Source organism: Erpetoichthys calabaricus, chromosome 14, assembly GCF_900747795.2.
Source record: "Erpetoichthys calabaricus chromosome 14, fErpCal1.3, whole genome shotgun sequence".
Classification (NCBI taxonomy): domain Eukaryota; kingdom Metazoa; phylum Chordata; class Cladistia; order Polypteriformes; family Polypteridae; genus Erpetoichthys; species Erpetoichthys calabaricus.
Genome location: NC_041407.2, coordinates 67,715,635 through 67,859,813, shown reverse-complemented (window position 1 = coordinate 67,859,813; position 144,179 = coordinate 67,715,635).

Here is a 144,179-nt window from a genome sequence, read left to right as displayed (position 1 = left end):
GATCAATACCATGAAAACTAAATCAAAACCACTGTGATTTAATGGTGTATAACAATAAAATGTGAAAACCTTTATAAGAGGGTAAAAACCTTTTATTGGCACTGTATATATATTACTGTACTGCATGATAACGTGCAGTGAATACACTTGACTTGAGCATTCCTAGTTTTCATCCTCTTTCTCTGTACGTTTAGCATTCGTTTGCTCAGAGGTTGATGCGCTTGCTGCTTCGTGAGCAGCTCTTGCTTTCTCCACCCTAGCGGCCCGCTTCCTCTCTTCTTCTGTTGGAATCTTTTCACATTAAAACTGATTAAGTCAGTGTTTGTGTTGCAATTACTTAGTAAGATTTTCTTAATTTTTCACTTAAGCTGGCACTTAAGTCTTCAATCTGCCTCAAGAATGATTTAAGATATGAAGAGGTAAGGGAGTGACAGCAAAGGTGGTAGGGATGAGAACGGCACCCGTACACATGCGCCTGCTGCTGAGAGTTGATTCTACAATAAAATAAAAATAAAAAGAGGAATACTAATCATTACTCCGAAAGTGGATAGTAGACGTCACGTAGTATATCCATCCATTTTCCAACCCGCTGAATCCGAACACAGGGTCACGGGGGTCTGCTGGAGCCAATCCCAGCCAACACAGAGCACAAGGCAGGGAACCAATCCTGGGCAGGGTGCCAACCCACCGCAGGACACACACAAACACACCCACACACCAAGCACACACTAGGGCCAATTTAGAATCACCAATCCACCTAACCTGCACGTCTTTGGACTGTGGGAGGAAACCGGAGCGCCCGGAGGAAACCCACGCAGACACGGGGAGAACATGCAAACTCCACGCAGGGTGGACCCAGGAAGCGAACCCGGGTCTCCTAACTGCGAGGCAACAGCGCTACCACAGCGCCACCATGCCGCCCCACGTAGTATATGTGTATCAAATTTCACGTCAATAGGTCAAACGGTTTGCGAGCAACAGGTGATTTAAAATCCTGGACAGACAAACGGACAGCCACGGTAGAATATTATATAAGAAGATAACCTGGAAAGCCTGTGAATGTAAATGCTTGTCTTTGGAATTTGTAAGGAAAATACCACCTCTTTAGGGAAACTACACGAAGACAGAGAAAACAAGCAAATGTCACAAGGAAATGATCCCATCCAGGAATCAAACCACACAAGCTCTGTGGGATGGCTAAATGACCTACTGAAACTCTGTGCACCCTTTACATGGATCAATCGATATTTAATAAAGTGGCTTAGTAAAGAAACTCTTGCTATCTCTTGTTTCCAGGACTTGAATGCTTTCTTTTCTATTTTCCCAAATAGGCCTACTGATTTTTTTTGGTCTATTCATGTTAACACTGCTATCAAACTGATTAATAAAAAAAAATCAGAAGAATAATTGTTTGCTCTACCTTTGTGGCTGAAATATATTACATGATTGATATGATAAATGGTAATGTGATTTTCTTCTTGCTTTAAAGGAACTACAGACAGGTACACAGTGTAATATTAGAACAACTTCTTTTTTTGCAATTTGCCCTGCAAAATACACATGGAAGTTCATTTGCATCCACTCCAGACAAGTTCATAGGGTTGGAGTCAGTGAGGCTCTGCAATTGTTTTTGAACATATTTCCAATATGCTGGAGCTCATTTATTATGAACCAGCAGTTCCTTTATGAGACTGAAGCACTAGTTCCCATGATAAATTATAACAGCAGGATATTAACTTAACTTTAAAAAAGTGAAAACTCTCAATGACCAGGTTGTTTTTGTTTTTATTGTGATCACTGACTCCAATAATTCAGCTCCACGTCAAATCTGTTTTTTCTCGTGTCAGTATTAAATGAGAGTTGTGTTACCAAAAAAAAAAAAAAAAAGGCAAAGACCTGCCCCAGTGCTCAGGTGCTTACTTGGTTCAATATAAAAATATTTAGTACTTCACTCTTTATAGCATTCATACTTGTCAGTTTTCCCCTACTGTTATCAAAGACCATTTTAGATATGCCTGATTTTGTTTGCACATTTTATAGCACCAGTGGTGCAGTGGGTAGTGCTGCTGCCTCGCAGTTGGGAGACTTGGGGACCTGGGTTCGCTTCCCGGGTCCTCCCTGCGTGGAGTTTGCATGTTCTCCTCGTGTCTGCATGGGTTTCCTCCCACAGTCCAAAGACATGCAGGTTAGGTGGATTGGCGATTCTAAATTGGCCCATTTGTGTGTGTCCTGTGGTGGGTTGGCACCCTGCCCGGGATTGGTTCCTGCCCTATGTTGGCTGGGATTGGCTCCAGCAGACCCCCATGACCCTGTGTTTGGATTCAGCGGGTTGGGAAATGGATGGATTTAGTTACAGTTATCTTGTAACTATGAACAGACAGTACCCTTTGACAGCCACTTTAACATGTAGTGGGTCTGATTACTTCTACTGAGATTCTGCTCATCGGTTTAAAGATTTTGTGTTGCAGAGCAGCACATCACAGTGTTCATGTATTAGTATCTTAAAAAAAGAAACAAAGCACTTTAAATACTGTCTTGTTTTGGTGTATATATTTGAAAGAATTTAAAAGCTGATATTTTTCTTCAAAAATACTTCTATACATTTATATTGCTTGTCTAATGAGTGTGTTTTATTTTTGTACTGTCTGATTAGATGTATCTACTCGCGTTCAAATGTCATACAGTTTGTGAGGGAATTTTAGACGATTGTAGATGAGCAATGTAATGTAACTTAGTTTTAAACCATCAGAATTCAAAAAAACAAGAGGCCTATCTTAAGCATAGAATAATTAATCAACATTTTATTAAGCATATGGAATTTGAATTGTAAATAGTGACTCTGTTCTGTTGTAGAGTAATGGCTTCCTTGAAACTTGTATAAAGAGCCCTGATTCTGTTAATCTATACACAGGGTTAAACAAAATGTTAAGGTAATTTGAAAATTATGTGGTAACTCCAAAAGCTGAAGCAGTACAACACATCTGTGATGGCTTATAGATAGTTTAAACACATACAACGCAGCACACCCTGTTGAAGCCAAGGTCAAATGAACATGGACACTCTATTATGGGATTGCACCATTGTTGAACAACATGCTGTAGTGAGATTTTGTTTGGACAGAGGGAGTGAAACCTACTGAAATTCACTGAAGGATGTTGGCTTGTGCAGATCAGTTATCTGTTGGGGTGCCCATCTTGTGCAAACTTTAAGGTAGCCAAGTCATCATGTGCTTTATATGTGCAGATCCACAGCTGATATCCAAATGTGCAGCAACAGTGTACAACGTAATCCATCAGTCTTCTCTCAAGATGTGTGATGTTAATGGTTGACCAGATCGAACTTTGTCAGTTACACTTGTTCTTTCCACTTTAAACCTTTCTAGCCATTTATAAACTTTTCATCAAGTCATGATGTTTTCACCTCTGTTCTGAGTCAACATCCTTTGGTGAATTTCAACAGGTTTAACTCCCTTTGTCCAAAGAAATCTCACTACGGCACACTGTTCAACAATTGTGCAATCCTGCAGCAGAGCATTCTTGTTCATTTGACCTTGGCTTCAAATAATAATAATAATAATAATTGTTTAAATTTAAACAGCACTTTTCTCACTACTCAAGGCACTTTTCATAGTGAGTGGGCAGCCATTTCAAACACCACTAATTTGAGGTATCCAGCTGGCTGATGTGATGGCAGTCATTTTTTTGCACCAATACGCTCACACATGAGCTATTAAGTGGTGAAATGGTGAGAGAGATAGCCAATTAGAGATATGGGGGTATTAGGAGACCAGAATAACTAGGCCATGGAGGGCAATTTAGCCAGAGTATTGGGATACACCCATCCATCCATTATCCAACCCACTATATCCTAACTACAGGGTCACGGGGGTCTGCTGAAGCCAATCCCAGCCAACACAGGGCGCAAGGCAGGAAACAAACCCCGGGCAGGGTGCCAGCCCACCGCAGGATTGGGATACACTCTTTACGAAAAAAGCCCAGGGCTCTTTTATGACCACAGAGAGTCAGGACCTCAGATTTAAGTCTCGTCCAAAGGACAGCATCATTTTTACAGCACAATGTCCCCCGCACTGCACTGGGGCATTGGGATCCACACACAGAAAAGAGGTTAAGTGTCCCATGCTTGCCACACCAATACCTCTTCCAGCAGCAAGCTTTTTCCTAGACGGTCTCCAATCCAAGTAGTGGCCAGACTCAAACATGCTTAGCTTTACATGGATGACCACTTATGAAGTGCATGGTTGCTGCCTAACTAGACTAACAACAGAGCACTGTGTTGTGCATGTTCAAACTACCCATAAGCCATTGTGAAGTGTTGTATTGCATCACCTTCTATCTGTTGCAGTTAGTGCATAATTTTCAATTTGCCTTTACTTTTTGATTTACCCTCATGTATAAAATGGTAAGGTCTGTCCATCTGTCACACTATTACTCGTAGACTAATGGGGCTAGAACCTTGATCTTAGTCTTAATGGAAAGCTTATGACTTTATCTGTTCTGGAAATTTTAAAACTTTTAGGTAGTGGCAACCTTTTGGCCAATTTGTGACCTATTGTTGTGTGCTTATGGCAAATAAAAGCCATGTGATAAATACCATAATGGCAGAAACAAAAAGGAAGAATGGTGACATCTGCTGAGCATTGAGAAAATCACAGAAGGGAAGTAAGTTTATGAAGAATGAGAAAGAATAAAAAAGATAATTCTAAAGCACATAGACTAACAGCAATAATCCTAAATATAAAGCAATTGAGAAGCAAAGAAGCATGAAGAAATGACATGCTTAAGTAAAGTTAGTCTTGAGCAAATATAAATTCCATATTGAGTTCATTAACTTTAACACAATCAGGACTGCCACTTCACAAGCTTACTCTTGAAAAAGAAACATTTGTCATCGTTTTTAGAATAGTCAATGGCACCAGATGTATGGTAATGAATCTCCTTCAAAACCTAATTGAAGTTGAGGTCATCACTGGATCTTTCATTGCGGAGAAGTGTTTTTGTTTTTTTCACCTTGCATGGATTTCCATATTAACAATGCCTTTGAAAAATAAGGGAAGGCTATTTTCAATTTGCCTAGCCTTTGCAATGACCATTAATAAAGCTCAAGGACAAACATTCTGCCTTTTTTTGCATTTGCCTGTTTTTTCTCATGGAAAAATCTATGTGACATTTTCAAGGGTTCGTAGTTATGATTTTCATTAAAGTAATGATAAAAGACAATTTTCTTCATGGAAAGTTCAACAACCATTTTCAGGCAAGTAATATACAGAAAGAGGTTTTGAAAATATCTCTTTGTTGTATTTTTATGGCTTACATATTAATTTATTTACTTTGCAATTATTATTTTAAGTAATGTATATTTCATTTATTATTTCATGCTTTTACTGCTTCTCATAATGATAGTGTACATGTCACAAGCAGGCAGGGAGTGTGTCTTGGTGGTTAAGACTTTGGACATTAAATCTCTGGTTACAAAATCCTGATACTGACATTGTGTGACCATGAGCAAGTCGCTTCACCAGCCTGCACTTCAATTGGAAAAAAACAAAAAGAAATGGAACCAATTGTATGTCAAATGTTGTAATAAAGGCATCAGCCTAAAAAGGTGTGTTTGCAAGATAACTAGGAATATACTTTTTTCTTTCATATAAGACATATATTATTGATTTTAAGGATTACATTACAATAAATAAATCTGTAAGATATGCACTACTACTTCCTTCTTAATTTAAATTGATTACCTTTTTCTATAACCATTTAGAAAGCAGAAAAAGGAAAATGCGTTAATATACTATAATTGCTTATAGATATGGAAATATCTAAAAGGTTACCAGTGGTTCAGCATTGGCAAAATGCTTTTTATAAATCAAGTGACAAAGTTGTTTTGAAGTTAAGGAAAAGGACTGTCAGACATTGCCTAGGCTGTTACACTAAACAGTCAGAGAATGTTCATGAAAGTCGAAAGAATTCATTAAATCATAGTTACTAAACAAAGCAAAATTAATAAATGTGTTCCAGACTGTAAAGAACATGTAAACTGTTCTTTGTAAAGTTAATTTATTTGTTAATTTTAAACAAAATAAGACATAATTTTTCCTTTGTTTTAATATGTTCAGCATCCTAGGTCTGAACCTGAGAGGGGAACTATACCTCAGATGGCCAAGAAATCTAGGCAGAGTGGTGGCTCTGAGGCTAAGGAGCTGCGCTGGTATCCCGAAGGTTGCCGGTTCGAATCCCCGTCACTGCCAAAAAGGCCACTGCTCTGCTGGGCCCTTGAGAAAGGCCCTTAACCTGTAATTGCTCCAGGGGTGCTGTACAATGGCTGACCCTGCGCTCTGACCCCAAGGGGTATGCGAAAACTACCAAATTCCTAATACAAGAAATTGTATAAGGCGAAATAAAGAACAAAAAAAAAAATGAGGGCACCTGGAGAAGCCAGTCAAAAAGCAGCCCCTGAGAATGTGGAAAGAAGGGGTCACAGATACAGCACTTCAAGAAGCCTCTAGTTTTGCCCCATTCTTTGTGTCAGCTCATGGAGCTGGGTGAAAGTGTGACAGGTAGGTTGCCTTATACTCTGAATGAGTGGAGTAATGCAAGGCGGGCACAAGGTCATAGCAGCCAGAAGCATATGGAGCTGCAGAAGATCTGAATATCATAGAGGAACAGCTGATGAAGGGGGTGGCTTGTCCGGCAACAGAAGGAATCCAATTACCACCACTGGTACTAATGTGCTAATTCCATTCTTCTATTTCTTGCACTTCCAGATCATTACAGCATGTTCTGAATTCAATCCAGGAAATTCACTACTCATCCTCACTTGAATAAACAAGCTGTACAAGAAGAAACTTTTTCCCCTACTCCATACACCCTTACCACTGGTGTGTGGTTAATGACTGCCTTCAATTGTTTTCTTCTCAGTCTCCTTCTGATGTTATGAGTCCCAGTTCGACCCAGAGGTTTTACACCACAGTTCTCAAATTACATTACTTCACATGGCTAAACTTGCCATGAATTTGCTAACATAACTGATCTTGCCAAGGTGTCTTAGCAGTGCTTTTCCACACAGCAGGTGATGGGGTGATTTTGATTGCCATTTTTTTTATTGCTGTACAGTATTTGGATTCCTTCACTTATGAGATTTCTCATATCAAAATGTAATTCTAGTTTTTTGTATTTACAATTGATTGAATTTAGTATTACCACCAAGAGCAGCAGCAGCCATCGCCGTTATGGAGATTAAAAGTAAATGGAAGACTGAGAAGCAGAGGCAGAGAGTGAGAGCACCTTAGCTGAATGGAGTGAGGCAGGTGGTCAGTAGTGAGCCTCGGGGCAATGGGAGCTGGAGACTGTGAAAGGTCTGATCATACTGATCGCTTTCTTGGGAGTAGGAGTGGCCTGATTGATGATCTCTCTCTTGCAGGCGTCGAAGTGGAGTGGCAGGAAAGGCACGTGGGGTTCGATGGGTAGCCCTACATATGACGAAGGAAAGGTGGCAGGGACCGGAGCCCAGATGGGAAGGTTGACTGCACCTGTCGTCGGGCATCTCCTCCTTCTGCAAGGTCCAGGCCAGGTAGGAGCTGCCGGGTTTAAAGGGAAGCATTGGGGCTCACTCACTGTTTTTATGGACTGTTTCTGGTTTTTAACCCTATTGTTTTTAATGGATTATTTGTTGAACTGTTTTACACCTCCATGCTTCCACAGGTATGTCATCTGGACCAATGGCCTTTCCATTTTTCATCCTCTGAATCCTCCTGATTCACATTCTCCACATCATCCAAGGTTCTCTTCATTCATCAGCCTCTCAAAGTACTCTTTCCATCTGCACAGCACACTCACCTCGCTTGTGAGTATGTTTCCATCTTTATCCTTTTATCAACCCTGTAGGGGCCCGTGGTCACCGCCAGGGTGCGCCCCAATGCCTTGGGAGCCTTGGACCTCAGCACTTCCGCCACACCCGGAAGTGCTGGGGGGAAGAGGATTGGGGACACCTGGAGTGCTTCCAGGTGCAGAGCCGGTACTTCCGCCACACTGGCGAGTGCCAGTAGAAGCTCATCCGAAGACACCTGGAGCACATCCGGGTGTGGATAAAAGGGGCTGCCTCCCTCCATTCAGGGGCTTGAGTCGGGTGGAAGAAGGACAAGGTCTGGGAGGAGGCAAGGAGGTGGCCTGAAGAGAGAGAAGGCATTTGAGTTGGCCTGGACTTTGCGGACTGTTGGGGTTAGTTCTCACTGTTGTAAATAATGGATTGTGTAAATAAACGTGTTGTGGGTGAGTTGAACGTGTCCGCCTGTCTGTGTCTGGGTCATCTTCCACAGAAGGATTAGGAATAAATATCAGTTCTTCAATATAGTAAATATACAACTCTGTATGTCAGACTTGACAAAATTCTTCCAAGGTATCTGGCTTGCTTAGGTATTTAACCCAAGTCCACAGAGCAGTGAGGTGGCAAAGCAAATCACTGCTTCACTACACTGCCTAGAAAATATAATCTATAACCATATTTTGCATAAAACAACTGTGTGATATAAAGCTTTTCACATTAAAACCATTTTGAGTTTTTCTATGCTTTTAAACACTCTGCAAAAAAGTAAGCAGTCAAATTTTAAAACTGAATAAAAGCCAGTTGAAAAGAGAGAACAAAAGGCTAGCAGGCAAAAGGGTGTAAATGGAATGGATTCCCTCTTCATTGACTTTAATCCTTTATTTTGTCATAATTAAAAATACGTTTTTGAACATGTGAAATCATTTTTATGTCTTTGCATGCACACCAGATGCACTGGTGAAATGTGAAAAACACCCAGTGGAGGACGATAGTCATTCTGTGTAAAATGTGTTTGTTTTGGATGAACTATAGACAAATCCACATCTGTCCATCTGTGTACAGCGGCAAGTGCTTGGCACAGTTGATCAAAAACTCATAAAAGGCAGAGAAAATCTGTACAGAAGGTGATGATATGGCATCTGACTTTAGATTAATTGCTTCCAAAGTTATGAAAGATCTTCACACACCATTATCTTATTATTGCCTGCTGAAGTCATTATGCTTCATAGACCTCTGAAGGGTTTGCATTTATGTGCATTTATGGAAATCACTTCTGTTGAAGTAGCTTGAAAATTGTTATGTTTAATTGAATTTTTTTTGTTCTCTTAGAGTACAGTTTCAGTGGTGTCTAGGATTGTTAAACATGCTGTTTAAAAATTACACCCCACTAAAGCAATATGCCTGACTTGGATTTTTCTGATGTACAGCTACAAAACAAAATGAAAGGGAAATTTTTATTTTCATACAAATCAGCTTTCAATATTTTGTTTTGGACATTGAAAGGAAATGTGACAGTGAACATTTTCATGCCACAGATGCTTCATTACAGTACCACAATAATTTTGCTCTGTTTTCTAGTTTTACATGAAGTTGTTTTTTGGTATATCTGGAATATGTTATATCGTTGACCATGCCTCCATGGCGTCATGCAGAGTAGAGCTGAGCTCTCTATATAGTGCATTTAGAAAATCCTCATGCCTTGTCAAAATCCTTACCTTTTTAAACCCTGGAAATGAAAGAAAATATAAGTATCTCCAGCTGTATTTATACATTATAGTTCTCAACATCAAGATAACATTTAAAAGAATTCTGAACAATTTTTAAAATTTAATTATTAAGTGATCAGCCCCTTAGAGTAACCATTATAAACTTGTATAACCAATCACCTTTTAGATTACACACTAGGCTAATTGCCCTCCACCTGACATCAATTGTAGGAGTTCTGATTACTTCAGAATTAATCTAGCTGCTCCTTAAGGATTCCACTGCTAGTAGTGTAAAGAATTCACCGTGGCTGGAAAGATATTTTCAAAAGGGCTAAGGGATAAAGTTGTGGAAAGATACAAGTTAGGAGAAGGATTAGAAAAAGACATCTAAGGCTGTAACTATCCCTCTGAGTACAGAGCATTATTAAGAAGTGTAAACCATATGGTGCAATCCAACACTTTGCTTAGATCAGGCAATTCCTCTTGTCACACACATGCGAGTAGGAGTCAACTAAAGGGCTTGAAAAATGACAATTCCACGTCCGACCAGGGGGCTCCGGGGTGAACTAACTGTCTTTCTCGATCCCTTGCAAACCATCCTTGGGAAATCATCACCATTAATGACATCACTTTTGCTCCCAGCGCCGTTGATGACATCATTTCTGGTCCCGCTTCTGATGACGTCACATCCATCTCCGTTCTTGATGACATCACTTCCTACACTGGCCTTTAAAGCTGCCATCTTGAATCAATATTGCAGTTGTGTTTTGGACTCAGTCTAGTGAACAACTTACAACCTTTAAAAATGCCTTTTTGCAGCCAAGGCACACTATACAGGTGGCTGTCTCAAACCTTTTTGATGTCTAAGTGTCGTTCTTCTCACACTCTAAACTGGATGACTGAGCCAGGAGGACATTGATTAGGGAAGCTACCAAGAGACCAATGGGGACTTTAAAGGAATAGATAGATAGATAGATAGATAGATAGATAGATAGATAGATAGATAGATAGATAGATAGATAGATAGATAGATAGATAGATAGATAGATAGATAGATAGATAGATAGATAGATAGATAGATAGATAGATAGATAGATAGATAGATAGATAGATAGATAGATAGATAGATAGATAGATAGATAGATAGATACTTTATTAATTCCAAGGGGAAATTCACATACTCCGTACTTGCAAGTGTTCATGGCAAATATTGGTCTGTCAGTGCATGTCACAACAATCTGACATGTTTTATACAACTCTGGCCTGTATTGCAGGGTGGCAAGAAAGATGCCACATCTGAGAAAAGTACCACACTAAGTCTTGTTTGTACATTGCAAAAAAAAAAAATTTTGAAAACACATGGTAAAAGCTTTTATGGTCCAGTGAAACCAAAATTGAACTTTCTGGACTGAACTCCAAGCACTCTGTTTGACAAAAACCAGATGCACCACACCAACCAAAACAGAAAAACACATCACACCTACTGTGATGCATGGTGGTGGCCGCATTATTTTGTAAAGGTGTTACTCCTCTACATTTAAAGATTGGCAAGCACATGTCTTCCTATTTATGGTAACGCTTCAGAATAGAACTATAGTGTGTCTATTAGTCACTTACTGCAACATAATGAGACTTCAGTAAAGGGTTCATTCTTCTTAATACGACTTGAAAGACTTGAAGCAGAATGTTGTTCATTGTTTAGGATAAATTAAACACTGCATTAGCACATCTAGCACAGGACTGCACACTTTTTGTGGGCCAAACTAATATGGCTCTGTAGGACATCCCTGTAAACAAATATTCAAATGAGGATATCTTTAATTCTCTCCTCTAAATCTTCTCTGGTTACTGTCTTGTACACCACAGCAATGTACACAATATTAGTTTATCTCATTTCTCTAGATTGCACCAGGGTGTCAATGTGTGTGTGAGCATGCTCTGCAATAGGCTGGTTTAGTTCCTTCTTTGCTCCTTAGAATTTCAGGACAGATTCTGAATGCCTATGAGTTTAACTAAAATACAAATTTCAGCAAATGCATGGAGGAATGTTTGACAGTCAATGATATCCTGCATGCAAAAGCAGGAAGCTGCTCTTTGATGCAGGATATCCAAATGAATAGTCACTCTGGGGCAAATTGACTTCTGTTCTAGTTCAATGAAGATGACACCACATCTAACATTCAAGCAAGAGTCAACATAATCTGAAATGCTATCTGCAGTGCCACAGTGGTGTGTGCACAGTGCTACTATTAATTAGCATCAATCAACATTTACCACTCCTTTAATTCCAAATGCTAATGACAGAGCGATTTATAGAAATGTAATTTCATGTAATTGATATCTGAACGCTGGGTAGTATTAAAAGGAACCGTACACTTCATCTGTCATCATAGCCAAGGATATGCATTCAGTTGAAATTGGCAGAACCTAAGGATTTTTCTTAATGTGCATAAGTGAGGTTGATGTTGCATATTATCATACACATATCTTTATTACTTAGCATTTCAGTGATACTAGAGGAGCGGAACCCTTCCATCCAGCAGTCCATTGTCTAAACCCGCTTAATCCAATTCATTATTCATCAACTGCACTACTATAATAGGTACTCATGATATTGTTCCATACTATAATATTGCCATATTAACTTTGTCTTGCATTATTAAACAATTGCACACATATGCAGCATTGCACTGCATTGCATAATTTAGGATGAAGTTGTAATAATGAAATGTAAAACTTGTCCAGACAGTTATATTTGTTTGTGAGTTGGTAGTGAAACCTGAGACCATGGCAGCCAGTTGAAAGAACGAAACTGTCAACAATGTTGACAAGATGGCATTTGCTGTGGAGTATACATTCACATGTTAATGCTTTATTTATTTTATGCATATTCTTATGACAGCTGTTTTTTTAAAGCTTCCCTGCTAAAGCAGGGAAATGAATGATTCTTTTGTTGTTGAGTTAAGATGAAACATAGGTAAAGAAGAAAAAATATAATAAGAAAATAAATGGGGTATAATGTACATCTTAAGCAATATTTGATGACAATTAAACACAAACCCTATAAAAATAAAGAAACAGGGTCTCTGTTAGGCTGACCAGAGGACATCCCTGTATAACAATAACAATCTTTAGGAGAATTCCATTGGACTGGCTAAAACGTGCAAATTTTCAACAGATATATTCTCTTTGGGAAATATGCTGGTGATTTACTCTGTTGGAGATGGAATGGCCCTGTGTCCTGTGCTAAGATCTGTGCTTGTCTATTGTTTGTTGATTTCTAGTCCATGAGCATGATGTCCTTCCTGTTAAAAGTTGTTTGCATCTTTGGGATACTGGACTTGGACAACTTAAGCTGCTGTAGCTAGTAAGAGGCACTATTAGCTGTCCCAAACCCTGAAGTACCACCAAAATGGTATTTTATTATACAAATAAACAGGAAAATAAATAATAATGCCGATTAAGGAAAAAAATGACTGTCCCACAAGGGAATACCTATGCAAGTTTCTTATTTACTGCTAATGTGGGGTACCTAGTTCAATTGGACACCATAAACCACAACCACACTCCTAAAATAACTCCTGTACCTTTACTTACCACTCTGGGCCTCTCCTTTTCTTCTGCACTTATGTGTGTGCCAGTTCTGTATTTAATAATTAGTTTAATCTGTACATAAGCTTTAACAGAGAATTCTCCACACCCCTCTGTCTCTGAAAATCATTAAAGAGTTCTATTTTTTCTATTAAAAAAATTGAAATTCACTGTCCAGGCTATCTGTAGCCCTCTGCACTACTTGCACTACAATTACTAACATTTTACTGCTTAGGAAATTTCAAATGCACAGTGATTCTTTTCAATGTAATTTACCCATGACCTTTATAGGCACATTATGTTGTAATATTTTAACTTTGTGTAATATGTCAAGTAAGAAAAAAAAAATCAAAGTCAGTGTTAGAAATACCCTGTCCTTTTTTTCCACCTCTTCTAATCTGGACCTGGTTGCCTTCATTGGACCATTAATGATGATCATTGAAAGTTCATGGGTCCTCTTTATATAATGCACCCAGGCAAGGTTAACAAATTGATGTTGTGATTTAATAGACGAGAGACCAACCTTTGCTGCACCAAAGAGCCTCTGACATGGGAAGTGAGATCCTTCACATCTTCTAGAACTCTGTGATGGCCAGTGCATTATTCTACACTGTTGTGTGCTGGGCTGGCAACATCACTTGAAGAGGCCCACCGAATCAACAACCTAATTAAAAGGGCAAGCTCAGTGATTCCCTCTTGACCCCCTGAAGGTAGTAGCAAAGGAGAGAATTAAAACAAAACTGAGTGCCATTACGAAGAATGTTGCACATCCTCTCCATGATACACTAACTCTGAGGGCTTTCGGCCAAAAAATCATTCAGCCAAAGCTTGTCAAGAAATGCTACTAGAATAGCAATGTGCCTGTATAATGCCTTACTGTTACTGTGACAGAAAGTCAGAAGTTTTTTTTTTTTTTTAAGTTTTCTTGCTTTATAGTCATTCTGGTTATGTTCAGATCAAAATGTGTGTGTATATTTATTTATTTATTTATTTATTTATCTATCTACTTAATTGTATATTTATTTTTTTAAAAAGCTTCTGTAAAAAGCCAAATTTTCCCCAGAGGACAAATCAAATCTATCTATCTATCTATCTATCTATCTATCTATCTATCTATCTATCTATCTATCTATCTATCTATCTATCTATCTATCTATCTATCTATCTATCTATCTATCTATCTATCTATCTATCTATCTATCTATCTATCTATCTATCTATCTATCTATCAGCATTTCTTAGCATTTCCTCTAGGTGACTGCTTCAGGTAGAATGAATGGGAAGACAGACTGATAGATAGATGGGCATTTCTACTCAGATCTAGGGTAAACCATACTGTTGATGGTTATGCTGACATTCTTCTTGCCTTTACACATATTTGTATGTGAATTGTTAAACAAGCACTTACAAGTTAAGATAAGTGATTCTTTTCTATAAAGTCTAAATCTTTCTAATTTGCTTCTGTTTTAACAGAAGATTATTATAAAAAACTAGAGGGTTCGTCCCCTGCTCGCTTCGCTCACCAACCCCCCCAGCCTGCGCTACGCGCCAGCCACTTCACATCTCTGCACTTGCGTTGTGAAGCGGGGGGCTGAACGCACCCCTAGGAGATGTGGTCGCTTCTCTGAAACCTCCTCTTAAACGGTGATACAATGGGAAATAAATAAAGTTTTTTTTACCTCCTCTTTGCTCAATCAGCTGCTGGCTTGCTGCTGCTGCTGCCGCCGTGCCACATGCTCTGCATATTGCACGGCACTTCGAACATTTAAAAGCCTGTACAGCAGCTGTCCTACTCTCTGTCTTTTATTTCCGGCCCTGGGTGTGGTTAAATCTCTTGGCACAAAGTCTCGTCTCACGGGACGTGAGTTCTTGATATTTTTTAGTTTATTATTTAAAAATGGAAGAAGAATCTGAACATCTAACAACACCACATTAAAGTTCAATAAATTCTGAAAAGAATGATACTAAAAATATATATAGTGGTTTTAAAATAAGCCTGATTTAAAGCGTAACATAAAAATGTCACATAAAATTGTTGCACTTTTAGGCTTAGGATTTTATATACCGGTATGTAGAGTAGATAAAAAACTTCAGAGAAGGCCAAACCCTTTAGCAATGCACTGCAGCTGTGACCTGCTAGATAAAGAAATGGCACTATGAGGACAGCGAACATGGTGGAATCCTATCAGACTCTGTAGATAACACATGCAATTATTTGGGTGCAGATTAAAAAGACATTACTTGAAAAGAAGCGTGAATAGTCTATGATCAAAATGAATGATTGAGAGAACAGGCAAAAAATGAAAAATTCAAGTAATTAAAATAGATCAAAGGCATATTAATCAAGAACACTGAAAACATTCTCTATTATATGTAATTATTTTTAATAAAAATCTTATTTTTGTATATTTTGGCATTACAATGGGTATGAGGGCCATTTTGCTGTTTTAAAAGATAAATCATTCATGTGTTTGGATTTTTGGAACATACTACACACTCTGAAGCTCATTTCTTTATTTTTAATGCAAATTTTTTGTTTAAATATTCATTTGCACAGTTGGCTAGACATTAAAATATTAATGTTACAAATGTATTTTGTCAAATCATCTTAATCCAATTCAGTGTCATGAGAGGCAGACTCTATCCCTGAAGCAATGGGTGTAATACTTATGTTACTTTATAAAATCACATATGATATTGGTAACTCATAATGTTTAGCCACAACAGAAGGAAAAAAAAATTATTTATGAATCACACGAGATTCCATTTGGTATGCAGCTGCAATAGGAGCACTTAGTAACACCGTCTGTCTTGAGGTTTTTACATCACTAAAGTGAAATGGAGCTGAAACACATCAGCTTTCACATCTTAACCAGTGTGTCTCTTGTTTGTTGACTATCTCAGCTATGACTTTGATGTTTTGGTTTTGAGGTTTCTTTGTTTTGCCCGTGAAGTCCTCTCAATGACAACGCAAGATCATGACTAACAATAAATGTAAAATCTTTATTAGTAAATGCATGGAAGCTTCCTTCCTATCGTGGTGTTGACTCAAGCAGGCGATGCTACTGCTTTGTGGCTTTTAAATGGTGTGCAGGCCAGTGCATATGGCAATGCTATGCTTTCACTGGATCATCACCAAAATGTTCAAAACTACATGAAACGCAGACGTTATTGGAGCAAGCTCTATAAAAACAGAGATGGTGAAAAATCTGTTTCTGATTCAGCTGGTATTCAGATCCAACATTTGCATGACCTGGACCTAGGTATGCTACTGTTGGAAAGAACTCCAGCTTTTTGCAGTGCCCATGCTCTGGACTGTGTCTATCTCACCATCTGTCTGTCTGGCTCTGCCCGGATTTCTTTTGAAATTTTTTACAGACTTCTTCTCTGTTCACCCTGCTAGTCTTTCTAACTACATCCAGTTTATTCTTCATGCACTTACTTGCTTGGGTCTCACATTTGTTGGTAATTTCCATTGCCAGTGATAAGTTATTTGTGGCTGCCGAAACTACATTATAATCCCTGTTGTAGTTAATATAAAGAAAATATAGCAAGAGATGCGTGGATGAGGTGAAGTAACTGCTCTTTGTATTTATGCAACTGATTTAATTATAAAGTGCAGTTTATGAACGGCTGTACAAATACTTATCACTTTGAGCACTGGCAGGTTAGCTGATATATGTCCTCAAGCTCATTCTGTGATTCAGTAAGTAATTTGTTGAGATTTCACCTGGTAACTTAGTAATTTACAGTCTAATGCCTCAGTGCTGTGTTATTATGTATGATAGGAGGGGGCCTGTCCTCATGCTAACTCTTTGTACCCAGAATAGCACCAAGAAGCCACAAATTAATAAAAATGGTATCTACACAGGGTGGTAGCACAAATTTCAAAAAGAAATAGAAAACCTTTCCCTCAAGTCATGCACCCTTTCTGTTGGCCTTTTTGATGTGGCTCGTCCACTTGCTCATCATGGTACCACACCCAAGCACTCTCTCTCTGTCATCTCCTGTCTCTCTTTCTCCCACCACTTGAGTGTTATTGTTTTTAGCGATACTTAAACAAGATGTCCAGTCATCTTCTGGTTTAAAATTCACTATGTCTATAAGATAATTCATGATCACCTATGGGTTTTTTTCTACAAGGATTGCATGATTTCTAGCTGGAGAGCACATCAAACATAATGACTGCAGTTGCCTGATCTCACTGCCTTGAGGATGTCATATTATGCAACTAGGAATTTCAGGGTAACACAACTGCCTCACAACCTTTAAGTTACAGTTTCAAATTTTAAAAGTATCGCATGTTTTCTGTATTTTGACAGACAACATGCTGGGTGACAACATCAGTGTCTTTATGAATATTTTCCAGGTTTGGTTAGGTCAGCTGCAAACTTGGCCCGTACTTTTTCCTTTTTCATTCTGTCGAGGGACACCAATCATAAGACAATGGAAAGAAAAGTCCTTCTTCTGTTTTCACTACCTAAACACCCATTTTCTTTCTTTTCTTAAGGCCTTGCACACTATACTCTGCTTATATGACACTACTACTACTACAAATACAATTACTAATACTACTACTACTACAGCTATTACAGCTGTGTACTCTACTGACCTATGACAGAGGGATAGCTTTAAATCTAGACTCATTTCTGGGGTCAAGGATGACTTTCCATTTCATTCTGGGACAACATGTTTGAACTCCCTCTAGCAGATTCTGAGCCTTCTGTTGGTTTTAAAGGGCAAGGTCTTCCAAGCAACCCCCTCAGCTACCTAAGTTAAAAGAGTAGTGAGATTTCGTTCATTCTTTGTTATGCTAGTGTGCATTCTCATACCCCTCTTTGTGTCTCTGAAGATGGTCAGACAACCTGGAAACTACTGCTTTGCCTGCCTTCTGTTATGGTGGAAGAGTATTGCATATTTCCTGTCAGGCTACTTCTTTCTCCCACATATGCTGCTGACTCTGCCTGTTGCTGTTTCAGGACCATCTATACACACACAAGGCTATCTGGCCACTACTGGTCCCTGTATTTCCACATGACTCTTTTTCTTGGAGGTTGTCTACAGTGGCTGTCTGTTTACCCCATATAAGCAAGGTGGCACCTTTGGTCCTGGTAACATCTTCCTAGCAGGGCACCCCAAACGCCTCCTTACTAGAAAAAGAACATCAAGTCAATGTGGGTTTGGTTCTAGTCTGAGTTGTAGAGCATTGTATTTCAAATTCAGTCTACACAACTACGAGACTGTGTAAAATCCTTTAGCCATAATTCATGTTCAAATAATACAAAAATATATACCTTTAAATCACATTTATAAATATGAATTTAAATTGAATTTATTTCCAAGCCCCTAAACATGAAAGCCAAAAAAACGCACACCATAAGTGCAAGAAAAGGAGGTTTTGCCTACTCTGGAACATTCATCTGTGAAACATGGCTTTGGCATAATTACTCTACTATCCCCGTTATCAAGATATCATGTTTCATTTAAATTCTACCCATCTATGAGTTTTCTCCATCCATTAATTTTAATAACAACAATTACTTTCATTTATATAGCACTTTTCTCACTACTCAAAGCACTTTAGTGAGTGGGGAGCCAATTCAACCACCACTAATGTGCAGCATCGACCTGGATGATGGCAGCCATTTTTGTGCTAGTATGTTCACCACACATTAGTTATTAGGTGGTGAAGGAGTGAAAGAGATAGCCAATTAGAGAACAAGGATTATTATGGGGGCAGAATGACTAGGCCATGGATGGAAATTTAACATGGACATCGGGATACATCCTACTCTTTATGAAGGCTGCCCAGGGATCTTTTGTGACCACAGCTGGTCAGGACCTCAGTTTTATGTCTCATCCAAAAGACAGCGCCATTTCCACAGCAGAGTGTCCCTGTTTAGACCACAGGGTAAACGCCCCCTGCTGGCCTCAAAAACACCTCTTCTGGCAGCAACCCAAGCTTTTTCCTAGATGGTCTCCCATCCAAGTACAGGCTGGGCCCGAACATGCTTAGCTTCAGGTGGATAACACGATATTTGAAACTACATCAGGCATAAAACAATAGCATCCCTTGTTTAAGTAGCCAGTAGGACTCACTCATTTAAATAACTACAATAATTCATACTAGACCAATATGGGGTCGACAGGTAGTCATCTTCAGATTTAGGATCAGTCTGGAGTCTTGGTTTTGTAAAAAGTCATGATAAACTCATTTGAAATGTACCTGTCATTGTGCAACAAGCTGGACTTAAACTCAGCTTACCTCAGACTACTGCCTTCAATTTTCAGTCAAAGATTAACAATTGTTCCACTCTGTCAGGATCAGAAATGTCTAGATAGCTGTACTTTAATGTTCTTACTTTTTTGCTTCATACTATACATTCAGAATGTGTTGTCTTCTATTTTTTGACAAATTACATGTATGTACCTCATTTAGAAGTGTGTGATTAAGCACTCAGACACATCATTTAGTAAGAAAATAGCTTGTAGAAATTGGTTCTTCAGAAACACTGCACAGTGTCATAAGGCCACCAGACAAAGACCTATATTGGTGCTGTACATGGTGCTTTAGCTATATTTGGCATTTAGCCATATTTATCAGGACAGAAAATGATGTGAAAAGTGAAGATGTAATACGCTCTTTCACACAATGAATTATTATTCAGGTATGGTTTGTACAAAGCTGTTTTATGAAAATGAATTAATAACTCAAATAAAATGATTGGAAAAGTTGGTTCCCTATAATATTTCCTTCTCTTCCCTATAACATTTCCTTCTCTTCTGTCTATCTCTTTGAAAACATCCAGAGTTTTTAAACATTATAAGTGAAAACTCTCCTGTTAATTTCTGCATGTTATAAATGATTAAAATTATAAATGGAAAGTTGATCAGCGAAGTATGGTGTTTTTTTCTGTAACCATGTCCTTAGGCTGGCTGAGTTGTTCTTAATGTTGTGAAAATCAATACCACAGTTAATCTAATATTTCTTTTGTTGAGCATGTTTTTAACTGGTAAATTGCTTAGCAGTTTATGGAGTATCAAGCCTTGCACTTATTGGTGCTGGGAAGCTCTTGTAACTAAAGATTATTTTGGTTATTCACTAACCAATTTTTTCAAGACCTTATACATTTCATCTCCTTTTGTGAAGTTCTCAAAACCAGGATACACAGCTAACACAAGCTGTCACTTTTAAAAAGCTCCAGTGATGTTTGGGATGTTGAGAGCATACAACTGGACAACTTGACATGTGGATTATGCAACGTGAGTAAAGTGATATTTTTTCATGGATGGTTTTGATATTGTTTGTTGTTGTCCATCATTGGTGACCATAGATGCCTGTTCTATAAGAAGATTTGTTATCTATGTTCTCTATGAAAACATGAGATTAAACATTTCTTTCACTTCAAACTACATGGAGTAAGTAACATATACAAAATATACTAAAAAATCATTTTTGGGTGGAGAATTACTTTAAAACAAATTAAAGGGATTATTTTGTATTGAAAAGGTCATTTTTAGAACTTTCTATAAAGCAAAACCATCTTCATTATCAGGTTTAATTGAGTGTTTGGTGTACAGTGACGTTTGATGCAAAAGAATATGTTTATTAAAATCAACTAAATTTATAACTACTAAAATTTTCAAGTAGATAAGAAACTAAGAAATGTGGCAGTCTATCATTTGTTTAGCTAATCACTAAGCTGTCCCAATGTTTAATCCAGATACTGTACTTTGTAAAGTTTGTCAAGATTTCTGCTTCAACTACATGTCCCTGTAATTTATTCTATATTCCAACAATTCTTTGAGTAAAGAAGTGTTTACTAGCTTCAGTCCTGAATGCTCTTCTCCTTAATTTCCAGTGGTGTTCTTGAGAATACAATTCAGCCTTAAGTTAAAAGAATTCTGCTGGATGCAGTTTATTAATGCCTTTGAAAATTCTGAAGACCTCGATTAGGTCGCCACGTAGTCTTTTCGGCTTGAGACTAAATAGATTTAATTCTCTGAATCTGTCACAGTACAACAGAATCCCGGGATGCACCTGGTTTCTCTCCTCTGCACAGTTTCAGGTGCTGCTGTGTCTTTTTTGTAGCACGTTAACAAGTACTGCACACACTACTCCATGTTGTTCTCACTTGTGCATTATACAGTCTGAGCATAATGTCTCTTCATTTATATTCATCAGTCTTTACAACATAATCTAACGAATGAGAAAGAAGGAGTGTTGGGTGCAGGGCCAGCACTCCTGCCCTGTAAAAAACCATTGTTACAGAAACAGCAAGAATGAACCGTTGAAATCAGAGTCAGCATGAAAGCAACAACCATTCCATGACGGCATTGGAAGGAACTCTGCCAAGCATCCAACACACAATGCTTTAGCACCAAGGCCATCACTGAAATTGGAATATAGAACATGTGAACATTACATCAGTATAGAAAGGTGGCATACGTACTGGGGTAAATGGATAATTATGAACTGGATGTCTTGGTTGTCAGCAAGATACGATGGACTTGAAATGGGAAATTGATCAGCAAAGGAAAGACAATCTTGTTTGTTGGCAACAACCAGCAGCACGTCTGCAGTATTGGCCTGATCCTGAGCAAAGAAGCGGCAAAGATGCTTATCAGTTGGAAGCCAATCAATGATCATATCATAACGGTTTGGCTCCAATCAAAACATATGAAGACAACTATTATACAAATTTATGTGGCAACCTAAGATGCCAATGATGAGGAGAAAGATTTTATGACCAAATTCAACATGTTCTGACGGACACCCCTCAACACGATGTAGTTATATTAATTGGCAACATGAATGCTCATATTAGTAATGATAGAACTCAGCAACACAAATGATGGATAATGGCAATAAGTTAATGCTGCTATGTGGAACGAAAAATCTGTGTCTGGGCATTGTGTCTGCCCCCTTCCTTGTGAGTTCCAGTCTAAAGCTCATACTTAAGGAACACAAATGCCGGAGCAAAAATTTACATCCCCTTAATGCAAAGAAGCTAAAATTTCACAGAAATATTAGGAAGGTTTTTTCACGCAGAGAACCATGGACATATGGAATAAGTTACCAGGTAGTGTGGTAGACAATTGAACTTTAGGGACTTTAAAAGCTAGTCTTGATGTTATTTTTGAAGAATTAAGTGAATAGGACTGGCAAGCTTTGTTGGGATGAAAGGCCTGTTCTCATCTAGATTGTTCCTATGTTCTAATGTAAAATGGCCACTGTGATGTCACATAACGACAACGCTAGCAACGCTGCATCCTAGTAATGCTTATTTCCACTTATTATGTCACTGACACGCAGTGGCTGAAGTGGAAAAAAAGAACTGCCAGTACTCCCTGTTGTTTTGGCTTCTTCATCTTTCCCCTACATATAGAATCCACAGGACACAATGCCAGTACTGCATTTTTTTTTTGCAGCCTAGTTTGGGAAGGGGGGAATAACCCTTATGGAGATGTGAAAACTTGGTGAAAGGACAGTTTTTTTTCTAAATAATAACAGTAGCAAAAGGAAGTACTCGGCCCACTTTAAGTTCTGTTGGTGTGTGACCATCAATAGACAAACTTTAACAAAACATGAACCAAAAACTTTGTTTTGTAATAAAAGATTTTTAAAGGTAAAATGGTCCTGGTCCTGACAGGTGGAGCCCCTAATTACACTTCACTTCTTGAACTCTAGTCTTTCATTTAAAGGTACAGGCAGCTTTATCTGTTTCTTGGCATCTTGTTGATTCCCAAAACAAACTTCTGAATTTGTAGAATTTCTTCCTTTGACACTGGTTACATCAACATGAGTTATCAGACTAAAGTGATATTTCTACCTACATCTGGCCATTAATACAATAAGTCTTTCCCCTTCTCACTCACCAGTCAGTGTTTTAGGACTCTGTTTCCAAGCAGCTATCCTGGCACACAGTGAATAAAGTAAAAACAAATGCATATTTCTTGTTTTTTTTATCAACATCTGAGTCTTTACAGAAACATGTCATGCATTTGCTGGGCACTTCTGGACAATAAATTCTTTGTTGTCTTGCTGTCATTCACTATCATATCTAACACTGTAAGGTTCAAAGTGAAGCTGGTTATTGTCCTGACAAAAGTACAAAGAATGCCGACCTTGCTTACGGCTGGGAAAGGGATGTCTTCGGGGAATTGTGGTTAAAGAACTTGGGTCAAACCTTTAGTCATTTTAGACATATTTGTCAGAAAATACAGCATGGTATTTGCAGTTCATGGAAAAGTTCTTGAGGATTTAATCTGAAGAAAGGAAGACCTGACGCATTTACTTCAGATAACGTTTCCATTTTGATACAACATGGTTATTACAGAGATTTCAAATAATGATAATAAAATCCAAAGCATCCTGCTACATTCTATCTTTATCTTGCAAAAATGTAGAGCTGTGATGTAATGCTTGGATCTGGATAGACCCCAGAAAGACATTGAGTGTGGTTATGGTCTTAGCCAAATTACCACAACAACTCAGTTTAACTTCACAAGGCCCAGTGCTACAACAAGAATGTTAGGGGACTTAGAAATGTACAAAGCAGCTGACATGGGGATGTGAAGTTTAACATAATGCTAGTCATTGACGTATTGTATGTGAAATACTTTCAATGAGTAAAAATACTTATAGTAAACAAAAAATACCAGAAAGTATATTCTATTATATTAATCAAGAAAAAACATTTAAAACATTACATTTTTTATTTATTGAATTCTATGGGAAAATGGCAGATGTAGGTAATTTTCACAATAAAGGAAACATCTGTGCAAACAATGATGTAGTTTCTTTAGAAGATTAAAGGTCCATGCAAAGGTATGGTCATTGGCATAGGGATAAGGATATTAGGAATGCTAAAAGGCAGATGGAGAGAAATACTGTACTGAAGAAAAGGTGAAAGGTGACCCAAAGAGAATTCTTTCTGAATCTTAGTAGTAAAACAACTGTAGAGTAAGAGGGAATGGTAATGGCGAGCTATAATATACAGACAGTAAAATAGCAAATGCTTTGAACTTACACTTTATTAAAGTTTATACATGTGAAGAAGTCAATAACCTCTCAAAAATAACAGGGACTTCTGCAGAGGTATTGAGTGATTTGGAAATTGTAGAGGGAGAAGACATGCAGAGATTAAATACGTTGAAATCGAACAAATCACTAGGATCAGATAATATTCATTCACAAGTGCTTAAATAAATTAGTATATTACCTATATAAACACATAATAATCTATATATACTGAGAAAATCCTAAAGACTGGAGGCTAACAAATATTATCTTGTCATAAAAGAAGGGTGATCAGGCTGATCCAATTAACTATAGGCCAGTAAACTTAATGTGCTTTGTAGGTAAATTGATGGAAGCAATTTATGATGTAAAGATCAAGCTGCACTTGTTTAGTACAGGAGTACAGTGATCCCTCGCTATATCGCGCTTCGCCTTTCGCGGCTTCACTCTATCGCGGATTTTATATGTAAGCATATTTAAATATATATCGCGGATTTTTTGCTGGTTCGTGGATTTCTGCGGACAATGGGTCTTTTAATTTCTGGTACATGCTTCCTCAATTGGTTTGCCCAGTTGATTTCATACAAGGGACGCTATTGGCAGATGGCTGAGAAGCTACCCAACTTACTTTTCTCTGTCTCTCTTGCGCTGACTTTCTCTGATCCTGACGTAGGGGGTGTGAGCAGGGGGGCTGTTCGCACACCTAGACAATACGGACACTCGTCTAAAAATGCTGAAAGATTATCTTCACGTTGCTACCTTCTGTGCAGCTGCTTCGTGAAGCGACATGCTGCACGGTGCTTCGCATACTTAAAAGCTCGAAGGGCACGTATTGATTTTTTTTATCTGTCTCTCTCTCTCTCTGCTCCTGACGGAGGGGGTGTGAGCTGCCGCCTTCAACAGCTTTGTACCGGCGGTGCTTCGCATACTTAAAAGCGAAACAGCCCTATTGATTTGTTTGCTCCTTTGAAGAGGAAGATATGTTTGCATTCTTTTAATTGTAAGACTGAACTGTCATCTCTGTCTTGTCATGGAGCACAGTTTAAACTTTTGAAAAAGAGACAAATGTTTGTTTGCAGTGTTTGAATAACGTTCCTGTCTCTCTACAACCTCCTTTGTTTCTGCGCAAATCTGTGACCCAAGCATGACAATGTAAAAATAACCGTATAAACATATGGTTTCTACTTCGCGGATTTTCTTATTTCGCGGGTGGCTCTGGAACGCAACCCCCGCGATGGAGGAGGGATTACTGTATTAGCAAATACTCAACATGGGTTCAGATGGAGAAGGTCGTGTTTAAGTAATATGCTTGAGTACTATGAGGAAGCAACAAAAGTATGTGATAACAGAGTTGCCTATGATATTATTTATTTTGACTTTCAGAAAGATTGTGATGATGTAGCACATGAAGGAAGGGTTATTGATCCAATTTAAAAAAGTAGGAATTCAAGGTGAGTGCAAAACACAGGAATCAAATAGTTATGTACAGGGAACCTGATCTTGACTTGTCTAATTTTAGACAATCTAGGTGAATTTAATGGGTGAGCTTTGTTGGGCCAAATAATCAGTTCCTGTCACCGTTGTTCCAATGTTCAAATAAGAAACTATTTAACATCCCATCACGCTTAAAGACATGTATGAAGTAGTGAAAGACCATGTTCCTTATTATCTGCAGAAATCTCAGTCATTTTATGAGAACTCTTATTGTTTGGGGAAGTTTTGCAAAAATATCTCTATTGAAGACTGCTTAACAGGCTGATGTTTCACAAGCAGCAGTGGTTAAAATGATGCTACCATGAAAGTCAAATAGGAAGATCTTGGCAGCTACAAAACAACTGTAAATTAAAGTATGAACTCCTCAGGGTTATATCCAGGAATTAATTTGGGGCAGACAGAAAGTACATGAATAATAATTCTGTTTATGATCAATCAACTGGAAGTGTCATAAAATATATTTCAGGGAAGGTTAAAACAACCCCAACACCAATACCCTGCACCGTTCCTATGCAACTCCTTGATTGTAATGTAAATGGAAAGATTTACTGGATCATTTGACTTCAACAAGGATATTATACTCAGGCTGTGATGCATGAAAACCTTATTATATGCACTTTTCTACCTAAAGTGGTGCACAGAACAACTTTGCAAGCTTTTTTTCTACTGAGCTGTAGAACAAAGTAATTTAGACTTCTAGAACTGAACAGGAATGTGTGTCACACACACTATTGACAGCTACATGCCCAAATGCCTATTTCCCACTGTGAAGGGTGCTGACGCTGATGCTGCTGGATTAGTATCGGTCAACTGATTCTTTCTAAGGTCAAGGAAAATGGTAATAAATATAAACTAATTTTGTGGACATATGTCCATCTTGTGGTAAAGCAATGCTATTAACTGTGGTTTCCTGTAGGATGATAATGCAACAGTCGAAGCAATATGAGCTTTTTTGTTCACTTGTGTGAGTTCTCCTCCTCTTTAGCCCCTCTTACTTGTGGTGTTCAACAGGGTTCCATTCTTAGACCAGTTCTGTTTTTGATATACATGTTACCTTTAGGCTCAATTGTCAAGAAGTATGGCTTCTCCCTTCACTGCTATGCTGAAGACACTCAAATTTATTTGACACTAAAATCAAAGCGCAGACCCTCCAAGCATGCTTGAATGATGCTTGTGGTGTTCAAAAGCTCAGAAACCTTGAGTGTTCCTGATGTTGCTCTTGGACCCATTATCATACATCATAAAGCTTCAGTTAGGAAACTAGGTGTGATTTTTGACAGCTCATTTCAACTTCACAAACAGATAAATTCAGTGGTTAAATGCAGCTTTTTCCAGCTGAGACTTTTAGTTAAGATAAAGGATTTTCTTTTAGTGATCTTGAAAAGGTTATCCATGATTTTTATAACATCTTGTTTGGACTATTGTAATTCTTTGTATGTGGGTTTTGACCAAGCCTTGTTATGACTCCTACAAGTAGTCCGGAATTCTGCTTTTGGCTTATTGGCTCTTTTTTGTAAGGGTGACCATATTTTTAACATTTTATTACTTATTTTTAAATATTTGAATGGAACAGCCCAGTCTAACTACTCTGAACTTCTTCATTTGTATGTGCCAACAAGAACACTTTGGTGTACTAACCAGATGTTATTTGTTGTGCCAATGTAGAGGCTGAAGGAACTTGGGGATTGGGCTTTTGCGGCACTTGCTCCTTTTCTCTGGAATGGCTTGCCTTGTTATATCAGGTCTTCTCTAACATTGGTCATTTTTATATCATGATTAAAGACTTGTCTCTTCTCACTGGTATTTGACCCTTCTAGAGGCTGATATTATGTTTGTATATGTTGACTCATGTATATTCATGATTATAAATACGTATGAATTGGTGTGGGGATTTTATCTTTTATGTAACTGTTGGTTATGTTTATATTTTTAATTCTTTTTTTTTACCCTTTCTTTTACAGCACTTTGGTTCAGTTTTGGCTGTTGGAAATGTGCTTTATAAATAAAGTTTGACTTGACTTGACTTTAGGGTGGAGTGGTGGCTGTGAAATTTGAATCTGCACTGAAAATCAGAAGGTTGCCAGTTCAAATCCCCTAAATGCCAGAAGTGACTCTATACAATTGGCCCTTAACCTGCAATTGCTTTGTCCTGGGTATGATGTTAATCTGCATCTAGCCCTGAAAGTAGGCCTCCCAACCTGCAAAGAAAAACTTGGCACTCCATCCACCATAAAAAAACCTCACACTGTTCCATTCCACCTGAACTAGTGTGGTGCTGAGGTGTTGCTTGTTGCATGGCCGCATTTGGGTCTTAATCTGGGATCCTGAGTTGATTTGTCATGTGGTAGGTCTGGCAATTCGCTGTATCAGCGTGTGCTCTTGACTTGACTTGAATTTAAGGAGCACAAGTGATTAATGGATGGTGTTACATGCCATTCTCACGCCCTAATCATCCCCTGCCTCCAATAAGCTCTCTCTTTCTCACAACTCCACCATCTAATAGCTAATGTGTTGCAACACCAAGGTGGATTTGAAGTGGCTCACTATTGTTTATGTAAATCACTTCGACATAGTACATAGAAAAGCACTTTATGATATAAACCATGCATCTAGTCACTGATTCTAAGCTAGAAGAGCACTTTTGGGAAACTCTGGACTCTAACTCTGTACTGGACACAGTAATGGCTGATAAAAAGTGAACTAATCCTATTTTTTTCCATCTTTAAGGCAAATGTGACTCAAATATATCATCTGATCGACCAATTGAAGTGTTTTTGGCAAAAGGCAGATGGTGCTATAAAGATGCCGGAGATTTACATCTTGAGAAATGTTGCACAGCTGCTACTACGGATCATGAACAGCATCTCTCTTGAGGATAAGTTGCTTTGCACAGACTGTTTTGTAAACTATCACTGCCCGCGGCCACTTTCTGGATGTCACAATTTTGTTGTTATGTCTGCACCTTCCCTTAATTAAGGAGGATGTGAAAATCCAGATGTGAATTCTACCAGAGCAAATGATTCATGTGTTATACAGTTAGAAATAATTGTCAGACACTATTGATTTGTTAAACTAAATGCCTAGTCTTGAAATTTTCTTTCTGTTTTGACTTTAAAGTTTAAACTTTCTTTAGAAAAAGCTAGCTGTCCAGTCCTATGGTCATTAACAAAGACGTTAAATTGCAATATCTTTGTGGCCAAGAAGACTGCAAATCCAAAAAACACAAGAACCTTCTCAATCAAATGCTGTCTTGAAATGCACCTTATGCTGTGCTAATTCAACTACTTATGTGCTAGACTTTGGATTTGCCAAACTTTGAAGTAAATGAAGTGTAAGAACTTGACATTTTTCTTCCATAATGCTCTGGTGTCCCAGTAATTTCAAAGAGATATTTTACAATGGGCAATCCATTCATGGAAGGTGCAATAATTGATTAACTGTGTGCTTTACAATAAAAAATATTTTTCTACTACGATATGATTCCAAAATATTGTAAATGTAAGGCGGAGTGGTGTACAGAATATCGTCCTGCAGTTACATCTGGTTCAGTTCCTGATTCTGACAATAAACAACTGATTTAGCCTGTCTGTAAAAATACACATAAACATCCAGAATGTGTCTTGGTGCTTGTTTTGGTGCCCACATTCAGCTCTTACTATGCATCACTAAAGATCAGTTTGAAGCTAAATTTACAAAGCTATGAAGTGCTTAACATTTTAAGAATATTATACTCACTAGGAAACAACAAACTGCATATAAAAAATAGAAAAAAATAAAACATGAATAATTACTTTCACTAAAATATCTTTGCTTCTTTCTATTTGTGTCCACGTGAGCTGTCTTTTGGTACACCAGTTTCACTGAAGATCTAAGGATGGTTCCTACCTTGTGCCCAAGGCTTTAGCAATAAGTCTTTGGTTTTCATTGTAATTCTGTATCAGAAAACTGATGGATGGATTAACACGTGGTTACTAATGGCTTTTCTTTATTCCTATACTATTTGGCGTTCTGTCCTGTTGATCTGCTGCTTACAGTATATCTGCTGTTAGTTGCATGCATATTTTCTTTTCCTCCTAAATAATGAAACATTAGTTTCTCTGTATGGTACACTGAGGTATTTCTCTCTCTGATATACAGGCAGTCCCCGGGTTAATAATACCTGAATGGACTGCCATAAAGCCTATAATATTAAAATTTTGAAGAAGGCACATTTGTACTCAGGTGTACAGTAAGTAGTTGCAGATACATTTGCACATAAAAGATGTTTACAGTTCAAACATTCATGGATGCAAAATCCCTCTTAAGTTTTCCTTTGCCTTTACATGTCGATCTTGCAGATGCTGTCATGCACCGATTTAAGGCTTCATTTGGGGCCAGCCATTTGGGCATATATCAGACTGGCCATATGCCAGTCACAAAGTGTACAGGTCATTGCAATTGAGGTTCTGTGGGTCTGTTGTAGGTTCCCAATACACATACTGTATCTGCTGGTACAGAGTAGCACAAACAATTCTCAGGGTCCGCACACAGGCTTCGTGTAAGTCAGTATTTCTCAACCACTGAGTCGTGCTGCCAGTGGGTCGCAAATTGCAATCATTTATTCGTGAGTGGGTCACATAAGCAATTGGCAGCGCTGCATGACATGTTTCTCCATTTTTAGATGATTTTTTTCACCATTGGAGATTCCCAATTGTGCTAATTTCAACCAGGGCTTGGTTGAAATTGCCTTCTGGTGGGTTGTCAACAATTTTAAAAAGGGCAAAACTAGGTTGCGGGACCATAAATGTTGAGAACTGGTGTAAAGGATGCAGTGTTGGCTGAATGTGCATTAGCCGCTTGTATCACCACTTTTAAAAAGAAAGGTGTGGTTCTTCAGAGTGATGCCATAGGGAACCATTTTTGATTCCAAAAAGACCCAGCCACCAAAAGCTCCCATTGAGAACCTCTATTTATTTAGATCTGTAACAGGCTCTGTATAGTAAGTTACCATGAATAGATGGTAGCAGATTTGTGAAATACTAGTGAGTTATGATTTTAAAAGGACTCTTGCTGCATATGCTATGTAACACAGGCTAAGTACATGTTTTTTGATCTGTTAATGTCTTTCTGGGTAGCCTATATTAGATACAGTAGGTAGCCTGTTTACAAAATTCAATGTGCGCCATGGCCAAATTTATGTGGTGTACTCCCATGACGATGTATAATAACACATGTACACACTACTTTTTGGCGCTCGTGAAAACACTGCATGGCTTCAGCGGTTCATCGGCTTGAGGAAGGAGCTGTTTAAAGTGAGATCAGGTTGTTGTTTGCACCTTGTTGAGTGTATATACACAGAAAGGTAAAGTATATACTACTGTATATTTTAAGACAAACATTTGACTAACTGATGCTAAATAAGAGCCATATGTACCTGTTTCAACACCTAGAAATTCAACTTGAAGACAGCTGTTCGGATCTCATATCAGACTGCCTGTATACTCTTTAATATAAATACTAATTGAAAAATTATATCAAAAGTCTCAGGCATTAATATCATGAAGCTTATGAAGCTGGATTGAAATAAAAGACTGCAGCTTCCATCATCAAGGATGAAATGTGCACTGTCACATTTCCAATCATATTTTTTGGAAAGCTGACACCTTACAAAAATTTAAAAAACAAGCTTTTTAAGAGTCACCTGTAAAATGTAATACCGATATTCTGTTTATTGTTCTATAACTGTTGCAGTCATTTGGTAATTGATTGCTATGTTTTGGGGAGAAGATGAAGTGAGCCTGATTGTTTCACAGTCTTAATGAGCTAAAATTGGTGACACTTTATAATTCCCAGGTGTTTAACAGGGAATACACACACATGAGTAAGAGAGGAATTTCACATCTGGTTCCAATGTGTGCCATTCATATTCCGTGAAGTCAAGTACTGGTGCCTGAATATCCAAGGTTAACAGCGACCAAAGTCCTGTGCTCTTAACATCTGCAGGTAATTTCAACTCATAGAACATTCCATATGAAAAGGGAAACGTTCATTAATGTAATTAGTAGAATATTCAGTCTCACATTCAGCGTCTGTAGGACTGATCTTCACATTTCAGAATCCCTTGCTGCAGCTCCCTAGTTTTTTGCTTGCTGAATTTTTCTCCATACACTTCAAGTGCAATTTTTTTACTTCTTTATATCCTCAAAGTTTCAGTGTCAAGTCTTTATTTCTGATCTGGTAAAGGTGAAAGTAATGGAACATCTTTCTAATGAGTATCCATATTTAACATAATTTTCTAAACATGCTTAATCCAATGCAGGGTTGTGTGGGTGGTATGCAGGAAACAGCACTGGACAGCACTGGACAGAATGTCTAGTCCATGATTGGGCCCATTGACACACATAGAACATTAACACAGGAGACAATCTTGAATTGTCAATTAACCTAACAAACACATCTATGGGGATGTGGGGTTTAAAGTGTAGTACTTGGAAGAAACTCATAGCACACTAGAAAGATGTGCAAAATCCATAAGGAAAACACCTGGCCATGTCACATTAAACCTCAATGTGCAAACTGGTTTTCTGACTTTACAATATATAATTTTTTTATTGTTTTATTTTAGTTATAATTTTTGCTGTATTTTTTGCAACAGAAAAGCAGAAATAACAATTTCAAGCTGCATGGTACATGCATAGTATATTCATTCATCAATTTTCTGGACTCATTAATTCAGAAAAGGGCTTATTCCAACAGCATTAGAATTCAAGACATAAACCACACCAAGACAGGGCATCCCATGGCAGGACATGTTCACACACAGGAGCAAAAACAGAATGCCAATTTGATGGTCCCCATAGCCACAAAATGGCATTCATGAAGGGATTTTGTAGTTTCCTCTTAAATCATGATTGTCTGTAGCTTTCCGATATTAATGCTAAGGCTTTACCACAAAGATAATAATAAGTATATTCAAATATAGCAGAAGTAGAACATAATAAGGTAGGATATTGGGCAAGGATGTATGAATAACATTGTAACTGGCACTAAGATGGAAAGATCAAGAAAGACTGAGGCTATGTTGTGGTTTATGGTTTTTACTAGCTGTATGTGGTCTTTGGGACAAAAAGCAACCTGAAGACTCCCTAGCAGTTCTTCTATATTCATGAACTTGGAGAGGCGTCAGCTAACTCTTGAGAATTACCCAGTTCAGATGACATGGACCTACCTGTGCTTGCTGCCCCTCTGGCAGTACCATACCTTAACCATACTGCTGGCATATGAGTTCCATTAATCTTTCTCCTGAGAAAATATCTCCGTTGCTGAGATGTTTCAATAATACATCATTGAGCTGCAGCATTTGTTTTGTTTGACGATGTGTCTCCTCATCTGTGTCATTAGCACGATGTTGTTGTTGCACGGTGGCATTTGCTGCACAGAGGTCTTTTGTAGTGAGAAGTGAGGTACTTGCAAGAGCCGAAAACATTTAAAACTGCATGCATCCGCCATATAGTGGCTGTGGTTGAGTGTGAGCAGAGCTGACTACTCTATACACACACAGGTTTTTTGTGGAAATATGTCTAATATTTTTAACTACCTTAGATCACTTTGCAGAGATCTGTTTTCACTTTGACATTAAAGTCTTTTCCTTTTGATCAGTGTCAAAAAGGCAAAATTTAATCCACTATTATTCAATGTTGTAAAATGATACAAATTTCCAAGATGGTGAAAACCTTTCTAGGCACTGAACATTTAAGGACAAGGTCAGAATTTTTCAAGTTCAAGTTATTTCTTCACAAACAAGGTATACTGTATATGCATTTGCCATGCATGTTTTCTAACAGTTTTTAAAAATATCTCAGTTGCCCTAGAGTGTTTTAATGGAGGCTATGGGGCATGGTGCACCACCAGACAATAAAAGCCTAAAAACTTACCGAATACATCCACCTTGAAGTAGCAAAAGTTTAGATATAAGAAAACATGTCTTCTGTGTTTCTGACACAATATGTGACACTAAAAGGAATCTGGAAATTTTATCTCAAAGGCCTGGTACTGTTATTTCTTCAAGTAAGGATACGTTTTCTATTTGCTTGAGCGATAAGGAGAGGAGTTCTCACATAAACGCAGAAGTAAATGAACACGATAAACAAACATGTGGCAGGAAAGGTTTACTTTGGTTTTGTCTTTTGAGGGAAAACGACACCCCTGGGGTTGAAAGGTTATTGTGGAGGAAGATGAGCACTGAGGGAATGCACACAGCTGGTCTTCTTTCAAAATGGCTGAATCTCATAATATTGGTGTTTTTATGCTCCAAAATATCATGGGTAAGTTATTTTATAATGTGTGTGTAATTTCAAGATGCAGATCAATGCTCAATAACTTTCTTGGATTGAAAAATCAATGGATGAAGTAAGCTTTTATTTTCTGGTTGTGTTTTGTGCCCATAGTTACCACTATGAAACACCAGGGTGGGCAAGATTTTTTTTAAAATGTATAGAAAACGCTTAATATTAGAACACAACTTCATATGGTAAATACATATATATATATATATATATATATACAGTATATACTATATTTTTGAAGAAATAACTTTGACTTGAAAAATGCCAAACTTATCCTTTAAGAGCACTGTTACTTAGACTGGTCATAGTTCTTCTGAAAGGATTTTTTAAATTTTTTTATTATTAAAAACGTTTTTAAATTTAATTAATTTTGTCTTTTTATGCATGTTAAAGACAGATACAAAATCACCAAAGTCAGTTTTTAATCTTATATCTGTCAAAGGAAGAGTTTACAATATTTTTTTTTATATCATATTAACCACTTTACCTCTAATACATCCACTACATTCTGTAACTTGTTTATTATTATTCTCTTGCTTTTTCTCATATTATAAAGAATTTTTTTTCTTTTTTTTTTACAGATATTTTTAATCATGTTCACCATGAACACTACTGTCAAAAAACATTTTGGTGAGTTTAGAAAGCTGCACCTGGTTTCTAATCTCTATCTAATCTATGAGTTCAGAGAAGGCTGGAAAGTGTTATTCAGAGATTAGTTCTGTTACTTTTGGAGGAAACCAGGAAAGAGATTTTCAGTACCTACTTCATACAAGGTGGCTTAACATCAATCCTGTGTCTGTTCGGAAACTACTTTCACCACAACAGAAGGCAAAGCGATTAGATAGATTTTTTATAGATAAACTCCAATGTGAAAGGCATATTTAAACCAAACATTCCTCTTATGCTTCATGTGAAAATAAGGTTCCTTAGGTTTAAACAAATCATTTTATAACATTCTCAAAGCCATTTAATACAGTTCAGGGTCATAGGATGCCAGAGCCTATCCTGGCAACAATGGGTGTTAGACAGGCAGTAGCCATGGAAAGGACACAGTTGTCTAATTCTTGGCCTACTCACACACATAATTTTTATACTGCAATTGCATTCTTAGTTTAACTAAATGTAACAAATAAAATTATGGCGGTTAGCTAGATAGCTAACACTCACTCTCTATTAAGAAAATAATGTAAAGTAACTTGTGACTTCTTCTGTCTTTTGGAATTCGACTTCATGTTACTGATAATGAATTATAATGTCTCTGCATTGCATATTTTTTACATACAACAGTCAAAACATTTCTATTTACACAAATATACATTATTGTTTAATTAAATTAAGTGGTGCTTTCAGGAATCTTCTCTGAGCACAGAGGTAACCATTGATCTTTGAAAAATAAAGATAGTGTAGAGGTTCAAAGAAAGAAATGTTAGGCTTGAAGAGGATTGATGTTTCTGGTGGAAAGACCTGTTTAATGACTGTAAAAATAAAGAAAATAGCACATGTGGGCACATAAACAGATGTCAAAAAAGTAAGGCTGCTGACTTGTGCACTCCAAGGCTGATTCTAGACTGAAAACTTACTTCCTGTTGAACCTCCCGTTATATGCTGGTAGCCCAGAAGGAACAGAGTTCCTGAGTGGAAGCAGACTGGGGTTGGTTTTCAAGTGAGCGATCAATGGAACAGTGGGAATAAAAGAACAGACATTCAAGGACAGCATACCCTTTCTTTTTATTGTGGTATTGTTGGAATCTCAAGAACAGTGAAAATGTCCCCTATACACATATGCATAACAGTAGATACGTCTTAAAACATTCTGTTACCCTATGTGCTTATAACAAACTGGACATGTTGATAATAAAGTTGCGTTTGGTACTAGTTTGCTTGTTAATTGTAAACTAATAATAGTGGATAACACCGGTATAATGTAAGTATGAGCAGTACCACATCGTGGGGAATCCATTCATCCAACTAATTTTCAATCTCACTATTTTAATATCCACTCCAGAGTCAGAGCTTGTCCTGGAGCATATCTCAGCACCAAGGCAGAAACAAACCCTGGATACGACTGGATAACAGATAAATACAGAGTTCACCTGTTGAAGCTCTCAGGTAATGCAATGTGACAGAAAACCAGAGTACTCTTTAAAAAAGGTGCCAGAGTGTTTCTTCAGAGCTATGCCATAGAGGACTGGAAGGGGAGCCATAGGGTTCCCAAAAGACCAATTCACATGAAGGTTTCAGAAATAGTCTTTATTTAATTCTGTAACAGTCTTATTACAGTAAAAAGTTATGAATGGATGGTAATAAATCTGTGAAATACTATAATGGCGTTGACCAGTTCAATCAGCCAGGGATGAGTTGTCCAAGTATGAGCCGTCGTTACATCTCCAGTGGCAGGGGTGCCTATACAAATGGAAAACCTGCAAAGTTGCATACTTTTTCAACTAGTGCAGCAAAAGGCAAGCAGTCCTTTTAAGGATAGTGAGCCACCTCAATGAGCCATGTAAAGAGCAGATAAAAAAGTGGTGGTGGAGCTGCAGAAGCCGTAGCCTCTCAGCTGTCCCCCTGTACTTCTACTGCAAATGGCACTCCAGATTACAGATTTGAGCCCTTGGATTTGAGGTCACCAGCTTGTGTGATAGGTGCCTCATAGCACGACAGTTTCAAGTAAAGATTAACAGTGGTTGAATATATTACGTCTCAGTTTCAACTGTGAAAAAGAGACTTTGTGCTGCAGGTTTGACAGGATGAGTAACAGTAAGAGAGGATGAGATAGGGCCTTGAAATACTGGCTGTGGACTTGTTCAATGCCTTGATTTCATAAAACATTAAGACATTAAATTGCATGCATTTCTATAAAAACTGAATAAACTGAGGTGTTCTAAAACAGTTGAACAGTGTGCATATATAAAAATATAATAATATAATAATATATATATTGTGGGAGATTTGAGCAGACAGTATGTCTCTGAACACCTCAGCATTAATTCGGCTGCTTCTGTCCTTTGTCGCATCATCAATAAACACTAGTGTCCCAGTGCCACTGGCAGCCATGCACGCCCAAGCCATCACACTGCCTCCACCGTGTTTTACAGAGGATGTGGTATGCTTTGGATAATGAGCTGTTCCACGCCTTCTCCATACTTTTTTCTTGCCATCATTCTGGTAGAGGTTGATCTTGGTTTCATCTGTCTAAAGAATGTTTTTCCAGAACTGTGCTGGCTTTTTTAGATGTTCTTTAGCAAAGTCCAATCTAGCCTTTCTTTTCTTGAGGTTTATGAGTGGCTTGCACCTTGCAGTGCACCCTCTGTATTTACTTTCATACAGTGTTCTCTTTATGGTAGACATGGATATCGATACGCCTAACCCCTGGAGAGTGTTGTTCACTTGGTTGGCTGTTGTGAAGGGGTTTCTCTTCACCGTGGAAATGATTCTGCGATCATCCACCACTGTTGGATTCCGTGGACGTCCAGGTCTTTTTGCATTGCTGAGCTCACCAGTGCTTGCTTTCTTTCTCAGGATGTACCAAACTGTAGATTTTGCCACTCGTAATATTGTAGCAATTTCTCGGATAGGTTTTTTCTGTTTTCACAGCTTAAGGATGGCTTCTTTCACCTGCATGGAGAGCTCCGTTGACCGCATGTTGTCTGTTCACAGCAAAATCTTCCACATGCAAGCACCACACCTCAAATCAACTCCAGGCCTTTTATCTGTTTAATTGATAATGACGTAACAACGGACTTGCCCACACCTGCCCATGAAATAGCCTTTGAGTCAATTGTCCAATTAGTTTTGAGCCCCTTGTGTTCAAAAAATTCTTTAGTTGCCTCACATTTTTATACAATCGTTTTGTTCACCCCACTGAATTAAAGCTGAAAGTCTGCACTTCAACTGCATCTGAGTGGGTTCATTTAAAATTCATTGTGGTAATGTACAGAACCAAAATTAGAAAAACGTTGTCTCTGTCCAAATATTTATGGACCTAACTGTATATATATATATATATACTGTATATATATATATATATATATATATATATATATATATATATATATATATATATATATATATCCATCCATTTACCAACCCGCTGAATCCGAACACAGGGTCACGGGGGTCTGCTGGAGCCAATCCCAGCCAACACAGGGCACAAGGCAGGAACCAATCCAGGGCAGGGTGCCAACCCACCGCAGTATATATATATATATATATATATATATATATATATATATATATATATATATATATATATATATATATATATATATACATGTATATAAATATTTTCCCCTGGGTATAAGAGGGCAGTGACCCTGGTTTTCATCAGGGCCATGGGATTGGAGCTGGGAAGCTCCACCCGGTGGTAGCCCATGGCTGCCACCAGGGGGCACCTGGACGATTCTGGAGCCCTGGACTGCAGCACATCAGGAAGTGCTGCCAGAAAAGGATCCAGAGCACCAGGCAGCACTTCTGCCACACCAGGGAATGCTGCAGGAAGAGTATCAGGGAGCACATGAAACATATCCAGGTGCACTATAAAAGAGGCTGCCTTACTCCATTCTGGGTGTTGGAGTTGGGAGGTGGAGGACAGAGCTTGTGAGTGGAGGAGTGAAGGTGGCAGAGAAGAGAGAAGAGAAGTGAAAAAGAAAGACGGGACTGAGTTTATTGTTGGTGATTTGTGCACTGTGTTGTGCTGTGTGCTGGAAAGAAAATAAACAGTGTATTTTTGGACTTGTGTGACTTGGAGTCTGTGTCGGGGCCGATTATACCATTATCTATATACAGCACAGATGGCTATCATGTAGAGAGTCCATTTCTACCAAACCCCAACTTCCTGCTGAGCAACTGCCCAAGTTAGTCTTTAAAGACGTGTTACTGATGTGAGATCACCATAAATTATTGAATTTCCAGTCTGTTAAGGACTTCAAGGTTCCACTAATTGTATATTGAGTAATTTCAAAGTTTTAATTTTCTACATAGTTATACGAGTCTGTAATAAAAAGATTTCTACATGAAACACTTAAAAAGCTTTAAAGTCATGTTTCCTGCTGTGTTTTTGCATAATCTCTTAAGCGTTCTCATCCCTCCAAACCTTCCTTCTTTTATATTCCACAGTAGTATCCTCATATAACCCATAAAAGTTTGTACTGTACATTTCATGTTGTCAATTTTCTATATCACATGTTTTACAATGTGTCCAGGTATGTATGCATACAAGACCAAATATCATAAACCCTTGAAAAGCAAGAAGAGAATTTTTCACTTGGAAAGTGGGATGTTGCCTGCCTCTCAGAATACTGAAACATTTTAAATGGTGCTCGGAGTTTGTGACTTTTTCAAATTAAGAGAAACCATTTGAGCTTCAAGAATAACCTGAAAATATGGAAGTTGGGAATGTGGGAAACAAACCATTATAGGATGACATTCACATCCACTGGAGTCAATTAACCTTACTAAGCATGTACTGTATTTGGAAATGTAAAAAATACATATTTGTGGGATTTGAACTCAGGATGCTGGATCTGTGAGAATGCAACAGTAACCACTGTACCACCATACCAATAACCACAAAGACCAACTTTTATAATTGTTTCAAAGCTCAGATCAACAGAATATTAATAGTACTGTTTTGGGATCAGTTAATTATCAATCCATCCATTATTTTTTTTTGTGAACAAATTTTATTGAAGACAATAAGCAAAATACAAAAAGAAACAGGATGTATGAAATTACAAGATAATAAAATAAAACACCCAAGGCACCCACCATGGTGCCCTCCCCGACCTCATGAGAAACAATACGAACATAAATGCACAGATCCATCCATTCCTTGGCATTCACTCCATTGTGTAGGTGGAGCGAAGAGAAAGGCATGATAGTGAACTTCTAACAGCCACAATAGCTCAGCATTTCAAAGTATCACAGATGGATGCTTTATTTCCTGCCCTCAGTTTTATTTGATGGATAACTAGTACTTAAGAGCCATGAGTTCATGTACTAACCGTTCAATTTTTGAAAAAGAAAACTGTTAAATATATTGATATATATATATTCATTATTTTGAATGCAGCCAATATATCTCATTAAAACTGTTCACATAAACAAGTGTTCTGAAAGGTCTGCCACCTGCAAAATATTATCTTGACAAAGATTAATGACCAATTGATAGTGTTTGGCAATAAAACCGCTTTTTAATAGATACCAGTTTGTCTGTACGAACCTCCCCTCAAGTTTGTTCACTTTAGGTTGTCATTGATGTATATCATTTACGGGATTACACAAACCAGTCTGATGTTTCTCCTTTAATGATCACAGCTTATTACAGCAGAAAAAATAAACTTCATAATGTACTTTACTCTTTTACGTTAACATTGTGCTTACACAATGAATCTCATGCTGAACTTCAAACAATTTGATGGTGTACCATTAAGAAGGAATAACATGGTAATTATCTGGCATGATACAAGAACAAAACAATGTGCCTTATAGGAAAGACTGTGAAAGTCCTTTAGAACCTTAGACATTTAATGAGGCATATTTTCAATGTTTAAAGGACATGAATTCCAAAGCATTTTCTTTTTAAATTCTGTAGGGAACTTCTAGGTGTTAGTGATGATTTTAAGCAAGATGCATTTCCAGAAAAGGCTAAGCAGAATCAAATTTGAAATTTTTGCTTTTCAAATTTGTCTACACTGTTTCATACATATTGTACTCTGGTAACAATATGGAAATCACAAAATCTTTTAAATAGATATCAAAAGGCATTAGCCCTTAACTACTGTGACAGAGATGCAAAATAAGCTTTATTAGCAAGTCAGTTGTGCATGAAACAATAATAATAACAATAATACATTTTATTTATATAGCGCCTTTCCCATGCTCAAGGCGCTTATTACTAGATTACAAGATTAACCAGCACATTCCTATTCTTTTTCCTTCAAGAAATATTGCTGATTGTGCATTAGGTTAAATGTACATATATACACCATATTATGAAATGTGAGTCACTGTCCTGCACCCGAGAGAAGACGCCGAGTACTGAGAAAAGCGCTATATAAATGTAATGAATTATTATTATTATTATTAAAGGCTTCAAAAAAAACAACTTTACTGCAATCAAAACATAAACAGTCAGGGTACCACTTCGATACACACAGATACAACAAACAAGCAGGGACAGGGTCAGGTCAGTGGTTATAATTTTCCCAGCATCACCACTGGGTAACAGATGTGTTACACAGAGTGGCTGTGAACTTGTAGTTGCCTCTGTGATGCTGCAAACCTGTGGTTGCCTCGGCAACAGACAAGCATTCCACAACAGACGTGTCAATTGTGCTTTGGAGTGTAGCACTGCAGGGGAGAGTCTCAAAAAAAGTTACAAAATCTCATAATATGTATACATAACCCATATAGCCTTCTCTGCTGAAGACTTGAGAGGTTCAATTCCTTACGTTCATCAAGGTGGGACATGTCCCTTCAGTTCAGTTGATCCTCTAGACAGCTGTGTCTTTTGTGGCAGGCGGCCGGGGTTCATGCCCAGCCAGGACACCCCTGCAAACTATATTCAGAGGGAGCAGCCCGGGACAGTGCAATACCTCTCCCTGGATGATAGATGGCCACCCCCCTGGGTTGGAGCGGTGCCTTGGATTCCCGCAAGTCTCCATGGGACTTGGAGTTGAGTACAGCCCTGTTGGGTCCTGCTGGCACCACTAGGGGGTACTGTACCTGGGACTCCTGAGCCCGCATGGGCGGCATATTTGTCACACCCGGAAGTGCAGCCGGAACTTGGTGATCAAACACCTGGAGCACTTCTGGGTGGACTATAAAGGGAGTCAGCGACCACCACTCAGAGGCCAGAGTCGGGAGGAGGAGGACAAAGCTTGCGGAGGAGTGGTGTTGGTGGAAGAAGAAGGAGTGAGTTAGTGTTGCTACAAGGAAGACGTGCCCTCCAACTCAAGAAAAATAAATAGTTTGTTTGGTTTTACGAGTGCCTCTGTGTCCAATCTGTGTTGGGTCGGGCACAATATAGCACCTTTCTTACACTTTTTTGTAGCATAGTAACCAGAACTGCACGTATTACTCCAGATATTGTCTCATTAACTTATTGCATAGTCTGAAATGTATATAGAAAAGCATAATCATTTTTCATATATACATTTGTGAATTATTCATTTGTAATGTTGTTACCTTGGAGTGGTGGAGAGGCTTGGGGGCTGCTGATGGATAGTGATAATTACTCTTCTTATTTTTTATCATTGTACTGATGCTTTTGTTTGAGCTTCCATGCCATGCAGTCCACTAACAGATGCCAGCCCACTGAGCTCAAAGCCTGAGAGCTTTCAAGATTCCTGCTGACTCCCTGCTTCCTATCCCCTCAGGCACTGGCTCTGCCTTAACAACCACAGATCTTTTTCTTCTTCTTCAGTAGCTATTCACATTTTTAGATAGATAGATAGATAGATAGATAGATAGATAGATAGATAGATAGATAGATAGATAGATAGATAGATAGATAGATAGATAGATAGATAGATAGATAGATAGATAGATAGATAGATAGATAGATAGATAGATAGATAGATAGATAGATACTTTATTAATCCCAATGGGAAATTCACATTCTTCAGAAGCAGCATACTGATACAATAAATAATATTAAATTAAAGAATGATAATAATTATATGTTGTCACTATTTTTTTGACTGGATTTCAAGGTTTCAGCATGATACCTACAGACATTTCTTAAAGTCATGTCAGCTATTACTTAAAACACATAATGGCACCGCACACTAACAATCTGTCTGCAACACATTCCTCTTTAAATATCTCATTGCTTCCGAGTACAATCACCCAAAATGTGGCTCCTCCATTGGGTTGCTGGGTTTTCAGTCCTTGACAGTGTGAGGTAGCTGACAATATAAGAGGATCATTGAGTACAGCCATTACTCCTTCGTAATGAGAGGTGACCAGATTATGACAATGTTTCAGGAACAGCCTGCTACAAGGAGACTCTGAATGAGACTCAGAACATGCAGGAGAGATTATATTTCTCAGGTAGGTGGGAAACACCTATGAATCTCCTGGAAAAAAATGAAGACTGTTACCTTGATTAAAGAAGACTGATTTGGCCGGCTCAATCTCTTACCTCTGTGACTAGCAGTAGGAAAACAAAATCAAACATTTTGTGAGATTACACATTTTCAGATTGTCTCTTACCAATTTCATGATATGGAACTGCAATTAAAATTGATAAAATAATGAATAAAAATATTTTTTAAAATTTCATGTTAAACATTTCATATAATTTTAATATATATTTTAAAAAAGGATAGTTGTATCTGTGTTTATCCCAAACTACCAAAGTAGCTTTTAGTTTGCTTCATAGGACAGTTCAGGCAATCGTGTGATGCATGTTCAAACAATTTCACAGACCAAATATCTTCATTTTTAAAGTTTACTTAAAAATGCCAAGCAAAGCAGTTCACATGAAAATAGAGAAAAAATTGAAGGAAAGAAAGGAAAAGTTCTTGTTTAAATAAACTTCTGTTTAAGGCTTATTTATCTTGTTTCATTTCTCTCTAAGTTTGATCATACAGTTATACTTTCAAATGATCATATCAAAAATGGCAAACACGGTCAGAAAACTGTATGCCAATCTTCTATTTGCAAAGTTATTTAACAGTCCATGCTGGCAGTGAGACTATTTCCTAACTCGCTAAATAAACACTCAGTTTTACAGATATAGCAAAAAGTAGGGTGAAATGACACCTTTTATTGGCTAACTAAATAGATTACAAATGCAAGCTTTCAAGGCAGCTAAGGCTCCTTCATCAGGCAAAGTGTAACAAAGAAACTGAAAAATACTCTAGCTTATATTGGGACAGCAAAGTGATTTTTTTCTTTCATCTTAACAACCTACTTTCTCCTGTATCAATCTATGGCTAACACGGTACAGCACTCTACTGCTATAGATATAGCATAGAAAGTTCTATTTTGTGTTAATTGACAGGGGATAAAAGACCATACCATAATCTAAGTAACTATGAGAAAGTGATATTCTATTGAAATTAAGCAAACACTTAAGTGAATTTGACATTAACTTTCTAAGACTGGCTCTTACAATAGTAACAATCTTTCATCTTATTGGCATAACCAATAACCAGAGGCTATCTTGGCAGCATCAGACACAAGAAAGAACCCATCTAGAATTCAATAGCCTTGTCAATTTTTCATGCACAGAGCAACAGGAACAGTCAAGTGATTATTGGCGTTATGTGGTCTAATGACTCTGCTTTACAAATGTTAATGAGTGCCTCTGTTTCCTAGTGGGCAATTGGCTTCTGAGCTGAATTATTCTGTATTTATTCCCAACTAATAGTTTTCCCAGTTGTATTGGACATTCAAAGTTGTGCTTCTCACTTCTCACTGAATGGTTTTGTGAAAATACTTATCTGAATTTTTTTCTTCTTCTTTTGGTTCTGGTATGATTTGTCAGTAAGCAGAAGGAAAAAGATTATTGGACTCAAAAACATTTAGATAAGGTAAGTATATTCCAGACTTATTTTATTAACTTTAGTTTATATTTAGACACAGAAATGCTGAAGAATATCAACAACAAATATGTTTCAGAAACAATGCCCTTTGAACACAAAATGATGCAGCAAATCTAATAATAATCAAAAAATAGTTAATGCTCCAAAAATATAAGAAGTAGAAAATTAACTCACCTAGAACAGTTAACTTCCTATTAGAAGAGCAAAGGGTTTAACCTCAAAGGATTAGTAACTACTAATAGCTCTTAATCCTTACCTCTCCAGATGTAGGTCTTTTTAAAAGTATAATTACTAAAAATTTAAAAAAAAATCCCTGAACAGGAAGGCCAAGAACCTAATAATAATATGCTTTATTGGTGAAAACATAAAACGTGATTTTTTTCCTTAAATTACTAGAAGGACAATTAACACTCTGAAGGAGCACCAAAGGCACAGAGAAGAAAACTCAATGCCCTAGTGATAAACTGAGACCAAAAATGAACTTAAATAGGGAAGTTTTCAGTGACTGCTCTAACAACAGCACAGCTGACATAATGGTAACTTATGGTAAAAAAATGGTAAAAAATAGGAAGGAACAGAATTAACAAATTAAAAATAAAATATAAGAAAGTCAATGAAATAAAAATTAAAAATCCAAACTAAAGCCAGGAATGGAGCCCCCGTGAGAACCTAACAGGTTTGAATAAACAATTTCTTATTTCAGTGCCAGGTCAATCCCTTCCATTTAGTTATCTAATCTACCTTGATTTACTAATTTACCTTCATGATTCCTCTTATAATCCATTTCTAAATACAGTATGTCTGTCAGCACATCTTCTTTGAGTCCTGAACAGCTGCCACCATTTGTAGTTCAGCAATGAATTCACTTCCTTGTTCTTAGCTCACTAGCCTACCAATTGCCACAGATTTTTTGCCAAGAGCCACAAATGGTCATGATTAGGATTTTATTTTCACAGTTTTTTCTTGCCTGATAAAAATCAATAAGACTCTTTTTTTGTGGATTTCTTTTGGGCATGTTGGTTTGTGTCTAATGTGTTTTTCTCACTTAACAATGCCTCTCCTGTGATGATATTTTGTTTTTCATGTGGTTACTGCCTTTTTGAACATTTTTGTTGATTGGTTGTTATGCCATTTCTATGCAATGTGAAGAAGTCCAACATATGTGCCACCACTGCATCATAGCTATAAAGGTCAGCATCATACTCTTTACACTACAACACTTTATCCATGAGTGGATTCTCCCAAAGAAATTTAACACTAGAATCCCTGAAGCCCACAAAAAAACTTGTAATCCTGGGGCACCTTAAATTCCTACACACTTCTCCATTAGTGTCTTTTGGTTTGTAAATGTGTCGATCAGCACAAGCAGCAAGCAGCCTGCTATCCCATCACCCTCACTGCCGCAGAAAGGCAAAAAGTTCTCCCAGCTCAGATCTTGTTTATCTTGGTGTGAGGTGTGAGATTGTATAGGATAAATAATGTATTGTTATTTGAAACACATGCACTTCATGTGTGTTCCATGTCTGCAAAAATCTATGTAAATGTAGGATGACAGGAAATACGAGAAATGCAAGAAATGCTGAACACATACCTAAAACAAACTTTTTTCATGTTATAGTACTAATGACAAAAATTTTAACATGAAATGTATAATGTATGAAGACTGAAGTCCAAATATCAAATAAACACTTTCACAAAAGGTACACGTATAACAAAACAAGTGCGCTTTTATTCAAGAATTTAAACAAAGAAAAATAAATTGGGTTAGGGTACAACACTGACATGACTGCTTGGGTGGTGCAGCGGTAAAAACTGCTGATTCATTAACAAGAGGTTGCGGGTTCAGTTCTGGCCGCTTCTCAGAATGACCATTTTGACTAGTGAGCTGCTCTTATTGTTACTATCATACAATAAAAACATACATTTGATTTGAGTCAGTAACAACTGGTGTAAATTTATGGTATTTGTAAAGGTTAGCATTTTTTTTTATTCTCTCAGTCGTGTTTTCATTCCCCCCGATCTGACCTGCTGTTTTCAAATAAAGACATGCTATAACAGAGGTGAACTCAGATGATGATGAGGGTTCTACATCGGAGAAAGAGAATAAAGCCCTCAAAGCAAGAAACAACCACTTACACATAAGAACAATGTAGCTACACCAGGCGAAAAGGTGAAAGATGGCACCATTTGAATGCAGCAAGATGTCGGGCGTCATTATGCCAGTGAATCTGCCCCACACACGTGTCTTTCAACAAAACAGCAGGGCATAACAAGCTTGCCAAGGTATAATGCAACGTTCCTTTTGTGATTATGTTTTGTGATGGTTCTTATATGAAAAACACGTATATGTTACTTATATAAATGCCACATCGAATGTTATTTACCTATTTACTTTGATTTATTTACTTATTTTCCTACAACATAAAGTCACAAGTAGACTGCAAAACTTCCTGTGTTTGATTGACATAGGCATGCTGACAAAGTACATGTGCAATGCCACTCCTTATTCAGGAAAACTTTCCAGTTGTCCCACTGGAGAAAGACTTTCCGAGACTAATATCATAAAGCTTATGGAGCTGTTTCTGGACAAAGGCAGAACTGTAACAACATTGCGTAAAGTCCGTCAGGAGCTTCCACCTGCAGTTAAAGTCATTCACGTACTGAAGTAGCATTGCACATGCCAATCTTCCGTTCTACGCAGGGAGGAGGAGAGAATGCATTAGTACACAGCGCCAACCCCTGGTTCGGCAAATAATTACCCTCACCCAAGCCCTTAAGCTACATCCTAAGCACACATGTGTAACAAACAGGAAAATATGGCTTCCAATTAAGAAACTGGTTTGAGTGAAAATAGTGGCCCTTCATGGACTAAATTCATTTCAACACTCCTGTCTTACCTGGTGATTTGCTGACACCCTGTTTTAGGCTAAAGCCTAAGAATTCCCCACAGGGATCTGCACTATCCCCATAATTTTAGGAGTAAGAATATGGCTACATGGTAATAACAATAGGAATTTTAGGTACAGCTAATGCTTTTGGAAGCTAAATGAAAAAGCTTGGCAGTCTCCTCTGGTTAGTGAAACTGTTTATATCACTTTGCTGTTACAACAGCTCCCTTCAGAGTTTGCATATCCCCTACACTCAGGACTAATTGCTGCAGCTTTATTTAAATAAACAATATGATGCTTGAAATGCCTGAGCAGTAACCAAGTTACTCTGTCTCCAGGATATCCAAATTATTCTTTGTCTTACAGTCATGTTGAGTTTTATCACAGTAGTACATTTGAATGTTGGAATGGCTAAGACTATTTATTTAAAATATTTGTGTGTAGGAGGTAGTGCTGATGAATTATGCAAGGTTAGAAGTTCTAATTCATACCTTTCCCTTTCAAAACAACAATATGCAAAATTTCTAGAGACAACATTTCTAAGAAAATTTCTCAGATGTTTTTAGATATGTACAAGGAAATGTTTTTTTTTTTTAAATCCGATGACCTCTAATCTGCAATATTAATTTCTGAGGTTGCAAGCCACACGGTGCATCTATTCAGTATCAAATTCACTTAATCTAGTTCTGGGGGGGCTACAGCGTATTATGGTAGCATCAGGAAAAACACAGGGACCAATTTCACCTGGAGCAGCAGTTCAATGCATGACATATTCATGTATGCATCCTTACAAGGTCATTTTATTGTGCTATTGTGCCCTGCTGTGAGGAGGTTGATTTAATTTCCTGCTTGGGCTGAAGTAAGAAGCACTGTGCTCATATACACAACTCAGATCAAACATAACAAGGAACTCTCCACTGAATCCTTTTGGCAAAGCACATCATATATTACAAGATCAAATGAAAGTGAGATTTGATAAATTAGGTACAAACCTAGAAAGTCTTTTAAAGTTTTGTACTTTTTAAAATATAATGCAAGAGTGCAAAAAAAATGCATTAGGTATCCAACAAGCTAAATTCATGACTTGACAAATGCAGCTGGTAAGAAGCCAGTGTTATTTTTTGAAAGATTCAAGACTCTATCCAAGGTCTCAGCATTGCTCTATATTTTATTTTATTTTTGCCTTATTCCATAACCTATTTTGTTTTGTGATATTCAATTGTACAGTATGGCTTTTAGATTAATAAGACCTCTTCTAAAGTCATTCATTTTAAAAATTACAATATAAAACAGAAATTGGTCAATGGCAAAGGCCTTAGTCAAGGGACCTGGATTCAAATCCGTGCCGGGTAACTGTCAATGTGGAGTTTGCATCATCTCTCTTTGTTTGCAAGGATTTTCTTCATAAACAGTAATCTGTTTTATACAACACAATACAATACAATGCAATTTATTTTTGTATACCCCAAAATCACACAAGAAGTGCTGCAATGAACATTAACAAGCCCTGCCTTTAAACAGCCTCCCAGCCTTGACTCTCTAAGAAGGCAAGGAAAAAACTCCCAATAAAAACCCTTGTAGGGAAATAAAATGGAAAAAACCTTTTTCTCCCATTTCTCAAAAAAATATGCATGTTAGGCTCATTGGCAACTGTAAATTAACCCAGTGTTAGTCCACCAATCTTGAACCCAATGTTGTCAGGATACTACAGTATCTTTCCCCCTGTGCCTGTGCCAATGGTGTCAGGCCTGTCGGGGATTGGAACTGTTGTGGTGCTGAGGCATAGCCCGCTGCACGGCTGCCCTTGGGTCCTAATTTAATGTGGCCTATCCAAGTAGGCACATGGAACATCTTGTCTCTCCAGCATGATGACCATCATCCTCAGCTGTCGGAGGAGCTTCGTAAACTGCACATTTCAGTGGCGGCACTCTCTGAGCCACGTAGAAGGAGGTGTTTTTCATCTCACAGGGCACCCTGGATATTACTGAGAGGAGTCACAGAGCATGGTTTGATGACAACTCCAGTCTGTACCAAGAACTGAGAAGGATGGCTGCAAGGGTTCTGAGGGCAGATAAGGAGGTGTCTGTGAGCAAGTGATACTCCATTTATGGTTTAGTGACCCACATCCTATTTATAGAGGAATCAAATAAATATGCACATCGAAATCTTCTTCAGAGAGTCGCAGTCAGGGTGGGTGATGGACCGGTCCTTAAGGATGACACTGCAGTTGTGGCCTGTTGGGCTGGCTACTTTAAGCAGCTGTTTAAAGATAATTCTCTGGCTAGGACTTTGGACATCTCTGGGTCCATGATTGTTGAGGCTGATCTTCTAGTAATCTATGAACAACCCAATTTCACTGAGAATGCACAGGTGGTGAAACAGCTGAGGGTAGGGAAGGCTGCACGGATCTGTGGTATCTAGGGTGAACTTCTCCAGGCTTGTGGTAAGGCTGTCCTCCAGGCATTGCATGCAATCTTTGCTTCCATTTGGGAGAAGGACGTCATCCCAACTGACTGGAAAACGGGACTTGTTGTCCCTATCAGGAAAGGGAATGGTAAATGCATGGATTGCAGCTCTTGGTGCCAGGTAATGTCTTTGCTAGGGTTATCCTCAATAGGATCTGTGATCACTTGTTCACCTACCAGTGATTAGAACAGTCTGGTTTTATGTCTAAGAAGTTTACAATCAATTGCATCCTGGCACTGAGGGTTCTCATTAAGCGCAAGCGCACAACCTCTGCATTTTTTCCAGTTGATTCTGGGGTTCATCAGGGGTGTGTTTTTGCTCCTACTCTGTTCAATGCTTGCATGGACTGGGTGTTGGGCTGAATCGTGTGGGTCCAGCAGCTGTGAGGCATCTGTTGGTGAACAAAGATTCACTAATCTTGACTTTGCAGATGAAACTGTGATTTTTGCGGAGTCAATGGAGGCTCTGATAAGGGGTCTTGTGAGACTGAATGAGGAGACAGAGTGTCTGGGCTTGCAAGTGTCCTGGATAAAAACCAAGATCCAGGCCTTTAGTGACCTCTTGGGTATAGATATCAGCAGTGTGTCTGTCAGTGGAGAGAGTGTTGAGTACATCAAGAAGTTTACTTACCATGGCAGCGACATTCATTTCTCTGGTGACTCTTCCTATGAAGTTAGTAGATGGATTGGGAGAGCATGGGGAGTCATGGAAAGGGGTGTGTGGTGCTCCCGATATCTTTGCTAAAGAACAAACGCCCAAGTCTTTAAAGTCCTGGTGCTTCTTGTTTTGCTATATGGTTGTGAGACATGGATGCTATCCAATGACGTGAGACAAAGACTGGACTCCTTCATTACTGTGTCTCTTTGGAGAATCCTTGGGTACTGCAGCCGAATGAAGCACATTACCTTCATTGTGTGGGAGCATCAGTTATGGCACTATGGCTATGTGGCGCGATTCCCTGAGGGTGATCCAGTTAGCAGGATCCTCATTATTGAGGACATGAGTGGCTCAACCAGGCCTAGGGGACACCCTTGTAACACCTGGCTGTGGCAGATAGATGGTAATTTCTGGAGAGTGGGATTGGACTGTGTGTCTGCCTGGGGTTTCTTATCCGGAATTCTGAGCTGTTTTGTCCTGTGGTTGGTGCGGCAAACCGCTTTACCAATGCAAACTCCCCAACCTGACCTAACTTGGCCTGTGCAATGGAATAAGCTGCTTTAAAAATCAAATAGTTTTATTCTTATGCAATGTTCTTTTCAGTATGAAGGCTCAAAATGCACACACATCTTTACAGATGTGAAATTATATATGATACATACACACAGTCACAATCTTGCTTAATTCAATTTAGAGTCAGTTTGGGTGCAAAATAGGAAACAACCTTGGACGAAGTATGTGATCCAAACCCAGGGTTGCTGATATGCCTATACCAGTGGTATTTGGGCACAATGCCTGAAGACCACTGAAGAGTGATTTCAACCAGAGCTGCACATGGTCACCCCAAAGATTCCAATAAAACAGCAAACAAAAATGAGGATAACATATAACACTATATAGAGCACAGGTTAATTTCAAAGATAGGGAAGGGAATGTATAGATTACATCATATTAATGAATTCTAATCTCAAAATATATACCAGAATTTCAGGTGGAAGGAAATCCAAACCTGGCACCCTCACAGTGTTCAAGGTAATACTTCTTTCTGTTCCATCCAGCGGCCTCTTCAACTGACAGTTTTGGGGTACTTATCCAAAGCAGAAAATCATCTATATCATTAGGGTCAGAAATAAATGTGACTAAATATCATCAAATTCATTTTTTGCGGACAATAGTTAGAATGCCAGTGCTATTGTATGTTTCAAATTAAGTATTAAAGCAAATATTAACTTCTACAGAGTCTCAGTGCCAAAAACCTGAAGAATTTGCTTTCACAAGGTAGCAGCAAGTGTGAATACAGTGGATCATAAATTCAGACCAATGTGCTAAATGAAGAGTGGAATTTCAACTTCACTGCAGCAATTTTTTAAAGAGCTTATGAAAATAGCTGGATGTACTTTTTTAAGACTTTTTAGAGTAGACTCCAACTTTATAATAACTTTATTTGCCAAAGTCTAACCAAGTGACATAGAGTACAATACATCCACCAGCCCTGGACAGCACCCCAGTCCACTGCAGTTAATACTTATGAGCCCCACCGTTTGCATGGTCAGATCAGAGCTGCCAGTCACCCTAACATGCATACATCTTTAGGAGTGTTTCAGAAAAATAGGAGTACCTGGAAATAAAAGACACACATGGAAAATGAGCAAATTCCACACAGACATTGTCCATGTATAGATATAGAATCTAAAAAATTGGATCCATGAAGCAACTGTACTAAAATCTTCACCACCATCCCTTCCAGATTAAATTACATGAATTGATAATTTATTTTTATGAAAGAAGGACACAATACTGCTTGTGAACAAGCAGAGTAGTATGTAGGTGCTATCTGTCTGTGTAATTTAGTTACTTGAAGACATTCAGTTTAAATAGGCAGCATTTATGGTCTGACAGCGATGATGGCTTCTGTTATATCGGGGGCAAGTACACTCAAAATGATAATAAAATAAATCTGTGACTGAGTCCTATCAGGATAAGAGTAGATACAAAAAATTGTGGCAGATGGCTTTAAAAGATGGAAACTGTCCAATAAGCTTACACTGGTACAAAGTGTCAAACTAGATGTAAATGGACAGGGAAATTAATTGGGTGGTTGAGTGATCCAGAAATTTAAAAAGTTTCCTATAAGCTTGAGATAAAATTCAATTTGAAGGGGAGTAGGAAAATACAAGGAAACTAACACATGTTCAAGTAGGTTTGATATGTGTATCTTAAAATGTCTGTGAACTCAAAAGTGTAATGCACCTGTGAGCGTAAACTCCAAACCCATGAGGCAACCATTACAAAAACCATAATTACACAGCATACAATATTAACAATAGACTATAGATCTTCTCACTCCCCTCCACATCCATGCCAGTTCCAAAATACACACTAAAACCTAACGCTCGATTCACTGAAAAGTCTACCAAGAAATATAGAACTCAACCTCAATTTACAAGAAAAACTGAAAGAACCAAGCCCTCAGCACTCAATGTATGAAAGGAACAACAAAAAGTTCTTTCTTGCTTCCTGAGAAGAACTAAATGCAGGAATCTTTTTGGATAATATCTGACATCTTGAGATTCTCATTTATAACCAGGTCAACAAAAATGACAGCAAAACATAACCAGCAAAATGAAAATACTTTGTTGCTCCAGGAGAAAGAAAATATAACACAGTCAATGGGCACTGTAAATGCAACATAAGGAAAGGCCTAAAAGAAAGACGCAGGTTTTGATGAGTCCACCATGTCATAAAGACTGCATGAGCTTGTTCAATTTCCAATGTGACACCACTCAGCTCTGTGTAAACGTTTTGGTTACACCTTAATGAGAAATGATACCGGGTCACTGTTCTCTCTGCGTTTAACCAGCTCTATAACTCTTCTACTTTTCTGCTGGCCTCTGTCCTTCAGGCCAACCAGTTGTGTTTCAAAAGTTGCATACTCTTTATGTAAGGATCCAGTCTCTTCAGAATGTCAAGAGGCATTATATTGTATGAAATATATCTCTATCTCACTTTCTCTGCATCTTGGACTTTTACAACCTAATACAGGCTATTTCTTTCCTCAAACAAGCACAATGGGCCTGAATGGTAACATTTAAAACACTTGTTTACTCAAACAGCATATTTTTCATCACATCAAATGCAAAGACTATGTTAATGGCTTCAATAAGTGCATTGAAAACTTTAGAAGTGGGTTTATCAGATACATTTGCCATATGACCGCTATTACCTAGGAGCAGTTGTGTGAAATGCAAACAAACTAATTTGTAGCTATGGTTCTATATACGTGGGTCTGAAAAGTGTGCAAAATACCTCATAGTAATCAGGGGGTTCTTCTCAGTCTTCCACTTCGATATCCTTTACTGATTTGAGCATGAACGTTAGGACTAGGGTCAATCAAACACAAATGTCAGGGTTGGGGGTAACCACAGGAGTGGTGGGGTGAACAAGTTTTTTTCATTGTTGTTTGATTTTTTTTTTTTAAGTAAATCCAAAATGTAGGAGCAGAAAACTTTCTTTACTTCCTTCATCTTGGAGCAGATAGAGAATCAAGCTGGATAAAATAAAAGAAAAAAAATCCTAAAAATTACATTCTTCTGAATTTGTATTTGATCTCATTTTCTTGCAAACTTAGTATTAAACACTGAGTAGTTTATAACACCAAAACCTGGTTTTAAATTTTGCTTTCAAGGAACCCACCCAGTTTTGATTTTTGAGGCAATCAGGCAGTCTAGGGGGCTCCCCTTATATTTTACAACTTTGGTCTGAACACTTTAAAGAGGTCACAATTCCTGTACTGTGCTGTTTTTATTTTTAAAATTTTTTGTCCTGTTGTCTGTTTCCTACTCTTGTTTCTGGTGCTCATCATTGCCAATATAAAGAGAATTAAAGATAATTCTGAAAATGAAGCACAATACAATACTCTGAAGCCTAGGAGGAAATAACTAAAAAAAAACATGTGCAGAGTATTTATAGTTATATTAAATAACATTCGTGATTCTCCTTACCACTTGATATAAACAATTATATTGTGCAAAATACGAGTGTTCTGGCTTCAGTCAAAGATCTGTTGTTGTTTGGCCCAAGTATTCAAAACAGCTAAATTGCCAAATTAACTGGTGCTGCAAAAATCTGGACTTTGCCAATTGAACTTGGGATTCACTTCAAATCCTTTTGCATGCCCAAGCTTCAGCAGTTTTGTTTTTTGCTGCCCAAGAATACTTCTTGGTCAGAAAAAATGTGCCGATGAAGTATACTTTAATCAAATTCATTAACAGGGTAAACTTCTTGGGGTTATGCATGGTAATGGAATATGCCACCTTAAACGAACTGTAGGGTCACCGTGACCCAGAGTCTACACTGGCAGCAAAGGGCAGGAGCCAGCCCAGAATAGGATGCCTGTCCATTAATTGGCAAAAAAGTGAACAGATAGAGGTCTACCAAAAATAAGGTCTGCCACCAAAGGTCTATGAAATAAGTGAACAGATAAAGGTCTAACCGGATTTCTTTAAAACTTAAATAAATATATATTTGTGGATTTAGATGAAAAACAAACAAAAAAGTCTCAATATAAGTATAAACATGCAGGTTCCAGGAGCTGCAAAGACGTAGGTAAGAACAAAAATGTTCAGTATAAACAGCAAATAATATTGTAAATAAAAGACAACATAATGAAGAAAAGAAAAATTACATGTAGACGTTGCTGCTTTTATTTCTTTTATTTCTTAAAAATTGAGAAATAGGCGATTGGTCTCATTTCATGGAAGAAAAATATATTCCAACCTAGCTGACGCTTTCCATGGTGCTTGTCATGTTGCTCACTTGTTTGCATTTAAGATGTATTTTGTAAAGTTTAAATGCTGCATACATGCTAAAAAGGCAAATAATTTACTCGTTACTACAGTTTCGCAATAAATACTGCAGCTGATGGCTTTAGATAGACAGATAGATAGATAGATAGATAGATAGATAGATAGATAGATAGATAGATAGATAGATAGATAGATAGATAGATAGATAGATAGATAGATAGATAGATAGATAGATAGATAGATAGATAGATAGATAGATAGATAGATAGATAGATAGATAGATAGATAGATACTTTATTAATCCCAAGGGGAAATTCACATACTCCAGCAGCAGTATACTGATAAAAAACAATATTAAATTAAAGAGTGATAAAAATGCAGGTATAACAGTCAATAACTTTGAATAATGTTAACGTTTACCCCCCCGGGTTGAATTGAAGAGTCGCATAGTGTGGGGGAGGAACGATCACCTCAGTCTGTCAGTAGAGCAGGAAAGTGACAGCAGTCTGTCGCTGAAGCTGCTCCTCTGTCTGGAGATGATACTGTTTAGTGGATGCAGTGGATTCTCCGTGATTGACAGGAGCCTGCTCAGCGACTGTCGCTCTGCCACGGATGTCAAACTGTCCAGCTCCGTGCCTACAATAGAGCCTGCCTTCCTCACCAGTTTGTCCAGGCGTGAGGCGTCCCTCTTCTTTATGTTGCCTTCCCAGCACACCACCGTGTAGATGAGTGCGCTCGCCACAACCGTCTGATAGAACATCTGAAGTATCTTATTGCAGATGTTGAAGGACGCCAGCCTTCTAAAGAAGTATAGTCAACTCTGTCCGCTTTTGCACAGAGCATCAGTATTGGCAGTCCAGTCCAATTTATCATCCAGCTGCACTCCCAGGTATTTATAGGTCTGCACCCTCTGCACACAGTCACCTCTGATGATCACGGGGTCCATGAGGGGCCTGGTCCTCCTAAAATCCACCACCAGATCCTTGGTTTTGCTGGTGTTCAGTTGTAGTTGACAGTTCATTACTGTCCCTTCAAGGATTTTTCTGCCCATGAATGCACGCTTAGTGCAGGCAAACGTCTACATTAAATGTATTTTTGATTCTTTTAGTGTGGACAGAGATACTTTTATAAACAAATTAAAAATGCTGGTGTGGACAGAGATAATTTTTATTTCAAAATGAACATGTGGAAGTGTCATTGTAGCCAAAGTCATAATCAATAAGAGTCCTGAAGATCTCACGCAATTGGCCGCCACCCTCTGTACCACCACATGGGCTTTCCAAAGTAGATGAATGAATGATAGGATCTTTCCATCCATTGATTCCCAGGCTTCCAGTATCATAGGTATCTTTTCCATAGGCTGGGAAAAACTTGGCAGCAGAGCGTGGCAACATGTGCAACAGCATGATTCTGAGAAAGAAACAAAATAGAAGAGGGCTAATAATGGTTCATAATTATTATAATGCTTATATTTTTGTACAAAGGACCAACAAACAGTTGAGCTAACCAGCAGCTCTAATCAGGGTATGCTAGACTAAATCAGTGAGCCTTCAACCTGGATTTTAAAGCTAAGATTAAAGGAGCATCTCTTATTTAAGTAGGCAGATTGTTAGATAGCTTTGGGGTCCCTGTAACTAAAAAGCCAACCTGTTATTTTATTAGTTCTTAAAATCTTTAGAAGTCCGGTACCTTGAGAACCTATTTGTCATTAACTAGGAGTTCCACAGCACATAAGTTCCAAAAAAGGCACTTCTAAAAATGCTCACTATAGGGGAAAACCATCAAATCCGGCTAACAACAAGGACAAACTAAAACTTGCTAAAATAAAAGGGTTTATTTCCATGTATATGCTCTGAGACAAATGCAAGCTCTGTAGAGCACAAAAGTTAATATGGAGTTGGCTAAAACAGAATGCAATCCAGGCGAACAAGGTCCCAATACAGAAGTCACAGGTCAAAAATCCAGCACTTCACAATAGCATAGAAAAGGGCACAAGTAAGCTATTTGAAAATGAACCGCCAGTAACTGTGGAAGACCCTGCAGATTAATAGGGTGGAGAGCAGTTCCTGGAGGTGATTGACTCTTGGGGGACCACCCACATAACAACAAGGGGCATAACACAGGCAGCCTAAAGGCAAGATCAAAAACCAAGAATAAATGCATGTAATCAGTAAAAGCAATAGTAACATAAATAAATGGCATAAAAATAATCAAAAAAGACATGAAACAAGACTTTTAACCCACCCTGGCTGAAACATTAAACTTAATACACACTCTGTTTTTAAGTAGCAATAAGTTTAGGTAAGTAAGCAGGGCCTTGACCAGTTAAGGCTTTATATGTAAGAAGGAGGGCTTTGAAATCAGCTCTAAAGTCAGTGTAAATACTTAAGAACTGGTGTAATGTGGTTGTATGTTTTATTCTTGAATGAGCCTATGGTGTTCTGGATATTGGATTACCTGTCGGGCAGACCACAGTTTATGAGACTTAAGGAGTGTGTTTCTGATACAGATATGAGCAACACTGGAGCACCACAAGGAACCGTCCTGTCTTTTTTTCTCTTCACTCTGTACACCTCTGACTACAAATAAAACTCCAAGTCACATCACCTGCAGAAATTCTCACGTCACGTGGAGAACTTTATTTCTTAGTGCAAAGAGAATTGTCTGCTTCTTAACATCAGCAAAACCAAAGAACTGGTTACTGACCTCTGCCACACCAGAAAGTCTCTGTGTCCGTTGACTATTCAAGGAGTGGATGTAGAGGTATTATGCACTCCTACAAGTACTTAGGGGTCCATATTAATGACACGTTGGACTGATCTTGGTACACACAGAAGCTATACAAGAAAGGGCAGAGCAGGCTATTTTCCTTTGGAGACTGCATTCCTTTAATGTGGGTAGTGACATCCTTCACATCTTCTATAACTCTATGATGGTCAGTGCAATTTTCTATGCTGTGGTGTGCTGGGCTGGTAACAGCACATCAAGAGAGTCCCACTAAATCAACAAGCTAATTAAAAGGCCAGGCTCAGTTATAGGATGCACTGTGGACCCCATGGAGGTAGTAAAAAATGAGAAAATTAAAACAAAACTGAGTGTCAATGTGAATAATGCTGAACATCCTCTATCTGACACACTAACGCTAAGGACTTTCAGCCAATGAATCATTCAGCAGAATTGTGTTAAGGTACACTACTGGGTCTCCTTTATACCATCAGCAATATACCTGCATAATGCCTCACTGGGACTGTGACAGCCAAGTCAAAACTTTTTTACTTTTTAATTTCCTTGTTTTATAGTCATTCTGGTGCATTCAGACCAAAGTGTGTGAAAATATTTGTTTACTTATCTACCTATTTATGTATTAATTTTTTAAAGAGCTTGTGTAAAAAGCCCCATTTCCGCCTGGAGACCAATAAAGTTCTATCTATCTATCTATCTATCTATCTATCTATCTATCTATCTATCTATCTATCTATCTATCTATCTATCTATCTATCTATCTATCTATCTATCTATCTATCTATCTATCTATCTATCTATCTATCTATCTATCTATCATGGGCTAAAAAATATTGCATTTTACTTTGTTGCTTTAACTTCTACTGCTGTTTTCTTTGATAGTGTGCATTATAAATGGTACTACAAAAAGTAGGGATTGATTGAAATGTATCTTTTTAAGACACTAAGCTTTCCATGTTATTATTAATAGAATTTCCTTAATAAGCTGGAGGTAAAATAGTTTACAAAAATAAGAAAGTAACTATTGTATTGTGATTAATTATATAAGAGATGCAACTCTGCATTTTTGTCATCCTCAACTTTATTGGACAATGAAAGGACAAAGGGTAGAACTGCATCTGGAAGGAGTAGGAAATGGCACTGCTTACTGTGGTATCCCAGAGTAATTAAACTGTAGGCCACAGGAATGTTATGAACTAGAGGTATCCCACCGAGAAGATAAGAAAAAAGTGCCAGCCGCTGTAGGTGGAGGATTAATTTTCTCCCACAGGGACTGAAATCCAACATGTTTAGTTTTGAATTTCAAAGAAGACTTTCTTATTTATTCTTATTTTCACTTGGAAATGTCTTTTGTGAGGATTTGAATTCTATAACTCATTTGTTTTAACTCTTTAGTCCAAAAAAATGTCATTCACTTGTCTACTGCAACCCAAACGGGTCACATTTTAATTTACTTATCTAGTATAAACTAGCTATTAACAGTCTATAAACATTTTTTAACACTAATAATTTTGCTTTACAAATAATAAGAATATTTGAATATATTACCGTCATGTTCTTCACTTTATATCTTGTTTAAAACACTTCTCTTTTAAAACATGCAGACTGTTACGAATATCTTTCTTGTCATATAATAAGGAACAGAGTATAATAGATGTGGAAGCTTTTGTTTTTTGCGTATATGATTGGACTAAAATAAAATAAAAGGTACAAGCTTTTTTTTTCTTTAGTTTAAACATTAAAACCACATGAAGTTTGTTGCAAGAAGCTATATTTCAAAAACATCAACATAATTGTTGATTTCAAGATGCATATTATATTTTAGACTAAGCTATTATAAGGCAGTGTCTACAGTGTAGGTTTCTGCCTTTATTTATACAATATTGTCATATAACTACAAGAATCTTAGCATCATAATGTCTTAGAGTAGCAAGCCAAACAAGCTGTTTGGAGTCCTGAGGTCTACTTGGCTTACTAGTTGGTTCTTTGTTGGAAACTGGACCAGAAAAAAACAGAAAGGCATGTTGCAACAATCCAAATTGCAACTTAGGAGGTCTATAATAAATCCCCTGTTACATTGTCATTCTTGTTGATTCATCTAAAATAGTTTACTTGGAAAAAAAAGTACTATGATGGAATATAGAAGAGATGCCAGTTTTGAGTTTTATTTCATCATATTTTAAAATCTAAGTGTCCTGTTGGCTTGTCAAAACTGGGGTATTATATTCTATAAAAATAATTGGGATAAAAAAGAGATTTTATTAGCATCTCAGGATAGTGTTAGAACTTTTGTTGTGTACTTGAAGTTCTGACTGACAGATTGGATCAAGGTGATATTTTACAAAGCATTATTACTCAATAATTTTGGCTTAAGCATTTAGTAAACTGAAACATAAATACTATGTCCTCTTCAACCTTTTTATCCTGATATTTATAAACCTTTCTAAAGTATGGTCAATGATATACTGTATGCAGTGTCATTAAGTTAGCCATAAATGTATCTATCATTTACTTATTTGGTTGATGCCTTTAGGATACACTTGGTTACATTTCTTTTGGTTTTTCCAATTGGAGCACAGGCAGGTTCAAGTGACTTGCTGATGGCCTCACAGTGTCACTAGTGGAATTTCAGGCCACCACCTCAGTGTTTAAAGTCCATAGCCTTAACCACTTCACCATGCTATCTATCTATCTATCTATCTATCTATCTATCTATCTATCTATCTATCTATCTATCTATCTATCTATCTATCTATCTATCTATCTATCTATCTATCTATCTATCTATCTATCTATCTATCTATCTATCTATCTATCTATCTATCTATCTATCTATCTATCATTAATCCTTCTGTGCACATACTAAATTCATGCATCCATGCATCAGTATATATCTGTCAATCCATGTATCTATTTACTGAAACCATTTATATATTCTTCTTGTTTTTATTATTATTATTATTAATTATCTTTACTGATATAAGAATGTTACATTAGTGTGTAAAGACATTTATGGGTGGATAGGCTCTTGGCAAGAGTGGGGGTACATCCAGTCGTCATTGTCCATGTTGGAACAAGTGACATACATAAGGGTAGTCTGTCAGTTCTGCGATTCAAATTCAAAGAGTTAGGTACCAAGCTGACGAGCAGAACTGACAAGGTAGTCTTCCCTGAAGTTCTGCCTGTGCCACGCGCCAGTCCAGGTAACACTGAAGAGATTAGAAGGCTTAACACATGGCTCAAATCTTGGTGCAGGGTAGAAGGGTATAGGCATATGGGGCATTAGGACTCCTTTTGAAACAGATGGGACCTGTTCCACTGCGATGGGTTACATCTGAACTGGAGGGACACCAATGTATTGGGGAGACGTATGAGTAGGCTAGTCAAGGATTTTTTAAACTAGGGGATGGGGGGTGCAGGGAGTTTAGGACAGGCCAGGTTTAGAACTATACATGAAGGAGCAAACAACTGTGTAGAAATAAAAATGCGTACTAATGTAAATTCTAACCCAGCATTTAAATGTAGAAGGAGTAACACAATAACAATAGCTTTCCTTAATGCAAGAAGTATCAAAAATAAGGTACGTGAGTTGGAACTGTATGTAGTAGGGCATAAATGTGATATTATAGCAATAACGGAATCCTGGCTTAACAACAAAGATGCAACAAAGACTAAAGTTATTAAGTTTAACTTTGGTAGGGCAAAAGATTCTTTCAGTATTTTATTAGTAAAAGAACAATCAAAGATGAGCTGAAGTGCATCAAGAATAGTAAAGGGGTATTACAGTAAAAGATACAGACAGTGAAATAGCGGCCAATGTAAACTTACATTTTTCTGTGGTCTTCACAAGTGAGAAAGTGGATAACCTTCCAGCAGTAAAAGGGACTACTAAGGAGGTACTGAGTGATTTAGAAATTGTAGAGGGAGAAGTACTGCTCAGATTAAATAGGCTGAAATCAAACACATCTCTGGACCAGATAATATTTACCCTTGATTTCTTAAGGATGCTAGCGAGTACATATATAAACCCTTGACACATATTTTTAGGAAGTCACTAGCCACTGGGGAGAAACCGAGGGACTGGAAAATGGCAAATATTATCCCATTATATAAAAAGGGTGACCAGGCAGTTCCAAGCAACTATAGGCTTGTAAGCTTAACATGCATCACACGAAAACTAATTGAAGGATTATTAAGGATAAGATTGAGCAGCACGTGGCAAGTACAGGAGTTTTTCTGAACAGTCAGCATGGGTTCAGAAGAGGGAGGTCATGTTTTACTGACATGTTGGAATTCTACGAGGAAGCAACAAAAGGATGTGATCAAACTGGAGCTTATGATATTATTTATTTGGACTTTCAGAAAGCATTTGCTAAGGTGCCACATGAAAGGTTGGGCATCAAATTAAAAGAGTTCAGGGTGATGTTTTTAGACGGGTGCAGAATTGTCTCAGACATAGGAAGCAGAGGGTGATGGTGTGAGGAACCCTATCAGAATTGGCTGATGTTAAGAGTGGTGTTTCACAGGGGTCAGTGCTAGGGCCGCTGCTATTTTTAATATATATAAATGATTTAGATAGGAATATAAGTAATAAGATGGATAAATTTGCAGATGATACCAAAATGGGTGAATTAACAGATAATCTGGAATCTGTTAAATCATTACAGAAGGACTTGGACTTCATAGAGATTTGGGCAGATTTGTAGCAGATGAAATTTGTCAGTGTGACAATGCAGGTTCTGTTTCATGCTCCCACTTCACTTCTGGAAGCCTTGAAACCAACACCATCGATAATGTCACCTGATGAGCTGGACAATGACAACATGAACCAAGGGGAAAGGTGCAAAAGTGCTTTAATTTAATAACATCAAAACCAGTGTCCAAATAACGTGCAGTGCTCCAAAATGTTATTAAATAAATAATCCATTAAAACAGTGAAACAAAGTGGAGGTTAAAAACCAACAAATAAATCCAGTTAAAATGAGGTTAAAAACAATGGCTGTAAGCAGTCTTTTAAGACAAAACCCAGTGCCTTTTTCTTCTGATGGCTCCCCTGCCTCTCCCTTCTGGGCCCTGCATCAGGGGAGTCGCCCTACCTGCAGCTGACTTCTTCTGCTGGTCTGGAAGCCTTTCGGTCCCTGGCTCCATAGGGCTCCACTAGACTGAGACTTGGGTTCCCCAGCGACCAGGGCACTCACTCTGAGGCATCCACCTCCCAAGCCTCCTGACCCCGGACTGCCTTCCATGGCCATATGTGGTGAGCCAACCTCTTTCCGGTCCCTCCTGGTCCTCACTAACGCTCAGCAGGATTGAGCACTACTGACTGCCCAGGGTGCTGGCCAAACACCCCGCTAGGGCTCACTTCCCAGCTGCCTGTTTTTATAGTGAGCCTGTTCTCTATCGCTTGCTTGCTCATACCAGCTCCTTCTCTTCCTGCCGCCTTCTCTCCCTTAACCTCCGCTCTTTTCTCGATTTTTTTTTCTCCCCCTCTGCACTCGCGCTTCTACTATATATAATGGGGACATGGCTCAGGTGTGGCGATTAGCAATTCCCAGTTTCAATTACGGATGCAGACAACTCCTCACCTGTGCACTTAAGCAAGGAAATGCCCACATCACGCAGCGTCCGAGAACCACTCCGACCACACTACCAAGACCCCTCTATAAGCCGCGAGTGCAGCGATTATCTATTTAAAAACTGGGCTTTTCTTCTGAGCCATGGACCCACTATATCACAGTCAGTAAATGTAAAGTATTAGACATAGGAAGTAGAAATGTTAGGTTTGATTACACAAAGGAAAAGCAAGAGTGCACCTTATGAGAAGGATTTAGTAGTCACAGTGGACTCCATGCTATCAACTTCCCATCAGTGTTCAGAAGCTAGGGTTATATAGCACGATGTGTAGAGTACAAGTCCAAGGAGGTTATACTCAAGCTTTATAATGCACTGGTGAGGTCTTATCTGGAGTACTGTGTGAAGTTTTGGTCTCCAAGCTACAAAAAGGACATAGCAGCGCTGGAAAAAGGTCCACAGAAGAGCGACTAGGTTCATTCCAGGGTTACAGGGGATGAATTATGAAGAAAGATTAAAAGAGCTGAGCCTTTTCAGTTTAAGTAAAAGAAAGTTAAGAGGTGACATGACTGAAGTGTTTAAAATCATGAAGGGAATTAGCACATTGAATCGAGACTGTGTTCGATTCGAGATGAGTTCTTTACACAGAGAACCATAGACACTTGGAATAAGCTACAAAGTAACATGGTAGACAGTAAGACTTTAGGGACTTTCAAAACTAGACTTGATGTTTTTTAGAAGAATTAGGTGGATTGAACTGGTGAGCTTTGTTGGGCTGAATGGTCTGTTCTTGTCTTGATTGTTCTAATGTTCTAAAGACATTTACAGATCCAATCTATCAATCTTAAAAGAAACAAAAACCCAAATCGGTATATCCCCCAAAACAAAACAATCATTTAGTGACACAAATACTATTTTTTAGGCTACTTTATTCAGAAGTATGGCTTTTATATTTTTGCATGTATCTTCAGTTTCATTTTTGGTGTTACTTATCTTAAAAAGTATTTTCCTTAAAGCTGCCACCTCATCAGCATTCTGCAGACACTCTTAATTTAACTGTTTCTTAATTGCCATAAATAACACAAAGCCGTTAGAAAAACAAGACCTTTCCATGTTTCATTAACACCTGCTGTTTTAAGTTCTAGTGCAGTGTTCTAGTGCCACATGGGTCCTATTTGGCCAAAAAAAAAATCAGCCAGAAATGTCAACTGGCTCTTTATCAGATGGTTCACTTGTTATTTTCTTCTGTCTTACTGGAGAAATGAACACATTTATATTTAGCAACTAAAAGTATACAAGTAGGTTTGAGCAATTCATTTAAAAGGTTGCTTAAATTCCATTGCCATATTCAGGCAGTCCTTCAAAAAAAGCAGCTAATGAAATGAAGGTGGAAGCTGGAGCACTTGATCTCTACACAGAATAATGAGCTTATTCAAAAAAGAGTGTCTGAACATCCAAATCTGTCCTCCATGAAAGGTACAAACAGAATAAAACTAGATTATTAAATATACCTTCTTCTGTGTTTTTAATGTACCTGGTTAACATTATCAACACCCTCCTATCTCATCCATGTTGGGTAAGGAGTAAGAGGAAATGCTAATAATGATAATTATATATATTTCTCTAGTTTATTGAACATAAAGTCAAATAAATAATACATGGTTTCTTTTGGCAGGTCTGTGAGAGAAAAGCTTGAATGCAACATTCTTGCTACCCATTTTACTCTTCTTATTTTCAGGGTTATACATAATGAATTATCTTTTAGTTTGGCACTGTCTGTGTTTTTATTGAATTGTTTAGTTAGCTTTAAAAATGCATAATTATTATTGTAGATTTTCAATTTTGCATTAAACAAAAAAGCCAGTTCAAAAATATGTGTTGTTAAATATTTTTCCTGCTAGAGGTATTAACTCCAGAGGGCAGCAGTGTTCTACAATACACTCATTAAAAATTCTCATTACACTTTGTTTAATTTAAATATGTGACACAATATCAAAGAGCCATTAGATAAGAAGTCTTTAATACCTGGCTTTATTCACATTCACTTATAATTTATATTCATCTTATAAAAGACAACTTGATGTGCATCCATATATTTTGTACAATGGTCAAAACAGCCAATTACTTTTATGTTTGTCTTCTCATCTTCTCATTCAAGGTAGGTAATCAGTCCATTCATACAGTTTTTATAATGCTCCTTCTGCCTCTATGTTGAAATCCAAAATGAGATATCTTGTTTTCTTATTCTGCATCCAAAATCCTGACATTTTTCTATTTGACTCATTTGTGCATTGTCAAATCCCATTTATTCTAATAGATGGCCATGGTGGATGGTGGAGGGAACACCAGTTTAGTTTTGCAGTAACATCCTTTATGTTATAGAGCACCTTTTCACAGCAAACAATTTTTAAGTACAAATGAATGGCACAACTGTGCACAGCACTTGCACAGGGTCACATAGTGGGTTGAAGATGGAAAACAAAATGGAAACATTCCTTTCTTTAGCCATTCTATTACTAGACTGCTGGCCATAACTCTGAAACCATGAAGCAGTGGCTGTAATCTCTGTAACACCGTGTGACATTTAAATGATTCGATTCCATTTATTCTTATCCTCTTTAATAAAATCCCTTTGTGCGTCCAGGTGTCCGTGTGTGTGTGTCTTCTGGTGAAGTGCGCATGCGCTGGGGCTTCTGGTGAAGTGCACATGCGCGGGGCACGGTGCGATGCGCGATAGTACTGTCAGAGAAAGTTAGAGGCGTTTTACGGAAATACAAACCAGTATTACTGCGTGAGGAAATTAAAGGTACACAATACAGTGACGCATATTACAGCCACATACAAGCCAGTATTACTGTCAGAGGAGATTAAAGGCATATTACCGACGCGCACGCCTGTATTACCGCCAGAGAAAATTAAAGGTATATTACAGACGTACAAGCCAGCGGACATACAAGACAGTATTACTGTCACAGAAAATTAAAGACACACAATACACGGCGGCAGCCCACGAAGAACGCTCAGCTCAGCAAGTAAACATCAACAAAAGAAAGGCTGAAAGAAAGAAAAATACAACCAACAAAAAGAATGAGGTCAAAGTCCCTTGCTATTTAATTTAGACTGTTCCTACTAATGTTTATGCACTACTGTTCTAGAGCCCGTTATTGTAACGGGCTAAATGACTAGTACTGTATAACACTTCTTCGAATATTTGTTTACAGTGCATGCACAGATTTTTAAGTATAAACCTAAAAAAAGTAAGAACAAGAAATACATCATGTTTCTTTTTCAAATACATATTGGGACTCAATATAGATTAGATATAGAACATCGATATAAATAGACATAAGCAAAAATGCCTGCAATGTGAAGAGCTGTATTTACTTTTTTTAAGGTGCAAAAGGCAATTTAAAAAAATTATATTTTTTTGTTCAACTACACATATCCAGGCCACTATATCCCCAGGTTTATTACTGTCTCTCTACGTCTTTCTGTTTGATTAGAGATTAAAGCTCCTTCTTTAACTTCCTGGTCCCAGGGCTGGAGCTTTTGGCACAGAGAAATGGTTTGAAGAATCTCATTAACTTCCCATGGAGAAGACAAGGCCTTTATGATGGAGTCAGAGCAAGCATGTCGTCCATGACATGACCTAATATACAAATTAATATCTGTGGTTGCCAAAGAGGCTGCTGAACACTGATGCCGTCATTTCTGGAATTATCCCCATTTGTATGCATGCACTCCAATGGTGGACTCACCAGATGCAGCAGAATGATTGTTTTCAAATGACAAAACAGAACCCAAATATAAACAAATAAACCAAAAATGAAACAAAATGACAGAATGCAAAAATGTTACACATCACCATGTATGCATCCACGTCAGTTATTTAAATTTTTTTGCTCCTACAGGTATTTATTATCCTTCTCTTTTTATATTATGACCAAACTCCTGAAGTTCTGTAGATATCATATCAACAACAGAAACAGCAGCATTCTTTTAATATCCATTATCTAGGTTTACCCATACTGACTGGTAGTCCCCCAAATTCCCTTCCTTACCCTTCAACCTGTTTGTTTTTCTGTGCAGCTCGGATTCTTCCCATGTCATCCACCACCATTTCCATTCAGCGTTCCACCCTGTTCAGCTCCCTACCGGATTATCACTTGACCCTGGCATTATCATCACATCATATGACTACACAGCTGATCATTTCCACAACACTGTACTTGTTTTACCTTCCCTGAGCATTGCCATTTAAGTCATGGTAAACTTTGTTTCTTATCGTACCTGGCCACATCGTACTTCAACAAAGTCTGTATCTGTTAGGATTGAGCTGGGACTCAGCCATTAGGCATATGCGTGAAAAAGAGGGTGTGCAGCACCCAATTCTGGATTGCATAGCACCTGATGTTTTGAACTTTAACTTTATAAACACGATTGCAAATTAGATAGGCTTGAACTACAAATAATAAGCTATTGATTATCGGTGGGCAAAGTGCAAGAGAGTTTTTCTTTTAGTAAATTTACTCAGTGAAATTCTTTTTTCAGAGTATAAAAGTGAAGTCACCTCATCACAAATTGGATCTGTAAAAATGGATTACTGTTTAGAAAAGTATTTCAAAAAAGCTCATTCTTTTGTTTCAGATTATGAAACCTGCTTAATCCACACTGGTGCCCCAGGTATAGAAATTTAAAGACCATTTAGGTACCTTTGTAGAAGATCTTGGTGGACCAAGCACCAATTTATGGAAGCAAACAGATAAAGCAGTAGGAGATCTATGTTTTTGATGCCATTATTATTGTTTTTCATAATAATTTTGGGGTCTGTGCGTAGTTTTGCATATCTAAAGTTGCTAAAGCTGCTAGTTGTGGACAGTACCTCCATCTCCACCTATGTTTCTTACAACAGATGGTTCATTGAGTATTAGTGGTCTGTTTTTGAGAAGAATATGGAATTCTTGTGAACTTATACAGCAATTAAATATTTTGTATCCTGAAACTTAAAAAAAAGACAAAAATCTCTTTCTGTGATCTTGTAGTCTTGTAGTACTTTTTACTGAATTCTCTTACTGAGAAATTTCTGCAAAGCATACTGCTATAAATTGCTAGCCTGCAGGTAATGTCTATTGGAACTTATTTCTACAAATATACTTACTACATTGTATGTAATAATGTTCCAAATTTTCTTTCTATTGACAGTTCCTCCTCCTTATAGCATCTCTTGGCTCCTCTGCCCCAGGCCTTCTTCTTATGTCCAATTTTCCTGAAGCTCCTAACTTCTTTAACTAATGTTTAACCACATAATTGTTTGGAAGTCATGTGTTGAGGGGGCAGGAGACATAAAAAAGAAAGCAATACTGAAGTGGTCTGGTTAGGCATAGTGCTTCTGACTGATGTGAGAAGCCCCATGTCAAGTTTTGCTCACAAGTTGACATTTGAAGTGTTTTTGATCTTCTCTGGGCTGCTAAGGACTTTGCTCTCTTAATGAAAGACTTTTGAATTTTACTACCAATGCTAAATTTTGCTTTTTGTAGTCTTGACCTTTCCACCCTTGCTTAATTTTGCACACTAATAATTATCTTGTTTTTATCTTACCACTTCAAGTATTCCTTGTTGGTTCCTGTTCATCTGCACCCTAACCTAGCTTTGCATTCCTAGTCATGTTAAAGAGAACAATAACCCATGCTGTGCTTCAATAAAAAGAAAAAAGGAAACTTAAAACTTTAAGGTATTTTTATGTGCCTGTTACATTTCCAAGCACTCTTTAATTGGAAACATGAACTTATATACAAATCAGTATCTGTGATTCCCAAAATGGCTGCCGACAGTTGATGCCGTCATTTCTAGAAAATCCACTTGTGTGTATCTTTGCACTTCAATATTGCCTTAAATACTTAAGAATAATTTCTTTTTTCAAAAGACAAAACAGAACCCAAATATATGTTAAAAAACAAAAAATAAAATGAAATGTTGGAATATTAATTCATAAGTGTAAATTGCCAAGGGTGCTGACTTGTCATAAATATTAGGGGTAAAAATTATATGCTACAGTGAAGATAATAATCCAACAGCAACAATAACAACAACAACAACATCAACAACAATAATAATAATAATAATAATAAAAATAATAATAATCCTATAAGTGGCATAGCATAAAATTTAAAGGTGTGGCAAAATAAAGTTAAATATTCACAATGGCAACAGGACAACAACTGTAAGTTTTGAATGAATTGATAAAGTCAATCACCTCAAAGTATAAACATCTCTCAAATGGGTTTAAAGAAAAACTTGTCTTAAAATTCCTTAAATATCGTCCATCATTGTTCCCACAATCTCAAACTGACTTGATTATACTCTTCACGTTTCTTCCTGACACACCAAAAAAAAAAAATCCTCAAAGTTTTTCTGTTCCTGGAAAAACTCCCTGATATTGTGCATTGATTGGATGGTAATATTATGCTCTTTGCATATGCTGGAAAAGATATAGTAAATAGAAATCATGGGTAAGTGTTTAAAGATAATCATTCTACTTTGTGTCATTGAATTTTGTAATTAATTAAATTGAATTTTGAAATTATATTAGGCTAGTCAGACATTCTGCAGTGTAAAAAATTGAAGTGAGCATGTCAGCAGTCAGCATGTAGCTGGTAATTATGGCTGTCTATTATATGTTCACATATAATACATAAAGCACCTATTGAGATAGTCATGTCTGTCTGCCTTTCTACATGAAACAACTTAGCAGCTCGTGGATGAATTTTGCTGAAACGTGGCACACTTATTCTTCAAGTTAGCCCATACCCTACCTCCATATCCCTGTTCCTCCACCCTCTCTTTGAGGCAATATACATATAATAGCACTGTCAAAACTCTGAGGAGAATAGACTGATTAAGAACTTGTTTTAAATTAGAGCTGCATCACAGGAGCACCCACAACCAGACAAAAATACAGTACTACCATGTATTTGTTTCCACATCAAGCACTGTACAGAATTAAAAGTGTTCATTTGTAAAGGTATTTTTTTATTTCCTTTGCCTTCACCCATCTCTGATGATGATGAGGTACTGCAGGCATTAAACAAATGAGAATGGGCTTTATACATGGACAAATATGCTACACAAGTGTCTAGGTTTGGTACTTTGGAAAACCATATAAATTATAGCCATAGTGCCACATTCACTTGGTATCCATAAAGGTCACTTGCTGTAAAAAAAATTGCCTTTCAATTATGTTATCCCCCAATATTTGTCACAACTAAACAACTTTCCAAGACTCATTTCGTAAAAATGACATCACCAGACATGGTCAAGCAAAGAAGGAATTATTTGCAAGTTTTATTTATTTAATTCTTTATTCATTTATTTTTAAATTTAGGCTATGTTGATTGGAAATTCCAACTTGTTGGGCATGTATGTGTGTGAGAAAGAAAACTATAGTATCGCCTGTAAACTGAAGGTGTGAACAAGGCAACAGAGGACTACCCTGCCTAAAGTGAAGTTCCACCTTCGTATTAAATATTCGTTATCTCCACGCTGATCACAAGTTGTGTTTCCTCATACATCCTTATAAATTTAACTATTCTTCTCCGTTTGACTGTTCTTTTGTCAGCCATACTATCTCTCATAATGGCCTATCAATTGCCTTTCCTGACTTGCAAATTCATACTTCTGTCTTTCTGAAAGTAGCTTGCTTCAAAAATCAAAGTAAGAGAGCCTTGTCTGACTAGTTTTCTTCAATGCAGAATTTTGGTTTCATTGGGTGGACCTTACCCTTGTACAGACTTTGGAGTAATGCATTAATAATGTATAACACGTGTGATGGACGGCAGGCATTTCAGCCTGGCCTGGACGTCCCTCATCAGAGAAAAGCAGCCTTTTCAGGGTATTACATCCCCCGGGATGCTAGAGGGCAGCTCCCCTGGATGGAAAGGGTTCCTCGGGTTCCTGCAGGGCAGCATGGGACATGGAGTCCATTTCTTCATTCCTGTTGGGTGGCGTAGGTGCCGCCAGGGGGAGCTCACCAAGAACCCGGGGACTATTACGGTTACGCCAACCCAGAAGTACTTTGGGGTCACGAGGACAGAAGTCTGCGGTACTTCCAGGACACTTGATGAAAGAAGATGTGGTGTTGACCCGCAGAAGAAATACTTCCGGGTCTTGGACTTTAAAGGACTGTGTGAAACCCCAGCAGACAGAGCCGGAGTTGGGTGGAAGTGTGCCGGAGCTGCTGGGAGTTGGAGGATTGTGTGATTTATTGTTATTGATTATTGTTTATTATTATTGTTGGAAGAATTGTGGAGTGTGCAGTGCTTTGTGCACTTTATAGAATAAAATTTTAAAAGAATATTCTTGTGGTTTTACAAGTGTGTCTGGGACGTCTGTCTGATGGGTTCAACGGGGCGCTATAGAGCACTTTATTCCACACAGAATACATGAATTACATGTTATGTAATAATATTACGTATTTATGTTAGCAATAATATAAAATACTCCTTTTGAAAAGTAAGTAATGATATTACAGTTGTCTATAACTGAAAAGTAATATTACACTGACTTGACATGTTTCAAAGAATAAAACAAATGGTGCTGATATTTTGGGAAACCTGAGATGGCATTTTTGCTTTAATTTAACTTTTGTTGATTAAGTAAAACTTAATTTGATTGCAAAAAGTAGGAAAAGCTGTCAAATGATTTTGAAAAGTTTACAATTACATAATATTATAATGTCAATTTTAAAATTGTTGTGCTTAATAAATAAAAATGAGGACATCTTTCTCTCCAAAACTTCAGCCATGTTCATTTAATTTAAAACCAATAACTAAAAATATGTGCCTTTTACTGCAGTGAGTTGGCACCCTGCCCGGGATTGGTTCCTGCCTTGTGCCCTGTGTTGGCTGGGATTGGCTCCAGCAGACCCCCGTGACCCTGTGTTCAGATTCAGCGGGTTGGAAAATGGATGGATGGATGTACCTTTTATGTATTTATTGCCTTGTTGTGATTTTATGGAAAATAGATACAATCGCTATTATGCAGCCAGCTGTATTTGAGATACATTAGCCAAAATTGAACTTTCACAACATGTTTCCTTGAAAAATAAGTTTGTCGTATTTCAACCAAGGCGGCATGGTGGTGCAGTGGTAGTGCTGCTGCCTCGCAGTTAGGAGACCCTGGTTCGCTTCCCAGGTCCTCCCTGCGTAGAGTTTGCATGTTCTCCCCGTGAGTGTGCTCTGGTTTCCTTCCAAAGACATGCAGGTTAAGTGCATTGGTGATCCTAAATTGTGCTTGGTGTGTGTGCATATTATAGAAAGCATTTTAAATAAAGGAAAGTTTCCTTAGTATGATTTTTGTAAAGCATTGATATAAATGTATACTATATTTGAACTGCTTTCCTTTAATTAGCTCCTCATTATTTTTTTCACACATAATCTAATTTTTCAGAATATTACTATAGTTATTATATAAAAATAATAGTTAAAATATCTGAAGGCATCAATTTGCAAAACTAAAGCACTTCTAACTATTCTAATTATTTTCTTGTCCTCTGTGGTGGGCTGGCGCCCTGCCCGGGATTTGTTTCATGCCTTGCGCCCTGTGTTGGCTGGGATTGGCTCCAGCAGACCCCCGTGACCCTGTAGTTAGGATATAACAGGTTGGATAATGGATGGATGGATATTTCAACAAAATTAGATGGACAGACATGGCGATTGCAGTAGATGCTTTTTGCATTATATAAGAACTCACCTCACCTAAAAAAATACACATTACAGTTATGTGAAAATCACCCTCACAACACCACTTCTTCTGTGATGACAGTTCAGTTGTGTGCTGTTAGCTTTTCCTGTCGTTCATATTCAATATTCTGTTGTGATAGACTAGTGATCATGTGGGGTTGTCTCCTGTCTTGTGTCTTACGCTTCTGTTGTAGGCTCTCCTTCAATGTATATGACAAACTTAGTGTCATAGAAGACACGGGTTGACTGGCACATCAGCCACGGTGGATGGTCTCTCACCATGATAAAGGAAGAACATGGATGGACGGGCATCCCGACTGGGTTAATTAGTGGTACTTTCCCTGTTGGGAGGCCATTAAGGGCCATAAAAGAAGGACAGAAGGTGATTACCTCCCGAGGCTGGTGTTCCCCTAGTACACTGGGTGGCAGTGCCCTTCTTGTATGACTCCCATTTGAACACTGGCAGGGCTGCTTAGCAGTTGTAGTTTTGCCGAGCAGCCTCATTGGGGTCTTCAGGTGCCGTTATAGGGAGCTGCTAGGAGCTGGCTTTCCTGGAGTGGTTTTACCAAAGTGAATATCTTGTTGCACTGGAAGTGCTCCAGTGTTTGTGCTGAAAAGATAGATACTTTATTAATCCCGAGGGGAAAAGCAGCTGCTCTGCCTTATCCAGGGAGCAAATTTGAAAGGAGGTGCATAAGACTGCCTAGGTGGTGTAGAAGGAGCAAACTTATGGCTTGTTGTGCATTCTTGAAGAAAGGAAAGTGAAACTCTGTGGAGGTATTGTCTGAAATAAAGGCCTTTTATTTGAACCCAGGGCTGTGTTGTGAAGTTATACCTGCAGGATTGGGGTGCTGCATCTCCCCCTACAGACCACAATACATTAAGTTTGTTTGAGAAACAGATATTTGAATGGATGCCATTCAACAAAATGCTAGTAAAAGTTTACACATCCTTTAAATGTATACATGTATTTATTCTAGTTTTCTCTTACATCCCATAAATATGCAGGTTAGATTGGTTGACGAGTTTAAATTGACCAGGCGTGAGTGTCTGTTCATATGCATAATATGTAGCGGACCGGCATCTCGTACAGGATTAACTCCTGTCCTGCATTAGATGCTACTGGGATAGACTCCAGCTATGTTGAAAAATTGGGAATAGAAAATGAAGGAGAAATGCTTTGGAGTGAACGGTATAGTACGAAATGAAATTATTTAAAAAAAAGTTTTCTGTACATGGAACAATTAAGATTTCTTTTTTAGTTCCCTAGAGGTATTTCTTTAATGTTGCCTCACATATTTTCTTCAGCCCGTTTTGGCGGCAATCGATGTAACACCAATTGTCATTCATTAATGCACTCACAATGTGGTTAACCATTATGCTGTCTACAAGCATTAGGGATGAAAGAGGAAACCCTTAAGAGAAAACATACAGCCTCTGTACAGGAGGTAACCCAGCATGGCATTTGCAGGTCCTCTAAGGTGACGACCCTATGATTCTGTACTACAACTCACAGTTCTCTCTAAGCAGATGTCCTAAAAATGTACAAATGCCAAAGGAATAAGCCTTAACCTTGGAATTAATGCTTCCCAGGGACCATTGGATTCATAATTACAAAAATGGCTGCCTAATAGTCTATGACTTTTGTAATTATGGAAATAATCCTACAGAAGGAAACTGGAGTTGGGTGAACAAAGCAAAGTGGGGTTTACTCTTTGAATTATGCGTTAAACACCAGTAAGGTGGAAACACTTAAAACGTAATTAAAGGAAATCCTTATTTTTGCATAGGGGAGGAAAAAAAATAAGGAGAAAAATGACAGCAAGAGGTAAATCAAAAACGAAAAAAGTGTGTAGATCAAACGACCAGCCTATAAATTAGCAGACATTGGGAGTATGAAGTTGAGAGCTGTCAAACTGTGAACGAGATTGAGAGAATGTGTGTAGTCAGCACCTGCAGTGGAGGAACCTGACATTTTTATTTTCTGAGGAAGGAATTCCTGCATGGCTTGTCTTTAAAAACTTGACTGCAGCACAGCAGGTGAATTCTTCTGGCCCAAACTGAGCGGCTTTAATTATTAATTCAAGCTGGACCTAAACACTTTCTCTGGCATTAACTCTGGCTGGGCTGACAGATATCTAATTGATTCCCTGGAGCTCCCCCGCTGTCTCTCTGTCTTTATTTCTATCACTTCCTGCTGGTGAGACTCTGATAATCGGCTTGTGTAAAACCAGTAATATTGAAGATATTCAAGCGCTTGTTAACTTTTTTTTTTATGGAGGCTCCTATGCACTCATTTACTTTATTCTCTTTTCATTCAAAATTTCTTCCAAATCTGAAACTGCGACAAGCATTATTTCACACTAGTTTGATGACGGGTTCAGGTTTAATAAAGGAGGCCACTTCTTTGCAGGAAAGCATTGTAGATGTTCAAATATGCGATGGCTTACAAGTTGACTTCAGAGCTTTTTGTTAAATACACAAGAGTCAGGCTCATTACAAACCTCTGGGCATGTCTGGTGTTGATTACATTGGTGTTATTAGAGTTACATTTAATTAAATATTTGATGACTTAATAAATTTGCTAAAATGAATTACTTGCTTTCTGAAACCCACCTACGACCATACAATGTTACAGTAAACCAAAATCTTTCCAGCTGCATTATTGTAAACATGACAAAAAGTAGAAATTGGAACATGTATGAATGAATGAATGAACGAATGAATGAACGCTCCTTTTAATTTTCTAATTTTGTCCATTCATCCATTTATTCTGCACATATGGAGTTTATTTATATGAGGAATTAAGAGTTAGATAGAGAACTTTGTTTCCTGGTGCGAAGAGAATTGTTTGCAACTAAACATCAGCAAAACCAACAAACCTGTTACAGACTAAATGGCGACTATATCCAGACTCTGTTCAAGGAGTGGTTGCAGAAGTGGAGTGCACCTACAAGTACTTATCGGTACCCATCAATGACAGGTTGACCTCGTCTTGTAACACAAAGGATCTATAAATGAAGGGGCAGAGCAGGTTGTGTTCCTTTAATGTGGGAAGAGACAACCTTCAAATGTTCTATATCTCTGTGATGGCCAGAGTAATTTTCTATGCTCTCTTCAAGAGAGGTTCACAGAATCAACAATCTAATTAAAAGGGTAAGATTAGTCATGGGACGTACTGTAATAGCAAAGGAGAGAATTAAAACAAAGCTGAGTGCCATTATGAACATCATCTCTCTGACATACTAACACTGAGGACTTTTAGACAATGAATTATTCAGCAGAGGTGTATCAAGAATCTGGCTCATTTATACCAAGTGTAATAACACGTACATACTTATCTATTTATGTATGTATTTATTTATTTATAGAACTTCTGTTAAAAGCACAATTTTCCCATTTGGACAAATAAAGGTCTATCTATCTATCTATCTATCTATCTATCTATCTATCTATCTATCTATCTATCTATCTATCTATCTATCTATCTATCTATCTATCTATCTATCTATCTATCTATCTATCTATCTATCTATCTATCTTTACATTGATTAAATACATCCATTTATTTCGTAGTTTTGGTTTTAGGGTCTAACTGAGCCAGTGCCTACCCAAACAAGGAACCAAATTTGGGAAGATGCCTTTTAAATACAAGGTGACATTATTTGCTTTGTAACATACCTTGGAATAATGTAAAATGTGCTACATAAAGTAAAGCCTACAAAGCAGCACACATTTTGAGTCCTAAATTCAATCTGTGTGGAGTTTTCAAATTCTCACCGTGTTTCTCTGGGTTTTCTCATGGGTTCATTTCACAGCATGGGCAGTGTCTGTATTGAATTTGAGTGACATGTACACTTTAGGGTGTTTGGTGTTTCCAATTTTAGTGTGAGAAGGTGTGCTCAGGTCCCGTCATACACGGGGCTCCATCCTAGGATGGTTTCTGCCCTGTTTGATCCTGTGTTACAATAATACTTTTTTTTTGCAAAGATTAAATTAATGCTTGAAATATATTCAATGGAGTTTTTTACAAGAAAAAAAGCACAATCAATAATTTTATTCATATTCTCAAATATTTTTTTCATTTATTACAATAATGAAGACCAGGAGGTCAGAGAGAACTGCAAGGCAAGGCATGTCCTGGTTACTGCCACTAGTGGGCAGCAGCATTGCTAGGTTTCTATGGTTCATGTTTCGCACAGAGGCACTTGTTAATTGCACTGTTTGCAGGAGTCTCTGTGGGAACAGATGTGACCCAGAAGTGCTTCCAAATAGGCTGGAGTGGTGCCAAAGGTACGCCTAGGAATAGCCTTATAAGGGCCCCCCGTCAGTGAAACAACTTGGTGTCAGAAGAGGAGCAGAGGCAAGGTATCATCTGGTAAGTACCAGAAGGAGGCCAGTAAACTGAGAAAAAGGAAAGCAAAGGTTGGGAAGTAGGAAGGAGCATGTATGTTGTAGTTGGACATTCAACTCAGAAGCATTTAGAAAAGCCCAGAGGACTTAACTTTTATTGTTTGTTAATAAATATATTTCTTTGCCTTAGGACCAAATTGGTGTTTGTCTGGATATGCACTCCACTCCAGAGTGACCCCATCTTATGAGTTTGTGTTTTTGTGTGTGTGTGTGTGTGTATCATGTGTTGTGTCATATTCAAACAGAGACTAGTTAAAACAGCATTCCCTGTTATTTGCGGAAAAAGGCTGTATTACTGGACAGGTGCACAACACTTACAACTGTAAGCACAAAAGAAGGATAAGGAAATTGATAAGTAACTTGTACACTTACATGCTTCTATGTATATCTGGAACTTGTATACTTTAATGCTTGTTGTATATACTGTACTATACAATAAGTATACTTGTATACTTACATAATTCTTTATTGAATTGTGTATTTAAGCAGAAAATGCTTCTTTATACACAATATTTTGAGTAACCACTTTGTCTTCATTGGAAATTAGTTTTCCTTGCTTTTCTGTATCAAGACAGTTTACTTTAAATTTTTCTCCCGAGGTTGCTCTAGACCCAAGTAGCTTATGCTTGACAATGTGAATTTGAGTTTCTGGTGTGTGTTTATTACCGTCTATGTATTGTGAGATTTGTGAGCTCTTTTGAGACTCACCCCAATGGTGCTGCATGCCAAAACATGATCGACATGTCTGTCGAGGTTTGCTTGTCCATTGCTGAAGCAACCACAAGTTTACACCATCACCAATGCAACTACAAGTTCACAGCCTCCCCACGTAACACATTTGTCACCCGATGGGTGATGCAGGGCCCTTGGTATAAAGTTGGTTTTCTCGAAGCCTTCGGACTCACCATCTTCTCTCGGAACAGTGACTTGTGTCACAATATTTATTGTATTAATTTCTGTATGTTACGCAGCATTATGCTATATGTTGCTTGAGAATATATGTGCAAGATTCAAATTTGTGAAATCGAAAGTGTCATCTGTGAGCTATACAGTAATCCCTCCTCCATCGTGGGGGTTGCGTTCCAGAGCCACCCGCGAAATAAGAAAATCCGCGAAGTAGAAACCATATGTTTATATGGTTATTTTTATATTGTCATGCTTGGGTCACAGATTTGCGCAGAAACACAGGAGGTTGTAGAGAGACAGGAACGTTATTCAAACACTGCAAACAAACATTTGTCTCTTTTTCAAAAGTTTAAACTGTGCTCCATGACAAGACAGAGATGACAGTTCAGTCTCACAATTAAAAGAATGCAAACATATCTTCCTCTTCAAAGGAGCAAACAAATCAATAGTGCTGTTTGGCTTTTAAGTATGCGAAGCACCGCGGCACAAAGCTGTTGAAGGCGGCAGCTCACACCCCCTCCGTCAGGAGCAGAGAGAGAGAGAGACAGATAAAAACATCAATACGTGCCCTTCGTGCTTTTAAGTATGCGAAGCACTGTGCTGCATGTCACTTCACGAAACAGCTGCACAGAAGGTAGCCAACGTGAAGATAATCTTTCAGCATTTTTAGACCAGCGTCCGTATCGTCTAGGTGTGCGAACAGCCCCCCTGCTCAATCCCCATACGTCAGGATCACAGATAGTCAGCGCAAGAGAGACAGAGAAAAGTAAGCTGGGTAGCTTCTTAGCCATCTGCCAATAGCGTCCCTTGTATGAAATCAACTGGGCAAACCAACTGAGGAAGCATGTACCAGAATTAAAAGACCCATTGTCCGCAGAAAATCTGCGAACCAGCAAAAAATCCGCGATATATATTTAAATATGCTTACATATAAAATCCGCGATAGAGTGAAGCCGCGAAAGGCGAAGCGCAATATAGCGAGGGATCACTGTACATGAATATAATGATAACCACGCTAGCGGCTGGAGAGTCCTTTCAAGTAGTAGTGTATGTTACTCATGGATCCACCTAAGAGTGAGTAAGCCTAGTCAAATTTAAAGAAGCCATACCATGGAAAGCCAATCAAATAAGTGTGACAACATTAGGCATTAAAAAGAGGCTGATGACAGGTTTCTGAGGAACAACATCTTAGACGAGAGGTATCATGCTCTCTCTAACGGAATAGGTAGCTCAAAATATACACAGGGAAATTCCTTCCATTCATTTTTTGAGGCCAGCATGTCTGTCTAAGGGTTGCAGTAAGCAGAGACTATCCCATCATAAGGCATGAACCTCCCTTAAATAAAGTACCAGTCCAAGAACACTCAACCTTTTAAAAAAATAATGAAATTGCACAGACATCTGATGCCAACTCAGGAAGCTCTAAAGTACTCCCAAGGCTGAAGCTGTAATTAATTCACAAACACCCTGGAGGTACTATGGCTTGGCAATGTAACATTTTTGGAAAAATACTAATGAACCAAGGAGTGGAATGATTAAAATGATCTTCATCTGACAGGAAGGAACTGGGGCCAGAGCTTGGAGGCAGGTTTAGAGTGAGAATGTACAAAGTGTGATTTTTGCCAAAGTGTTTTGAGGAGTAAGCAGGTGGACATGAGACGCTACCCTGATATTCACTGACATCAATCCTTTAATATCTAAATGCCTTTTGGGGCAGCAAGGTTTTGTTTTCTGTTCTCTTTATCTGATACTTCATGCTTTCACATTGATCATCCTATATTGTTGATTAAGTATATTGTACTGTATATACAAGGTGTCTTCAAAATGTTTAAATTGATTTTGTCTCTTGTTATCATTTCTTGGTTAGAACAATAGGCCTAGCTTCTTCCCACTGCTTACTAGTTCCTGATGTTAATGCCCATTACAAGCATTCTGCATCCATCATACTTGTCCAGCCGCTTATAAACATCTCTGCCCTCTTTAATATTCTCACAATGCTGAGCATGTAGGCAAGAAATTCATTTTTTTTAACACTTTCTGGTGCAAAAGGACAGATACAGTGCCATATCACTCTAATTGAAAGGTTAGCAGCAGCAGAGTACCAAACCAACAAAGGAAAAGGTACAAATTTGCAAGATCTCAGTTAGCTTTGGGGCACAAACAAAAATTGTAACATTTTGTTCAGGATTCCTTGTATATATGCACAAATATACTGTAAACACTATAAAAAGTATCCATTTTATTGTTATGCAACATTGAATCAAAGTGGATTTACTTTGGCTTTTTTGACACTGATCAACTGAAAAAGACTCTTTAATGTCAAAATAAAAAGTGAATTACAAATATAAAACACAAAATGATTGATCTCATTAGTATCCATCCCCTTTAATTTTACATTCCTAAATCATCACTGGTGCAGATTTAGAACAACAGCAACAACAAAAATTAATTTTTTGTATAGCCCAAATTAACACAAGAAGTGCCGTAATGGGCTTTAACAGGCCGTTTTTTGACTTTCCCCAGCTTAGACTCCCTAAGAAGACAAGAAAAAACTCCCCCAAAAAACCCTTATAGGGAAAAAAATGGAAGAAATCTTGGGAAAGGCCATTCAGAGAGAGACCCCTTTTCAGGTAGGTTGGTCATGCAATGGGTGTCAAAAATGGAGTAAATACAATACAATACACCAGGGCTATTCAATTACAAATTCAGTTGGGCCAGATTGTCAAACCAAGAAGGTTAGCTGGGCCAGTCATTTTAGCGGCAAAGCAGCTCGTAATGACAAATTTTAAAACCAAAACAAACAAATTTATTGAAAAACATAAGGTTTATTCGTTGTTTCTCTTTTAACTTTGGTCAGTTTGCAGAGCAAAAGGTGCATACAAAAAGAGCTGAATTAACAGAATCTGAGGTAGCCCCTATTTACAAAAGAAAAAAAACTGACCTAGGCTACATATCTGACCTATCTGATCACAAAGTGCATAAAACAAAATAGTGCACAGTAGTAGGCTATTAGAAATAACATTGTTTCCTTTTGAAACAAAATAAACAACTTGCACACATTTGACCCAGTAACATCTCAAAGTGCATAAAATAAAAAGTGCACAGTATTCACAACTATAACAACACTGAGGGAACATATTTTTAAATCACCATGTGTGATTAGGCATGCCTCTGTTACGCATCCCACATTATATTGATGTATTGTAGGCTACAGTTTACCCTGCTGACTTAGTGGGAGAAGTGACATTTTTTGTTTTGAAACGAGAGCAGTGACTTTAGGCTCGTAAGTTGTCAATGCAATTCGAAGGCATTGGAGGAGAGTTGCTTTTTATGGAGTTCATGTGTGAAAAACTTGACTCACATGTATATGTTGATCCAAACATACTGAGCATGACGATCGCTACTTTCTTAATGTTAGGGAACTGATGTGCGTTGACATCAGTCCAAAACATTGCAGGCCCGTTAGTGGAAAGCTCCTGTGCCATGGTTACAGATGACTGCATGTCAACAAGTTCGAGTGTGAATTTCCCCTCGTCAATGGAAGGGACCAGTTTCTTAGCTCTGGCGGATAAGTCCCCTTCTATTGCAACAGTGAACGGGTCTCTGACAAAAACGGCCAACTCTGTGGGCAGATCAAGTCCATCCAATCGACCAGCAAAGTTATTTTTCAACATCGCAATGAAATCTGTCATCACATCCGTGATTTGTGCGGGGGATGAGATGCATTTGCGGAGTGTTGGAAAATGCAGCATTCGGCCTGTGCTCAAATCATTTGCGAAAAGGTCCAGTTTAACTTGGAATGCGCGCATCTGTTCCACAAGGTCGATGACAGTTTTGTCTCTGCCTTGTAGTCCCCAAATTGAGATCGTTCAGGTGTTTGAATATGTCGCTCAGAAAGCAGGCATCGGCCATGAAGTTGTCGTCCAGTATGCAACTCAAGTGCGTTTCTGCCTTTTTTGCTTGCTGCCGCGGAGGAAAGTTATGATCTCTCTCTGAGACCGCAGAAAACGCTCCAGTGCTTTGCCTTTGACAGCCACCTCACGTCATTATGCAAAAGAAGGTCGTGGTGCTCAGCAGACATTTCTGACAGCAGCATGCGGAATAAGCGGTGTTGGAGGCTTGATGTGGAGCGAATAAAATTAATTATAGCCATAACGCTGTCCATTGTCGTTTTGAGCGCCCCGCTTAGTTTGCGCACAACACCGCCTGATGCACAATGCAGTGTAAGGAGATCAACTGAGGTGCAACAGCGGACCAACGTGCTGCCAAACCATTCACTTTCCCTGTCATGGACGGAGCCCCATCTGTCCACAAGCATGCACACACGCTTCATATCCAGACCACTGTCTTTAAAAAAAGGCGGAAATTTTCCCAAAGCCTATATCGCCAGTTGTGTGTCCTTCTAACGGCAGTATTTTGCCATCAAAAAAAACGGACATATATGCACAACTGAGCAGTATCAGTTTTGTCTGTGGACTCATCTACTGCTGTAGACATAGTATCAGCTTTCATCAGGTCTCCTAACAGCGTTTCATACACATCTGCAGCAAGAATTTCAACCCTACGAATGTTTGAAGTATCTGACAGGGGTACGTTTTTTATAGCAGATACCACGCTCATTTTAATTTTATCGTCATTTATCACCTCATCCACGACAGCCAGCATACAGTCCCTTCACGGTTTCAGAGTTTGTGAATGGCCTTTATCTTTTTGGCCAGTATCCAGGAAACACGAAGGGATGCTGCAGTAGCTCTCTCTTGGGCTGTGAATGGACCGCACCATGGTAGTACTGCTCCGGTTGTAAGATGCAATCAAACTCTGCACTTTTGCAGCCCTCTCTTGAGATCCCTCTGGAAAATTGGTGCGAAAAGTGTGGTGTTTCTCAACATGATGCCTCCGCACATTGTAATCTTTAAATACTCCAACGCACTCATTACAAATTAAACACATCGGTTTGGCGTTTGGATGTGGCGGTAAAATAAACAAGTATTTGTCAGTCCAGGCAGGGTTAAACTTACGGTTTTCATTGGCAATTTTACGTTTCAGTGTTGAGAAAGACATATTGATAGTAATCTAAGCTACTACCGGCACGCTCTGCATTGTTTGCGTGTTGCAGGCTACGTAATTTACGTAGGAATGCGCGTTTTTGGCGGGACCATAGACATAATAAATACTTCATATTTATATTAATATACTATATATTTATATTAATATAATATATATATATTTATATTAAATTATATTAAATAACAATTTATGAATAATATATATTAATTTATTATCTATGGGCGGAACCACGGGCTGGGCCACTCGGAGGTTGATTCTGGGCCGCATGTGGCCCGCGGGCCGCCAATTGAATAGCCCTGCAATACACAGAACAAGTAATCCTCTTCATAGATCTAGATGGCCAATCTATCATTGCCACCTGAGGAATTTAATACAGTAGTACAATTTTAGTAGTACAAGTACAGAACAAAATGCAAGAGTAGATTATATCACATAAGAGGTTTTAGATTTGTTCAGAGCCCTGGAGACCTCAGGCAACAAGCTGCCCACACTGGCCATTCCACAGCTGAGTCAGTGCTGGGCTGGCTAATCTGATGAAAGGACCCTTCTACTCAATGATTCCAGTGCTCTTTTATCAGAGATGATTTTTTCATAGGCAGGCAAACAACTTGGCAGTAGGGCAGTAGCACAAAGGGACACATTTGAGTGCCAAGAAGAGAAACAAAACAGGTAAGGTTTAGTAACAAATTTTAACTATCATATTACTTATATGATTATTATGTTTTAGTGCTAATAACTAACAAAAGAGATGCAGTATACACAGTTACTCAGCAGCTCTAGTCAGGGTATGCTAATCTGAAGTACTGAGTCTTCAGCCGGGGTCCAGAGGCTGAGACTGAAGGGGCATCTCTTGTAGTAGCAGGCAGATCATTCCACAGCTTTAGGGCCCTGTAACTAAAAGCTCGACCTCCCTCTGTTATTTTATTAATCCTTGGAATCATAAGCAGATCAGCATCTTGAGATCTTAATGTGCATTCTGGTTTGTAAATAATGATAAGTTCAGATAAGTAAGACAGACCTTGGCCATTTAAGGCTTTATATGTTTGAAGCCATGGAATTAGTTCAATGTAGATCACATGACTGCAGTTTCAATTGATTGTAGTCTAAATACTCCTGTATCTGAAAGGGCCAACTTGTGGTGAGTCATTATGGCGGTCTAACCTATGCAATGAAGATAAAAGAACACTCCAAGCAAATCTGTGAAAATGTGATTGAAAAGCAGAAGTCGGGATGAAGACAAGAAAATGTCAGAGTGACTGAATATCCCTTTGAGTCCAGTTAAATTGGTCATTAAGAAATGGAAAGAGTATGGCACAGCTATAAATCTACCTAGAGCAGGTTGTTGACAAAAACTTATTGATCATGTAAAAAGAAGACTAGTGAGAGAGTTCCACTAAGAAATCTATGAGAACTCAGAAGGAGTTACAACCTATAGTGGAATAGTTTGGAGATACTGTGCAGACAAATATTATTGCCTGGATGTTTTACCAGTCGCAGCTTTATGGCATAGAGGCAAAAAGAACAAAAACACACATGACATCTTGGCTAAAGTCTGTGTCCAGAAGGCAAATGGGAAACTGTCAAGTCATTTAGAAGAAGGTTGTATGGTTTGAATAGAGTAAAACTGAGCTTTTTAATCATCAAAATAAATGTCAACCACTGCATATTATCAAAAAAAAAGCATCCCCACTGTAAAGCATAGTGGTGGCACCATTGTGCTGTGGGGATGAATCTATGCAGCAGGCCCTGGAAGTCTTGTGATGGTTGATGGCACAATGAAGGCAGTGACATACAGAGAAATGCTGGATGAAAACCTGATGCACTCTACAAGAAACCTGTGCCTTGGCAGATTTATTTTCAAGCATGAAACAAATTCAAGCACAAAGTCAAAGCTACCCAGAAATGGCTTAAAAACAGCAATGTTAATGCCCTGGAGTGGCCAAGATAGAACCCATATCTCAGTTCAATCGGGAACTTGTGGCTAGACTTGAACAGGACTCTTCACTCACAATCCCTATGTAACCTGACAGACCTGAATGGAGAATAATGAGAGAGTAGTGATGTGCAAAGCTAATAGAGACCTGTGCACACAGACACAAAGCTGTCATGGCTGCCAAAGGTGCATTTACTTGTACTTACGTTGTAGATATTGACTTGAAGGGGGTTTATACTTATACGATTAATTATTTACAGTTTGAAATTAATTTAGATCACTTTGCAGTGATCAGTTTTCACTTTGACATTAACAAGCCTTTTCCTGTATATCAGTGTCAAACAAGCCAAATTAAATCCACTATGAATCGGTATTTGTATACTGTATGCTGCTGTGGGAGTGCTAACAAGGGGTTCACTTCTGAAACAGAGTGAGAGATCTGGAGGAGTGAAGTCACTAGATAGAAGTCTCAGTGGTGTTTCACCCCTGACAAAAGAACACATTTGGTGTACTTCTCATGCTCTGCATGCATTGAACAAAATGTGTCCAAAATAATAAGATTATCTCATATGGCAGAAAGAGAGAGAGAGAGAAGGAGGGAGTAAAGAAGTGGACACAAGGACAATTTGGATCATCCTCGTAGCACCAAGATCTTCTGCGAGTATAGTAAAGTCAGGTAAGCACCTCTCAATACACTACTCATCTCATTACAACCTACAATGCTTAATAAAGGGGGAGACCAGTAATTACTGAAAACTGGCTGTCCTTGGGTGTGTTACTACTACTACATGTATATTAGGTTGATTAACCCACTTTGTCCGGTGCAAGACCATAGAGAGCCTTTCACAAAGTGGCAGTCTATTCCAGAGCTCACCAACTTATGCACCCAGATTTCTTTGTAATGAGTATATTTATAGGTGCCAGTCAACTACACCTGCAAGTCTTTGGGATTTCGGCAGAAATTGGACAAATCAGAGTAAAGCCATGTGACCTAGCTGGGAGTTCAATTCATGTCCCTCATCCCATAAAGCAGTAGAGCTCCCTTTTGCCATTCTACATATGTATTGATCTAAAACCTATGTTGTTTCCCAATGAATGGCAGGAGTAGCACTTACTGCTAAAAATCTTTAAGCTTACCCTTAATCAAATTCAGACTCACTGCGAAGTGTTCACCACATGCCATACCTTCCTTTTTCAGTTTTCTTACAGTATGGTTTACATTCTGGTTTTGATATTTGTTTTTTGTAACCACACATCTCATTTTAAAGATTTAAAATTTCGACAAAACACAGTCATTTTCAACTTACCCATGAAAGGTCTCATGCAAAACAGATATAAATCAGTACCTCATTTACATCGCTAATACATAACACATTTTAGGGCAAGCAGGTCTGGAAGAGACTCAAAGGGAACTGACCGCAAAATATGATCCTTGCATCAACAAACCGCATCGTTGCCACATCGTGAGGTAGAAAACAAACTCTAAGATTGGAAATGCTCAAGTTTTTATCACAGATGTCAGCAATTATATAATATGTTAAAGCGTTTTCAGTGGAATTTGTGCTAATATGCCTTCACTTGCAGTGTCAAGCCTCTTGTGCAGTAAGAAAGATATTTAGAAACAAAAAAAAAAACTGATTTTAAGTGTTTATTCCAGTGAACATTGAGGCTAGACTTTGGCGGAACCCGTGATTTTTGTAGCATTTTCTTCACATTCACAGTACATAATAGTATCAATACTCTTTTGTTGATTTTAACAGAAGTATCATGTTTCCAGAGCTTATCCAATATCAACACAGATCAACTGTCCAAATTCTGTTCACAAAGCTGTTTATTAAAATGGCACTAACTGGGGAATTCCGTTTCATGATACTGATTTACAAAACAACCTGAGCTGCAGCCCCTCACAATCCTCTGAGCGTGCTGGAAGGATATCCAGCTACAACTCCCCAGTTGGCTCATTTGGAATGTGGCTGTAGACTGCTCTCTTTATTTATTTATTTACTTTCATTAAAACTACAATTCAAAAGTAAACTGCAAAGTAAAATTGTCTTGTCTACATTTGAGCCCTGCTAACCTCCATGGTTTCAGTCTGAGATGCTGACAGTACCCTGCAGTGTTTGAAAAATGCAGAATAAATCCAAAGGCTTCCGCAAACTGCCTAAGACCCGGTATTCCTCACTTGAATTCAAATGACAAACCGTGCGCAAAAGAGTAAGCCATTAAGCCTCACTTTCTCGAAAGGAGCAATAATTTCAGAAGATAAGGCACATCTGAAAGTGATATGTTAAAAAAAACTCAGAATTGAACTGTGTGTTTTGTTAGCTATTAGTGTGTGTCTACCAAATGTTTCCAAATAACTAAGGCACAATGACAGCAAATAACTAAATAAAATTATAACTAAAAAGGAAAGTCTGCATGAGTAACAGCCTTGCCTCAATACTGTATATGTATATGCAGTGTCCGTAAGACACCCTGGAAGTTTTCACAGTTTATTGCTATACAACTTTGAATCACAGTGGATTTCTGGGTTTTTTCACGGATCAACAAAAAAGATTCTTTAATGTCAAAGTGAAAATATATCTCTGTAAAATGATCTAAACGAATTAAAAAAAAACAACTAGGGCGGCACGGTGGCGCAGTGGTAGCGCTGCTGCCTTGCAGTCAGGAGGCCTGCGTTCGTTTCCCGGGTCCTCTCTGCGTGGAGTTTGCATGTTCTCCCCGTGTCTGTGTGGGTTTCCTCCCACAGTCCAAAGACATGTAGGTTAGGTGTATTGGCGATTCTAAATTGTGCTGTGCCTGGGGATTTGTTGCTGGGATTGGCTCCAGCAGATCCACGGGTTGAGAAATGACTGACAAAACAACGTTTGTATAATTATTCACCTGTTTAATATGACACTTCTAAATAATCATTGGCAGAGTCAATTCATTTTAGAAGTCACAGAATTAGTTCAATGGGGTTTACACTAATTTCAGTATAAATACTCCTTCATGTGGAAGGCCCAACTTGTGGTCAGTCAGTATCGTGGCCTAACCTACATAATGAACGCAAAAGAACACTCCATGCAAATCTATGAAAAGGGGACTGAAAAACACAAGTCAGGGGATAAAGACAAGAAGATATCCAAGTCACTGAATATCCATTGGAGTCCAGTTCAATCAATTATTAGTGCACACCATCCACAAAAACCGAGTGATAGTGCAAGAAAACTAGTGATGGAGGCCTCCAAGAAACGTATAAAAACTGTGAAGAAGTTACAGTGGCTGAGATTGGAGAGACTAAGCAAACAACAACTGTTGCCATGTGCTTCACCAGTCACAGCTTTATGGGAGAGTGGCAAAGAGAAAGCCACTGTTAATAAAATGAATGTGACATTTTGGCTAGAGTTTCCCAGACGGTACATGGGAATATCTTAAGTCAGCTTGAAGAAGGTTTTGTGGTCTGATAAGACTAAAACTGATCTTTTTAGCTGTCAGACTAAATGCATATTATAAAAAACATATCATCTCCACTGTGAAGCATTGTGGTGGCACAATCATGCTGTGGAGATGCTTTTCCGCAGAAGGACCTGGAAGACTTGCGATGGTTGAGGGTAAAATGAATGCAGCAACATACAAGGCAATCCTGAAGGAAAACCTGATGCAGTCTGCTAGAAACCTGTGCCTTAGGAAATGATTTGTTATTCAGCAAGACAACGATTCCAAGCATAAAGCCAAATCTCAACAGGAACGGTTAAAAACAACATTAATGTCCTGGAGTGACCAAGTCAGAGCCCTGATCTCAATCCAACTGAGAATGTGAGGCTGCATTTCACAAAGCTGTTCACTCACAATCCTCATACAATCTGAAAGAACTTGACCAGTTTTGTAAAGAAGACGGGAAAAATGGCAGATGTGCAAAGCTTATACCGACCCCTCCACAGAGACCCAAGGCTGTCATGGCTGTCACAGTGGAATCTACTAAATACTGACTAGAAGATGGCAAATACTTATGTGATTATTGTTTTTGTGTTTTATATCGATAATTAGTTTAGATCACTTTGAAGAAATCTGTTTTTCGCTTTGACCTTAAACAATCTTTCTGTTAATGAATGTCAAAAAAAAACAAAATAAATCCATTTTGATTCATTATTGTATAATAATAAACTGTGAAAGTTTTCAATGGGGTGAACATTTGAACACAAATATATAAACAAAAATTAGCAAATGTATTGTATCCAATTGTGTGTATGTGTCTTCGTTTGTGAGGAGATATGCAAGTAAGAATTTCATGGTACTTTGTAGACTTTATGCTATTAACACATGACAATAAACCCAAACTTCTACCTGAACATGGAGGTATTATTATTAGTGATTCTAAAGTCACATAGAATGAAGGTGAGTGTGAGTTTATATGAGTGGGACCTGCCATGGTTTGTAACCCTGGTAGATGCTGCCCAGTGTAGAGTCAGGCCTCCTGCGATTCAGACCTGAATGAAATGATGTTATGGATCCCTGAGTTATTTACAAAAAAATGTTGAAACTTTCAGACATATAAAACAAAATAGGAGTTTAAGTAAATAATCATAACAATTGTAAAAACACTGGGAACAATTAGGGCATGCTGCTTTCCAGCACTGTGCCACATGCACCAGTTCTAAATTGTCACATTTCCCTTTATTCTGAAAAGACGGCACAGTTACGAAACACTTTTTTGGTTTGTGGTTCTGGTTGTCTCTGAGATCGTAAAAATATCGATGTGGCGGTTTAGAAATCGCTGCAGTGCATGAAGGTCTTAAGCTGGAAGAGCTGTAAAACAGTGCGTGGGTTCAGAATTCATGAGTGGCAGAAGAACAGTTGCTCACATGCTGGTATAATATTCCTTACATGTGTGTCAATCTATCGTAGTGTGCTATTTGTGGCATTGCATCCACAGGGCAAGAAAAAGTAATTGCTTGCCACTTTAAGTGTGAAAATTGTTAAATGACATATTTTTCTTTTATGTACTACACACATAAGTTCAGAAGCAGCAGCAGGAGCACAGAGATGTAATGGTTCAGCACTCAAAACAATTAAGCAACATGAACAATTAAACCCAAAAGACACTCTAACTGAGAATGCCATACCTGCGTGGCATAATGGCTCATACACTGAACTTTACCCAATAAGGTCATAGGTTAACCTGTCTGAGCTCACATATTAAGATATACTGTATATACTGGATGTAAAGAACTGACCAATTAAAGTACTTTGATGCAGGAAAAGGTGCTGAATACATAAAATATATTACAAATGTTTATCCTTTGCCCTGTGGTGGGCTGGTGCCCTGCCCGGGGTTTGTTTCCTGCCTTGTGCCCTGTGTTGACTGGTTTTGGCTCCAGCAGACCCCTGTGACCCTGTAGTTAGGATAAAGTGGGTTGGATAATGAATGGATGGATGGATGGATGGATGGATGTTTATCCTTACAAAAACACAAATATGAATATAATTGTGCACAGGGTGGCAACAGCTTTTGATGGAACTGCAATTGGAAGATGAATAAGAAAAAAAAACAAAAAAAAGTCGTAACCATGAAGATGCTAAAGTAATAAACAAGCTCAGGAATTGAAACAAAAATCTTAGTCAGGAAACATTGCGATAATTAAAATAACATGCAACCAGAGCCAAAATGTAAGATGTTAATCATAGTCAAGACACCAAAAAGATTTCATAAAGCAAAAATATAAAAATATAAGTCAAAAATCAATTCTAGGCTTTTGGGGGTTTATCTACAATGTTGGACTGTCAAGAAGTGCACAACTTCAACCTTTATACAGCCACGGTATGCTCATCATTTTATCTAGCAATAGCACAGCAACTGTCAACAAATAATTTTGAAAATGGTGGTGATGATAAGAAAAACAACATGGCATGATTGGAAAATGCTACTGTATTTACTTTCAATTTTTCTTAAATAAATAATTTTAGTACAAAATAAATATGACCAGTGTTTTTTTTTTGTTTTTTTTTTTTGCTCTCAAAAAGCCCCAGAAATGATGTAAAGTCAAACTTAAAACACCAAAGAACATTAAAAATGTATTAGGCTGCAAAGCCAGATCATGAGAGTAATGATGTCATATACCGGAAGTACATAGTGCAACACCATTGTTTTCAAATCAAAAGTGCTGTTTATTCAGACCAAGCAAAACTAGCTTAGGGGAATCCCTCTTGGATGCATTGTGAGTCAGTGTTGTCATTGTTTTACTCTTCATTTCAATGACTTTTTTATCAGGCCCACTGTCTCTAACATCCATCCATCCATTTTCCAACCTGCTGAATCCGAACACAGGGTCACGGGGGTCTGCTGGAGCCAATCCCAGCCAACACAGGGCACAAGGCAGGAACCAATTCCGGGCAGGGTGCCAACCCACCGCAAGACACACACAAACACTAGGGCCAATTTAGAATCGCCAATCCACCTAACCTGCATATCTTTGGACTGTGGGAGGAAACCGGAGCGCCCGGAGGAAACCCACGCAGACACGGGAGAACATGCAAACTCCACGCAGAGAGGACCCGGGAAGCGAACCCAGGTCCCCAGATCTCCCAACTGTGAGGCAGCAGCGCTACCCACTGTGCCACTGTGCCCCTCTCTCATATTCATCACCTAAAAAAAGAAAGTAACTGAAAACTACGGGAAAGTGTGACTTTAAAAGAGCTGTTATTCCCATGTTACAGGAATTATTAGTATGTTTAATTAACTCTACTCATCAATAATTATTATTTTGTATATATTTTTATATATACTAGGGGGCTTACCCCCTGCTCGCTTTGCTTGTCAACCCATCTTGCCTGCGCTATGCGCCAGCCACTTCACGTATCTGCTGCTCGTGTTGTGAAGAGTGAAGCTGAATGCACCTCAAGGAGATGCGGTCGCTCCTCCAAAACCCCCTCTTAAACGGTGATACAATGGGAAACAAATACAGTTTTTTTTAATCTCCTCTTTGCTCGATGAGCTGCTGACTTTGTTGCTGCTGACGTGCCTTGTGATCTGCATCTCACGCAGTGCTTCGAACATTTAAAAGCCTGTACAGCTGCTGTCTTTGTCATCTACTCTTTGTCTTTTATTTCCGGCCTCGACGTGGTTAAAACTGTTGGTACAAAATCTCATTTCGCGGGACATGAGTTCTTGATATTTTTTAGTTTATAATTTAAAAATGGAATAAGAATCTGACAGTCTAACACCATCACATTAAAGTTTGATAAATTCTGAAAAGAATGATACCAAACATATATATGTAGGTTTTAAAATAAGCCCGATTTAAAGTGTGACAAAAAAGGTAACATACAAATATCGCGTAAAATCGTTGCAATTTAACAAATAAGAGGAGACCGTTTGGTCAATCCAGCTTGTTTGATTAGCTAATAGCAACTTTGTCCCAGTATCTCTTTCAGATATTTTTTATGAGTTGTAAAGATTTCTGTTCATTTTTTTATTCATTACACTGTTCCAGATTCCCATGACCCTTTGTATAAAGCAGAGCTCCCTGGATCACATCTTAAATGCACTTTGTCTTAAAGTAATACTGCATCAAAACATTACAATTGGTTTATGATGTTTGATGATTATATCTATTTATAATAAAGCATTACCTACAGAAATATAATTAAAACAAAAATTCACACAGTGTAAGTGCAGTTTAAATGTAACTTACTCATGCGTAGTGCACAAAAGCCACCATAAAACATATATTTAGTGCATTCTTATCAAGGTATACTTTTACTTCATAAGGGAGTAATGAATATAGTACTTTGTGTAAATTAATGTAAACCTTTTACAGAATTCAGTGTATATGGAAACATCTGCAAATATGTTGGCTTCAGTGTGTTTTGTGGTATGGTTAATTTTTCAAATGGCATATAAAACATGAAATGTTTGACAAAAAAATCCTTTACAGATTACACTAAATAGAAAAACCAAACATTTCAAAGTACATTGTTGAAAAAGTATTCTTAATTATATTTCAAGTATGTTTAAATGGAATGTATAACGAGGCAAACACTTTGACAGATTGTTTGATACTTTTTCAATATAATGCAACTTTTAGTTTCCATACATTCTGGGATCACCACCCCCCCCGTGTTGTTACTGGTCAAAATGTAGACCAAACACTGGCCTAGACATGCTTCTCTGCAGGACCAGTGTTGAAATAGCATTTCCTCAGCTCCAAAGCACTAGAAAGAGCTGAACAGGCGGGAGGAGGAGAGGCCAGAGGGATAGAAAGAGAGAAGGTGTTAGAGAGGAGTGTTTGCTTAGTAGTGTGCTGGAAGGTGGCTCACTCTCTCCATTAAATGGGCAAGGGAATAACCTGTGTAGATGGACCCAGAGGAGCTGAAGCTTTTTTCCCCCTTTGTCTTATTCCTTGGTTTTTTCCTTTCTTTGACCATTGTGTATGTTCATTTTGTTAAAATACGCTGGTGTTGTTTTTCTTAGTGGAAGAAATTGTATTTACTAAACTGGAAACCAAAACCAAGTGGCGCAGTGGTAGTGCTGCTGCTTTGCAGTAAGGAGATTGTGGGTTTGCTTCCTGGGTCCTCCCTGTGTGGAGAGGGCTTTGAGTAGTGAGAAAAGCGCTATATAAATAAAACAAATTATTAAAAGAAAAGTCAGGACTGATTGATGAGACACACTTTTTTTAGTGGTAAGCCAAGAATCACAGTCATCAGATTTAATAGTTATGAGCCTGAAATTCTCAAACAAGTACTTCTATTTTATTTTGTGAGATAAATGTTTCCTTAATTTTTATTTAAAATTTGGATGGGCTGCATTTGCAGCTCCTCACATTTATATAACATGGAACATGCACAGAGAGAGCACAAGAACAGAAAAGAGTCTTTGGAAACCAGCTGGAAGTGGTTAAAAAGTGATAAAAATAATGAATTACAAAACATACAAACATGAAAACATAATCTAAAAATGTCAAAATCGTTTTAAAGATCAGCAGATTCTGATACACCCATTCTCTAGCCATCCATCATATTTACTTTTGAATTAATAAATCTTAATTTTTATATTTTTGCTCCTCTTTGGTATAATTTTGGGATGAGAGATGGTTGAAGAGCAATAATATCTCACCACAGTATGATCAGAGGAGCATAGAATGTGTGCATGTTTATGTAATCAAATGTTAATTTTTGAATTATATCACTGTCTGCTATGGCAGTTTTTAAAATACTAAATGCGAGGCATTACTCCGCATGGTGAAGATAACACATGGAATCATTGGTAAAGAACTTTCACAGATTAAGAACATTTACACAGCTTAATACTACAGCAAGACAGGAAATATAAATAAAGGGGAAAGACATGAAGGTCATATGCCTTTTTCTGTCCTACTCTCTACAGAATGAACATCCAAAGCTTCAGATTAAAATAGCTATTTTTTTTGCTCTAGTGATAAAATAATGAATGGCATCTCACAATCATGCATTGATAATAGTTGCATTGTAATTAGGCAGACGTTTATAACTCTTATTCATCCATTTGTTTTGTAACCTGTTTATCCATTACAGGACCCGGGGAAGCTGCTACCTATCCTGGCAACATTAGGTTCAACCCAACCTTTTATAGTTCTGTCAATTTTTTGTTGAAGACAGACAGACAGATACATAGATTAAATTAGATTAGATTTATTCTAAAAACAGGCATCTAGTTAAAATTTTATCACTTACAGTCATATTAACAGACATGAACCTATAGCATATAAGATATTTACTTACAGACTTTAATTCACATTTTACCACTAGACATTCATTTTCTATAGAACATAAAACATCATTTATACCTCATACCTCTTTAAATATGTCGGTTTGATTAATTAATTGACAACAACCAAATTTAACCTTCAATCTCTATGACTGAGCACTTTGAATAACAACAAAGCATCCACGGTTAGTCCATTTTTACCCACATTTATTTTAGTTTTTAGGATGTCTGTCTTAGCTTGGCATTATAAAAACATGGCCAAGTAAGCATTACTTTTAATTTTTTCTTGAAAAAGAACTTAGAAATATATAAACTAAAATAAACAGAAAACAAACTCATGAAAAGTTGGGGATTCCACCCCATATAGTTGAAAATTAGGCAAAATTGCAAGGAAGTCTTTACAGACACAAGTTCAAGACAGAACTGAATTACAGCAGAAATCATGGCAGTTCTATGGGACCAAAAATGGAATTGACATCTTAGTAGGCAGGTTCTAGGGGAACGGAATCTGACATGATATCTTTAGAAGGCAGGTCCTTCTAATGGTCAGCGGAGGGAAAAGAGGAGAAAGTGTTAGAGGACAGTGCCAACCCCTGATCCAAGAAACACATTTATTTGAGCCCTTAAACTGTCTTCCATGTGCACATTTGAGAAAACAGATGCATCATATCTAAGTGGCCCAACTGAATAACAACTTCTAAGTATTGTTTATGTTTAATTTATTTATTTATTTATTTTGTGATGGATAATAAAAGGAGTCAGGAAATTTAACATTCATACTGTAGGAAATTTAACATTCATACTGTACGTCCTAGTTTCACTGCACACACAATACCCTTATATATTAGACAAACTGGTGAGGAAGGCAGGCTCTATTGTTGGCATGGAGCTGGACAGTTTAACATCTGTGGCAGAGCGAAGGGCGCTCAGCAGGCTCCTGTCAATAATGGAGAATCCACTGCATCCACTAAATAGTATCATCTCCAGACAGAAGAGCAGCTTCAGCGACAGACTGCTGTCACTGTCCTGCTCCACAGACAGATTGAGGAGATCGTTCCTCCCCCAAACTATGCGACTCTTCAATTCCACCCGGGGGGGGTAAACGTTAACATTTAACATTATACAAAGTTATTGTCTGTGTAGTGCAAGTTATACTGTATTATCAACCTTTCCTTGTAAACACTTTCACTAATCCTTTACAGAGCTGCTCAGTTGAGTGGAGGTGATCTCTTACAGTGCCTTCCAAAAACAATTCAAAATATTTCACTTTCTGACATTCAGATATCTGTTGACTCATTATTAATTGTGTCTTTAAGATTTTTCCTTAGTGTGGCTCAATTGCTGAACAAGTTTGATTGTAAACTTCAGCACAGATGGTAGAATAAAACTTTGTAAACAGAGGTGGAGCAACAGTTGGTAGAAGAGCACTGGATGTATAAAACAAACCTCAAGCCCACTTTTTCCATTACTGCTTTGCTGTAAGCTGAGGGTTATCCCAAAGGTACATGATAATAAGCAAAAATGGAATGCTCTCAAGATTTAGCAGGGTACATTCATCCATACTGTATGTCTGACCCATATTAATAAACTAAACCAATAATGCACATCTTTAGAAAATAGTAGGAACTTCTCAGGCTAACATTACCTGACCAGGAATCAAATCTGGGTCCATGGTGCACTGCGGACAACAAAACTAATCACTGTACAAATTTAATGAAGACTCAGTTTTAGAAAAAATGAAATGCTTGACCTTAATCTCATCAGACTGTTATATTTTGCTTTCTTAAATGCAATGGAAGAGAATTTGTTTTATCTATCTGCTAATGTGTACTGCATGTAGTGACTGCATATTTCTGACTAATAGCCAAAGGAAAGAAGACTTTAAGTCTGCTTTTTATAATTTGTATAATTTTTTTAGACGAAGAATTCACCAATTACAAACAAGAAAAAAACCCCAATGTTTTTTGTGGTACTCTGAGTCATAGTTTAAACACGTTCTCAGGAATGAAAATAAATAAATAAATAAACAAAATTGAATACAGCTTTAATTCAAATTACTGTGGTGATTTCTTTCAAATAACTTTCTGTTTTTGCAGATTTTATTTCCAATCCAGCAAAAAAGACAGTTTGCCATTAATATCATTGAATATAAATTCACATTAATAATTCAGTCCTGCGGTGGGTTGGCACCCTGCCCGGGATTGGTTCCTGCCTTGTGCCCTGTGTTGGCTGGGATTGGCTCCAGCAGACCCCCGTGACCCTGTATTCGGATTCAGCGGATTGGAAAATGGATGGATGGATTAATAATTCAAAATACGTTTTCATGTATTTTTTAACCTGCTTATTCAGTTCGGAATCAGCCTGTTTCAGCATTACTCAGACACACCTTCAGACAGAGTGCCAGCTCATTCTAAGGCTGATCAATTCATTAGTGAATCTAACACACGTCTTTGGGATGAGCCATTGTACCTGGAGAAGAACCCACACAAATTAGGCGGAACTGCAAATTCCATGCAGACAGTCATGGCTATTAAGTCACGCTGCATTCTGAAGTCAAGTTTTTCATTCAGTATGCCTAATACGGTATGTCGTTAATTTTCAATACTTGCTCATTTCATTAAATCGGTTTTATCAGGTAAACTAATCTAATGAAATAAGTGAGTATTGAAAATAACATATTAGGCATGCTGATATATTTCATATACATTTATTTAAACTTAATTTTAGTATTATATCATGCATTATTCACATTTACAAATATAGGTAAATGCAAGCTAATAGTTAAGGATATCCCTGAAAATCAGAAATAAAATAGTCAAGTAAAGCAAATAGCACCCATCTATGCCTATGAAAGGGAAGCTACTTAAATTTCTTAGAATTATTTTAAAACAAATGGTTTTAATTCAATAATACTATTTTTTCTCTCAAAAGCCCTGTTTCTAAAAATGGTAATAAAATGCTGCGTAAGAGTATTATGTTACTTAGTGTGTGCAAGGCAGGAACCATCTGTGAATAGAGTTCTAGTCTGGAAATATAATATATTTGATTAAAATATAATTAAACATTGGTTGGTTAGAAATGTTTTAATTTTGGAGTGCTTAAGATTTCTTTGGAGAAACAAGAAAGCTAACACTAGAATCATCTACAGATTCTTCCAAAAATTGCCATAAATTAAAGGACATTTAAACAATTGACCAAACCCAACCTTGTACACTAGATGAGCAGTTTTGAAACATTTGGAATTGTGCAAAGGTGGAAGAATGAGAAACTTTTTGTAGACCATGAGGGTGGAAAATATAATAAAATTATTTAATCTGAATCTGAATTTGTCCAACTAGTGCTTGAAGTGGAAATATATAAGTGTCAATATTCCCTTCTTAATTCTGATTTCTTAATAGAGTAGAAATTTTACCGTCCGGTTTTACTAACAATAGATTGGAGAATGCTTTGGGGTGGATGTGTCCCCTTGGAAACTCCAGGCATCAAGGCTTACTAGCATTAGATTGGAGGCACAGGTTCTCCTTTGAATTTTGAGCATCCGGATTTACTAACAGACAGAACATAACCTCATTTTTCATTCAAAATTTCATCTGAAAAGTGTTCACATTGGCTAAAAAAACATCATGCTCTAGTACAATTATTTGAAGGCTTGTACATTCCATAAAGGTTTGGTCAAGAAGCTCCTTTTCATGTAATCTGCAGGGACATTTTTCCAGTGTAACCCTAAGGTATTTATACTTGCCCAGGTGCTGTATTCTGGAAGTATCTCCATTGGCTACAAAAGTCTTTTTCAAAATTTCAAAGGGTGAGAGTCACCAGCTCCTAGGCCTGCGCTTTGTGATGGATGTTTCGAACCCCTGCTTCATAAAGCACTGTGACAACTAATGATGACTTTTCAGCAGAATTGCCCAGGTCATTTCCTATAAATGGTTTATTTTAAAAAGTCTAACATGCTATAATAGTTCTCTTGTAAGCATGATAAAACCTTGAAATGTCCTGTCCTCTTCAAAGTGATGTGTGTAAAAGAAGCAGATATTCAAACAGAGTCTCTGATGGCCTGAAACATAACCAACCACAACTAGCAAAAACTATGCCTTTTTTGTGTCACACAAACTCTATATTTAAAGTGAGCAGAATTGTTGTCTTACTTTTTGAAATACTCTTGATAGGCAATTCAGTTTTGGAATTGGGATTGCAGAGTAAAGTGCGAGTTATATACCCAAGTGATGTTAAATGTCAGAGTAAAAGAGAATTAGGTATATTCTGTGGGTCCACATTAAAAAGAACGTGTGCAGTTGAATACAGTTTAAGTGTTTTAAGGAGAGATGTCCTCCAAAAGCCTCTTCATAATAAAACATGGGTCAAATAAATGATGTAGGGAAAAATGTAAGATTCTCCATTTCAAAATGACTCATTCTTTGGGCCTAGTGTTACTGGAACAGACTTTGGCTTTCTGTAATCTTAAAATGGCAATACACAGGCTGGGAAAATACAAGAATGCCCTGGAAGTATTAGATAGATAGATAGATAGATAGATAGATAGATAGATAGATAGATAGATAGATAGATAGATAGATAGATAGATAGATAGATAGATAGATAGATAGATAGATAGATAGATAGATAGATAGATAGATAGATAGATAGATAGATAGATAGATAGATGATAGATACTTTATTAATCCCAAGGGGAAATTCACATACTCCAGCAGCAGCATACTGATAAAGAACAATATTAAAAACAATATTAAATTAAAGAGTGATAACAATGCCGATAACAATGCAGTTATACAGACAGACAATACCTTTGTATAATTTTAATGTTTATCCCCCCAGGTGGAATTGAAGAGTCGCATAGTTTGGGGGAGGAACGATCTTCTCAGTCTGTCAGTGGAGCAGGACAGTGACAGCAGTCTGTCGCTGAAGCTGCTCCTCTGTCTGGAGATGACACTGTTTAGTGGATGCAGTGGATTCTTCATGATTGACAGGAGCCTGCTCAGTGCCCGTCACTCTGCCACGGATGTCAAACTGTCTAGCTCCGTGCCTACAATAGAGCCTGCCTTCCTCACCAGTTTGTCCAGGCGTGAGGCGTCCCTCTTCTTTATGCTGCTTCCCCAGCACACCACTGCGTGGAAGAGGGCGCTCGCCACAACCGTCTGATAGAACATCTGCAGCATTTTATTGCAGATGTTGAAGGACGCCAGCCTTCTAAGGAAGTATAGTCGGCTCTGTCCTTTCTTACACAGAGCATCAGTATTGGCAGTCCAGTCCAATTTAATATTCCAGCTGCACTCCCAGGTATTTATAGGTTTGCACCCTCTGCACACAGTCACCTCTGATAATCATGGGGTCCAGGAGAGGCCTGGTCCTCCTAAAATCCACCACTAGCTCCTTGGTTTTGCTGGTGTTCAGTTGTAGGTGGTTTGAGTCGCACCATTTAACAAAGTCCTTGATTAGGTCCCTATACTCCTCTTCCTGCCCATTCCTGATGCAGCCCACGATAGCAATATCGTCAGCGAACTTTTGCACGTGGCAGGACTCCGAGTTGTATTGGAAGTCCGATGTATATAGGCTGAACAGGACCGGAGAATATCATATTAGGTGGAAATGAAACCAAAGTAGCAAAAGAAAATGGACAAGGAGAGTGCATAAGACTGGGAATAAGTTTGGATTTAACTTCTGGTTGCGGTAGTTATGAAGTGCCAACACTAACTATCGCTGACCTTGAAAAGACTTTATTTTATGTAATACTAAATATTATATATAAGCATTTTAGTATAATGGATTGAAATGATATTCTGACATATTATGGGGTTCCACTCAGCAATGTGAAGCCAATTAGACGAGTCAAAGTTTCACCTGAATGTGCTTCTGTATAGTTATTATTATTATTTTTTTATAATTATTATTGTATATCTAGCTGATGTGTCTGTCCAAAAACTGGCTATGTCAATGGAGTTTACTGATTAGGTGACTTAATGTAAAGGCAAGGCCTCTTGGTTTTAAAAAATGAGTGGCTGTAGGTTCAACTTTAGTATTCTTGGATATATATTAAAGTAAAGAGGCTTATCTCTGGTAGCATTTCTCAAGTCTGCTTCAAAACAAGCAACATTTAATGAAAAGGAAAAAAAGGAATGGATTTTGTGTTTTCAGTTTAAATTCTTCCCATCTGTTCGAACTGACTGCTTTGTAATGACTGTGACATTTAATACTCCATTATTCCTACCAGTTTAATAGTCTGCAAATGTATTCTGACATGCCTAAAATAGATTATATAAGAAACGCTACAACTTCTAAATAATGTCAGCTGCTCCCTTATATTCCTGGCCAATCTTTACAACTTTATTTTTTTAATTCCTTCTCACTGTCTCCATCAAAGCGATTTTTTCTCCCAAAGGTGCAGTAAATTAATTGACAGCAATAAAAATGTTTGATTTATTTTACATTATTGCAAAGGGTTGTTCAGTCCCAGAGGTGCTGCAGAAATCTAGATTACATCTCTGCAATGTGATCAGTTTCATGAAAGTGAGTTATGGCTCAGAGTCATAGAGGATGAGTAAAACATTCACTGTCCATACCTACCATAGCAATGGGTTCACCAGGCCAGGAAAGAAAAGTCTTTTGCCATTTGTAAACTGCATTAGTCACACTGAGAAAGAAAAGATCGATTCAACATGCAAGAAAACTGATATGTTCCCAGATATTGTCTTTGGACCAATACCTTCTAAATGGAGACCAAAAGGTGACATGTGTAAAGCTCGAGCCTGTCCATGTTCTTTATCCTTAAGAGACAAAGTAAGCTCAGATTTGACAAACATTGCTAGTATATTCATGCAAGAGGTGCCTTTGAATCCACAAGGTAGAAAGTACACAAGAAATGCCTGAGCTGGAACAAACCCCTCTTGAGACACCAGATATTTGGGGCACTTCTCAAAAAAATTCTTGAGTTTCACTTTTAATTGTGGTTGTAGTTGTCCTGCTAGGCAGTACTTGAAAGTGGAACCAAATTATTTATGGTGTGAGAGTGACAGTCTATTAAATAGTTGGGGGGAGGATGTCCCATGAAGATTCACAAAGAGGTGCCAGTACTCCCTGGTATGCTACAAAAAGGTGTCAGTAAGGTGAAACATAGATCATCATGATACAATAACAGTTGATCAAAGTATTCCCCATCAAGGTTCCTGAAGAGGTGTTGGTAGTCATTGGTATGCTAAGAAAAGGTACTCTATGTTGAAATCGGAAGAGCGGACTACTAGCCCTCTTCAAGCACTGCTGCTAGGGTGTAACATTAAAGTTGGATACCAGTGAAAGATAATCTTATTTCAAACACTGGAGGAATAAGTAGTTTTGTAACCAAAAGAGGCAGAAGTTGGTACATAGACTATGGAAGACAAATGTACCCAGAAAACGTATATGGACCTTTTCATTTTTGAATTACTGGGCAATTTTGAACTCGTCAGAAATGGACACATGGACACAAAACTTTCACTGGGTACACTCATGCAAAACCTCCCACACTTACTCATCATTTAGTTATTCTAATACTGTTGCTCATTGTGCAACTCTCATTCTTTAAGGTATTATGTCAGATTGGTTAGTGCAATGCATGAAATGCAACAAAATATCTTTGTAATTATTCAAATTAGGGCAAAATTGTATGAACTCTCTTTTGCAGAGTTGGCTGAAGGACAGTTTATACTTTACTCATTGGGTGATCTTTGTGTATGGCTTCAAGTCCTTTTTTTTGGTAGCATTCTACCTGAATGATTTCTGAGTCTTCTGTCCTTCCTGAAATATCATATTTATTTGTTGCTTAGAGAGAGAGAGTGAGAGAGAGATGCCAGCTTTGAAAAGTCCAGAAGGGTATCTAACAGGCCTTCTCAACTGACCTCAGAAGGTACTAGTGAAGCAACCAGGCAACAGTTGTTGTCTCTACAATCTCATCCACTGTAGCTTATTACTGTAGTTTATAACTTCCTCAAATTTATCATAGGTCTCCAGGTGGTCTCCTTTACTAATCCTCTTCGTTTTGTGAACAGTCTGATCTAGGGAGGTTTACATTTTCTTCTATGACTAAATGATTGATTTAACTGGACTCCAAGGGATATTATGATCAGACGCATTAAGGTTTGTTGTGATATGTGGTCTTTAAATAAATAATTAAACGTAAGTGTGCTCAGGGGTGTTGTAGCCTGACAGAATGGCTCCAGTGGATGATGGGATGATTGGAAGATTGTACATTCCTGTACAGACATGTGTGGTTCAATCAATTGCCTCATTAGCGCACTAAGGTCTATAATCAACATCAGAGCATCTGCATCACTAGAAGGTGTATAAAAAAGCAGCCTGAACAAAGAACAGGGGCATCATGTATAATGCCGTGCGTAGAACTCACACTATAACATGGCGTAAGCACAAAAGCGGGAATGTGCGTACGCACAGAAAAATCCAGATGCATAAATCTGTGCGTTCGCCATCTTCCACGTTCTTCCGCTACATAAATCCTGATCAGCGGGAAAAGTAACACACGTGCACGCGCCTGCTGCCCCACCCCAACTCCTCCCAGAATTACGCCTCTTCGAATACGCAAATCAATATAAATAGCCCTTAAGCTCAGCGTTCTGTGAAAATAAAATGGGAAAAGCACAGGGAAAATAGAAGAATTTCAGCGAATACCAAGTGGGGGCAAGGAAAATCTTACTATTCGTTGGTTTAAACAGTGATATAATCAACAAAAGGAAGTTGATCGAGTGACATACAGTGTCAGAGAAACACGAAAGCTCAAGTTCACAAAGTCGCACAGTGCCCGAAATAAAAAAGAAGTCACATATCAAAGTCGCTGTGAAAAGGCGAGTCGTGGCCCGCTGTCTGAGTGTCATATGAAAGCTTACTAGGGTACAGAGAAAAAAAATAGGCACACAGTGGGAAAAAAGCTCGAAATGTCAACTTTAATCTTGGAATTTCCACTTTAATCACGTAGTTTATTTTGTCATTAAAGTAGAACATCATAAACTTCATCTTAAAATTGTTTAATTGAGTAGTTTCTTAAATCCCATCATAACTAAAGTAGCACGTTAAATGCTTTGTTTTGTATTTGATCTTCTATGTGCTCTATGTGTGTGAATCACTACGTGCTTCCGGGCTTTCTCTTCCTCCGACAGGACATAGAATCCATTACATTCGTAATATTACAGCTCTCTGAATAATTAAAATACTGAGATGTATACGCGATATCTTTTTCAAGATGATAGGAATGAAAGCATGTTATTAAACATGGGAACACGGTGGTGCAGTGATTGTTCATGTCTCACACAAGATGCTTGCTGCGCCATGCGCGACCTTTGATGAAATAATTTATTGCAGCAGTACTGTCTCTTTCAAACGTACTAACCTCCAATTCCTGTCCTTACTTTTCTTTCTCCATATACCCAATCGCCACACAATCAATTCTGTAATAGACATTAAGCCATCTATAAGCTTAGAACGACTATTCTTCAAAACGTTTAAGGAACATTGAAATATCTTCGTAGTACGTGTTTCATTATTCTATCCATCTATTCTTCCAGTGTCGTGCCAACCCAGCAAGAATACAGCACAAGGTAGGAACAATCCGTGAACTAGCTAGCGCTGCGGCACCGTGTCCTCACATGTTTAATTATTAACAATATAGATTATTTAAATGAAGTTAAAGTTTTATCTGTATAATATAATCAACATATTTTGCTGCATTTCATCTTAAAAATGATATCGTCATCAAATGTAAATATGCGCTTTATAAAGTGCAGAAGGTTGTGCAATATTATAACTGTATCGCAAGTTTACAGTGAGGTAATTGTACTTATAAGTACAAACAGTTCTACAAGGAGCACTTGATGGACTGAATGAGTACGTTTAAAGTTCTTGGGGTGAAACTGTTTCTGAACCGTGAAGTCCGTACAGGAAAGTCTTTGAAGCGTTTTGCCGTGGCTGAGGCAGCGTGTGCTTGATGCTGTATACTGATAATTCTCTTTCCGATTAGCTGCTGCTGTGATTCCAAACTCAGATACAGTGATACAAATACTCCGAGTGGTGCAGTGAGAGTAATATGGAAAAAGATGATCTGCTGTGGCAACCCTTAACAGGAGCAGCTGAAAGAAGAAAAATAAGGTGCAGTGAGAGTAAAAACGGTAAAGCAGTTATAGTATTTGGAATACTATGGCTATTCTCTGGATCATTATATTGCTACAGGTTAATTACAATCAGATGCATTACACTAATAAACAATATGCAGTTAGTTTCAGTGTATTTATAAAGCCACGTCAGGAATGTGGATCTAAGAAAGAAAGGGTAACCACACAGGAACAGTAGCACTGCTTTGATGCTGGGTGCCACCAGTCTGCAAAACTGAGCGGAGAACTTGCGTACACCAGGGTATGAGGTATCATGGAAATGTGCGTGGCTTTACGCCAAGTTTAGGTTTTATACATCGCGATTTGAGCGTGGAAACTTTCATATGCAACATTTCTGTGCATACGCACTGTTTATACATGAGCCCCCTGGAGAGGAAACAACAAAGAAAGAGAAAGAAAAGGAAGTTGACATGTTAAAAAGAAGAAAAATAAACTAAAAGGAAAGACAGAATCTTAACATAGCAGATACTGAAAAAGAGTAAAAGAAGACAATTGGGAAAGTGAGTCCCAAGAAGAGCGTGTGGCCGATGCTTGAGAGACAGGGATCGTTCCTGCTGAGCACTCCAAAGGAGCAGGAGCGACCAAGTGCTTGGGATAGGCTCCCACAGAAGACCAATGTACAGCTCCTTTCAGGAGCAAGGAACAAGTCTTGTCACAGCGCCGCTCAGATGCCAAAGGAATGAAGGGGAGGACCCAAGTTTGGATATTGAAAGATTGACTGTACCAGTTGACTGAAGTCTCCATATGGAGTGAAGACAGATATTGGTGAGCTGTGGAGATGTCAGTTTTAGAGTGAAAGCACCTGAGATTGTACTTGATTTAATATACAGATTCTGCATGTGGCATTTTAACTGCGTTGTAATAAATTCTTATTTATTAATGAATTTTAACCTCAACCACATCACTTGTTTTAATTGAGAATATTTATTTATTTGAAGAGAGTACTGCACTATTTGTACTATTTGGTGGTTGGAAAAATAAAGCACTAGCACTTTTTTCACCATCTCTTGCTGTTATGTGTCCTCATTCTTGGACATATTATCAATGGTTTTGGGTTCAAGAACTGCCAAGGATCATGGATCTAAACTGGACGGTTACAGATATTCAGTACCTTGGAAATTTTCTTGTCTCTATCCTCTAACTTGTGCTGTTCAATCACCTTTTCACAGAGTTGCTTGAAGTGTTCTTTTGTCTTCATTGTGTAGGTTAGGCTACCATAGTTGCTCACCACAAGCTGGGCCTTCAAGAGAAGATACATTTATACTTCAATCAACTGGAACTCCTTAATTAGAGACCACAGAACTGATTATGGGACTTCTAATTTTCTGCGCCAGTGATGGTTTAGGTGTGTCACATTAATGGGATGTATGCTGATGAGTTCAGTTATTTTGTGTTTTATATTTGTGATTTGTTTAAACCACTTTGCAGAGATCTGCTATCACTTTGACATTAATCAGTCTTATTTTGTTATAGGTGGCAGAAAAGCCAAATTAAATCCACTGTAATTCAATGATGTATAACAACAAAATGTGAAACCTTACAAGGGGTGGATACTTTTATAAAAGCACTGTATCTATTAGGCAGGTGATCCACTGTATGTTAGTGATGGGAGTGACCTGGGAGGAAATATTTAAAAGAAAAGTAAAAGTTGGTAAAATCTTACAAGGAGGTGAATACTTTTATTAGGCACATTATGTAGACTTCCTTGCTGACACACACAATATTCAGATATTCAATGCCCTGACAGAGTCTCAGGTATTGTACTGCCACAGCAACTTAACTACGCCTTGCCAGCCCATAGCTGTTTTGAGCTAACAGAGCCTTAAATTTCCTTGTAGCTCTTTTCTAGTCGTCTCTGTTGCCTGTAGTCCTAGTTCTGCCCTGTAACTCTATCAAATTTGGCAAAATTTAAAATAAAACAGCCCTTGGGGGTTCCAGAGGATCAGCATAGAGGATATGTGACTAACAATTGTTACAAGAGTAATGTAAACAAAAGCCAGATATTGCATAGATATTTGTTAAAAATATTAGTAGAGCAGTGTTCAACATACTGGTGTACTAGAACCCAGTGTTGTCAATATTAGCACAAGCTCCATGTAAAACTGATAAAGATGTGTAGAAAATGAATGGATTAATGTTCAGCATGTAAGCCAATTATTAATGTAGGAATACCACCACTCTAATTAACAGTATATACTGTAACAACAAAAACAACATTCATTTCTATAGCACATTTTCATACACAGGATGCAGCTCAGAGTCCTTTACAAGATGTCAAAGAAAAACTGCAAGGAAAGAAAAACAAATTAAAATTAGGGAAGAAAAATTATGAAAATAAAAATTAATCAATATAGACTTAACTAAAATAGACACAATTAGCAGAAAGGTAGAGTCCTTTATATGGTGTAGTGTTTTAAATCTCTAAATATTAGTCCAATGATAAGGTTAGATGTTCAAGGAGAATAGAAAACAAACAAAAAATTCAGATAATCAAAAAAGAAAATCTGCAAGGGGTTCCAAAGGCCAAAACACCACCCAGCCCCTGCTGGGCATTCTACATAACATAAATGTTCTAAAGTCATTCCTTGTTTTTTAGGCATTTGCCCTGGAGGATTCAATGCAGTGGGTCTTGTGCACAACAGGGGTGCCCACCTTCCTTTGAGCATCACAGGCTGCTGCACAGTGCGTTGATCATACAGAAGAAATTAGAGATTAATAATGATTGCAAATCCATGAAGAATATAATAAGTCTATGCATGTGTAGTCTATTAGGAGAAGAAAGAAGAACTAAAATGAAAAAGCTGAAATAAAAAGTGGGTTTTAAGAGTTTATTTTATTGATCTGCAGTATGTGCAAAATGTTGCAGATTTTTGGTGTTTAACAGCAAAAGGCAACCTTGCCACACATTTTACACTTAGCCTTTGAAATAATGAGAAGCCCAATATTAAAGGATCTAAGGTTTCAACTTGGAATTTGATGGGGACATGAGTTTCAAAATATGTGAAAGAGCAAGATTATTCAAAGCTTTATATAACATTAATAGTATTTTAAAGTCAATTCTAAAATATATGGGGAGCCAGTGTAACAATGCTAAGACTAGTGAGATGTGCTCAGATTTTATTTTTGTGGTTTAGATCAGGGGTAGGCAACGTCGGTCCTGGAGTGCCACAGTATGTGCAGGTTTTTGTTCCAACCCAGTTCCTTAACGAGAACTCAATTATTGCTGATGAAGCACATATTGCTTAAGTCACATTTTAATGCTTCATTTTAGTGGTCTCGCTTGTTAAGGTTCTCCAACCTTAATTGCTTATTTCAATCTTAAACTGCTGCATTCAGTGTTTTAATTGTTCCTTATTAGCAATAAGATGTAAAAGACAAAGCAGCCAGCAGTTCTCCAGCTAGCTTTTTTCCAATTACATCTGTGTGTGTTCATCATGCACGGTTTGATTTAATAAAACACTTAATAGAAAAATGTGACAGACTGAAAATGATCTGTTTTAGGCTTCAAATCATTTGGATGATATCCTTGGAAAGGAAAAAAATCTACGATATAAAAGCCTTACATTGCACAGACTAACAAGCCATAAAATTAAATAAGGTCTGAGATTTCTAATTAAGCAATTGGGTTGAATGAAAACCTGTAGCCACTGCGGCTCACCAGGACCGACATTGCCTACCCCTGTTTTACATCTTATTGCTAATAAGGAGCAATTAAAACACTGAATGCAGCAGTTTAAGATTGAAATAAGCAATTAAGGTTGGAGAACCTTAACAAGCGAGACCACTAAAATGAAGCATTAAAATGTCACTTAAGCAATATGTGCTTCATCAGCAATAATTGAGTTCTCGTTAAGGAACTGGGTTGGAACAAAAACCTGCACATACTGTGGCACTCCAGGACCGACGTTGCCTACCCCTGGTTTAGATTCTTGCTGCTGCATTCTGAACTGGCTGCAACTGATTGATGTATGTCTTAGGTAGTTCTGTTAGAAGTATATTATAGAAATTATTTTCTCAGCATTGTACAGTCTTATAAGAGGTCTAAGTTTTGCAATGTTCCTTATGTAAGCAATCTTGTTAATATGCAATTTAAAGTTCAGGTCAGAGTCCAAGATTACATCTACATTTTTTACCTCTGCCTTGACTTTTAATGCTAAGGGATCAAGTTTATTTCTAAGGCTTTCCATTTTTGCCAGTAACTAAGGTTTCAGTTTTTTCTTTGAGAAAATTATTAATTTATTCAGATATAAAAGTAAGACATTGAATGATGTAGGGAAAAATGTAAGATTCTCCATTTCAAAATGACTCATTCTTTGGGCCTAGTGTTACTGGAACAGACTTTGGCTTTCTGTAATCTTAAAATGGCAATACACAGGCTGGGAAAATACAAGAATGCCCTGGAAGTATTAGATAGATAGATAGATAGATAGATAGATAGATAGATAGATAGATAGATAGATAGATAGATAGATAGATAGATAGATAGATATTTGTCCATTTGGGGAAATTTGGATTTTTATAATACCTAGTACTTATAAATAACATTTTAGAATCTAATTATTTTCACAAAGCACCTAATAATATTATCCTTCCATCCATTTTCTAGATTGCATCATTCAATTCAAGGTTGTGAGGTCTGCAATCTATCTAGACAAAACTGAATACAAAGTAAGAATCAGTCCTGGATGGACCGAAGCCCATTGTACTGTAGTGCCCATGTATATACACGCACATGGCATGTCACTACATATAATGCACACAGAAAAACTGATGCAAATCTGGGGAGAACATTACTGCCTATTTTCTTTAGCAATATGGTGGCAACCACAACCCAAAATCATGGCTCTCACAAAATACAAAATACTGTTAAAAAAAAATATTTTTTAACTATATTAAAACAGTCCGTATTAAACCAGCAGCCCAAAATATAAAAAAAACATAATAGCTGTATAGTTCTTCACAGAAGTCTGTCTCAACAATGAGAGAAATTAACAACAAAGCTTAATCACAACACCTACCATCCCAGCAAGTAACAGAGCATCTCCTGAGCTGATGGTCCATCATTTTCTTTATGAACTTTTGATATCTTCCATATTCCAGGGAAGGTGACCCCTGGAATATGCCTAAGTCAATGATCACTAGTATGGAGTGTTCAGCCTCTCCCGTCTCATTTCCTCACCCTATGGACATTGTGACTTTGAAAAATGGCCTTTAAATTTGTATGTGTATGATTGCTTTATCTGCTTCCTATACTTTAACACGTTTGTGTGTATTGAAGAGACAAAAACATAAGAAAGGTTTAAAAGATTCATTTGCTTTCACAGCTCACTAAATAACTGTCTAATTTAATTTAACCTTAAGAATTACAGTTTTGTAAGAAAATCAAAAAACTCCAACCAGCATAAGTGCAGGAGTTGAAACTTACAAACTAAAATACAACTGATTCATCTTGAAGCCTGACCATCAGGCATACCTGAGTGTGTGTGAAACATGAAACAGCAAAAACAGATGCCATCAGTGCCTGGAAGCAAATCAGTATAAAGCTTAGCATGGAGGTGAATAAAATATCTGCTAACTACTGGCTACCCAAAACTTTTTTCCTACCATTTTATTATTATCTTTTATTAACCACTTAGGAATTTTCTTAATTATGAATGTCACCCTTGAGGCATCACTTCATTTCACCTTTCTTATTAATTGTGTCATTTATTATGTCTGTAGAACAGCTGAGAAAATCATTTGCCTACTGTTGTACAGCAGGTCAAACCAGGTCAGGCGGTGTGAAATAAGATCAGCTCGCCAAACTGAAAGAATATATTGCAGAGCTGTCTTCTCATGGCACCAGTCAGTTTCTAACTTAAACAATAAATATGTTTAAAAAGGTACAAGAAATAGACATGGTAGTAATATATATATATATATATATATATATATATATATATATATGCGTGATGTAAAGTTAAGGTGTGTTTAGCCACTCATGTAAGAGTCAGTTATAACTTTTTATTAAATATATTTTGTAACAATGAGTCATATTCAAAAATAACAGTGATAATAGAATGCAATTACTGTACATGTGTTAGTAGACAGCATATACAAACCTATGGTGGCTTAACAGCTCTCCTACACAGAAGAATACAATTCAAGTAATGTGAAAATGGCTTTGATTGTTGTGTGTTAATTGTTGTAGAAGGTGTGTAACTAAAAATCAGTCTCAACAATATGCTGTGAAAGGAGAAAAACAACTGAAATAAGCGCCTCATCTAGCCATTAAATATTAGTTAAAACCCAAATTTTTGAAACATTTTATAAATAACTGAGAACTTGGATAGGAACAGATTTATTGTATGACAGGAATGCGATAGGTGACCATTATATTAAAGATTTTAATTCCAGGCTAAAGATAAATAGAAGCAAAAGTGGATATTCGGGCACTGTTAAACCATAATTCCAGTATAACACGTTATACCGCTAAATAACTCTTTCAGCATTATGCAAACTGTAATCTTGCTCTGTCCTTGCTACTTGTGGCAGAATCAGTCGGTTTGGCCACCATTTTAACTGTATGGCACAGCACGGTCCTGGTCACACGCCCAATCTTCCAACCACACATCAACTGCAGTTCCCTATCTAAACTCATATTATTTTTATATCACCTAGGGGAGCCGCACCTAATTAGTTTACACACCATTTACCTGCAGGATGATAAAGTCAATTCTTTACAATAATAATCTGCAGTTGAGTCAATTCAGGTTTACATAGCATATGCTTATATAATTGCTCCTCTTCCATTTATTTCCAGAGAATTTACATTTTTTTAACTTTTATGGATGTAGAGAAAAGCCAAGCAAAATGACACCTTTTATTGGCTAACTAGAAAGATTACAATATGCAAGCTTTCGAGGCAACTCAGGCCCCTTCTTCAGGCAAGATGTAAACACGGTACAACACCCTAGTACTACTTAACTTTTATGGTTAACTTACCTAAAGCGGCAGAGGAAGTGTGCTACTGCATGAGATGCTTACACTTGCACGCTCTTTATTTGAGCAGCTGTCGGACAAGTGAAAGAGGAAAACATTCAAAATATACAAGCTGGTGCAACTGATTTCAAGGCAATATTGAAACAATAATCTAATTAGTAGTTAAAGTCACACAGCACATTATGCTGTTGAAAGATAGATTAGTTTGTAGATTCAACAGTACTTTTCAATGGGAGAGTCCATCCATCCATCCATTTTCTAACCCGCTGAATCCTAACACAGGGTCACGGGGGTCTGCTGGAGCCAATCAATCGGAGAGTCTGAAATTTCAAAGCTTTGTACAGCATAATCTGTTTGAGGTATCTCAATGAACGATGAACCTTCTTGACAAATTGCTAGAAGAATAAATGTGCCAAATTTCAACCAAATCGATCCACGGGGGGCTGAGTTGTTTCATTCCGACAGACAACAGACAGACATCCCAGTAGGTGCTTCTTGTATTACACATGAATGTACCCAAAAATAATGCTTAAAAAGTACTTAGCAGGACTTTTAAACCTATTTTTAAAACATCTTCTTGATAAAATACTATTTTCACTACTGATATCTCTCACTTTAGCAATTTAATGCATGGTTCAAGCATGTTTTTCAATTGTGATGTTTTTTTAATATTTTATATTTGAATATATTTAAATTTACTTGAACTTTGTGAGATTTTAGTATTCCTGACATGCACTACAGGAGAAAGTAGGGTGAAATGACACCTTTCATTGGGATTAATAAAGTATCTATCTATCTATCTATCTATCTATCTATCTATCTATCTATCTATCTATCTATCTATCTATCTATCTATCTATCTATCTATTGACTAACTAAATAGATTACAAATGCAAGCTTTCGAGGCAGCTAAGGCCTTTTCGTCAGGTAAGGTGTCTGAACTCTCATTCATAAAGAAAGTAGGAAACTGGATGTCTATGGACCTGTGATGTGGGTGTCATGATTGGTTTTATTATTTATTTTTTATTGCAACTCCCTGAAGTGATTGGGAGCATCAACACATCTTTTATGGGGTTTTGACAACCAAGGAATTCAATCTTGACGTTTATTTTACAAGGGGGCGGCACGGTGGTGCAGTGGTAGCGCTGCTGCCTCGCAGTAAGGAGACCTGGGTTCGCTTCCTGGGTCCTCCCTGCGTGGAGTTTGCATGTTCTCCCCGTGTCTGCATAGGTTTCCTCCGGGTGCTCTGGTTTCTTCCCACAGTCCAAAGACATACAGGTTAGGTGCATTGGCGATCCTAAATATGTCCCTAGTGTGTGCTTGGTGTTTGGGTGTGTCTGTGTGTGTGCTCTGCGATGGGCTGGTGCCCTGCCCAGGGTTTGTTCCTGCCTTGCACCTTGTGTTGGCTGGGATTGGCTCCAGCAGACCCCCGTGACCCTGTGTTAGGATATAGCGGGTTGGATAATGGATGGAGGGATGTTTATTTTACAAGTCGAGACATCATGAAAAAGTTTATTATTTTTTCAATTATGCCATGATACCATTTTTTTTCTTGTTGGCGCTGTGATTTTCTGGCTACAGGGTTGATGGTTTCCATGAAGATTTGTCTCAGAATTCCTCTGGGATGTGCTGCATGTGACATCATCAATGCAACCATATTAAGATTGGCTCGTGCACTACACTGCATCCAAGATTGAACAAAGCTGGTTAAAAAATCTAATTTTTCTGATTTCTTGATTTCTTTCTTAGCTTCATGGTGGGCAGCCACTCTATCTCTCTCTCTTTTGCTTTCAAAGCATTGCAGGTTCCAACTGACATTTTTCTGCCTTTCAACTCTCTCACAACGCAGGGGAAAAGGCTGGGTTGCTGCTGGGTGATTTCTTTGTCTAACATAATCTTGAAATGTATAATGATTGTCCATAATTGCTTTTTTTGGTTAACCTTAATAAAAACTTGATCCGTAAAAGACAAATAACTAAATCCACTCATCTTCCATTTTATCTTTTTCTGTTTCTGACTATATAATCTTTACTTACTGTATATCACCTCTTGACTCTGGACACAGATTACTGTAGTAAGAAGATGCAATTTCAAACTTATACCTAAATATGTTGTGAGGGATCCCTAGAGTTAATATGTACTTCTGGAACTAGTTGTCTACAGTGCCTAATGGGAGATTGCAGCCCAAAGGCCTATCTATTATCTAAAGAACCAAGTGCCCAAACTTTGTCTCAACTGCCTGCCCTTTTCTATCAACCCACAGGACTAGAATGGTCACTTGGCTCAATTACGTCAATCTAATGGACTGATGTTTGCATTCGGGCACTACCCATGGCACATGTTTAAGTCAATTTCCTTTGGCTACTATTATAAACTCATGTTTATTTAGACAAGGCCATTTGAAATGCCTCACAAATTGCCAATATGAGTTATATCAAACGACCCTTATTGGACCCTTCCGTGTTTCTCATGGAGTCTAATTTACCCCTTGAAGTCCTTAGACATTGCTTTGCACATTGCCGATATTGTACATCATGTAGAAATATTTTCTCTGTCAGTTCTAATTATGAGCAATGACACATTTTGTTTAAAATGCTGACCACAGATTGTACCCACTACTTTAAATCAACAACTTTATTTAAAATAACTAATATATAAATTAACTCATCTTAAAACAATTTTACATGTACTGTAGTGGTAAATATCTCACCAGACTATTAACTATGTGGTCATCAAGAGTAAAATATGCTACTATTCCATGTTTGTATTTGGTTTCTCATCATGTTACATATGTAGTGATTAAGAGGTCATCACAATACTCAAATAATTACAGTTGTTAATCAAACAAGAGACACTTGTCAAATTAACTTATGTCTTCAAGATGCTCTACCACATGCATCCTTATATATACATAACTGAATGGTGTTAAATCACAAGACTTTATACCATGTCTGTAATAAATAAAATGGCATGTGCAAAAAAATCATTTCCATTTTAAAAAGATAATGATATTGATTTTAGCATCCTCTGCAGTTTACTGCAGCATGTTAATAATTCCCCTTTGTTATAGTCGTTCTATATGCATAACATGAGGAATTCTTGTAAATGTTCAATCAAGTAACACTCAAAGAGTGGAAGCTGCAATCAAAAATCATTTAATAAGACATTGTGCTATGAGAACAGCTAGCATGTGTGACATCAGAAGGTATCTTTTACTGCATACCATGTGATTCATGCCCAGCTGCATACGTGGAGCAAGAATCAAAAACACTCACCATACGTATATAGGAACATCACAATATGGTCAGTAGAAAGGACACACATTTGAGTGGCACTCAGTGCAAGTAAAATTCAAAGCTAATAGAAAAAGTGTCAGAGAACTGGCTGAAACATAGCTATCCAATGAAAATGCCATTAAGAGACATGAACCCAGCATATACAGGCTTGAAAAGAAGAACATACATATAATAAATAAGTCTTTATGATCAACACTCCCCAAACCATCACCCCCCATCTAACTTCCATCACCTCCTTATTTGCTATATATTATTGCCTTGTACTCCTAATCATTTTCCTCTGATGATTCCTGATAGGAGTCGAAAGCTTAAGATTAAAAAAATATTTTAAGCTATGTTATTCTACAAATATGCAAACCATATTATATATAATGTATATACTATAAATGCATATATTTTGTACATAACTGCATAAACTGCGGTGGGCTGGTGCCCTGCCCAGGATTTGTTTCCTGCCTTGCCCCCTCTGTTGGCTAGGATTGGCTCCAGCAGACCCCCGTGACCCTGTAGTTAGGATATAGCGGGTTGGATAATGGATGGATGGATGGATAACTGCATAAAATCTAAGCTGAATTAGGTAGCAAATTAAATTACAATAGAATCTCACATATCTTCGAAGTCTGTAATTTATTTTTGATTTATTCAAACCCTTGATACTAATATGAATATAGTTTAAAATATGTTACTGTATATTTCATGAATAAATGTATATTACAATATCTTGAAGGATACTGACATATTTTGTAAAATCTATATATATAATTCACTAAGCCGCTGACAAGTAGCCACCCATGGAAAGCACGCCGGAAGGCGCATGCAGGAAGGAGCCACGCCCACCAACTCTTAGACCATTGGATATGACGAAAACTCGCAGAGCCACGCCCACCAACTCGGACGCGACACCTCGGAAAACATGCCGTCATTTCTGTTTGTCTGTGCCACAGTCCACTTGCAGCTCTGAGCCACGTTGACTTTTCATTAGTCAACCTCAGTGGAACCTTGGTTCACACTGAGGCAGCTCCAGAGAGAGACAGAGGCACACACAGGCAGCGCGAGAGAGAGAGCCGCACAATCCTTTAAAACTGAGGTTAAAACACAATGAAGGAAGCAGTCTTTAAAAACCAATAAGCCCTGTGCCTCTTTTTCATTAGCGTCTCACCTGCTTCACCGATGCAGGCCCTGCAACATTCGAGACACTCTCTCAGCAGCTGACCTTCTCTGTGCCTGACTCCATTACTGTCAGTCGCCTGATTAAAAATGGCCTTTTGAAGGGGAGCTATGGACCCGCTATACCACAGGAACACATTGCCTTCGAGCCTGCTCTTGCTCACTCTAACATACCGGCTTTCTCTCTCTCCTCACTCGCTCACACACTGCACAGGGGAGAAATGCCCGCAGCACGACTCCACCCGGAAACTGTTTCAGCCACACTTCCATGCCCCTCACTACGCTGTGAGTGTGATGATTATTTATTTAAAAATGGCCTTTTGAAGGGGAGCTGTGGACCCGCTATACCACAGGATCACCTGTGACATTGCCTTCACATTGTTTTCCTTTTATTTATGATCCTGTTGAGCAGATAGGACACCCAGGCAAACAACACTGAATAATCAATAGCTGCAAACACTTTGCCCGCCCCAACTCTTCACCTGAGTCGGTTTCGTCTGTGTTCAGCAGTGTTTTCTGCTGTCCTGGTGAACCCCTGTGGATGCAGGGTTTTGTTCCAACCAGATTCCTAATCATTAATGCCGGTGAAACTCATCCGGGATAAGTCAGTTTTTCAAACACATACGTGTAGCACATTAGTCTAGCAGACTAGCTGGATGTAATAATCCGAAATGAATGCGCGCCCTCGCGCTGAGTGAAAAGCCAATGTATATTGAGTCTAAAAAACATGATCAGCAAGTCTTTGCTAGGCTGCAACAAAATGATGAAAGAACGGGCTCATTTTTTTCACACAAGCTGGGTGGGTGGGTGTTAGTTAGTTAATTAGTTACTCAAAGGATTTCAAGATTTAATATGCACAACCGGTAACACTGTAAAAGCAGCCCAAACCAGAAAAGACGGCTGGCAAAAAGTGGCCGACAAATTAAACGCGTGTGCATTGTACTTACTGAAAGCAGCATTACGGATTTCGCAAATGTTCATTTTTTTCCCTCTGCTTAAAAAACATTAAAAAAGCAGCGTGATTTTCCAGCGTATACTACGCCACGGGTTAGTATGCACCGTGTAAAACAGTTTGTTTGTCACGGATAATTTGCCTTTTTCTTTAACACAAAGACAATTTCCTGTTAGATTTGCTTTTGCGATGACAATTAATAAGGCACAGCGCCAAATTTTCAAAAACATGACTAGCAGGTCATACGCTCGCACTGATTACATCCCTGCCCTTTGTACACACACCCCTCCCCCCACATTGGTACTACCATGGTCGGGTGACTTGGTGGATTATATATAGAAAACCAGCCAAAACCGCAAGCAACAATGAAAAGTCTATGTGACTCACATGTGCATATGGACTGTGCAAAGAGGAAAACGACTCAGGTGACGAGTTGGGGGTGGGTACATGAAATGTTACTTTTCTTGGTGATTTATTACATTTCCGATTTTTCAAATGTTAATTTTCTCCCTGTGCTTAAAAATCATTAAAAAAGCGGCCTGATTATGTGGCGTATGGTATGCCGCGGGTTGGCTAGTATGTAATTAATTGCCATTGTTGTATATTGCAATATATTTCTCAAAATATACCTCTTAATACTTTCTAAACTATTATGAATAATATACTGTAAGATATAGGTATATATTTTAAAATATAATATAAATTCTAGTTATAATATACTATAAAATATATGTTAGAGTATATAGATATTTATATATATATATATATGTTATTTTTGTGTACTTGGCATTGTGATCTATGTGATAGGACCATCAAGTGCAAAGTCCAAGTGTTTTTTTTTACTGACAGGCTGTTTTCCTGCCCAAGGTAAAGACACCTGAGAAACAAGGAAACAAGGAACCTTGGAATCAACAGATATAAAGATTGTGTTGTTAGATTAGTCTGCCCAGCACATACACTATGGCAGAATGCCTAGGAAGGGGTAGCCAGGTGGCCGAGATCGCCAGGACTCTGACTGTATCTGACCTAATCTTTGACTTTCTCACTTACAATTCACCGTGGAGCCTCCAGAGGTTTATCTTCTCCAGAGATGCTGTTGTTTGAAACTTTTGTTTTTCTCTTTTCTGTTGTCAACTGGCCATAGCTCAAAGATTAATTAATGGACAAAAATTGTTGGGTTCCATTTATGTTAATCTATTTTAAACTACTTTGCTTTCCTATCTGTTTAAACAAGTCCATGGTATTATGTGTACTCATTATATAATTATTTGTAAAGTGTGTATTTGTATTTTACCTGAGAACTTGTCATAATGCTAAATGCCTGAACTCAGTGAAGAGTGCTGTACAAAAATTGAACTAAATGTTCCTCCTGACTTGCTCACTAACTAAGTTGAGTTTGTATGTTCTCCTCACATCTTTAGATACTTTTCCTGTGTATTCTTATTCCCTTCTATATCCATAAGATGTACAGTTTAAGTTGATTGACAATTTTAATTGGTTAAATGTGAATGAACGCCAGTGGTGGAACTGGTTTTCCATCAATTGTTAACTTCTATCCTGTGCTGCTGGGATAGACTTTGCCTCCCCATGACCCCCTAGTGGAAAAAGTGTTAAAAATGAAGAGATTGGTTAATTTTTTGCCTTTATTCCTTCTTTTATGTTAATTTATGTGAACTTCTTGATGCATTTTATTTCAAAGCTAAAATTGAGTAAACCTAAATCTTAGCTACAGTAGCTTACTATGAAAATGCTATAATAAAACATTTACATAATGATATAATTACTCCTAAAATATTGTTAAATTAGATTGTAACTGGTGGTCAATGGCTAGCTAATGTCTATCATAATCACATATAATAAAGTACACAGTAAAAAAAATGATGTCTAGTTTCCATATCAGTTTGAAACTAATGGTGATTTTCTGAAATAGGTGACATCAAACAAACCATTTTATTGTTTTTTGTTCAACAAACACTTACACAGAAAGTGTTGAAAGGTATATTTATTATACTTTGCTTCTAAAAGTTGTTTCAGATGGTTCCAATTCATCAGCCAGCTCAGCCATCTGTTCCTGGTTGAGACACACAAAAAGCTTAACTTGCAAAAAAATTGTTTATTTTGGATTATTTTTCAACAGTCTCTGCAGTCCTAACAAGTTGTTAAGTATATCCAATAGCCAGGTACTTTACATACTGCAGTTTGTCAGCTTTCCCTACTTAAGATAGCCGTGTCTCTCCTTAGCTCATTGAAGTTAAACTTTCCATTTGAAAGCTTGTCTCGTAAACTTTCAACTGTGAATAATTGCTGCTTTTTCATTGGAACTAAACTGAATTGGGCGTCCGATATTAGCAGCTCTCTTACTCTTTTCAAAGAATTATTGTCACTGCCAATGTAACTTGGCTCTATGATCCTAATAAAAATAATGCAAGAAAATGTGATTGTGATAAGGAGCTTCTTTTAAATCATGCCCCCAGTATGTTTAGGATGGCAAGTGCATTCTATACGTTATTATTTTAGATACCTTTTCTCACAAACTGTCTGAATTATACTATTTTTAAGTTAGTACTTTTTGCAGTGTTCATGATGGATGAACTGGCATCCAATGCGGGATGGACACCACTCCCTTACCTGGCCAGGAGGCCTTGATAATGGAAGACAGGGAGAAAACAATATCTCCTTTCCATGTCAGGCCGCGGACGTATAAGAATATTACAGACGCCACATAGGGAGGTACGTCCTTACAACCACTGAGCAGCATCCAGGACAGACTTGGGAACTAGGTCCTACTATGGACAGATCATTCCCCATTACAATGGTTGGCAAAATCCCATTTGGCAAGCCCCAGTATGGGAGTTGTGGTTGAAGGGGCCTGGACTGTCAGGTTCTGTGGTGTCCACCAGGGGGAGTTCTTAGATACTAACGCTACAAGGACCGTGGTGGTCTGACCTGACCGGTAGTGCTTCCTGGGGGAATAGATTAAGCACCAGAAGTAATCCCAAGTCTGGAGTTAAAAGAGAGCCCTCCACTTGACTCAGGAAGAGTTGGACTCGGGTGTGGAGGAGAGAGTAGAGGTGCACAAAAAGAAAAGAAGAAAAAGAAGAAGGAGTTATGCAGCATTGCTGATTTGTGCCAAAGGTATTGTTTTAAATTAAAAGCAATTTAATTGAACTGGGACTGTTGTGCTGCAATTGTGTTTGTTGGTTTGGGGTGCTGGTATGGCCTCTAGTGGCTATAAGTCATAAGTTAGTTTTTGTACCTTACTGGTTGGCTAGCATTGTGACTAGATGTTGGAGATGCTGCCTTCCAAGCACCAGGGATTAGTTACCATTTCGGTGACTGTCTGCAGAAAGCTTGCATGTTGTCTCCATGCCTATTTGGTCTTTCTCCAGATACTTTGCTGTCCTCTCACAACTGAAAGACAGACAAGGAAATTTCCCTAGCATGAGTAGGCGAGGGTTATGAGTATGCCATGTGATGGACTGGCATTCCATCTTAGATTGCTTTTTGCCCTGTGCCAAATATTACTAATAAAAAGAAAAGTTGGTCTGGAAAATTGAGAGGTACTATCTGATATTGGTCAGTATTACTGTTTACTCTGTTAACTGTGAAGTTTGTGCCACCTTTTGTGCTTTACACCATCTTATGAATATCTTGCTGTAACTGTGCTAGTGTGTTTGCAGATAAGTTTTCCATTTTAGAACTCTAATCAAAAATCAAAAAATTTCAGTTAAATTATTACCATTAACACCATCTGTTTAATATACTTTAATTTGGTAAAGCTCTTACAAGTACAACATCAACACAAAAACACAACAAATGAATAACAGTAATCATCATTGACCAGCAGCAAGACTATTATAATTTATCCAGTTAGCTACCTTAGATTAAAAGAAAAACAAGATTGAGAAATGTTTATATATATGGCATTTTCTCTTTCTACAGTAAAGTCTATTAAAATGAACTGCTGAAGAACAAGAAACATTTTGCAATTATTGACAGTTTTGTCAACACTCAGTAAATCTATATATTAAAATGCTAAGAGTTGTAATTTTAACACTGCGTTTGAATATGTCCACTCAGAGTTAATAATGCTATGTTAAGACCAGTGGCGTAGCTAGAGGTTGTGCTGCTCGGGACAGTGTTTCAATTTGTCACCCTCCAACATATCTGAATATGTTAACCTATTTAAATAGAAAATTAAAATGACGTATAGAGAAAAATTAAGATAAATTTTGCATAGATTTATTCGTATATAGAGAAACAGCAATAATTTTTCACATATAATTATTTATAAACATCAACTAGACAAGAATATAGTATTGACACACTGATAAGCCGTGTTCTGATTATTAGTTTAATATATTTACGCTACGAAAATCAGAACCAGTGTAGTGTACAAGTGAGCAGAGCAAGAACGCATTCGGATTGATAATGAAATGAAATTAGAAATTATTATTGGTGTAATGTTTCCATGTTTATTTTTGTTATTGCCTCATAAATTTCAACTGGTGTTTCTGATCCCGTCACAGAAGGACAGTCTGAAAAATATTTTTGAAGGATTTGTGGATAAAAATCAGAGAATTTTACTTTTTTCATTCATGAGTGATATTTTTCCAAACCCTGCTGCTTACACACGAATTGTACTGAGCCTTTTGGCCAATAATGCCACCCCCAAAAATGTGCTGCCCAGCTATGCCACTGGTTAAGACCATGTCACATTAGACAACTTATCTAGTGATTTTCATTTACATCTATCTATATATATAAAAGGCAAAGCCCTCACTGACTCATCACTAATTCTTCCACTTTCCATATAAGTGGGAAGCTGAATTTTCGCATGCTCGTTCCTTGTAGTGTACTTACAAAAGTTAGGTATGTTTCATGTCCTATTGCAACACCCAAGGGGGGGAAATGGGTGAACCCCCTAAACTGTACTGTATATATCCATCCATCCATCCATCCATTTTCCATCCATCCATCCATCCATCCATCCATTATCCATGAATCCGAACACAGGGTCACAGGGGTCTGCTGGAGCCAATCCCAGCCAACACAGGGCACAAGGCAGGGAACCAATCCTGGGCAGGGTGCCAACCCACCGCAGGACACACACACCCACACTGTATATATAGATAGGGGAAACCCCTCCTCACTATTTCTGCGACTTCCAATGTACGTAGGAAGCCCAAATTTCCCATGCTCATCCTTTACACTATACTTATAAACGTTAAGTATGTTTCATTTTGCGCCATGCCCCGTAACGAACTTTTGAAAATAATCAATTATGCTTTAAGGAACTTTCGGTAACTGACCTCTCCTTTTGGCAGTTTCATTCCTTATTTCCGTTAACAGAGGATTTATTTTACGGCAGAGACGCACAAGGTCCCCCTTCCTTTTTCCACACGGCTGCTGACCGTGCACCTACCACGTGGTTGGCTCTCTGCCTATATACATTAACGACATCCCGCGCTCATGTGCCTCCTCACTCGCTTCCTTACTTTTCTCAGCTGTTCATCGTGTGCACTGCTCCCTTCTTCTTTACTCCACCGCTTCAAGCCTGTTATTGTTCGCCTTCCTTCACGTCTTCCTGCTGGTGACTCCTGCCTTTTCATTTAGTTTCTTTAAACTCTTAATCCTCTGGGCATGCCTCCGCATACTCTACTTTTGAAGGTCGGCGCACCAATTATGTTACTAAAACTTATTACGTTACGAAACTTACAACCACCAAAACTTTGTAACGGTACCAGGCTTCAGATCAAATCTCTGCACAAGAACCTCATTGGGGCAACTGTCTTCACTGGAACTGGCTCAGGGGAGATTGTATTTATTCCTCGCTTCCCTTTCATGCCCTCTGACCTTCCATTCCAATTCAAACGCCCCCAATTTCCAGTAAGGGTCTGCTTCGCTATGACAATAAATAAGTCACAGGGCCAGACTCTAAAAAAGGTCGGCATTAACTTGACACAAGATTGCTTCTCACATGGCCAACTGTACGTTGCATGCTCAAGAGTAAGCTCAGCAGACAGCTTGGACATTTTACAGCCCGAGGGCAGAACTGCAAACGTCATTTACAAAGAGATCCTTACATCCTAAAAATGTGCATTTCTCATACACAACATTTACAATCATAAATTAAACTCTTTACAATCATCAAATTCACTCTCAATACTAAAATAAGCCTACGATAATTACATTGAAAATCATATTATGTTATTTTTAAAATGTTTCCTTTTCTTTTTCATAACTTCTTTAACACACTACTTTTCTGTGTGAAGCGCGGGTATTTTGCTAGTTATTTATATAGCAAGTAAGAGGCGGCCATCGGCATGCTTTTGTGACTGGCACTCATTGATTTTGAAATACCCAGCAACTCAAAGGTCTGATTAATTCTAAAGTTGTATGGGTGGCCTCCATTTGGATGAGACAAACAATGAATGGTCATCCAGAAATACAGTGCGTATAAGGCATTGACAAGGAATAAGGAACACGTGTTTTCAACTTCACAAGCAGAAGAGCTCATCTGTGTTATGTCTCATGCTTTATGTACAAGAAAATGGGAAAATAGAAAAAAAAGGGAAGGACTGCACCTAAACCTTCACAAAGAATAAGCTCCGTCAGGCAGCATGCCATTGGTTGTCAGAGAAAGGGGTAAAAAAGAGGAAGACTGCGTTGGAAGGTCGCCATATAGTTGCTAAATTTGACATGCCTAGTAATATCAATCACATAAATTGATATGGTCCAGCAACAAGATCAACAATTGCAGGACAGCAAGTCTAATATACCCTCTGACTATAATTTACATAATGTGGCACTGGCTTTACCTGAAAATTATTATCTGAAACTGTGCAGAAAAGTACAATATCCAAATTTGAATTGTATTAATATTATATATTTAAGAAACAGGTGTAAAGTAGCACTGTTAGTTTGAGGTTTTCATTTGCTTTTTCATTATTACTTGTGGTTGTAATTGTATTTACTTTATTGAACGAGTTCCTAATTGGCACAAACAGTACCAAATACTTTCTTGTATTTGCATTTTAAGTTGCATTCTCTGGCCGCATTTCTGATATTGCTGGGTGAAACTTAAATGCATATATTGTGGCAATAAAGGAATTGTTGTGGCACAAAACTCTCACCAGGTTCACACTGGTATGTGTTTAATAAATTGTTGTGGTTTTGGTAAAACATAGAGGTTTACTGTGTAATATTACTATAACTTTGGATAGTGACCTTAATACACAAAAATCTGTTTATCTATTTTAGAATTATGTTATGTATTGACAGGAATGCATGGAAGCTTATTTCTGCCACTACAAAAAATATTGCGTTATTTCACAAAGATAATGCCTGCTGTTGCCTGTTACATTGTGCACACATGTGCTTCAGTGGTTTATTGACAGCTAGTGACAGTGAAATTATACACCTGCATAGTGTACAAACAAGTGACAAGAACTGAACAGATGCTATATGTATGTATTTAATCCTACATGTGAATGAAGGGTAAATTTAATTTGCCCAGTTTAGGGTCACAGAAAGCCAGTGATTATCACAGTAGCACTGGGGCAAGGCAAGAGGCAAACATTATGAACAGTATGCTGGTCCTTTCAGAACTGAATTGCACAGCCAAGTAAACCAGACCTATAAATAAAGTATCTGTTTATTTGCTATGGATATTTTGATAATATTGTGATCTGAGGGCACAGCGGCTAGTGTTCATACATCAGCTTGGGTTGGAGATAGAAAAGAGGATATAAAGGCACATTTCCAGTATTCAGTGCAGTTAACAGGTAACCATCTAAACTGGACAATGCTGACTGATAACAATCAATCTACAATTACCAAGGGAGAAAATGCAAACATCATGCAGACCCTGGCACTGTAAGGCAGGAATGGCAGCTCTGAGCTACCACTCTGTCATTGTTAACACATCTGTACCAAACTTAGTAAACTTTAACCTGATTTAAACTAAACATATACCTTTAACGTTTGTTTAATTCTTGTCACTTGATTCCATGCCATGTACGAGCTTACCCTCATTCTCACAAGTTGTCATTGGATGACCAAAGCATGCGCATGCACCTAATTAATGGCAGCAGCAGGCAATATAACTCAATAAAACAAAAATGTGAGTAGTGGGAGTAAGCTTCTGTAAGAATGAGTAAGGCTCAGCAAAAGACACCATTTTTGCTGCATTTTTCTCAATGTAGATACAATACCATACAATACAATTTATTTTTGTATAGCCCAAAATCACACATGGAGTGTTGCAACGGGCTTTAACATGGCCCTGCCTCTTGACAGCCCCCCAGCCTTGACTCTCTAAGAAGACAAGGAAAAACTCCCAAAAAAACCTTGTAGGGAAAAAATGGAAGAAACCTTGGGAAAGGCTGTTCAATAAGAGACCCTTTTCCAGGTAGGTTGGGTGTACAGTGGGTGTCAAAAAGAAGGTGGTCAATACAATACAATACACAGAACAGAACAAATCCTCAATACAGTATAAAAATCAAAATTTTACAAGTAGATCAATGCTAGCTCAGTGCTTGAGCCCTGGTTCCATTCCCAGCTGCTGTGTGATTGTAGAAGTTTTCTTCTTCTGCAATCTGCAACCACTTTAACCCCGTGGATCTATTGTGATAAGCATTGTTATAGGTGTGTGAAAGTGTCTGCCAACACACTGACATACAGTTCAAGGTTGTTTCCATGCCTTTTACATGATACCAGTGGAACAGACTAAAAAACCAATAAATATGAAATGAAAGCCAGTTTATAAAAATGAATACATCAGTGAATAAATTGATCTTCACAGTGAACAAATGATTTTTGATAGTACTAACTACAATAGGGTGGCGCAGTGGTAGCGCTGCTGCCTCGCAGTTAGGAGACCTGGGTTCGATTCCCGGGTCCTCCCTGCCTGGAGTTTGCATGTTCTCCCCGTGTCTGTGTGGGTTTCCTCCCACAGTCCAAAGACATGCAGGTTAGGTGCATTGGCGATCCTAAATTGTCCCTAGTGTGTGCTTGGTGTATGTGTGTGTCCTGTGGTGGGATGGCACCCTGTCCAGGATTTGTTCCTGCTTTGCACCCTGTGTTGGCTGGGATTGGCTCCAGCAGACCCCCCGTGACCCTATGTTTGGATATAGCGAGTTGGACAATGACTGACTAACTACAATATGTAGGTTTAAAAACTTTGAGCGTTTCATTGTAGAGAGTGTTTTAGCTGATGATGGGCCTACCCCTGCTCTCCTCTGGTGTTCCTGAATTCTCTTTAGCTGAGCAGTGTTCAATGCTCAGCTGATTTATGGCTTCTAGTCATTCATTGCTTTCACAATAAAGGAAAATGCATTGGCAGTTATGAGAGCATTGATCTGAACTCTGTTATACTGAATATGTTTTGGAATGTTCAGACATTTACTGACCTATTGTTTTTGGTTACTTGTAAAAAGAAAACTTTTTTAGCTATTTCTGAACCAAAACCAGTTTTTTCTGTGTTAAAAGAAAAGCTTTCTAACCACAATCAAAGATGAAAACAAAGAACAAAATATCAAAATGTGTCTACATAAGAGAAAAGGGTAACCTTAGCAGTGGACTGTCAGCTAAACGCCCAGGTTATTGTTATAGGAAAGGACGATCATACAACTAATGATGACAGATGTGGCAAGTGATCTTCCATTCTAGATTATTTTATCCTGAAATAAAATTTTAAGAATTTTACTCTGTCTTCCAAGGGCTCTGATCATGTTTAATTGTGTTTATCATTTGTATTTTACCCCTCGTAAATATTTTGCAATGGGATTATTCACTAACCTTTTTGTCACTACTTCTCCCAACGTGTCTCCAGAATTTTCCTTTACATGTCATGGAGCTGTCCCTCTGTCATTCTTTATTGGTCCCTGTTTTTCAAATTCTCTGTCATTGATTCTTCAGGTCAAAATTAATTTCTTATATGTTCTCATAGCCTGGATCTTTCTGTTCTTTCTCTCAATCTAATCCACCATCTTTCTGAGTAGCAAGCTCACTGGCAAGTTCCTTACTCTTTGTTTTCCCCTTTTTGAAAAATCCTCTTTGTTATAATTTAATTCTTATTGAGCTGTCAACACTATGGATTCACAGATCATCTGGCCCCAACATTAAAAAATGGTTATCTGTTACCAAGTAAGTGGGTAGCTTGATGTCTAGTAGTTGGTGGAAATGGAAACTCAGTCACAGAGATAAAAACAAGAAAAACTTGAGAGTCTAAACAAGGACAAGGGGCTATTGCAAAAACTTCATTAGTCAAAAGAACATGAAAATTAATTGAAGCATAATTTCTATATTATATAAATAATGTAAATAACAAACACATCTCAAGTGCTGAACATATTTCAACAAACACATCCAATAACCACGTTCCAAGTGGTTCCTTTTTCTTTGACAAATGAACATTTAAGTAATGCAATAGATAGATAGATAGATAGATAGATAGATAGATAGATAGATAGATAGATAGATAGATAGATAGATAGATAGATAGATAGATAGATAGATAGATAGATAGATAGATAGATAGATACTTTATTAATAAATGTCCTTTTTAGAATAAATGGGGTTAGATGATGAAGTATCTGAATAAATTAAATAAATGGGACAAATATGGTACAAGTAAGTGCACCCTAAAATAGGCTGTCCAGGGTTGTTTGTAGCTTGTCCAACTATTATGATAATGCAGATATAGACTTTACTTCCACTTGACTGTGCATTGGAATATGCAGGTAATGAAAAGGAAAGAATTTAAAGAATGACAAAAACTGAATATAACGATAATCTCTCCATTCACTTCTGCTGCCTCCTCCTCCTCCTGTTTGTTGGTACCTACTATTCTCTATCGTTGTCAGAGCTCAGTGATGCAGATAAATACTTAACTTAAAATTTAAACCTTTGTCTTATAGATATAACTAAAACAGAGAATAAAAAAGAAAACTACTAAATGGAAAAAGATGTAGAGAGTGAGTCATGATCCTTTAGTGTTAATCACAACACAAAAAATAAATAACTGTACACAGAGTCAATTAGCAAACTCAAAGCAGCATTGGCAGTTACATCAGCCCGCAATCTGGGTTTGTATTTTAAAGGTTAATATTTTAAATAGCCTTACAGGTGAGTTACATTCTGGTGCCCTTAAAAACAAAGGCAATAGGAGCCATTTGGGTGACACTATTTATTTTCCATGAAGAAAACTTATCATTCCAGCTCATTTACATATATATTAACCTTCTGTAAGCATTTTATATATTTCAATACTTCAAATTTTGATTCAAAAAGTGACATTTTATATTTTGTTAGAATGATTTTTGTTTCAGATATTCATATTTTTTATTCTGGAACGCACAGTGATGGAATAGTTACCACTTTTTCCTCCTAGTTACAGAGTTCTGGATTCAAATTTCAGCCTGGGCACTGCACACTTGGCATTTACAAGTCCTCCCATGCCTGTATTAGTTTGTCCCTAGCACTTCCACCACATTCCAAAAATGTTTGTAGTAGATCAGCATTTCCCAACCTGTCTCCTGTGACAGTATTGCAGGTGGGCAGCAGCTGCCCCCCGATGAAACCCACCCCAAACTCCAACAATCGATTTTGATTCACAGCAGCAGCATAGCTGCTGCATTGCAGGCCGATCCTGGATGACCTCACAAACCCTCTGCTCTGACGATTGTGCTTGATTCACCAAGGAGGAAAAGCATTGACAATATTGTGCTTGATTCATCTAATGCTCTGGTGACTGCGCGATACCAAACATCACCCCCTCCCCCTGTCCTTCAGCTGCAAAATGAACAAAAGCCAGAACAGGACTCGTATTCATCAAGCATCTCAGAATTACTTCTCGGAATTGCACTAAAAGTCTAACTAGGATAAGAATTTGTACAACCACGAACAGGACCTGAGAAGTAGGTTTGAATCATCCTCCTCGTGCTACCACAAAGGAATAGAAGGCCAGGTTTGAGAATGAAAGCTGTCATAATTTTATGGCAAACCAAGCCACAAATTGTCACTCAAAATAGAATATTTTGTAATTTTCTAATGGTAACACTAAAGTTTCACCACAAATATAATAATAATTGAAGTTATAGAAGAAGGAGAAGGAAAACATAAGATAAGATATTGCACTAAGCTGCACATAATTCTTGCCACTTGGCACCAACCTCAAGAATAATAATGAAATGAGCACTGAGATGGAAACCGAGACACACTCCGAATGCAAGTTGTTTATATAAAAATGAATGATTCATAGTTATACTTTCTAAAGAATCTCCTTTCCGATGTTATGGCCATTAGAAACACGTCATAAGGTAACAGCTAGTGAAACTAAACACAGCTATTCTTGCACTGTTTCTGGAGTTATATTCACTCTTCCAGAGTTGTAAGCTGTGATGTCTCTGTGATCCCTCCATATCTCCTGCAAAGCTCTGTTTATCTAGTGCCCTGGGAGTCTCCTACTACCTTCTTGAATTTTCTGGAGTTTGCAAAAAGTAACAGGAATGTTCCAGAGGTTTATAGAATGCAGACCTCAGTATACCTGTGTTTACATTTCTCTGTCAATCACCCATCTAGCCCTGCTTATCTTCAAGGTAATATGCTGGCAAATGTTATACTGTTTTCATCCATGACAACCTGCGTGTTGATATTGTTTGTGATTCACATATGTATGCTCATCCATACTCGGGGCAATGATTTTTAAATGCATGCCGATTTGCAAGAATGCAGAATGTTTCAACATTTCCTTAAGTGGAGCCATGAGGAAATGTTTAATTCTGTGTTGTCTCATGCATTGTAAGAGCATTCAAAGTTTGGTTCAGAATTCAGGAAATGGTTGTTTGAGATATATCCAAATCATTGCTATTGCAATTTATTCCCTCTGTACAAAAAAGTAACATTACCAACACTTTCATTTCAGATTACAGTGCATGGCTTCCCCACATATATGTATTAATCGTGTATTGGACTAATTTGTTATGAATATTATTCCTTCTCTGTCAAATCAGTATATTTTTATAAGTGCTTTGCTATCCAGTGTTTCAAAAACACCCTGCCTGTCCCAGGATGTGTGTGTTGATCTCTGCCTGAACACTGTCTTCTGGTAAGCCAACTCACTAGCTTTCCTAAATTCAGGTGAAGTTAGGAGTAGTTCCCTAAGTTGAGAGAACTGACAAACTCATTTTACTTCTGTCCCTATGAGTGGACCAAATTTGCATCACTCTGAGATTTTTATGCCAGTTAGGACCATTTTTCTACTTTGAGATGCTTGATAGATATGGACACATGATTCTGCTAGGTCTGAGTCTCAGTAAAAGGCCTCACTCCAAGCAGCACAGCCTTACAATCATCTAGCAGGTTTTCTAGCCTGCAAATGTATAAAATGAGAATTTAAACTTTTAATGCTCAAAAATGTCCAGGGAGCAGATAATTGTAAATCTTGTGCTTAAAGGACAAAAGCTAACAAAGTCCCTTTATATAAAAGGGATTTAATTAAAAAAAATGAAGCAAGGCAAGAAAAAAGGGAAAATGACCAAAAAAATAAAAAGGGTTTGCCTAGAAAGGAATCCAGAGTATACAAATCCAGCCATAATCCTTTAACAGAAACCAATAAAACAGAGCAAAATTTAAATTTTCAGACAATACTTACAAAACGACTCTCTGAAGTACCTTAGCACTCAGCCAGAATAATTACGTGTTGATATTGGGAGTCTCCTTCAGCCCTGATGTCAAGGTGGACGTGCCTCTTAGGGTTCCAATCACATATTACAAGTGATAAACATAAACAGAATAAGTAAATAATGCAATATTAAAAGACATCAAGAGAATATACTACTCCACACTGATAACAACATGGCCATGGGATTCAAATCCAGAACAATGAGTGCATGAAGAAACAGCCCTAACCACTGCACCATTATACTACGTTATGCTTAAACTTTTATTCTAATTTCAGTTTTGAATTTTCTCAATGTACAATGTTTTTATTCTTTCTGCAAATTGATTTGAAAAAACAGTGTGTATTATTACTATAAAAAATGATTTGTGTTATTCACAGTTTCATTACTATCAAACTAATGCTTTACCTGGTCCTTAATTTTTTGACTTTGCCCATTTGTTACCACAGAGAGGAAGACAAAAAACATATAACCACAAGTCATTTCTCCAGACTCACTTAGCATGAATCAGGGAAATCATGCAAAAAGAAGTCATAAAGACAATGAGGAGGCTTATTGCTAAAATATGCCAACTATTTTGCTAATGCTGCTGTAATGGTATGAGGTTTCCTATTGGCATCATACATCATATGGTATACATTTCTGGCATTTTGCTAAACCATTTGAAATATGTTATATTTTTCTTGCTGTTAGGGTTTTATGTTATTTTTTATTAAACTTACATGGTTTAGTGCAAAACAAGAAAATAAAATAAAAACTTTGTTTAAACACTGATATAATTTGACAATAAATATAATGTTCTCCAAAAGAATAGCCAATAATTCTTTGTTTGCTCTTTCTTCATCTGTAAATCTAATTGACATTTGACTATTCTATATTGCTGAATAATTATTATTTTACTATTTGCATTAAATAAAGTGTAGCAATGAAGATTGACAAATAGCTCTATGAAGAGAATCTATATATATAAAATTCTTTTCATGTTTGAAATGGAAATTACGTATGACCACATGATATGGAATTTACGTATGACCAAATGACGTATGACCACGCAATATGGAAATTACGTATGAAACGGAAATTATGTATGACCACATGGTATGAAATTTAAGTATGATCATAGAACAGATTATAATACAGAAACCAATCACTTCGTTTGTGGATGTCATTTTTATATCATCTTTATGAATTGTTATTATTTGTGTGAGAGTTATTTTACTGATATTAAAAAGAAGTAAACACAAACATGCCGATCTATCCCATAGAACTGCGCCCCGCGTCGCCCTCTCCCAGGCCTCCTCTCTGGATGACAGCGCTGAGCCGTCCGCCGCTAAGCGCGTTCTGACAGAGAAGTTTTATTTATTCGTCCACGTGACTGTCGCGGAAACTGCCACATTGTAACTTTTTTTTAGTTAGGAGTACTTGACAGTAGAAGAGATGAGAAAAACAGCTTTGTGTCTTTCTACTTTTTAACTGCGCCAAGGTGTAAACAATGTGAAGACGAGAATTCCTTTAGCGGCGAGGGGTCGTGAGAACAAAGTGGACGCTGGGAGACACGGAATGTGGGGCTGGTCTGCCGGGTCGAGAGCTTCACACTTTCGGGCAGCGTCCTCTTTTCTCGCACTGTTTGTGACACTTCAAGTGCCCAGTCCACTGGGAGAGTGGAAATCTTTGCGAATGAGTGTAATCGGCGCCATCGAAGTAGGACTCTGTTTGTAAATTGCCCTGCACGACTACTTATTGTCCCTTAAGGTGAGTTTGGGTCACTAAAACCCCGCAACATTCAAGGTTGCTTTTGTAATCAATTATTTTAAGAAGATGGAGAGTTTACATCTGTTTTCCGATATGAGGTTTTAGCTCCTCGGAAATAAGTTCTTTTAAATTGCGGCATTTTAATTAACCTGGATTTAAATAATTATAAATTAAAAAGGTGTTATCCCCCCCAGCATGCAAAATGACGGTTTAGAAAATTACATGAGATAGAAGGATAAACTTAGCTCTTTTTTAGTATCGGCTTATGCTGCATAAATAACGGGGGAAACACACCGCAGTACTCAGTCCAAGGGTGGGGGCCTTGCGTATGGAGTTTGCAGTCATCGTCACAGCACAGGAAGGATTTCTCGGACCAATTCGACGTAGTCTCCTGTAGTCCGGCCGTCGAGTCTCCCAATGGCTGGCAATCCTCCAAGATGCTTTATAGTGTTTTCTCCACGTGCAAGCCCCCAGATGGCACAGAGCCCATTTCCAAACAAGGGTACAAAATTTTAGCTGACATCAGACTGTAGGTTTAAATAACACTCAGTTCTCCTTTAGGCTGACACAGTCCTCCAGCTGTCCCTGTCTGTCTTATCCTAATGCTTGGCCCAGCAATTCTGAATGCTGACACTCTATGCTAAATCTGGCTCAGCTCTGCATGCTTACAGAAAAGAAATGAATTTATACAGTTTAAGCAGATAAAGTGACAATCTCAATATTATAACAAGATTCATATAACAACATCTAAGAAGATGTACAGACTTCTTCATGTAAAGTGTTGGACTTGGGAATTGTTTGGACCTTCTGCCCGTTAAGCACAGATGGGCAGCATCCACATTTATCAGAATTATTTTTCTCTTAAATCACAGGCACATTGTGAAAGGTTGTCAGGCACTATAATTCCTTTTTGTATTCGGTGCCCTCGCACCGACCAATTAACCTGTTCCACGTCATCCCTCCGTAGGCATGCGATGACGTGAACGTGTCTGCAAAAAGTGTCGTCTCCTGCCCTGCAAAAATACTATAAAAGTCGAGCAGCTGGCACGCATGCGCGCATAGCTGTGCCGGCCTTTGAGACGCTGACTGCGCATCTGCCATAAGTGAAAGTAAGCACTTTTAATTTTTTTCCTCCTTCACCTGAGCTATAGCCCAGACACCTGCAAACACGGGATCCCTTTTCTAGACCACAGCAAACTAATATTTAGGCGCTACGCACTTTCTTTTGCACATATAGGGTTATGAGGTCGCAGGAGGCATCCACAGGAGTGGAGGACCGACAGTGCCATCCCGGCCGGTTAACGCTCCCCAAAAGGCGCTGATATAATCAGCAAAGACGTCTCTCTACACTAGAGGGGGGACACAAAAGAAATTTTTTTAATTGCTGGTAATGCCAGTAAGGCACATTACCACAAGCAGAAATTTGGATGTTCACATAGAAAATGTAATTTCTATACCACAGCCGTCGTGTAGCACCTTTCAAAAGGGATTTACTACCGAGAGATAATCCAAATACATTTTAGCTGCTGTTAGTACTACTTACCTGTTGTGATTTAGATTTTTTATTTTTTGTAGATTTTGGACAACATTACCTGATTTATTGGCAATTGATTTATTTTCCTTTAGCAACTCTGCTTTTGTAGTCCTCTTTGCTTCAGTTCTAATGCCCAGAAGAAGCCTTGTTTAAAAGTGTCAAGGTAACTACCATGTTGTCTTCTTTCCGGTGAAAGAAAAGCTACAATGATTGGTTTTGATTAAAACAAATTAACTGGTGACGATCTGGATGAATTTTAAATTGAAATTCCTGAATGTAATTGTAGATAGTGTACTTTAGTGCTTGTTTGTGCCATTTACTAGTTACGGCAAAAGCTCATGGTGACTCTGATCAAGAAAAGAACAACAAGATGGATGGATGGATAGAATTGCTTTCAGTTGTTTTAAACTATTTTTATTATCACAACAAATCAAATACAGAACCTTACACAAATTACATTTACAGTATTCTAAGAGTAAAAGTCTAAGAGTCATTTAATAAAGGAAAAATCAAAAAGAAATATTGGATTGAAAAAGATAGAAAAATTATACAAAATAATATACAGTAGATATAAAAGTGCAAGATTAGCAAGCATGAAGTATTTATGAATAGACAAACAGCATAGTTACCAGTTATATGTTGCAAAAACAGTTAGGACTAACCCTATGCAAGTTTATTTAGGATCTGCATAATCTGAGGAAAGAAGCTGCACTTTAGGTAGTTTAGTTCTAGTCGTAATTTAATGAACAGATGGCTGCTGGGGTGGGTGGAGTCAGCTGCAATCTTTCCTGCTGTCTTTTTCATTCTAGCAATGAGCAGATCTTTTAATGTTGGGAGACAACAGCCAATGATTTTCTCAGCTGAACAAATAACCTGCTGCAACTGAGTTTTAAAAAAAGAGGACACAGAAGGAAACCAAACGGTGACGGAGGAGGTCACAATACTCTTAATGATGGCTCAGTAAAAATTCAGCAATACTGTATACGCCTTGATATGCCAAGCTTCTTAAGCTGGGAGAACAATCTCTGCCTCACTTTCTTGATGATGGAGGTGATGTATTTGTCACATTTTAATTTATTAGTGAAAGCAGAAGTAGAATTTAAACCACTGAACCATAGACAGTGGCTATTAACTTGCAAAGGTGAACAGTTAAATGACATGTCGGCTGTCTTAATAGTATTGAACTCCAAGTTGTTACAAGAACACCATTCTCCAACACGGCCCACCTCTCTTTGATAGAAAGACACGTCATTATTGGAAATGAGGCACACTATGGTTGTGTCACCATGCAAACTTTAGGATTTTTACAGATTTGTACAGTCATTTGTATAAAGTGAAAACAGGAGGGATGAAGGAACACAGCCTTGGGGTGGCCCTATTCTAATTAACATTGGATCCGACATACAAGGGCCTAGTCTTAGACACTGATCGCTACCTGACAAGAAACTCATAGGTCTGAAGTTAATATTATTCCATATACAGTTTTCTCTGCTTTGAAGCTATGCTATAATTATGCTGTAGTGACATTTGAAAACGTATGTTCTGTTTTAGCTCAAAATCAAAAATAAAGTGTAGCTGACAAATTTTTAGTTACTACAATTATACCTCAAACTAAAGTCAATTCTTTTTCGCTAAGAATGCATGTTTTAAACTCTTTTACCCAAATTCATATAAATGCCACATCATGTTACATTTTTCTGCTGTTGTTGACATACGAGTACAAGAAGTGCTTTAGAATACTTTAGTATTTGTGTTTTTTTCTTTGCTTTTTCTTTCTTAAGTTTCCTATTATTTTTCTTCTTGAAATTGTCTTAATGTCTTATTTTTTTATACAATGTATTTTTGATTGGGAGGAACAGCCTCCCTGATCTAAACTCGAGTGGTGTTCAGTTGTTGGACTTCTGTGCTGGCCATGGATTGTCCATAACAAACACCATGTTCGAGCATAAGGGTCTCCATAAGTTACTAGGTGCTAGGATGCCCAAGGTCGCAGCTCGATGATCGACTTTGTAATCATATCATCGGATCTGCGACCTTATGTCTTGGACACTCGGGTGAAGAGAGGGGCTGAGATGTCAACTGATCACCACCTGGTGTTAAGTTGGATCAGATGGCGGGAGAGGCTGCCGGACAGACCAGACAGACCCAAACAAATAATGAGGGTCTGCTGGGAACGTCTGGAAGAGGAACCGGTCAGAAAGATGTTTAACTGCCACCTCCAGCAGAACTTCAGCCTCATTCTGAGGGAGGCAAAGGACATTGAGTCTGAATGGGCCATATTCCAAGCCTCCATTGTCAAAGCAGCAGAACGGAGCTGTGGATGCAAGGTTGTCGGTGCCTCTCGTGGTGGTAATCCATGAACCCGGTGGTGGACACTTAAGATTCGAGAGGCCGTCAAGCTGAAGAAAGAGTCCTATTGGATCTGGTTAACCAGTGGGACTCCAGAGACAGCTGAGGGGTACCAGCGGGCCAAGCGTGTGGTGGCATTGGCTGTTGCAGAGGCAAAAACTGGGGCATGGAAGGAGTTTGGGGAAGCCATGGAAAACGACTTTCGGTCGGCACCGAGAAGGTTCTGGCAAACCGTCAGGAGCCTCAGGAGGGGAAAGCGGTGCTCCACCAACATTGTGTACAGTGGAGATGGGGCCCTGCTGACTTCAACTGCAGACGTTATTGACTGGTGAAAGGAATACTTAGAGGATCTTCTCAATCCCACCTGCATGTGTTCCTTAGAGGAAGCAGAGCTGGAGGACTCCGGGGGGGGGGGGGGGGGGGCGTCCATAACAGGGGCTGAGGTTGCCAAGGTAGTTAAAAAGCTCCAAGGTGGCAGGGCCAATGGGGTGGACAAGGTTCACCCTGGGTTCCTCAAGGCTCTGGATGTTGTGGGGCTGTCCTGGTTGACACGTCTCTACAACATCGCATGGACATCGGGGGCAGTGCCTCTGGATTGGCAAACCGGGGTGGTGGTCCCCCTTTTTAAGAAGGGTGACCGGAGGTTGTGCTCCAACTATAGGGGGATCACACTCCTCAGCCTCCCCGGTAAGGTCCACTCCCTCTCGTCAGACGATCAAACGAGTACTACAGTCGTCTGCTTGGTTTAAACAACTGGCTGCAGGGCTTCTGCAAGAATCAAGACATCGGTTTCATCAACAACTGGGACCTCTTTTGGGAAAGACCGCGTTTTTTCAAGCGAGATGGCCTGCATCCGAATAGCTTCGGCGCCCGGGTCCTCTCCGAAAACATATCCAAGGTAATTAGTTTATCTTGACTATCTATCTCTGCTTTTAACCCCTTCCGAATTGCCACTCCTGTGCTTGGTCATGATAATTGTTTAATAAAATCTTCCATAAAAGTGCACAACATAAATACTGTAATAACCAATCTTAATGCACATAGAAAATCTAGGCAATACGGCATAAACACCAATAATTTAATTAAAGTTACTACTTTAGATGAACAATGTATTAAAACTATAAAAACATATCATAGATTAAACAAAAAATACACGCAGAGCGGCGCTAATAAAAATAACTTAATTCCTGTTCCATATATCAATAACGCACATAGTATTCATCTCTGCTCCTCCGAAACATTGAATATGGCTCTATTAAATGTTAGAGCTTTAACTAACAAGACGTTTTTTTATCAACGATCTTATTAGTGATAAAAAAATAGATTTTATTGCACTAAGTGAAACGTGGCTTAGCTCAGATGGCGCAGCTGTTTTAATCGAATCTGCGCCTCCGGATTACAGTTTTACTCGTGCTGATCGCCAAGGAAAGAGGGGTGGAGGACTAGCAAACATTTACTCAAGCAGGTTAAAATGTAAAATTATCAGTTTTGGTAAATTCAAGTCTTTTGAGTATCTCGCCATTATTATTCAGGGAGATTCTCACGTTCTAGTATTATCCGTGTATAGACCTCCAAAATTCAACGCGTCTTTCTTTGAGGAATTCTCTGACTTGATGTCAATCTTAATTACGAACTATGACACACTCTTAATAGTCGGCGACTTTAATTTTCATATAGATAATCAATGTGACCAGAAAGTAAAAGAATTTATGAACCTCCTGGACTCTTTTGATTTGAGACAGCTCGTTAATCAGCCTACACATAAAGCAGGTCATACGTTAGACTTAGTAATTACTAAAGGACTAAAAGTTGATATAAAGCAGGTCATTGATACGGGTCTATCAGACCATTTTCTTCTACTATTTAATATAGAAATAATGATAGAAAACACTCATGAGAAGCATATTGTTAAAAAACGCTTCTTTGACTCATCAGCAGCTTTAAAACTTTCAAACATTCTAACCAATCAGTCCGTTTATAGTGCCAACTATAATAGCGAGGAGAATGTAAATAGTAAGGTGGAAAGATTTAATACTAAAGTGAGGGCTGCTGTTGACTTAGTTGCACCTGAAAAGACAGTTAAAAAATCTTCTGGCATTGTTATACCATGGAAGACCCAAAGAGTGTCTGATTTAAAGAGAACATGCCGTAGAGCTGAGCGTAAATGGAGGAAAACTAAACTAACTATTGACTATGAAATATTAAAAGTTAAAATAACAGAATACAATAACACAGTCCGTCTTGAGAGGCGCTGCTATTTCTCTAAGATTATAAATAACAATGCTAGTAATCCCAGAGTCTTATTCTCAACAATTGATCATCTGTTAAACCCAGGTAACTCAAAGGAATGCCTCCTAAGTACTTCCAGTAAAACCTGTGAGGCTATCGCTGTATTTTTCAATCAAAAAATTAATGATATTAGAAATAACATAGTATATCTCCCCAACACTAAGGATCCTCCTAAACCCCAGTACCCCATAATAAACAAATTAAAGTCTTTCACTAGGATAGATTTACCTGATTTACATAAAATAATTTCTCAAATGAAACCCTCCACCTGTGCCCTTGACCCAATACCAACAAATTTTTTCAAAGAAGTATCGGGCGTGCTTAGTAATAATGTTCTTGACATAGTAAACTCGTCATTAGATACGGGGGTCTTCCCAGACTGTCTTAAGACTGCGGTAGTTAAACCCCTACTTAAGAAAAATAATCTCGATCCCTCTGCTCTTGAAAATTATAGACCCATCTCTAACCTGCCTTTCTTAAGTAAAATTCTAGAGAAGGCAGTCATTATACAGTTAAATGAGCACCTCAATAAACATGCTATTCTTGATAAATTTCAGTCAGGTTTTAGAACAAATCACAGCACAGAAACTGCACTCGTTAAAGTAGTAAATGACTTGCGGGTAAATGCAGACAGAGGCCATTTATCTGTTCTCATCCTCTTAGATCTGAGTGCCGCATTTGACACCATTGATCATAATATTCTTAAGAATCGCCTTAGTCAATGGGTGGGCCTCTCTGGCAGTGTCTTAAATTGGTTTGAATCCTACCTGGTAGGGAGAAAATTCTTTGTTAGTTGTGGTAATTATAACTCAAAGACACATGATATTCTATATGGTGTTCCACAAGGCTCTATCCTGGGTCCACTGCTCTTCTCAATCTACATGCTTCCATTAGGTCAGATTATCTCAGGGCACAACGTGAGCTACCACAGCTATGCTGATGACACACAGCTGTATTTATCAATAGCACCTGATGACCCCAAATCTCTTGATTCGCTAACACAATGTCTAACATGTATCTCAGAATGGATGAATAGTAGCTTTCTCAAATTAAATAAAGAAAAAACCAAAATCTTAGTGATTGGCAATAATGGATACAGTGAGGCTATTAGAAATAAACTGGATGCATTAGGATTAAAAGTCAAATCGGAGGTAAAAAGCTTAGGGGTAACCGTTGATTGTAATCTGAATTTTAAATCGCATATTAATCAGATCACTAGGACAGCATTTTTTCACCTAAGAAACATAGCAAAAGTTAGACCTCTTATATCATCGAAAGATGCAGAGAAATTAGTTCATGCGTTTGTTTTCAGTCGGCTAGATTACTGTAACGCACTCCTCTCAGGACTACCCAAAAAAGACATCAATCGTTTGCAACTAATGCAGAATGCAGCTGCTAGAATCCTTACCAGGAAAAGAAAATCCGAACACATTTCTCCAGTTTTGATGTCACTACACTTGTTACCTGTGTCATTCAGAATTGACTTTAAAATTCTGCTTATGGTTTATAAAGCTTTAAATAATCTCGCCCCGGCTTATATATCGGAATGTCTGACATCTTATATTCCAAATCGTAACCTCAGATCCTCAACTGAGTGTCTCCTTAGAATTCCAAGAGCAAAACTTAAAAGAAGTGGTGAGGCGGCCTTCTGCTATTATGCACCTAAAATCTGGAATAGCCTGCCAGTAGGAATTCGCCAGGCTAATACAGTGGAGCACTTTAAAAAACTGCTGAAAACACATTATTTTAACATGGTCTTCTCATAACTTCACTGTAATTTAATCCTGATACTCTGTATATCTAATTCATTATAATAACTATTCATTCAAAATCTGTACTAACCCCTACTCTCTCTTCTGTTTCCTTTTCCGGTGTCCTGTTGGTGGTGGCGTGCGCCACCACCATCTACCCAAAGCACCATGATGTTCCAACAATGATGGATGGATTAAAAGCCAGAAATCTGTATGACCATCAGCATCAAGTGACTCCGTGAAAAACCCGAACTACAAAGAGGACTATTTCATTTATGTTAGGTAGAATGCCCAAAGGGGACTGGGCGGTCTCGTGGCCTGGAACCCCTACAGATATTATTTTTTTCTCCAGCCTTCTGGAGTTTTTTTTTGTTTTTTCTGTCCACCCTGGCCATCGGACCTTACTCCTTTCTATGTTAATTAATGTTGTCTTATTTTAATTTCTTATTTTGTCTTTTATTTTTCTTCTCTCCATTATGTAAAGCACTTTGAGCTACTTTTTGTATGAAAATGTGCTATATAAATAAATGTTGTTGTTGTTGTCTATTCAGGGGTGCTGGAGAAGAGAGTTCGGTCGATGGTCAAATCTCGGATTCAAAAGGAACAATGCGGATTCCGTCCCGGCCATGGAACACTGGACCAGCTCTACACCCTGGCCAGGATCCTGGAGGTGGCATGGGAGTTTGCCCAACCAGTCTACATGTGTTTTGTGGATTTGGAGAAGGCATTTGACCGTGTCCCTCAAAGCATCCTGTGGGGTGTGCTCCAAGATTACAGGGTACAAGGCTCGTTGTTACAAGCCATTCAGTCCCTGTACAGGAGGAGCAGGAGCTTGGTCTGCATTGCCAGTAATAAGTCAAACTCGTTTCCTGTTGAGGTTGGACTCCGCCAGGGCTGCCCTTTGTCACCAATTCTGTTCATAAGTTATATGGACAGAATTTCTAGGCGCAGCCAAGGAGCGGAGGGGGTCTGGTCCGGTGACCTTAGAATCTCGTCTCTGCTATTTGTGGATGACGTGGTTCTGTTAGCTTCATCGGACAGTGACCTCCAGCTGTCACTGGAGCGGCTCGCAGCCGAGTGTGAAGCAGCAGGGATGAGAGTCTGCACCTCTAAATCCGAGGCCATTTTTCTCAGCCGGAAAAGGGTGGAATGCTCTGTCCGGGTTGGGAACATATTACTGCCTCAAGTGGAGGAGTTCAAGTATCTCTGGGTCTTGTTCACGAGTGAGGAAAGAATGGAGCGGGAGGTTGACAGATGGATCGGTGTGGCATCCGCAGTAATGTAGGCTCTGCAACGGTCCGTCATGGTGAAGAGAGAGCTGAGCCAAAAGGCGAGGCTGTCAATTTACCAGTCGATGTACGTTCCTGCCCTCACCTATGGCCACAAGCTTTGGGTAGTGACCAAAAGAGCAAGATCGTGGATACAAGTGGCCGAAATGAGTTTTCTCCGCAGGGTGGCTGGACTTTCCCTTAGAGATAGGGTGAGGAGTTCAGTTATCCAGGAGAGACTCGGAGTAGAGTCACTGCTCCTCCGCATTAAGAGGAGTCAGTTCAGGTTGTTCGGGCGTCTGGTTAGGATGCCCCCTGGACGCCTCCCTGGGGGGGTGTTCTGGGCATGCCCCACTGGGAGAAGGCCACGGGGCAGACCCCAGGACACGCTGGAGGGATTATATCTCCCGGCTGGCCTTGGAACGCCTCGGGGTCCTCCCAGAGGAGCTGGAGGAAGTGGCCAGGGAGAGGGAGGTCTGGGCTTCCCTGTTTAGGCTGCTGCCCCCGCAACCCGACCTCGGATAAGCGGTGGATAATGGATGGATGGATGGATGGATGGATGTACAGTATTTTTGAATTACAGTTTTTCACTTCACTCACTGAAAGAATAAACGTGATATAGTTTCTTGCCAGGTTCAACTTCAAACTGAATATGAAGTCAGTCATTTTCTAAACCACTTAGTCCTGAAAAGGGTCATGGGGGCCTGCTAGAGCCTATCCCAGCTAATATAGGGGGCAAGGCAAGAACAAACAATGCATGTCTTTGGATTGTGGAAGGAAACCGGAGCAAACCAATACAGACATGGGGAGAATATGCAAACTGGGAGGACCCAGGACACAAACCCTGGTCTTCTTACTCCAAGCTAGCAGTGCTACCTTTGTGCCACTGCATCCCCGAATATGAAGTCTCTAAAGTAAAAATAACTAAATAAAATAAAATAAAGAGATAAAAATGAGCAAATGTACCTCTTCACTGATTTGATTTTTAATGCTTTGTAAAGAAATCAATAACCTCATTCACATTTAGTTAGACTCATAGAATTGTATAAGCCAACATCTAATAGAAAATCATCTTCATAACTTTGGAATCTTATTATAAAATTTAGCTGTGTAAGCCCGTTCTGTAAAAAGCTCAGGGTCCCAGAAACTATTGAAATCGTCAGAAAAAAAAACGAAATGTACAGATGTCAGGTAACCGAAAGGAACTACTCTCTCTCTCCTAGGAGGATTCGTTTTGCCAACGTGCAAAGTAAAAGGGATATCATTTTGCCGATGTTAGCAACTAAGCGACTTTGTCTTTCTTCGAAGGTTTCATTTTGCCAACGTGCTGGCCTCACTTGTGTTATTAGCGGCTAAGTGAGTTTTCTATTTCCTCGGATGCGGAGCCCTTACCCCGACTCCACCTCTCACTTCCGGGCCGGACAGACTTCCACACTACCACGTGTAGACGTTTATATATATATAGGAAGTGATGACACTTTAATTGCTGATTAATTGGCTTACTTTGAATTTGAGAATAATTTAAATAATTAAATAAAATTAAATAC